The sequence below is a fragment of the Stenella coeruleoalba genome, assembly GCF_951394435.1.
Source record: "Stenella coeruleoalba genome assembly, chromosome: 3".
NCBI lineage: Eukaryota > Metazoa > Chordata > Mammalia > Artiodactyla > Delphinidae > Stenella > Stenella coeruleoalba.
In genome coordinates this window covers 41,930,327-42,074,505 of record NC_137148.1, presented here as the reverse complement: position 1 = coordinate 42,074,505, position 144,179 = coordinate 41,930,327, and the positions used below count along the sequence as shown (strand labels likewise).

Sequence of the window (144,179 nt, the reverse complement as noted above, 5' to 3'; positions counted from 1 at the left end):
ATATGTTCACTCAGCCTTATATGCAAATTATGGAAACATTTTAAGTGAATCAATACGATACGGAAAAATAACGTTTGTATTAGGAAAAACATCCAGTTCGCATGAATTAATTCTTTTTTTTAAGAGGGGAGAAACTGGATGTGAATGAGGTAATGTTACATTAATACAAGTTATAAATATTATTATTAAATGAAACAGAAAGCACTGAAAATCTTTACTTTCACTAGTGTGCAATGAAGTTTCAGAATATACTCTCAGGGCGTGGGGTTACTTAAAGATCTGCCATCTTGACCTGAAGCCCAGGACACAGTTCAGTTGCCCCTTTGGGGTAATGTAGATGGTGGAACATGAGCTAGACTAGGGCAGGGCTTGCCTCTGCTCCTGACCATGCAGCAACCACCTGTGTGACCATGGGCAATAAAGTCAAACAAAGGTGAGCGCATCCACTCTCAGCTGCAGGCATGTTTTCTAGCTTCCCAGCTTCATGCTACTGGGGGCCTTTTGTTTTCTTCATTCCAAACACTAGTACCTGTCTATCCTGAATTGCTCTGTCATCTTCTCACTTATTCTTCATAGCAGTGGTCTCCAAAACCTTTGGATTCTGCATGCTTTTTGATTGCAATTTTTTGAGCATGCAATTTTAAACTATATACATAGTATGGTATTTGTACATTATGCTCATTATAAAACATACACTAAAACTAAAAATTTTTAAAAGGATAAGAAGTAAATAGAAGTTCTGAGATTTTCTTCCTACATCCCAAGGGGCCATCCTCGGAAACACCTGAGAAGCAAAAGAAAATGCCATAGGTCAGTGGTCTGGAATGAGGCCCAACCTCATGTGATATTAAAGAGAAACCAAGTTGACACATATTCCATACAATAAATATTTCTGGAATGAATGGATGGATGGATGAGTGGATGAGTGAAAGGATGGATGGGTAGCTAGGAGGATGGAAGGATAGATGGGAAGAGAGATGGATGAGTAGATAGATGAGTGGATGATTGGAGGGATGAATGAATGAAGCTGGTGATAGGCCTTCTGTCTCCAGCAGAGCTGCAGCTACTGAGGGAGTAGGTAGCCTCTCATTTCCCTTCATCCGCCAGCTCCTCTCTTTCCTTAATGGCTAACTTATTGTGCCTATTGGGATTGAAAAAAGCAGGGGCGGATGTTAGAGTCAACGAGTATGACAACTAGGGATGCCCAGAGCAACAGAGACAGGGAGTGCATCTCCCGCAGGCATTGCAGACATCACCGTTGTAGCAAAAATAAAGTAATTTCCTTGGTAGCCAGACTGGGTGGTCATTTTCGGTGAGAGGCAATCTGGGAAGACTGTTGTTTCCATCCTACACTTTATTCCTTCCCTTTACCTTGAGCTCCCTAGGAGAAAAGAATCCATAGATTTAATTCAACATCACACATATTTAGAGGGTGAATTGATTATTTCTGATTACCCATCAGTTAACGTCAGTCATTAAACTAAGGCTCATCTTTAAAAGGGTATGTATTATAGAGCAGCGGTTCTCAAATTTTAATGTTCATCAGAACCCTTGATAAAACACAAATTACTGATTCAGTATGTCTGAGGTGAGGCTCAAGGATTTTCCATTTTAACAAGTTTCCAGGTGATGCAGGTGCTGCTGGTCCAGGGACTGCACTTTGAGAATCACTGATACAGGGAAATCTAGACTTGCCTAGAAGGGAGATAATCTAAGGGGTATCAAAAGCAATCATTGTTGGCCTTATGAAAGAATGCACTGCAATATTTCTTAGCCACTTGGTTCATTTAATTTTTTGTTTGAAGATACTTTTTTAAAAAAATTTATTCATTTTTGGCTGTGTTGGGTCTTTGTTTCTGTGCGAGGGCTTTCTCTAGTTGTGGCGAGCGGGGGCCACTCTTCATCCCGGTGCGCGGGCCTCTCACTGTCGCGACCTCTCTTGTTGCGGAGCACAGGTTCCAGACGTGCAGGCTCAGTAGTTGTGGCTCACGGCCCAGTTGCTCCGCGGCATGTGGGATCCCCCCAGACCAGGGCTCTAACCCGTGTCCCCCGCATTAGCAGGCAGATTCTCAACCACTGCGCCACCAGGGAAGCCCCTGTTTGAAGATACTTAACTTTTTTTTTTTAAAGGGTGTATGCGGTTTTTTTTGTTTGTTTTGTTTTGTTTTTAAAGCAGATATTGGGGGTAGGGGTTTATTAATTAATTTATTTATTTTTGCTGTGTTGGGTCTTCGTTTCTGTGCGAGGGCTTTCTCTAGTTGTGGAAAGCGGGGGCCACTCTTCATCGCGTTGCACGGGCCTCTCACTATCACCGTCTCTCTTGTTGCAGAGCACAGGCTCCAGATGCGCAGGCTCAGTAGTTGTGGCTCATGGCCCTAGTTGCTCCGCGGCATGTGGGATCCTCCCAGACCAGGGCTCGAACCCGTGTCCCCTGCACTGGCAGGCAGATTCTCAACCACTGCGCCACCAGGGAAGCCCTACTTAACTATTTAAGTAGCTGAGAAGATTGAAATGTCAGAAATGTTAAGCTAAACCGTGGAGACTTGTGAGGTACAAGTAGAAGATTATAGGAGGAGGATAGAGGTGGGAGAACCAAAGACTTAGGAAATAATCAAGGAGCCTGTGGCCTCAAGAAGAGTGACGAGTGGTACCATGCGTCATGGAGTGATCAGGCAGACCTGAAGAGTCCCGGTGGCCAGAGTCGAGCAGTGTCCATGAAGAGGTCAGGGTGGAAGTGTGAATGAAGGGCATTGCATGCAGGTGAGCACTGTTCCAGAAGGTCATCTGGGAAGGACAGCACAGCAGTTAGTCTGCAACTGGAGAGGAGAAACCCTAGTTACTAGCAGAGTATTTCTTTCTTTCTCTCCCCCTCACCCCCAAGATTAGAGAGACACCGTTCTAAGCTAACGGTTATCAGTCAGAAATGGAGATAAAGGCTTTCTGAAGCGATGGTATAGTTTGATGTGATTACATGAATCCAGTTTAGAAAATTCCACTTATATAGATTTTTGAGACATAACTTTTACATAGTAGCTATATTTATACACTTTTCAACCCCCTAGAAAATACAGCAGTGCATAGAAATCTGAGATCCTGGGGTTGAGAAGAGGGGCCTAAAGAATTAGTCTAAATCTTTTATTTAACAGATAAAAACACCCCTAGGTCCAAATAATTTCAGTGATAAAATGTTACGCTTGGTGGTGAAAACTCTGCTACTTATCATTGTACCACTTTTAGCCATTGATAGTTAGAAATGAAAACATTAAAGTCTTTAGTTTACCTACCCCATATTTAGAAATATGCACACACACACACAAACACGCATACACCTATATATATATGAAAGTTTAAAAAAGTATACACCCTTTCATGCAAAAATTGTACTTTTATAAGTTTATTCTAAGGAAATAATTTTTTAAAGTGTTCAAAAATGTTTTTACAACTAATTTTCCATCTTTTACAGCATTGAAAAATTATAAATGATGTGAAAAGGTCGTGGATAGGGTATTGGTTAAAGAAAAGACAGTGGAGCCAAGAACAGACTCTGATTTAAACATTGAACATGATGATTGACGTGTTCACTGCAAAGCAGAGGGCGACAACGTATTTAGTGCTAGGATTTGGTCAGGTAGTGTGGCGGATGGTGGAGCACACAGGGTCTTCCTTGCCGAAACCACAATCAGGATGCAGAATCCTTTTAGATTTCCATGGCTCCCTCGCCCCAGCTGTTTTTTTTTTTTTTTAAACATCTCTATTGGAGTATAATTGCTTTACAATGGTGTGTTAGTTTCTGCTGTATAACAAAGTGAATTAGCTATACGTATTCATATATCCCCATATCCCTTCCCTCCTGCGTCTCCCTCCCACCCTCCCTATCCCACCCCCCCAGGCCGTCACAAAGCACAAAGCACCAAGCTGATCTCCCTGTGCTATGTGGCTGCTTCCCCCTAGCTATCTATTTTACGTTTGGTAGCGTATATATGTCCATGCCACTCTCTCACTTCGTCCCAGCTTACTCTTCCCCCTCCCTGTGTCCTCAAGTCCATTCCCCAGCTGTTTTTTAAAGTGATACCTTTACCAGGTTTGCCTGAAACATTCACCTTAGTTTTCATAGAAACAACAATCCTCTTTTTGTGCTGCTAGCTTATTGATCTTTTCATATTTAAATTACGTAAAAGTGATAACTGGCACAAACAAGTTTGGGAAAAATGCAACGGGCTCTTGGTATGTTTTTATTTCAACTGGTGGAAGTGCAAGTGTGCGTATGCATCCTAGAGGGAGACCTGCCTGCCTGCATTCTTCAGTGGACACGAGGGATGTCAATAGTCCTATGTTATCCAGAGAGAATGGAGTTGCATGTGATTTCTCTGAGAATATTAATTGAAGGTTGCTTGAGAGTACCTCGACTGTATATTAAGTGAAAAAAGTACACTACAATGCTATATGAATAATATTATCTTTGTGAAGAAAATATAAATGGATAAAAATTGAGATATTAACAGTGATGCTTATTTTATTCTTTACATCTTTAGGTATTTTCCAGAATTTTGCAGTTAGTTTTATAATTGAGAAAAAGAAAAAATTTCTTTCCATTTTTGAAAATTTAAATTGTAGCAAATTTAAACAAGTGAAAACAAATTAGTGGTTTATTACATGCATGGTGAACTAAGAACATGATCCTATATTTCAGTTGTTTTAGATGTACTTTGTTGTCCTGACACTGTTAAATATAGAGATAGGGTTTCAAAGCAAGTAAATGTAGAGAATTGTAGTTTTCTTGCAAATACTAGAAAGGTTACAACACACATTAGCATACGTTGCACCTCTCTTGTGGAACAAATCTTGGTCCAACAGAAGCAAAGCCAGTGAATACTTAGAAAGTGTAGATAAAGGTCTCTGGATTATAAGTACACATTTTAAATTACAATATACCTTCCGCACCTATGCACAGAAATGCTATCTGCTTAAGCGGGTGGTCAGGCCACCAGGGTTTTTAAAGTATTTCCTGACACCTGTGAAGTTGGTAAATATTTCCTGTTTTTGTTGTGTCTAGAGAAAACAGGAATTAACAACTTGGAAGTGATTATTAAACAAACATTGTGAATGACTTCTACATAGGCAGTTCCCAGTATGAGATTTCATTTTCTTAAAATCTATCATAACATATTTCTCTTAAGGGAAAAAGTAATTGTCATAATAATCTGACAACTGACTGAATGGTGGAAGATAAACCTTATACCCAGGAGGAATGGCACCTATATTAGTGGCGGGATGTGTACTATGCACTTTCAGAATTTAAATAGAAATCCAATTTGTAAGTCTTCAAAAGTAAGCAAAATTGAGAAAGTAAGCAATGACTATCTTTTCGATGGCTTTGTGCTAACTATACATAGTTAACCTTTTTGAAAACTATTTTTGATTATCTTAAGTACTATGGAAGGACCCTAGAGTTTTTGATCAGACAGAGCCACGATTAATTCACTGCAATACTCACTAGTTATTGACTTCAATTGTGTTCTTTAACCGCACTGTTCCTTAGTGTCCTCTGTGTAAAGTGTAGGTAATGGCTTATGTGCAAAATTATAAGGACGTTTGCACACCTTCTATGTATGTCATTTTATCCTATCCCCGTGTCTGCATATTCTAAGCTTATGAAATAATGCAGATAATTTAAGTGTTATTACATAAGCCACCCTCATTTTTCTTTTGGTATTTCAGATGTACCTTAAGTGCAGCAAGACTGAAATATTTAAAATATTTCACATGTTCTGTTGAAGACGAATAAATAAAGAGACTGAAGAAAATCAACTGACTTCTTAACAAACTTGAAGATGTCTGTAAAGGGTAAATAGCAATGAATAAAATTCAAGTAATATCGTTTGAAACTCTCTCACAATTCTACAAAAGAAGTGACTATTTTTAAACAACAAATAATAGTGTTCTATTTAAATCTCCAAACAATTATTAGTATGCTCCTGAAAAAAAAAAAAAAGATACAATGCTTCAGGAGAATGCAAGGGAGCCCTACAGATGTGGTACACTTCCCTGTGTATTATTTTTAGTTTTCTATTCCTGCCTTTTATTTTGGGACTTGGCCCGCTTCCTTTGTAGTTTCCCCTTAACTTGTTCATACCTTTCTTTCTTATATAATGCATTTTAAGCTGCATTATTTTTCACCTCTCAAAGGAAACTCAAGGAATGTTGACCAGTTCAGAAACCCCTGCTAGTCTTGGCAACAACATATTTCTTGGTTTGGAAATAACCTTGGACATCCAGGGTCATAGTTGACTTTCTAGTTATTTAATGAATCAGAGCTACAGAGGGATTGGAGACCAGAGCTTTGTAGATTTTGAACACCATTTCCATGAAATTATTTCATGCCTTGCAGAAATTGGAGGAATCTGAAAATGGACTCTGTTTTCAATAGATTTATACAAAAGCAAAATCCAGTTTAAAAAGTAAGGAGAAAGTCCAGGAAGTCTAGTTTAGGGCTAGTTTACCTTTTGTCTATGAGAAGTTAGGCAATGTGGTTGGAGCAGCATTCATCCTGCACAATGTCAACGGAAGCAGAGTGAGGAGATGGAAAGTAATGGTCCCCGTCTTTAAAGAGCCCTATAGAGAAACTGTGGAGATGGGACAGACAAAACTGAAACACACAGGTGCACAATGGAATCCTGCGTGGTAGTTTATGGTTCTTGGGTGGCAAGCAAAACAAAACAAAACTGAAAAAACTGACTTTGGCCAACTTCAACAAAAGTATAATTGGTAGGTTATGGGGTGTCTCACGAGATGGAAAAACAAAACACCTACTGAATCAATCAATTTGGAGGATGCAGGGCAGCTTGGGAGGTGCAGGTGACAGGAGTGAATAGACATCCTTGCTGGAGCACTGCTGCTGGGACAGAGAGCTACAGTGGTTTTGTTCCTATTCTAGTGCTACTTCTTTTTGGAATTCCTTTTAGGGGTATTACCCTCAGGCTTTGCGGCCTGTTTTAATGAAGAGCTCAGTGGTGACAAACATTCTTCCTTTGTAGGTGGATTTCATTTCTGGATATAGTCAAAGCCATTCAAAGCCCAGTCTGGCCAATGAAGTGTTGATTAATTTGGGCAGAACTGCTGTGGTAAAAAAAATCCCAGTTGTGTAAGATAATAGGATAAAATAACAAGTAGGAATAGGATTGGGGCAGGAAAGAGTGCCTTGGGGAATCAAGATACTCACCCTGTGGTCTTAGGGTGTTAGGAAGTAGGTCCCCACCCTAGGTCATTTGTGTTATTGGCGCCCTTGGGAGAATTGGTGCACCAAGTGTTTTTGTGGGTTGTGTTTCTCAAGTGTCTTTGTGGGTCGGTTGAAGCTTCTCAATGAATGGAGCAGAGGCATGACCCGGTTCAGATGGGACCGGCATGGGGACAAGGGCTGTGGTGTCAGTGGCGGGAAGCAGTCACCCTTTGACCTGTCTCATAGTCTGACCATTAATTTCTTTCTTTTTTTTTTCTTAAATGACTTTATTTGCTGTCAAAGACAAAAACATTATTACTCACAATTGCATTAAGGTTAAATTGTCTTTTTAAAAAATTCAGTTATTTAACATCAATGACTTTTTGTTCTTCATCTTGAAGTATATTTTTAAAAACCTCTTCCTGTCAATCCTACCTAAATAGCTACAACTTATGCTCAAACAGGAAAAACATATAATAAGTATACATATTGAAAGTGGGAATGATAAAGTAAATGTGATAAAATGTTAGCCTTTGAGGAATCCGGATGAAGGGTATATGGAAACATTTTTTCTATTCTTGAAACTTTTCTGTAAATCTGAAATTAGGTCAAAGTAAAGGTTAAAAAAGTGATCACTGATATTTTGATCAGCCTTCCCATGTTGTTTCCTTTACTGTCTTTTCCTCATTGTCTTTACAACAATTAGGTCAACATAACACCTATTAAAAACCTTGAAAAGCTGCTACTCTTAGGAAATGTGCTCAGGATGGTGACCACCCCCTTGCTTCTGAGGCCCTGAAAAGCACTACTTGTCCATCTCTGAGTTTGCATGGGGGCCTTGACACCCAGAAGTAACAGGAAAAGCCAGGGCTGCATCATTGAGGGACCAGAACACCTGCTTTTTGCAGGTGGAAGTGCAGCAGGGCTACGTCAAGACTGACTCTGACACCTGCAGTGAGTAAAGGCAATGACTGGCGGGAAGTGTCCACGCCTAAGGGAGATGATGTATCTGAGGCTGAGGAAGAGTTTCCCAGGGCAGATGCAAGATTCCTCTCAACCCTATGATCATTATCATTGTAAAGTACCACATCTGGTCAACATTATCTTCTCTTGTTTGTGCAATTATTTTTCAGGTGATAAAGGATTCACGGATCCAGCTATTCCACTTGGGTGTCTATCTGCAGAAAATGAAAACACTAACTTGAAAAACTGTCTGCAACCCCAAGTTCATTGCAGCATTATTTACACTAGCCAGGACATGGAAGCAACTTAAATGTCCGTTAATGAATGAATGGATAAAGAAGTGTGGTATATATGCAATGGAATATTATTCAGTCATGAAAAAGAAATAAATCTCGCCATTTGTGACAACATGGATTAACCATGAGAGCATTATGTTAAGTGAAATAAGTCAGACAGAGGAATACTCTATGAGCTCACTTACATGTGGGAATCTAAAAAATAACAAGAGAAAACCAAGCTCATAGACACAAAGAATGGACTGGCAGTTGCCAGAGGCAGAGGTGGGAGGGGGAGGGGGCAAAATTGGTGAAAGTGGTCAAAAGGTACAAACTTCCTGTTATAAAATAATGGGGATTAACGTACAGCATTGTGACTATAGTTAATGCTATTATTTGTATTTGAAAGTTGCTGAGAGAGTAAAAGTTCTCATCACAAGAAAAAAATGTGTAACTATGTATGGTGATGGACATTCATTAGACTTGTGATCGTTTCTCAATGTATACAAATATTGAATCATTATGCTGTACACCTGAAACTAATATCATGTTATATGCCAATTATGCCTCAATTAAAAAAGAATTAATGAACTATGGTTAGTTGTTCCTATTCAAGCAAGATTAATGTTCCATTTTCAGAGAAACACTCTGATGGATGGGGAAATGATTATATTTATGTATTTCCATCTTCATAGGTTGGCGGCAGTCACTGAGACTGCTCTGGTATGTCAGGGTTGTAATTCTGAAATTCAGGATCAATGTGAATTTTGACTGCTTGATGGATGTAAACTCAGATGGGAAAAACTGGGCCAGATGTTTTCACCTCTTCTAAGTGTCTGTTTTCTTTCCTTTAAGTGCTGGCTCTGCTGCCCTCATTTAGTTTTCTATGTGTTTTGAAGTAAGGAGAAAGGGTCTGAGAGGGAGTCGGTTTCCTGGGGAAGAATGCATGTGAGGGCATTGGGGTAAATCTTCTCAGACAAGTTGTTTACTCACTGACAAGGGAGCTGAAGTGTGTGTGGCTTTGGGGGACATTTTATTTGTGTCTTTTGGAATGACACACCTTGGGGGTGTTAAAGTGAACTCTACTCATTATGCTGTGGGAAAAGGTTTTTCCTTAATGACTCGAAAACATGGGCTTGTTATTCTGAAAAAGCAGAGTACATCCTCATTCCACACAAACAATGTGACATGGACCTGGAGCCCGGCCAAGGTTTTCTATGAATAGAACTTAGCAAAGAGAGTGTTAGAAACACTTCGTATTCGCAGGGCAATCCTGGATGCTTGATCCCAACAAAGGAGATGATTTACCTGCTCTTCAAAGGTAGAAGTTAAGAGGATTCCCTCTTGCCCTTCTACACAGCATGGGACCAGGGCTTCCTGGTGAGCATAGTAAGCTGAGATAATGTTGGCGCCTGCCATCTGAGAGACATTTGCTTTCGAATTGTTCTTCCAGAAGTAACATGGATTTCGATGGAGAGAGTATACATAAATGATCTGCTCGAGGAGCGGTCGATGTTGTTGAACAGGGAAGTACCAGCTGGTCTGGCCTGCACTGAGCTCTGCTAATGCTGGGCTTTGGTCTAGGCTTGTTTGATGACAAGGAAAAGAGATCCAATCAAAGGGGTTCAAGTTCAAGTTAAAAAAAAAAATGTGGGTGAGTGGGTGGCTTTTTTTGGGGGGGGGGGGTTTTGGCCATGCCTTGAGGCATGCGGGACCTTAGTTTCCTGAAACAGGGATCTAACCCGTGCCCTCTGCAGTGAAAGCGTGGAGTCCTAACCACTGGACCACCAGGGAAGTCCGGGGGGCTATTTTAAGGATACAGAAATCTTATAAAGTATGTCTGGCCCTATGGCACGGGAGAGGCATCTGGAATAGAGACAACTCCTCTCTCTCCCTCTGTGGTCACTTTGTTCCTCATCTTGTTTCACTGTTTATGCCTGGTGCACTCTCCTCTCTAAGTGGCTTCTTGTGTATCATATCAATAATATCAATGGTAGCTTACACTTTTTTTTTTTTTGCCATATGCGGGCCTCTCACTTTTGTGGCCTCCCCCGTTGCGGAACACAGGCTCCGGATGCGCAGGCTCAGTGGCCATGGCTCCCGGGCCCAGCCGCTCCGCGGCATGTGGGATCTTCCCGGAGCGGGTCACGAACCCGCGTCCCCTGCATTGGCAGGTGGACTCTCAACCACTGCGCCACCAGGGAAGCCCTGGTAGCTTACACTTTTGAGTGTTTATTCTGCACAAGCCTTGTTCTAAGAGTTTTATATATATTAATTTGTTTAGGCTTCACAACAACCCCATGAGGCAGGTACTATTTTTATACCCACTTATTAGATGAGTACTCTGAGGCATAGTGAGGTAGGGTAGCTTGCCCAGGGTTAGCAGCTAATATGTGGCAGAGCTGGGTCTCAAACTCAGTCATTTTGGCTCCGTTTTGGCTCCAGCTCTACTTTGACTTGCACAAGGTATTGCCATGTTTTGGCAGTAATTTTTTCCCCCAACTCTACATAACCTCTTATTTCTAGAGCTCAAGCTCATTGGTTGACTATAGAGCAGTCTCTGGGTACATAAGCACAGATTTTTGAAAGAAAAATTCTGCTTGGTCAACAGGCCAATTAATTCATCGTTTTGAAAAAATATTATCTATTGTAGCTCTTTCACTATGCATTCAAGCTCTTTTTTGACGGTAAGTGACAGAAACCCAGTATAAAATCATTTAACTAAAAAAGGGAATTTATTAGTTCTCCTAACTGAGAAGCCCAGAAAGTAGGTCTTGCTAGTTTCAGGTCTGGCTTAATCCAGGCGCTACACTTATGTCATCAGGGTTCTGTCTCACTCCCCATCTCTCAGAAGCAGGGGTCAGCGATTGCTGGTCTAATGTAGTGACTACAGAACTTCCCAATAGCCTGACCTTAGGAGAAACACTTAGGTGCCAGGAGACGTGAATCTGGTCCGTTTTGCACACCCAGTGAGGGGTGTGAAATTGGGCAAGTCACTCAATCTCTCTGGACCACAGTTTCCTCGTCTGGAAAATGAGGATCTTGGTTCACTGACCTCTAGAGACCCCTTTCACTTTTAAAAGTCTACTATTATATCTTAAAGATCTTAAATTATACTTTGTTCCTCTGAGCCACAATGATTGTCTTATTACTCAAACTGATTGAGAGCAGAAGACTGAATCCAGCGAGGACGTGTGTGAGCAGGGAGACTCACGGGCATACTGCAGCGTTGGCTTCCCATACAACGCAATTCGATAACAGAGCTCTCACCTGCCCTCCATTTTCTCCCACTGTCTAGCACAGTGCCTGAAACTCCAGTATTGATACAATTTAGGTTTTAGGTCAGAGACCCAAGTTATTTTGCACTATGCTTGCCCAGTTCTCTCTAATCACACTGATTTTAGTGCATCTTGTTCTCTTGTCTATAATGCTCCCCTGAACCCCCTCCTTTGCTGATTTAACTCAGTCGTTCTTTAAATTTCATTCTAATTGTCCACTTTTTTACGGAAACTTTCCCTAGATTCCTAGACTTGGCTAAATTACTCTCTGGTTTGCTCTCCAAGCATCATGCAGTTTCTCTGCAGGCATCTATGAGAGATGCAATTATCTAGCAATTAGGCACACTAAGTCTTTTCTTGAGACCATAAGCTCCATGATGGTACAAACTGCATCTAATTATTTTTTCTCACCAGTTATCTCTAGGAAGTAGCACAGTGCTTGGCATATAGTAAGGAGTCAATAAATGTGTGTTAAATTTTTAGTTTTAAGCTGGTTTGCTTCATCAGGAAAAATTGTAGAGAGTGAAGTTTCCCTTCTGTGCATTTCTCTTCAACTTACATTCTACAGGTGTGGTCTGTGGTTGACTAAGAAAGTGATAGGGGAGGGGAAAAGGACCCGGAACTCCCACCCTCTCACTTAGTCAGGAGATAGCAGGTGTGATCAGGCTTTTCTTCCTTGGCATTTTCCCTCTCCATGTAAACCCTTAACACCAAGCACCATGAAGAACCAAAGACTCTCTTAGGAGACGCTATGTCCAACCCTCACTTGGCAGGATGTGAAAACCACCCTGCCTCTGAATTCACATACCCAGGGCATGCTTCTGTGTTAGCTGGTGTTCAGTGATCAAAGATAGAGCTTGGTTGTTGTTAACAGTGGCCATAAGAGGGGAAGCAGATCCATCTTTCAATCCACACCTCTTTTCACTATGTAAGGAAGAACTGCAACCTCCATGGGTCCTTGACACCTGGGCTGTGCCAGCTCAAGGACAGACCCCAAAGCAGAATAGGATGGTGACATTTGGCTTTACCTCGTTTCCTTCCATTCTCCTCAAGATCTTGGAGGACTGCCTATGGTACTGACAAATCTGCTGAGAGAGTCAAGAGAGGGGGGAGCTCGCTAATGTGGAGAGTGCGGACAGGACGAAAGGACGAATACAGCTGTGCAGGTCTGCGCTGGAAACTCCAGCATGCTGCCCAGAGACTCCTTCAGGAATGAAGGACTGCCTCATCATTTGCTGGGAGTGCTGCCAGCAGGCAGATGCCCTCAGCTGCCAGCTTCCTTTCAGAATTGCCTCTGCTAAGGAGAGTCTTTCTGTGGGGGGCTGCCTGCATACATAGACTAGCCAACATGGGGGTCTAAAGTCCCAGTCCCCTTGCCCCAGCATGAGACAGCTCTGAATGGTCTTCCCAGCTTCAAAACTCCCAGCAGGCTCCCCTGAGTTTTCTGTGGAGACAGCATCACAGGTCAGCTTTTCCCTATGTCTAATCCTGTTCCCTTGGCCTCCCCCACCCCTCCCTCCCTTCCCTCCCACAGGTGTTGCTCCAAGGTTGCTCCCTAATAAACCACTGGCACATTCATCTCCATCTCAGAGTTAGCTTCCCAGGGAACTCAACCTGTGAAAAGCACCCAGCCTAGAGGGTACTGGGGGTTTCCACACAACCTGCATTCGCTCACCAAGTTGTAGCCAGTGTGGTGCAACGGCTGCTTTTTTTGTGACCATTTGCCGTGAGTGGGTGCGTTTTTTTGGTAACTCTTCTGCCTGCAGGGGGCGCCTTTGTGTAGTTCATCAGCTGGGAGTAACCACTTTTGTAACTTATCTGCCTAGTGGGTGTTCTTTTGCAATCTGCATTAAGCCACTAGAAAGTGTCTTTTGCCAACCCAAGCTTTCCGTATTGCCAGTGTGCAGGCCTGTTGCTTAAGTTTGGATAAACTACAAAAAAGATAAAAATATTTCTGGGAAAAAAATCAAGGAGGAAGTGAAATAAAGTGTCTTGAATTTGAGGTAAAAAATAAACTAAAAGGAAATTCCATAGGTAGTTCATCAGAGCTCAGGTCCTTGGGATTTTATTAATCTGAAGGGGAAAAATGCAAAACGGAAATCGCTCTTCAGAATTAAAGGCGACTCTTGAGGTGGCAGGAAAATGGCTGTGGAGTCCATTGCTATTTGCTATTTAGGCACAATCAAAAAATATTTTTCAGTGTTGTGTGGCACCTCCTGGGTATTGCAATAGCTCACCACAATACCATGGGCTCTTGGCAAACAATAGGCAGGAACCAGAGAAAAGGCACCACAATTCCATCAGGACTACTTAAATTTAATTTTAGGCCAAGTAAAAGAAACTCTAGATGGAATATCCAAAGTGTTCACAGAGTAAAAATAGAAAAATTCCTTTGTAAAGAGGACTTGAGAGAGTGAGATAGGTTTGAAGATTTGCTTTGAATTATTTGGATGTGTTACCTCCCTGGAGAGAATGTAAGCTCTTTAAAGACAGGGTAAGTCATTGTGTATCCTTGATAAATGTGGTCCAACATTTCACACGTACTAGTACAACAAAAGCAATAGTTAGGAATGAATGAATGAATGAATGAATCCAGCCCCTACTGATCAACCCTGGTCTTTTCACTAGATGCCTTTTCACTGATTTAGTCATTCAATAAATTTACTAGCTTCCCTCCATGAACCAGATCCTAGATCGACAGAGGGAGAGGACAGACTGTTATAGAGAGAGGATAATACAGTGGGCTAACCTCTGAAGTGAGGTGTTTCCAGGTCTACAAGGGACTCAAGGAAGCATCTCAGAGAAGGAGAACTGAGATATGTAGAGGGCTGATGAGGCACAATGTAGGTCAATGAAATTTGAGGCAGAGGGAAGAGCATATGCAAAGGCATGGAGATTTGTGAGATCACAGCACATCTGGGGAATATTAAGTAATTCCATATGGTTAATGGATGGAAGGGATGGAGGAATTTAAGACAAAGTTGTAGAAGCAGGTTCAAGGCAGATTATGCAAGGTCTTCAGTGCTGTATACAGGAGGTTGATTTTTCTCCTGTAGCAAACAAGTACAAACTGTACACAATTTTGTGCTCAATTGTATAATGATGAATTCAATTGTATACTGGTGTAATGGACACAGAATGAAGGTGAAGAAGTGTTCTCTTAGCTTTGTCAAGGTAGATATAGCCCAGTGATGAAACAATGAGAATGATGCGTACCAGCGTCAGGAAGTTTGAGCTGTCAGGCTGTTTATTATGTGATGGGATGACCTCATATCCAGACCTGGAGAAACACAGATAGTACCCTTACATGTATAGAGAACTTTCAGTCCTCAAAGCTCCTCTAAATATGACACCATTTCGATCCTTACATGAGGCTGTGAGATGCGCAGGGGCAGAGATGTCCTAGACTCTCCAGTGGGGAGTTAAACAGTATATCTAAAATCACACAACAGTTTATGGCAGACACCTCCTCTCTGTAGAAATTTACGGTTGCCAGAAGTGATCCATCTACTGGGAAGGCAGAAGACTGTAGGTGGGCCTTTCCACACTATTAGTTAATAATCCCTGTGGAAATGTGGCCCTGGACGAGCAGACCCACTGGGGAACACACCTAAACGGGAGATGTGTCAGGGTAAGGTGACCCAAAATTCAGAGTGCCGAAGATGTATGGGTTCGGGGTGCTTCATGACCCCAGATTTGCCTGTTACTGGTACTCTAGCTACTCATCTGCAGCCCATGTTAAATTTTACTGGATCTGAGCAAAGTAATACAGAGTCTTCTTTAGCAAGATTCCCTAATTGGGAGACAGAGAGTGCGTAGCCAGCCATAGTAAAGAAAGCAGTAAGTCTGGGGAGGAATAAAATGCTTCATGAAAAAGGAAGCAGGTGTCATTGGCTCCAAAGTCTGTAGTTAGAGTTCGTTTGCTTGTTTGTTTTAGCACTTTGCACAAATATGAGGGTAAGCAAAGTGAAAAAAACCTAAAAATTTTAAATATGTTTGGAATCAAATATTAAGATGAAGATTTTTGCATTACTTTTGAGTGTGTTTTATTTTTATTTTTCAAATGGAGTATTTGCCAAAGGAATGATTGCAGTTTTAAAAGTTTGGACCAAAGATCCATAGATAGGCATAGTTCAAATTTCCTATCCTACAGTTTAAATGGAGAATCCTGGCATATGTTTTTGCGGCTCTCCAAACCAGTCATTAACTTTACATTTATTATGTTCAGCCTAGTATTTAGTCCATACAGAATATATTGCCAGGACAGTTTTTTATTTTATCTTGGATGTTTATTTTTTTTGAAAATAGAGTATACTTATAACTTAATAGTCAAGAACCAAAATTACAATGTGGTTACATTGCCACCACCATCTTAAAAATGTCTCCAGAGAGAGCAAAAACTTTTAACAGAATAAAAACACATTAAAATTTTAAAATTATGGTTATCTTTCACAATTTAAAATGAGTTCCCTTTTTTTTTTTTTTGCGGTACGCGGGCCTCTCACCGCTGTGGCCTCTCCCGTTGTGGAGCACAGGCTCCGGACGCGCAGGCCCAGCAGCCATGGCTCACGGGCCCAGACGCTCCGCGGCACGTGGGATCCTCCCAGACCGGGGCACGAACCCGTGTCCCCTGCATCGGCAGGCGGACTCTCAACCACTGCGCCACCAGGGAAGCCCTGAGTTCCCATTTTATATGGTTTTTTTCAATAGAGGTAAAATTTAAAAGGAATATGTTACTTTAAAACTAAAGTAAATGTGGTTTTTTTTGTTCTTGAATATAAAAGTAATAAAAGACTTCTGTCAAAATGGCTCAATAAGTTCACGTTTGAGTAATCCCTTCTGTGCCAAACACGTATACTGAGAAAATAAAAAAGACATAGCCAGATTAGAAAACAAGATAAATACCCTCATGAACGATCCTCATGAAACGGAAGACGCTTGAATGCGGTGAGCAGGGCTAAAGCTATGAGCTTGCTGAGCTCTGGGTTGGAGCCGGAGATTTAGCTTCTGCAGGACAATGGGGACAAAAAAGCAATTTGAAAGACAGGGGACAGAATTCAGACTCCCTTGAAATGAAAAGATAGGGTGGGCCTCAGCAGATATGAAAGGGGGTTGAAACCTCTGCCAGAAGCTGTGATTTAAGGAAGTTTCTGAACTAGGGAAATCCTGCTGATGTAGTCCTATGAACCGAGATGCCCTTTGGCTGGCTGGCTGGATCTGCAGTCTCTCCAAAACCGTCTCCGTGCAAGCTCTGTGCCTGGCGAGGTTCAGTGGAGGGCCAGTGGCACCTGAGGGAGTCAGCTACAAAACCACTAAATAGGGAAAGGAGCATGGAGAAGGAAGAGAGAGAGAAAAATCCACAAAAACAGATTCCTAAAACTTTTCACTCAAAATTATGCCTGCATACCAGAGTTCCAAAATACATGCTAAGAAAAACATCTAATAAAAATCAACAGTTGGAGCATGGATTTTCTAAAAATGGAGTTAATTTTATAAAACCTGAGAACTTCAACAGACATTTAAAATTTTTACACAGAAATACATACATGAATGTAAGTAGAACAGAAAGAAATGTGTTAAGAATAGATGGTTATGGGCTTCCCTGGTGATGCAGTGGTTGAGAGTCCGCCTGCCGATGCAGGGGACGCGGGTTCGTGCCATGGTCCGGGAAGATCCCACATGCCGCGGAGCGGCTAGGCCCGTGAGCCATGGCCGCTGAGCCTGTGCGTCCGGAGCCTGTGCTCCGCAACGGGAGAGGCCACAACAGTGAGAGGCCCACGTACAGCAAAAAAAAAAAAAAAAAAAGAATAGATGGTTAAGAGAACCAGTTAGAAATCTTGGAAATATAAAATATAATTATTAAATAAAATATTTAGCAAGTGAAGTAAACCCCCTGGACTGGATACAGAGACAGAATTATGAATTAGTAGGTGGTACTGAGAAATTCAGTCAATGGAACATACGGAGACAAATAAAAACCTTAATGAGCCATGAAGCGCCCATATTGGAGACTCTGAGCCTCTCCTTCATTGGTATTCTAGAAGAAGAGATCAAGAATTGTACAGAGGCAGTAAATAGTTAAAAACCAAATTGAAAAAGAACATGAGTTCTCATATTGAAAATGTACTCCAAAGGGTAAAAATAAATTACATAAATCTACATTGAGATACATTACAATGAAACTGTGGAACAGTAGGAATAAAGAAAAAAATTAACTTTCCAGCGTGAAAAGGCAGATTACTCTCAAAAGAATAGCCACTGGTCTAACAGCAGATTTCTTATTGGCAGCGATAGATACAACGAGAAATTGGAATAATATCATCAATGTTCTAGGAAAAATGATTATCAGCAAGACTTTCTACATCCAAATAAACACTTGTTCAAGGCTGAGGATGAAGTTATGGCAGTTTCTGACATACAAACTAAAGGAATTTACCATCTATTGGTCCTCAGCGGAAAAAAATGCTATTGTATGTACTTCAACAAAAGGAAGAGCAAACCCAAATAAAATGTATGGAATTAAAGACACAATTGTGAACACAGGAATCAATTTTTTTATGTTGGTAAATTTTATTAAAAACTGACATACAAATAAATGATCATTGTATGTGTGTGAGTATGGGCATCTGTGTACATGTGTTTAAAAATGGGTAAAACTAAATTTTGACAATATTACAATAGGAAATAATGTTGAAAGAGTAAAGTATGTTGAGATCTTTCATTTGTTCAGAAGGAGGATAGAATAACTTCAGGAAGAAATATTCAATTAGTTTTAAAAATATACATACTTAAGAATAACCACAAAAAGTAAAAATACAGCCAATAACTTCAAACCTTACTGAGGAAAAAAGAGAATGAATGAAGGAAACTTTACCATCCTTTTAAAGAATTATTTCTGCCCTCTGTTAAATTTATGAGTAGAAAAAGTTTAAAAGGTAATAGAAGAAATAAATTCAGATAGACCAGTAAGTTTAATAAATGTGAGTGGATTCCCTCCCTCTCCATTAAAAAAATAGAGGTTATTAGATTGGATGCCAAAAACTCAAAATCTATCTGCTTTCAAAAGCCATCCTCTAAAATAAAAAGATATTAAAAAGACTGAAAATCAAGGAATGGAGAAAAGATATCTTGGGCAAATATGGAAATTAATACTTGTACATTCATATACTTTAAGATTATTTTAAAACTTTAATGTGAAAATGAAAGTATTTCTGTAATCCCCTCTCTCCATATCACCAAGGATAGTTTTATGTATAAAATAATATGTTCTTCAATTCACCAAAAAACTGTACATACCATACCATACCATATATCATCCCATGCAATAAGGAAGATGCAATTTATTCATATTGTCTCTGAATTATTCAGCTCTTAATGGGCTGTTTCCTAGTGACTCAGACTTTGAGGGCTAAGTTGGCCCCAGCAGTACTGGGACCTGAGGACATGTCAATGCACCATCATACATCCATTCATTGAGGAGAACATCATACATATGAAATCATAATATTAGGGAAGACAAAATTCTTATCGTAAAAACAAATAGTTATGGGGTGTAGTGAATGCCTTACAACAGGTGTGTTTCCCCCAAAGTGGAGCCTAAGATAAAGTCTTGCATGTGGATATTTTTAAGTATTCTCAGGGAGCAGGAGAGAGGTGTAGAGAAGAAAACAGGGAAGCAGGAAAAGGCATTGTTAGAATGTGTTATCAAGTTGACAGGTTTGGGGCAATTGGTCCTCCATCCACAGGCCTTGTTAGAAAACTTACTCAATATATCTCAGAATGGTACTCTTGTAAGATGACACGGTGAAGCATTTATCCATTAGCTTCCATTCTCCACTAGTCATGGGAAACCCCAGGGGGTAACCTCTCCTACATTTCTAGGCTGTGTTCATTCCTGTCTACATCCAACTTCGAAATGATGGAGAAGCCCCAGGCTGTGATGCGAGAGGTACTTAGCATGGGTCTGAGGGGAAAGTGCTAAAAGTTATACCTCGAGAAGCTTGTCAGAGTCCCTGTGGAACTAGCTGCCCCTTCAGTGGCTGAAATAAAGGAGGGCAGAGAGGATCTGAGATGGTTCACAATGTGCTGGGTACAGACCTTAACTTTGCATTTTCAGAGAAGACATCTTCAAACAGTCTACGCAGCAGCTACAAGTTACCTGAGTTAAAATAGAGGACCGCTTTGATAGAGTTGATCATTGGATTACCCACCCAACTTATACACTTAGACCTTTTTGCCCTCTATGTGAATAATGAGAACCTACAGCAACTTACACCCTGTAAGTAGACAGAAAAAGCAATTTAGGAGGAGGATGGAGAATTCAAGTTGGTGGTGAGAAAGGAAGGTAATCCGTGTGAACAGAAGCTGCTAAAATTACATTAAAACCATTTCAGAACATTTGCTTTCTCTTGGCTGATTGCCTGAAGAAAGGATTTGATTGGGATAGTGTGCCACCACCCAATATGCAGCAGGCAGAGTTAGTGACATCACGCCTAGGAGACTGGCTTCCTCCTGCCCAGCCCATTCATGCTGGCCTTTCATCTGTCTCAGGCACTGGCCTCTGGCCACATAAGCTGTGGCCATAGTAATTGGCTTGGTTTCACTCAGGGGCAGGGGTAAAAATTATAGCCACTTGGACAGAAAAATGCCATTTGGAGTCTCTTTTCCTAAAAGAGATTGTGTAACTGATAGGCATGTTAATGCTTTGTGACCTTTCTAGTACAATCTGGCTTTTCTCTCTAGTTCTTGATGTGGCTGGAGCACACTGTGGAGCACACCTGCACTGGAGGATTACCCCCTACTAGCCCTGAAGTACATCTGACTAGGATGGAAGAGTGGTAAGAGGTAGTAAATAGGAGTGACGATGTAGAACAAAATATTACCATTGTAACATCTGACACCAGAATTTCCCTTGGGGAAGAATCAATCTGCAAAACGTGGCCTCTCCATGTAGGCTGGAAGGGCTGATAGCTTTAGGGAAAATAATCCCTCTGCATGCAGAAGGAAAGGGATTTTCTTATTTCTCTAGGTGAGGAGAGAGAGGGTCATCTGATTTCAGCTCTGTGATACTGGGCTACTTCTCCACCTGTCAATGAAACCTGCTGCCTCCCTTCTGGGAAATGGAGATGTTAGTAAGTTGATGTAAGCAATTAAAATAGTATTTCGTGCTTTAGACTGGATAGGGGTGGAGACGTGAGAGAACAGAGGAGAGAGAGGAACCAATGAGGCTGAGAGAGGTTGAGGCCAGGTAAGGTGAAGGGGCATGAAGCTCAAACTCACAGCTGGATTGGTTGGGGGGCATTTCAAGGACAGCGATACCTAGGATTTAATTTGCAAGTGTTTTTGCTGCTTCTTTGTAAATGTGTTCTCCATCACTTCCAAACAAACCCAAAATCTTTAGGAAACTCTACCATGCTCTCAAATCCCTAGGGAGAGTGAAATTTTACCGGGTGGAACACAGAGAAGGAGCTAATATTACGGCTGGGTTAATTCAAGTAGAAGCAGAATCAGTATCTTAAAAGGCAGGGAGATCACAAAACATCACAAAACATTTTGCTACCTGCAAAATCAATGCCATCTTAGAATAATATAGGCTAGGAAATTTAGAGGCTCTAGCCCCTCCTAATCTTGGCAACCTGATGCCCTGGAGCATTCCTCTTCTGGTTATGAAAATGAGGCTTAAACGCTGTGCCTTTCAAGATCATGCCTTTCAACTATGACACCATTTCTCCCTCCTACTGGTCACCTACCAGCCTCTGGCTCACTTCCCTTCAATTGTTGATGACCTGGGCTCTTGGCTCATAGGCTTCCTTTAAATTGTCACCCTGGACCACTTTACAGCCATCTGGACGAGCCATCCGGACAAGCCATCCAACACCAGGGCCTCTCAGGTCTACCACCTCCTCATCTACAATGCCTTCTCCCCTTCTCTTTACCCACCACCTCAGACTGTAATCACTCATAACTCCTCTACCTTCAAAATCACTAATTCAAACATCTTGCTTTCTGACTAGTCTCCCTCCTTTCAATCCGTGCGTCCAGTTACTCACATCATTAATACTCTTAAGATATACTGGGAATTTCAGTCTCCAATATATCAGCTTTCCATGTCTTTTACATTCAGTCCCCAAGAAACCTTTCCAGACTGACCGCCTACTTTTTTCTTCCTCACATTTTTCACTCTGACCGAAACGCAAGATTCTGTGTTCCTGGAATACACACTGAGCTTTGCCACCTCCTTGTCACTGCTCACTTGTTTTCCTGATAATGAAGCCTTTTCTCTTACATCCTCTCATCTGTTCTTATACTACTTAATCTTCAAGACTTATATATGTCTACGGGTATATATATACATATACATGTTTTTGTGCATAAACACACGCATATACATATATACTCAATGTATGCTGATAAATGTTTAATAACAGGCTTTCTGGGGATGAGGGAAGGCTTCAATTTGTAGTGTTTTCTGATTTCCATGATATAAATATTTCACCACAGCTGATTTCATGCTACCGGCATGTCAGGGGACTAGGAGTTGGGAAGAGATACATACTCTCAGCTTTCTTGAGCCAGTGGGAGCTGCCTACAGCACAGCACTATTAGATACATTTATATATACACATATGTACACACACACACACACGTTTATATCTATGTATTTTTATCGTATATATTACTAGTATATTTGTTTAAACAGTCTGGCAACTCATAATAACTCTTTTTCTAGCAATTCAAACCCACTAAAAATTATCTTTGACCTCTGAGATAAAATAAGGAAAGACAGCATCATCTAAGTAGGAATTTAACTTCCTTCCCCCAGAATGAAAGCAAGAGCTAGAGCAAGAGTGAGTGAGAGAGAAGAGATTGTCATATATTATCTACCTTTCTGCATTAAAAATTTTAATTTAGTTTTCACCATCTTCATTAAAGACAACATACAGACAAAAATAAAATATGACTGCCTGCTTTACTTTGGGAGTTCAACTCTGTTTTCCATCTTTGATTCATTAGATTTATGTATGTCAGGCTTTCCTATAAGATGCCAGTGGAGCATGACATAAAGAAAAGAAAAGGGAAAATGACTGAATATTCATAGGAATACTGGACTACCTTCCAATAGCCTAACCAGACACAAGAGTTACTTAACACTTAATAGTTGAAAAAGCAAAGCTTGGATAATTCTTTCAGGCTGGATACAAAGTTTTTTCCTTTGTAATTTCCTTTATAGTTTTGTGTACATGTTTAAAGTTTCTCCAAGGAGAAATGTCTGAAAAATTGAGAATGTATGTTACAGCCAAAGAATCAAATTTAAGCAAAGGTTTGTAGTTAGGAAAAACAATTACCAAGTTTATTTGTGTAACCTTCCTATTTTGGAAGGCTGATGTGTTGATTTAGGCCATTCAGACATGAACATGTTTTAATTTCATAAGTCTTGCATTTCCCATCAGGAAGCTGGCTATAAATGGTACTTCTAAGTATTAAGATATTTATTAATCAGGTACCCTTATTTAAAGAAATCAGCTTTGTAAATAGAAAGTTAAACAGAAGTTCAATGTAGAATGATTTTTTTTCCCCTGCAGACATTCACTACTTTCTGGACTTCAGCCAGGACATATGTACCTATGGCTTGGAATGTTGACTATTTAATAGGAAGCTCTGGTGCTGTAATCTCTCTGTTCAGAAAGCCTCCCTAATTTGAACCCCCAAATTAAAGTTCCCACTGATTCTAGCAGAGATCACCTACCCACTTCCTGCCCAGGTGCCATGGGATCCAGCTGTGCCACAAGTCAATTATAAATGTGCTGAGATATTGATCCCCTTGTCCTTTGGGGAGCTCCAGGCTGTGGCCTCCAGCCAAAGACAGTCTCATCCACTTACTCCAGTGTGCTGTACAAACGTGGTTATTTTCTATGTGTGCCACGACAGGGAATGGGCAGATGCCCTGGTCACAAGATCCAAACTCTTTGCATGGCATTCAAGGCCTTGCAATCTTGTCTTCCCGTCGAGCCTGACCTCGCACAGCTCCCCACATGTACAGCCCTTTTCGTGCTCCCTGAACTACCCATCATTTCCTAAAACCCTTCATTTTTGCCTCCCATGATTTGCTCTTTCCACTTTCTCCACTTAGAATGTCCTTCTTCCTCATCTGTGCAGTGGATCCCTTACGATCCTTTAAAAGATAGAGCCCATGCCATCTCCTCTATGAAATCATAAGAAATCTCCCCAGCTTGAATCCCTTTCTCCTTCCTCTGTGCTTCCTTAGACGTTTGCTTGTTACCTTCCTATTCACGTGTCATATTTTTCCTTGTGCTACAGTTATTTGCGTGCTTGTTTCATCACCCCTCCTACAGTGTAAATAACTCAAAAGTGGAGACCATTTTGTTATCATTGCTTCCCTCACAGTGCTGGCTGGGTCTTGCACATTCAGTAAATGCTGGTTAAATTGAATTGACGACGCAAATACAGGAGGGAGGAGAAGATCCACTCATATTTCTTGCGTCTCTGCCATGCGCCAGCACCGTGCTGGTTTGTGAAATGGAATAATGTGCATAGTCTTCACGATACCCCTTGTAAGGCAGGCAATTTGCAGATGAAGAAACTGAGGAACGGCAAGGTTAATTGCCTCCAAATGATCAATTTTACACTGGAAAAGAGTAACTGTTGAAACTGCAAAGCACTGCCCCGTTCAAGTGTCCAACAGAGAACTTGGCTCTGTGATGGTTTCAGGGCTTTCACATCCCACTGACCAAGTAAATCCCCAAACAGTGGGGGGAACAGCAGGGGTTTGCTGGAAGCCTGCTCAGAGGTTTGTTGCATGAACTGCCTTGGCTGGTAGAGTCCCGGCATGAGTTCCATTTCATGAACTTAAAAATCAATCATTCTTTCATCAACAAGGAAATCCTTCTCCCTAGAATCAAATCTGAGATGACTAGGACAAAAGGGGTAGAACAAAGTGATTTTTTCTCTTTGCTTGGAAAAGAATCTTCTAGTGAAGCTTAAGTGAAAAAAATAGAACCAACTATTTATGTTATAAATACTCTATTTGGGTAGATGTTTCCCCTCTGTTCTTTCTGGTTACACTGTGATTTTACTTATTCTGTTATGTTTACATTTATATTACTTCTTACTGAATAGAGTTTTGGAAACAATACCCAGATTAGATGACTTAATTAATTAGATTATATAAATTCAATTACATTCGTTCCTGATAAGGAACTTCAGTGTGCAACGTCCAGTGGCCCTGACTGGCCAAAACTTGTGCGGTTCTGGACTAGCATTTTAATGTTGAACGTTGACTTTCTCATCTCTAAAGCAAGGTGGAAAATGCTGACATAGGATCCTAGAGTTGACAATGAGTCGACACGTGAAGATTTCTCGGGCTTTCAATACCCTGAAAGAATCAATGATTCAGTTTCTCCTTTCACGTGACTCCCAGGTGCTGTGGCCTTCAAAGCCTCCCATAGGGCCAACAATGTAAAATAACCAGTGATAACAGACACTGGCTCTACCTCTCATGTGGTGTCTTCACATCTATCATCCCTTGGGGCCTTCACAGCAACCTTGTGCAGCAGAGATTCTTAGCAGCATCTCTCATTTTGTAGGAGTGAGAAGTTCATCACTCAGAAAGAAATCGCTTGCCCAAGGTCATATGGTTCAAGATAAGTGGCAGATGCAGAACTCAAAATCTGAGCGGAAGACTTTCTCCCTGTTCATCTCTTTAGCATATTTAAATGATCAACAGGCTAGAGGTGAGCCTCGGGGTGGGGAGATGGGTAATAAAATTTGAGAAACGGGGCTCAATACTAAGGACAAAGAGATCATAAAGGGAATTTTCAAACAACTGACTTCTATATTTTCATGCTTTGATGTCTGCCTAACCCTGCACTTCAGTTTGGCATTTACAGGGGTGGAGGGAAAGGAAAGTGAACGAGCATCCGGCAAATTGTCAGCTGGCCACAGTAAAGCACTATTGCCCCAGGATACAACATCACTTCACAATCCTTTTTATATTCCTGATTCATTTTTCAGGTTACCGGACCTATATACTATATTAACTTGTTTCTGAAATGAACAGAAACTGATGGGGCTAGAGAAATATAAAGGAGATGTTAGATTTAAGAGGGCTACTTTCATTAGAGGAAATAAAAAAGTGGAACATAAGGAAAACCAAGGAAAGTTTAGCTGCAATTTCCATTAGTAAATGTTCATCTTGAAAAGTAGTAAATTTCTATTTATTGGATTTTAATGCAATCTGAATCTTATCTTAGAACATCACTGTCCAATAGAACTTCGTTTAATGACAGAAATGTTCAACAGTCCGTGCTGTGCATGCAATAACCTCTAGCTACACATGCCCATTGAGTGGTTGATATATGACTAGTGTGACAGAGAAACTGCATTTTTACTGATATTAAATTTTAATTAATTTAAGTTTAAATAGTGGCATGTGGCTCATGGTCACCGTATTGAACAGCACAGCTCCAGAAACTCACTTGCTGATGTCAGCCCTCAGCTCATGTTTTATAAGTATATTGGCATAGAGAAAAGGATTTATAAAACTAGCTCTGTTTTCCTGAATGTTTTCAAGGATAAAGATTCTTGTTTTTCAATTCAAATAGACATTAAAAATCATGATAAATGATCTGGACAAAACTATAATTCAAAAAGATACATGCACTCCTATGTTCATAGCAGCATAGCACAGTAGCCAAGACATGGAAACAACCTAAATGTCCATCAACAGATGAACAGATAAAGAAGATGTGGTACATATATACAATGGAATATTACTCAGCCATAAAAAGAATGAAATAATGCCATTTGCAGCAACATGGATGGACCTAGAGATTGTCATACTGAGTTAAGTAAGTCAGAAAGAGAAAGACAAATACCATATGGTATCACTTATATGTGGAATCTAAAATATGACACAAATGAACTTACCTACGAAAGAGAAACAGATTCACAGACATAGAGAACAGACTTGTGCTTGCCAAGGAGAAGGGGCCCATGGGGGAGGGATGGAGTGGGAGTTTGGGGTTAGCAGGTGCAAACTATTATATATATAATGGATAAACAACAAGGTCCTACTGTATAGCACAGACAACTATATTCGATATCCTGTGATAAACCATAATGGAAAAGAATATGAAAAAGTATGTATGTATATGTATAACTGAATCACTTTGCTGTATAGCAGAAATTAAGACAACATTGCAAATCAACTATATTTTAATTAAAAAATAATGATAAATGTGTATTTAAGTAATAAGACCGAAAAACTCGGGTACATGTCATATCTTTCCAAGTTTTGCAGTCTCAATTCAGTAACTAAATAATACAGGTTTCCACTTTAATTGGCACAAATACTCCAGCTCACGGGAGTTCTCTTCTCTATTGATGAGACTGACTATAGTGTTATTTGGCAGATGAAAAAATCAAACTGGATTCCTATATTGCAGAGCTCAGAAAAATTGATTGTTTCTCATTGATAAATCTCTCGTATTGTTTTCTATTTTTGTACAGGCTCTTTCTAGACTTGGAAGTTCTCCTACATAATGTAATGCACATTCACCAAGATTGCTATCTGAAGCACATGGGAAAACCAAGAGAACAAATGAATGATAACCAATTGTCTGTCTAGACAATTCCACAGTGTTTGGCCTTGCCAGAGGGCCCAGTCCCTGATGAAAACACATTTGTGAGGTCCCCAGATGATATCCCACGACTGTGATAATTGTCACGTGCCTGTTTATTTTTCCCTTGAGAAACTGAATGAGTAAAAAAAAAAAGATCACAACTAAACAAAAGCATATCAATAACAGGAAACTGTTGGTGAGAAATACCCTGACGTTCCTGTAAATTCACGTCACCAGATTCCCCAGGGACAAAGGTGCATGAACTGCATGGGTAAATAATTATGATTTAATACAGAGACCTTGCAATGCTGTTTACAATAAAGCAACAAAAAAGTATTGTTTCTGGAGGCACAAATAAGCAAATTATAGAAACATATCAATATAATCAGGAAGTGATGATGCTATGTCTAGGTCAGCTACTGAAAACAATCTGTAATCTATCAAAGTATCTCCTTTGCAACTGCAAGCAGTACAAGGTGGGACCTTAAGAGGAAGAGAATCCCTCATCCCCTGGGTGATTAGAAATGGCAGAGAAAATGAATATTCATCTTGGAGAATTTCTGAAAATGTTTCTGCATCATAACACCTATCTGTTTTCAGGGTTTTATTTCCATGGATGATAAGAGAGAGAATAACAGGGTCTCCTTCCTTCTTTAAAAAGATTTCCAACTGGAGAGCAGTGTCAGCTTGTAAATGCATGCCCATGGGTGCATGCATGTTGCAGCTAAGAAAAGAAATGTGTGGCCAGGCTTCAACTGCTCAACATCGTTCCCATACTTAGGGCCTTTCCCTCTCTTTTTATTATAAATGATGCTTTTTTTGACAAAAGTGATGAGAACATAATTTTCTATTTTTTTCAGAGCCTACTTACTATAGCAATCACTAAGGACTTTGTCTAGTAGCCTGCAGAGAAATCTAAAGTTTTGTTGGGGAGTTTGGTGGGAGGCAAGAATGGAAAGAGTGAGCAGTAGTGAGAGTCAGCACAAAGTTCTCATCTGAAATCTCTCTGCTTTTTTCTGGGTGTTAGGATAATTCTGGAAGTCTCATTCTCAGGGCCTAAGCAGCTTTTAAAACTTACCCAGATATGCAGCCAAAGGTAACCTCTCTTTGATTATCCCTACGACCATTTCTCCATTCTTAAAAGATGCTATGGTAGGCAGAATTATGAACCCCCAAAGATGTCCAACTCCTAATCCCAGGAACATGAGAATATATCACTTTACCTGACAAGATAGACTTTGCAGATGAGATTAAATTGATTAAATTAAAGACCTTGAGATGGAGATATTATTCTAGATTATCCAGATGGGATCAATGTAATTACAAGGGTCCTTACAAGCAACAGAGGAGTAAATGTGACAATGGAAGCAGAGAGAAAAGAGATTTGAAGATCCTATGAGCTGCTGGCTTTGAAGATGGAGGAAGGAACCACGAACCATGGAATTCAGGAGGTTTCTAGAGTTGCTGGAGAAAACAAAATACAAACGGCTACCCCCGGAACCTCCAGAAGAAATGCAGCCTTGCCAACACCTTGATTTTAGTTCAGTAAGACCCATTTTAGCCCTCTGATCTCCAGAACTGTAAGATAATACATTAGCTATTTTTTTTTAAAAGGGAATTCCTTTATTTTTATTATTTATTTATTTATTTATTTGGCTGTGTTGGGTCTTCGGTTCTGTGCGAGGGCTTTCTCTAGTTGCGGCAAGCAGGGGCCACTCTTCATCGCGGTGCGTGGGCCTCTCACTATCTGCGGCCTCTCTTGTTGTGGAGCAAAGGCTCCAGATGCGCAGGCTCAGTAGTTGTGGCTCACGGGCCTAGTTGCTCCGCGGCATGTGGGATCCTCCCAGACCAGGGCTCGAACCCGTGTCCCCTGCATTGGCAGGCAGATTCTCAACCACTGTGCCACCAGGGAAGCCCAAGATAATACATTTGTGTTATTTTAAGCCACTAAATATTTGATCATTTGTTACAGCAGCAATAAGAAACTAAGATAGATCTCAAATGTGCTTTTACATTCAATGGCAGTAGTAGGCCTGTAAAATTGTTTCTCTATTTTATGTCCTAATATTAGACTATTTTATGTTCTAATGTTAGGCTGCACATTAGAATCACCTAGAACACTTAAAAAATACCGAGGCCAGGGCTCCATCCCCAGTGATTTAGATTTAGGAAGTCCGAAGTGGAGGCAGTACTCTGGTATTTTTACAAAGCTGCCAGATGATTCTAATGTTCATCTGAGGATGAGAACCCCATTGTTAAAGGACTACCTCCTTTGTATGTTCCCTTGCTGTTTGAACTCAGGAAACATGCTTTGGATCAATAAAAATGAAAGGATCATTTCACTGCTGCCGGGGCAGTAAAAAGCACAGTCTAATTTCTTTGGTCTTTAATGCTGCGTTTGATTTTTGTCTCCATCTGAACAAGGTTCATCTCCTGGGAGTGGATGCCTGGGAAGCAAAGCCTCCTCTGGGTCTCAGTTTCTATTCAGATGCAGCCGAGGATGACTCCCCCAGCCAGGACCCTTTATGACAACAGTTCTGGCACTTGTGTAAAAGAGGTGTGGAGTGACATACAGTATATAGCAGGGATGGTGTCACAGAATCAAGGGAGCGATGCACAGAAAAGACCCCACTCCCCCCTGAGCCTGTGTAATTCTTGAGAGAAAGATGGAATTACTGCTTGTAAATCCCCGCTGGCCCTGTTTCTAGTGACTCTCATAGTAGAAAGAGCCTTGTACCGGTGCCAGGCAAACTGTGCTCTAATCCTGGCTCAGCCACTCATTTTAATAGTAACAGCTCCCCTTCCCTGTCTACTAGGCACTAGGCTGAGTATTTCACATAATGATGATCTCACGTAATCATCTCAACAACCTTGGGAAAAGGGTGCCATTATGATCAATTTTACACTGATTAATTTTAGGTTTTACAGATGTTAAAGCTGAAGTCTAGAGAGGTTTGAGGAAATTAACCCATGGGAACATAACTCGAAAATGGTGAAACCAGATGTTAAGTCGCAGCTTGTATGATCCAAAGGCCATGCTCCCTGAAAATTGGAGGAGACAGTAGGGTGTGGTGTTTGAGTGATCCTGGACAAGCCACTTTGCCTTTCAGAACCCAGTTTCCTCCTGTCAATGTGGGAAGCTTGTGAAATATTCACAATCATGCCCTAAGGTTTCTCCACCTTGGACCTCCTGCAAATCCATGCACCACGTGTTCAGCCTCTTCTCTGTGGCCAGACTCAGAGATAGGAGAAAACATTCTCCTCCTCCCCAGGCAGCATTTCCAGGAGCACATTTGCAGGTAATCTTTCTGCTCAGGGGAAGGTTAACTTCAGGTGTCCCTGTGTCCATCTGGAAATGCAGTTCTGGAGGAAAGGCTCTTTGCTACAAAGCTTCCACGTGGGCCATGTTAGGGGCTGTGTAACTCAACCACATACTGTGACAAGATCACCAGAGTCATTTGCGCAGAAGCCACTCAGCCAGCCAGCCCTTCGTAGATTGCAATCACATAGAACTGAGCTCTTTTCCAGATGCTAGAACATTATTTTGGTCTCTTTATCACTGTTAAAAAGCAGCTAGAGAAGGAGAATTTGCATTTTTCCAGAACTACCAACTGGAACAATATACAATAGAGTTTTTTTTCTATAACCTTTGAATTCGATTTGTATTCTTAAGGAACTCTCCATCCTGTATTTATCAAGAATAAAAATGAGTCCTTTAGTTATTAACAAGAACAGTAGTGGTATTAATTAAAGATCCATAATGAGAATGTTCTGGTTCACATCTTTTAGAAAATCCTGATTCTCGGTGACAGGAATTTAATACTTTAAAAGACGTTCCAAAAATCTTGTGCTGGAATAATGTCTGATCCCTGCAAACAAATTACATCAAGAATTGGAGATTCTTAGTTTTTGTTGTTTTGTGATATTTGCTTAATTTACATAATGTGCCCAAATTCTTCTTGGGAGTAAACTAGGAAACAACTAGTATTTCCTTGTAGACCTTTGAGTTCTGAGTTCTAGTTAGTGAAATTGGATCAAAAGTGCCACTTTTAGGCCTGGCTACCTGTACGCCTTCTTTCTTTTTCCCCATATGAATGTAAACAGCTCTGAGACACTACAGGAGAGAAATACAGATGGAAGGTGTCTGGATCTTTGAAGGACCATGTGGAGGCCACCTGCTGGCCATGAACTTCTAATGTGTTAACTGAGATTTGGGGGTTAACTGGTATGGCAGCTAGAATTACCTTAAACAGTACCACACTGCATGAACTAGGTGTCCGTTTGGGGGAAAGGTTGAGTAACCTCTTTTAAGGAGTTGATATGGAGAGATTGAAAAGACAACAAAGTGAGGTGATATATAGGTTTTATGGCCATGTGTCCAAGACAATACCAACTCCTCCCCTGGTCAAGGCAGGTCAAGGAAGAAAACCCTTTGGGAGAAGGAGTGTGTGATGGTCAAGAGACACAAAGGCCACTTTCTTAGTTACCCTCAGTGTTCTGGTTTTGGTTTCTAGACTCTGGGCTTGTTCGCTCTTGCTGTCTCTCTTTCCATTCCCCATCTGGCAACTGCAAGATAAGTTCAAGGATGCAGCATATTTCACTCCATTATTTTAATAGAAAGTGCTGAATGCTCTGTTGAAAGTGTCCCAGTCACTATCTAGCCACTAATGGTGATCACATCAGAGGGTAATTCCCAGGTTCCACTGGTGAACTCCAGCTATTAATCAATCGATAGCTCTTGATTCCATGAGGAGGGCCTTGGATAAGGAGACATGTGTCCCAACCTAGCGGAGAAGTAGCTTTTACCCTGAGAGTATATATCTATCAATAAGCATATGACTGAGTAATATTCCATTGTATATATGTACCATTCATGTGGCACATATATACAATGGAATATTACTCAGCCATAAAAAGAAACAAAATTGAGTTATTTGTAGTGAGGTGGATGGACCTAGAGTCTGTCATACAGAGTGAAGTAAGTCAGAAAGAGAAAAACAAATACCGTATGCTAACACATATATATGGAATCTAAGAAAAAAAAAAAGGTCATGAAAACGTAGGGGCAAGACGGGAATAAAGACACACACCTACTAGAGAATGGACTTGAGGATATGGGGAGGGGGAAGGGTAAGCTGTGACAAAGTGAGAGAGTGGCATGGACATATATACACTACCAAACGTAAAATAGATAGCTAGTGGGAAGCAGTCACATAGCACAGGGAAATCAGCTCAGTGATTTGTGACCACCTAGAGGGGTAGGATAGGGAGGGTGGGAGGGAGACGCAAGAGGGAAGAGATATGGGAACATATGTATATGTATAACTGATTCACTTTTTTGTAAAGCAGAAACTAACACACCATTGTAAAGCAATTATACTCCAAAAAAGATGTTAAAAAAAAAAAAAGCATTATGGAACAGACGTGACGAAATAAAAGAAAACCATTAAAATAAAAAATAAAAAAAAATAAAAAAGTAAGCATATGACAATCAATAAGCCCAGGAGGAACAGAGGGTTGTGTGTGAGCCAGCTCATGTCATCCTCATAAGAATACGTGGTTCTGAGATCTCCACCATTCATACGGCAGCACACTCCTTCTGGACTCCTACAGTCTTATCTTTTGGGCACCCCTTTTTGCTTCTTCCTGTTAGCCACGTAATATCTTAAAGGTCTAAATGAAATTCTGTTTCCTAAGTTTCTAAGTCAGCTCTTGTTATGGGTTGAACTGCGTCCCAAAATACATATGTTGAAGCTCTAACCCAATAACTCAGAATGTGACTATATTTAGAGACAGGGCTTTTAAAGAGGTAACTAAGTAGAAATGAGGACAATAAGGTGGGCTCTAATCCAATTTGACTGGTGTCCTTATAAGAAGAAGAAATTGGGATACACAGAGACAGCAGGGATGTGTGCAGAAGAAAGACCATGTGAAGACACAGGGAAAAGGCAGCTGACGACAACCAAGGAGAGAGGCCTCAGGAGAAACCAAACCTGCCCACACCTTGATCTTGGACTTTTAGGCTCCAGGACTGTGAGACAATAAGTTTCTCTTGTTTAAGCCACCCAGTTTGTGTTACTTTGTTACGACAGCCCTAGCAAACAAATACAGCCCTCCTGCACTGCCCCATACTTACAACAGAGGCATCAGCAACAAAGTTTAAGCTGCTCGGCTGTGACCTTACACAGAGCAACAGGTTCCAGCTCCCTCAGGACCCAGGAAACCCCTGGGCTCATTGTCGCCAACAAAATTTGAAGCAGGTTAAGAGTAGGTTTGCCAGGTTGAGTCAAAGAAAGTGTGATGCCTCCAAAAATAACCTGAGCCCAATGAGCCAAAGATAACTCTGAAAGACAACGGGCATGCAGAGAGGAAAGCATGGTGTGGATCCATCCAGTCAGTTGAAATGTGTCAATCAGATCACGAACAATGAAACAAACAAAGCAGTGTAACCAATGCTATCTCTTTGCCTAACCTTTGAACCTGCTGGTTAGGCACGACCTGGGTCAAGTTTAACAGACAAATTGAGGTTCTGGTTGTTCTAGCGTTCACTTCCTTAGAACATTGTTTATAACTTCATGGCTCGCTGCCTTATCAAGTTAAAATAATTCAGGCTTTTCATTATTTCTATATTTTTAGAAACCATTTGATGTTAAAATATGATCATTTGCCTACTGGATTTCTAAGAACTTGGGGTAGGGGGTAGAATTAACTTTTTTTTGTAGTTTACTGCATGTCAGGGACTTCACAAATGCATGATTTTATCCTCCTGGACATTCTGCTGTCAGTGTTATTATTTGCTTGCTACAGATAAGGAAAATGAGATTCAGGAAGATTACTTACTTCAATGAGGTCATTATATGGTGAACGATAATACCGGGCTCCTTCTTGTCCTCCTTTACTAGATCTTAATCTTCTCTTAATGTTGGAGTGTCCATGGCTCACTCCTTGGATGTCTTCTCCATCTACACTCACTCCCTGGTCATCTAATCCAGTCTCATGACTGCAAATATCATTAATATGCAATGAAAGTATATTTCCAACCAGATTTCTTTCCCAAGAAAAGAGGGCAATCTCACCTCTTCCAGACTTATATATCCAACTGCCTACCTGCCACCTGTCATCAGCTATTGGATATCTGCTAGACTTCTTGAACTTACCATGTCCAAAACAGAATTCCTGGTCTTCCCCCTGTGTCAATCAGGTCCAGCCAGGAAAACAAAAACACTGTGCACTTTTTCATACAGGGAACTCTCATAGGTGTTGGAAGGGCTGGAAATGCAAAATGTGGTTGGAAGGGGTCCGGAGGCAATAAAGGAAGAAGAGGTGACATGCAGAAGTCAGAAGCTGCCTGCTCTCCCATCCCAGAGCCACAAGCCTGCACTGCTGAAGATGCTATTGTGTCAGGGCTGCTGGGTTGGTGCTGAAGTTGCCAGAAATCTGCTGCCCCTGAGTGGGCTGCTGGCTTCTGGAATCACCCGTTCTCATTTCAGCAACTAGCATATTGTGTCAGAAGCAGGAAGATTCTCTCTTCCTCCCACCTTGTGATCTCCTACCTGTACCTTCTAAGAGGAAGCCAAACAGCAAGGGAGCCTGGAAAATGTAGTCTGCAGACTCCTAGTCCCCAGAAGTACAGAGCAGAGTATACACAGGCAGGTATGGGGCTGAGAGACAACGGTTAATAACCAAGGCACACTTCAAAGCTGCTTTATTCCCTATCTTCTCTACTTCAGTTGAGGGTAATTCCAAACTTCAAGTTGCTCACACCCCAAATTTTGATGATACCTTTGACTTCTTTTTCTCTGACATACTATATCCAGTCCATGAGGAAATCTTGTTGGTTCCATCTTTGATGAAATATTACTTCTCATCACCTCTATTGCTGCCACCACCCTCATCTCCTGTCTGGATTGTTGCAAGTCTTTTAACTGGTATCCCTGCTTCTCCTGACCCCCACAGTCTTCTCAATATGGCAGACACAAATCAGATTACAGAATTACTCTGTCCCAAACCCTCTAATGACTCCTCTTTTCTCTCTGAAGAAAAGCCAAGGTTTTCAAAATGCTCTGTAAGGTTTTATCATCTGCCCCTCTCCCTCACCCCATTATTCCTCTACTTGCAGGATGAATACTCGACTTAAAATTTCAGCCTGCTCCCTCTCAGCATTCCTATTCCTCTTTCCTTTCTCTATAGTACTTATGATTTTCTAACAAACTATATAGGTTACTTATTAATTATGTGTATTTCTTGCTATCTCTATCTTGCTGATAGGGTGTAAGCTCCACATGGAAGGGCTTTTGTTTATTTTGTGTTTGGATGTATCACAAGCACCAGGAATAGTGCCTGGCACCACACAGGGGGCATTCAATAAGTATTTGCTATAATCAATATCAACTGTTATATAGAAACACACACGTCTGTGCATATATAATTTAGAGATTATTTATATTATAAGAAATAGATTTAAAATATTTTTATAATATGATATAAAATATATTTATGCCTACCGCTACCTCTACTGAATTAAAGAGGGAGAAGGAGAAGAGGAGGAGGGGAGAAGAAAAGCAGAGAGAGGGAGAGAGTAAGAGAGTGAGAGAGAAGGGGAGATGGAGAGGAGGAACAACCCTCTTAAAAGTGTTACCTAAGGTATGTCACAATCTAACAGCACTTGCCTTTCAAACCAGAGCTTTCAACCCCTTAACTACTCATCCCAGTCTCCTGTCCTTGAATATTTTAGACTTTCATATCTCCATTTTGTTGGTTCAGATCTTCCAATATTGGACACAACTGGTCTCTGGGGCTCCCTGGATATACATGTCATAAGTAGGAGGCATGATTTCAGATACTTTAAAATGTACATGATGAACTCTCATAGACAGTAGAGTTTTCAATGCTCTACTATCCTCTGAATTCTATACCCATCACTGCCTGATCCCTTATAACAGTAACTGATTTCTGTTGGGTCTGTAGTTGTTTGGGCATATGTCCCTCTCTCCCTGGGGAGGAAGGAGTTGAAGCAGCTGGTCTGTGATGCATTTTTCTCTCCCTGTTACTAGGGGATGCTCCCAAGGGAAGGAAAAGGAGGCACGTGACCTGGTTGAATCTCCTTGTCAACATAGTAACTAGGTCTCTGGAAAATTAACTAATGTTTTTGGTTTGCTTGGGGAAACATATCTGTGATCTATGGACTTATGAAGCATGGTTCTCTGGAAAATGTCTTATGAACTATACAGCTTTCTTGGGTATAAAATGAAGATATATCATAACACCTATGCTCCCTGCTATGTAAGGTGAACCACAGCTCTCACTTAGAAACTTTATCTGTGCTGGGCCAGAAAGCACATGTCTGATGTGAGAGGATGGACGAGGGCCACGTGGGAGAGGTCAGACCTCTCTCTGTTTCATCTGTGCTTCCTGAATGTTGTATCCTTGAATTATGAATAAAGCTTGATATTGCATAAGATCTCTGACTCATGTAAATTTGATTTGAAAATCTAATCCTTTGTGTTAACTCAATTCCCTATTAGACCATAAGCTTGTGGAAGGCCAGAACTATATCCAACACATCTCTGTGGGTCTGGCATTGTGTTTTTAATATGCTAGCTGCTCAGCATATAAATATAACACAATATTCTAAAGGATTGATGGATTATAAGAAATCCAGAAGATGAAAAACTGACGTAAAATGTAGGAATATAAATTTACACAAAGAAAAATGACACTCTTGCTAATACTCGGACCATTACTGTACCATTCTCCCTATGCTGGGTATAATGTATTTTAAAGGTAACTGCAGTTTATTTCTACATTATACTCAAGATTTCTTTATATGCTCAACATCACTAATTATTAGAGAAATGCAAATCAAAACTACAATGAGGTATCACCTCACACGGGTCAGAATGGGCATCATCAAAAAATCAACAAACAATAAATGCTGGAGAGGGTGTGGAGAAAAGGGAACCCTCCTACACTGTTGGTAGGAATGTAAATTGGTACAATCACTATGGAGAACAGTATGGAGGTTCCTCAAAAAACTAAAAATAGAACTACCATGCGATCCAGCAATCCCACTACTGGGCATATACCTGGAGAAAACCATAATTCGAAAAGATACATGCACCCCAATGTTCATTGCAGCACTATTCACAATTGCCAGGACATGGAATTAACCTAAATGTCCATCAACAGAGGAATAGATAAAGAAGATGTGATACATATATCCAATGGGATACTACTCCGCCATTAAAAGGAATGGAATCGTGCCATTTGCAGAGATGTGGACGGACCTAGACACTGTCATACAGAGTGAAGTAAGTCAGAAAGAGAGAAACAAATATCGTAAATATCACTTGTATGTGGAATCTGGAAAAATAGTACAGATGAACTTAGCTGCAAAGCAGAAATACAGACACAGATGTAGAGAACAGACTTATGGATACCAAGGGGGGAAGGGTGGGTGGGATGAACTGGGTGATTGGGATTGACATATATACACTATTATGTATAAAATAGATAACTAATGAGAACCTACTGTATAGCACAAGGAACTCTACTCAGTGCTCTGTGGTGACCTAAATGGGAAGGAAATCTAAAAATGATGGGATATATGTATACATACAACTGATTCACTTTGCTGTACAGCAGAAATTAACACAACATTGTAAAGCAACTATACTCCAATAAAAATTAATTTTAAAAGATTTCTTTATAGAGGGAAGACATATGGGAACATATGTTTATGTATGACTGATTCACTTTGTTATAAAGCAGAAACTAACACACCATTGTAAAGCAATTATACCCCAATAAAGATGTTAAAAAAAAAGATTTCTTTATATAAATACAATGAAAACTATAAGATGGTTAGGGCTTTTAAAAGTTTTTCCATTTAAATTAAATTATAGGGCTTGTAAACATACTTCGAATGCTGCCTGACCATTTTCGTTCACAGAAGGTCATCAATCAATGGTTGTATTTAATGGTGCCAATATTTACTTCCCTCAGCCTTACCACATTCAACATTTGCAGATCAAATTGATCTTCATGGAAAAAAGAAGCTTATATCTTTAATGAACAATACAGCTTGTTTAGGCATGGAATCTCAATTTGTTCCACTGTGTTTGTTGATGTAAGTAGGGAAGGGCATGTTCTCATCTTCATATGGGGCAAAAAGCTCATAAGTAAGAGTTTAGGTGGTATGTTTGGGGGTATTTACAGGTGCCATGTACCTCAAAGTGTCTCCTCTATGGTATACAATTTTGCCCCAAATCACCAACTCAAGTGTCACACCTTTCTATTAAGAGATTATTCTTTTATTTCTCTAGAGAAGGCATCTGTAAGCACTCAAGTGTAATCTAAACGGGGCAACCTAATAACACAATGACCTGTTGACAGATAGAATATGTAATGTCTCTTTTGGGTTTTCCCCCAAAGCAGACCCTTAGAAAAGGGTTCTGATGCAGGCAGTTTATTTGGGGCTTGATTCCAGGAAGGTGGGAGAAGGTAGAGGAGCAAGTCCAACAGTGAAGGGAGAAAAGCCAATAAAAGTTCTGTTAAAGAGAGAATTACTGCTGTTGGCAACCGGGCCTCCCTCTAGCTGAAGATTCTCAAAGGAAATGTGAGAAATGCACATCAAGACTATTTGAAAACCAAATACTTCCTCTTACATCCATCCCCTGGTGGTGAGGGTTGCTCTGGGGGTGTTTAATCTCTGGATCACCCAGGACACTGTGTGCAAGGGCTGAGCAAGCTTCTAACGCACAGGAGAAAGCCCCAGTCAGAAGACAGCAGGATGTGTGTACCTAATGTGGGCACAATGGACAGGACTGCTCACTGCAGATGCAGGTGAACTCAGGGGTGGGGTGAGAGAGCATGGGCATCACCAGTGTCTGCATCGGTTGGTTTATCCTGTGATCTAGAATAAAAGTATGAAAGAACAGAGCAGAGATCAGGTGAGTCGCTTTGGAGAGAGAGACTAGGATGAGGAAGAGGAAAGTGAAAGAGGGTTGAGATGACATTCCTTGAAGACAGAGAATTGAAGCGAGGCTTCAAAGTTGGAAGCTCTGGGTTTGGAAACCCTGAGATATGGAAACTAGAGGACACACTTCATAGCTAGTCTGGAACCTTCCCTGACTCTTTGGGTCCTTCTGAACTTGGGAGATTCTGTCAACATAATGAGAGAGTAGAGTTATGTGTGAGGCAGAGTTTTATGAAGTCTCTCTCCCAGCCCCATCAAGACTGATTTCTTCTCACTTAGGGGGATCACCCTTGGGCATGACTCATCAGTAGCTTGCTTGGTTCCTTAGAGCTCTTTTCCATGGGCTGTTTGGTACACCTGTGTGGGTGTGGGGTTAAGTCTGTGAAACCCGCCTTTCCACAATATGGCTGGGCAGGGGGCACAGCTCCAAAGCTGCTTAGCATTCACAACCCACTTGCTTTTCTCATTCAGCTCTTAAACTTTCAGGGTGACTTGGGCCCTATGTATGTTTTTTTCCCCAAAAGGAGTAGAGTGTTTTTTTTTGTACTGATGCATCTGCATTTTATTGTCCCTTGTGCCTCCTTGCTATTGAATGCCTGTTTGAAGCTTCTACCCAAATCCTGCACGTGATTTCCTACCTAAAATAGAGCTGTAGACTTGTAAGTTGTCTGCCTGCCCTCCACTCCCCCTACCCGAGCCTTTCCTATCTATTTTCCACTCCATCTCCAGATTAATCTTTTTCTAGCAGAACTCAGATCACTCCACTTTTCTGCTCAAAAATATTCAGTGGTTTTCCAATGTACACCAATTTAAGCACACCTTTCCAAGCCTAGAAATCAAGTTTTTTTTTTTTTCATAACAAGGCCCTAACTCAACCTTATTAAATGTTTCCCACTATGTCCCACTGTTACACCACACTAGAAATTATAACCTGCCTCCGGGCTGTTTATTCCCAATTTGTAGACTTTGTTCAGTTAGCAGACTGCTTTTCTTAAATTATTAATTTGTTGGTAGCATTTAGATATTGTCTTCATAGTTTTGACTTTTCTAGAATGTTGTATAGTTGGAATAACATACTATGTAGTCTTTTTAGATTGGCTTCTTTCACTTAGTAATAATGCATTTACAGTTTCTTCACATCTATTCATGGCCTGATAGCTCATTTCCTTTTAGTGCTGAATAGTATTTTGTTGTCTGGATGTACCACAGTTTATTTATCCATTCACCTACTGAAGGACATCTTGGCTGCTTCCAAGTTTCTGTAATTACGTATAAAGTTGCTATAAACATCTGTGTGCAGGTTTTGTGTGGACATAATTTTCAGTTCCTTTGGATAAATACCAGGGAGCATGCTTGCTGAATCATATGGTAAGAGTACAGTAGTACTCCCTTATCTATGCAGGATACATTCCCAGACCCGCAATGTATGCCTGAAACCTTGGATAGTACCAAACCCTGTGTATACTATGTTTTTTCCTATACAAACACACCTATGATAAAGTTTAATTTACAGATTAGGCACAGTAAGAGATTAACAACAGTAGCTAATAATAAGCTAGAACAATTTTTTATAACAATATACCGTAATAAAATTTATGTGAATGTGGTCTCTCTCTCTTTCTCCCAAAATATCTTAAAACTTAATGCTTTTTCCAAGCATTGTGGCCATTAACTTTTGCAGTCTGAGGTTCAGCAGCAAAACTAGCATGAATTTCTTTTTCCTTCTTCACCATTTAACTGATAGAAGATTCATTCTTACCATAGATCTTAGCAACCTCAGCATACAATTTTTTTTTTCTTAAATTGAGCACTTACACCTCTTCACTTAAAAAAAAAAGCACTTTACTTTTTCACTTAAAGGAAGCACTTTATGGATTCTCTTTGGCATATCCAAATTGCCAGCATCACTACTCTTGTGCCTTGCGGCCATTATTAAGTAAAATAACACAATCACAGCGCTAGAGCAGCTGAGAGAACTGAGAAGGCTACTAAATGACTAATGTATGGGGTACACTGGACAAAGGGATGATTCACGTCCTGGGTGGGACAGAGCAGGATGGCATGAGATTTCACCACACTATTCAGAATGACCTGAAATTTTAAATATTAGGAATTGTTTATTTTGGGAATTTTCTGTTTAATATTTTCAGACCATGGTTGACCACGAGTAACTGAAATGATGGAAAGAGAAACTCCAGAGAGAGGGCACTACCGTATGTCTAGTTTTGTAAGAAACCTCTAAAGACAAAACCACTGTGTCTTACAAAGTGGCCGTACCTTTTTCCATTCCAACCGGCAATGTATGAGAGTTCCTGTTGCTCCACCTCCTCACCAGCATTTGGTGTTGTCAGTGTTCTGGATCTGACCATTCTAATAGGTGTGTAGTGGTATCTCATTGTTTTACTTTGCATTTCCCCATGACATAGGATCTGGAGTATCTTTTCATATGCTTATTTGCCATGTGTACGTTTTCTTTGGTGAGGTGTCTGTTAAGATATTTGGCCCATTTTTTAATCCGTTTATTTTTTTTCTTATTGTTGCGTTTTAAGAGTTCTTTGTATATTTTGGATAACAGTCCTTTATCAGATGTGTCTTTTGCAAATATCTTCTTCTAGTCTGTGGCTTGTTTCTAATTCTCTTGATACTGTCTTTCACAGAGCAGAAGTTTTTAATCTTAACGAAGTCCAGCTTGTCAATTATTTCTTTCATGTATTGTGTCTTTTGTGTTGTATCTAAAAAGGCATCAACATACCCAAAGTCATTTAGGTTTTCTTCTATTATTTTCTAGGAGTTTTATAGTTTGCATTTTACATTTAGGTTTATGATCCATTTTGAGTTAATTTTTGTAAAGGATGTAAGGTCTGTGTCTAGATATCCAGTTGTTCTAGCACCATTTGTTGAAGAGACTGTCTTTGCTTCACTGTACGGCCTTTGCTCCTTTGTCAAAGATCAATTGACTATGTTCACATAGGTCTATTTCTGGGTTCTCTACTCCATTCCATTGATCTATTTGTCTGTTCTTTTGCCAATACAGCACTGTCTTGGTAGCTTGATAGTAAGTCCTGAAGTCAGGTAGCATCAGTCCTCCAACTTTGCTCTTCTCATTCAATAATTTGTCAGCTGTTCTGGGTCTTTTGTTTCTTTATGTAAACTTTAGAATCAGCTTGTGGACATCCATAAGGTAACTTGCTGGAATTTGATTGGAATAAAATAAACTTTTTCAGAAATCTAGACGTTAACCAAAAGCTTGCAGAAAACTGTGGATCATTTAGTAGAGAAAAATGACTGAATCTCAGTAAGAAAACTGACATTTGTGGCATTTAATGTGCCCTATTCTCATCCGTTGCTCCCCAGCTCAGTGGTAGCCTTGAAAAATCAGGGTCTGCATGCTTGGTATTAGAGACAGCAGAATGGAGTTTGAGCTCTTTCAAAACCTCATCCCCAGAGAACTGTTATTATTTGCTTTGGCTGGTGGTTACCCAGAAGACCTCAACCAGAAGACTTTTCTTTTCTTTTTTATTTTTAACATCTTTATTGGGGTATAATTTAATTGCTTTACAATGGTGTGTTAGCTTCTGCTTTATAAAAAGGGAATCAGCTATACATATACATGTATCCCCATATCTCCACCCTCTTGGGTCTCCCTCCCATCTTCCCTATCCCACCCCTCTAGGTGGTCACAAAGCACCGAGCTGATCTCCCTGTGCTGTGCAGCTGAGAAGACTTTTCTTTATTTGACTTGAGCTCACCCAAGGCTAAAACCCTTTCCCTGCGTCATTTGTTGAAAACATTTATAAGCAAGTACAGGTACCTCACAGCTGCCTCAGGCGACAGATAACAATTAAAGCAAACAATAGATTAAACACAAGCTTGAAATGAAACACTGAATAATGAATTATCCATAGGTGCTTTGAAAAGCTCTAACGTATTTCTGAAAATCTAGACAACCATATGCACACGCAGGGCTGCCTGCAGGCTTATGAATGATGCTAGAAAGCCCTGTGTCCTCACCTTTGGTTGACCTTGAGGCTCTGTATAAGTAAGAAGTAAAGGTTAAGGCAGAGTTATAAACTGCCTGATTGAATGTGGAAGACAAGCTTCAACCTGCACACAGAGGCCCTTGGCAAAGACTGGAGACTTATTCATTCAGACATTTAAGAAATTCTCCATTCAGTCATTTCATTAGTTGATTATAAAGCTAACTGAGCAGCGACCTCAGTGGTAAGACATGACAAAGAATACATATTCTATGGAATAAGTTCAGAAAAGTCACTGAACAAACAACAACTCCAACAAGCAACAACAACAAACCCTGGGGAGAGGGGAGAATCTGATTTCCAGAGGTGCCACATTATATTATTTGAAATGTCCAGGTTTCAACAAAATTTATGAGACATGCAGAGAAACAAGAACGTCTGATCCATACGCAGGAAAAAAGCAATTAATTGAAACTCTGCTTCTGAGAGAGGGAGAAAAGACTTTGCTCTCCTGTCATGTACAATCTTTTGAATGTAAACCAATTCTCTCGGGAAGTAAAGGGGAAAGTCCCCACCCTGGAGTGCAAGCAAGCATTTGGCTCCTGAGGAGATAAGTTTGGTTACCCTACAAATAGGAGCTGTTGGCTTCAAGTCTAACACCCTTTAACTTCCAAGGTTTGCCTTTTTTTAAAAAAAAATGACATTCTTTTCTTTCTTCTTCTTCTTCTTCTTCTTCCTCTTCCTCTTCCTCTTCCTCTTCCTCTTCTTCTTCTTCTTCTTCTTCTGCTTCTGCTTCTTCTTCTGCTTCTTCTTCTGCTTCTTCTTATTGTTATTTTTGGCTGTGTCGGGTCTTCGTTGAGCCATGCAGGTTTCTCTCTAATTGTGGTGTGCAGGTTTTCTGTCTCTATTTATGGCGTGCGGGGACCAGGCCGCATGGGCTCTGTAGCTTGCAGCACGCAGGCTCTCTTGTTGAGGCATGGGAGCTCAGTAGTTGTGGCACACGGGCCTAGTTGCACCGCGTCATGTGGGAATCTCAGTTCCTCAACCAGCGATCGAACCCACGTCCCTTGCATTGGAAGGTGGATCCTTTACCACTGGGCCACCAGGGACCTCTCCAAGGTTTGCCTTTGAACCCAAGTTTTAGTTTCCTTTGCTTGGAAAGTCCTAACTGTGCTGAAAAGGAAAATATTTTCTCTACCATCTGAACTACGTCATCAGGCTGACTGGCCAAGATGATGGCCGCCATAGGAATGTCTAACATTGGATGATCTAATTGGATCTAGTTGGATGATCTTATAGCTTGGTTTGCCCAGGGCAGTCCTAATACATACACGTTGTAGCTCAACCAAAGCTTGTCGCTGATTTTAGCGCCTTCTTTCACTTCCAAAATTGTCCCAGTGTGACGATTAGCTGCGCCATCACCGCACACAAAACACTAATGGTGCCTGTTTAGCTGTAGAAGGGTGAAAGAAAGCAGGAGGCAAGGAGATGGGGCCTGGGCACCAACTAATTTGTCAGCTGGAGTGAGTTACATTTTCATAGAGCCTGAAGTTTCATTTTATACAGCCAGTATTTCAAACTTGATCCCATACTTCTATAGCAATTAATAAAATGATCTGATTATGAGATGCCTGTGCCTTTTTGAATTGAAAAAGTGACACGGTAGGGGAAATCTAAACTTCAGGAAATTATAGGAAGTAGATAAGCTTCAGCCAAAGAGAATAACAAAGGAAATTGTACGAAATAGTGAAGAAATGAATCAGCACTGAGTCACAGGTAAAAAGAAAAAAATAGCTCTTGGTCTTTTTCAGAGATGTGAATCAGAGGAGTAAAAAAAGGGGAAATGGTCCCAGAAGAGTTTGGCTTTCAGGGAAGCTCAGGAGTCAGTGAGTATTGATTCTGATCTGTATTTTGTTTTAACATCTTTATTGGGGTATAATTACTTTACAATGGTGTGTTAGTCTCTGCTTTATAACAAAGTGAATCAGCTATACATATAACCCCATATCTCCTCCAGGAAACACTTTGATATTAATGAGGCATCAGAGGGGTATTATCTGAACTAAGCTCTGGTGTTGTTGAATCCATGGGGCAAGACTTCTGCCATTCAGTAGGGCGTGGTGAGGTGTTGAGGAGCTTACCCCTGGGCTTTCTCGTCTGTGGATTTCCTTCAAAGAGCCACCAAAGGGCTTATTGCTGGTAACATCTCTGAGAGCCTCTCAATCTCATTTGCCTCTTGGTTTCTCAAGCATTTTACCCAGATGTCTACTGTAGATTTATCACATTTAGTTGTTTCTATACAGCATCTTCCTGATGCTCTTACAGGGCACGGCTGTGTCTTATCCACCATGGTAATGAGTACCTCCAGATTTGGAGTGTGTCCAGCACATTGTGTTGAAATGGAATGAAAGTGGTCAAATCATTTGTTGCCTTTGTTTTTAGAGAGGCAGAATCGTCTGTCTAGGTCTATCATTTAGACCTAGATCTAATGAGCATCACCTGCCTCCTACTAGAGGATAGTGGCTTGAATTTGGGAGCCAGGAGAGAGCTGGAGAAAAGTTGTAAAGAAGGGGATGCCCAGCAGCGAACTCCTTTCTCTTTGACATTAGGCGTTTCCTTAGACATCCTTAGTGTGATGACAGGATAATGGAGAACTCTATCTCCTACTTTGGGATCCTCTAGCCACACCTCCCTTGTCTTTTTGGGTTTTTTTTTTTTTTTTTGTGGTACACGGGCCTCTCACTGCTGTGGCCTCTCCCGTTGCGGAGCACAGGCTCCGGACGCGCAGGCTCAGCGGCCATGGCTCACGGGCCCAGCCGCTCCGCGGTGTGTGGGATCTTCCCGGACTGGGGCACAAACCCGTGTCCCCTGCATCGGCAGGCAGACTCTCAACCACTGCGCCACCAGGGAAGCCCACCTCCCTTGTCTTTTTTCAACCACACATCTGAACTAAATCTAGAGGTGTCAGGTGGCATGCCACAACAGAAAACCATCCAGCTTTTTTAATATCAACAAACATGGAAAGTGGGTCACAGAGTTGCTGCTTGGAGGTGAGCTACTCAATCAAGATTACTGATGTTGGGCCACCGTGAGAGCCCCAGATAAACTTATTTGGGTTGGTAGTAGCCTCCCTAACCAACACACCCCGTATGAGATCTTCATTCTGCAGACAGCTTTTTCTGTGTGGTCAGTCACAGGGGTTGCCACAGGCTCCAGACTGACCTGGTTCCAGCAGAAAGAGAGCTTCCTTCTCTCTGTGTCCACATGCCAACGCTGAAACAGCTCTCATTATTCTGATTATGACTGACCTGTAGCCCTCTTCCTGGGCCAGTTACGGTTTATGATGAAATGGTGTTACTTAGTGCTTTTGAGCAGGAACTCTGACTGCCTGGATTAGAATCCTGGCTCTGTCACTTTCGTAACTAGGACACATTGGACTTGGCTACTTAACTGCCTCACGCCTCAGTTTCCCCATGTGCAAAATGGGAATAATAACAGTACATTCTGGCATGACGGTAAGGAGAAAATGGGTTAATATGTAGATTAGAACAGTCGTCGGTGCAATAGGAAGGAGAGCAAGCACTTCCACAGCCTTGGTCCAGTGGTGTCATCCACCTACCGCTGTGGCTGAGTGTGTCCATGCTGGGAGATGTTGCAATTGAAAGAATTATCAAGAATACAAGTGTTTTGCAGTTTACAAAGTACTTTTCCCATCTAGTTTTTCATTTGCTCTTGCCTCAGGGCTGCCAAGAGGTCTTAGAGGACACAGAGGCTCAACGAGCCTTAGATCACCAATGAAGAAACAGCAGTGATGAATCTTGAACCCAGAGAGCTTTCCAGGATACCCTGAGTGACATGGGTATTGCCGAAGAGGTGGTGATTGCTGGCTCAGCAGCTTGAGAACGCCGCTGGATAACACAGCCCTTTGCAACCTGTGATTTAAAGTAATCCTTGGGAAATGGGTCTGCTGGGTGCTGTGAGGCACTGTTCTCTGTTCTTCAGGGACCTGGTGCATAGAGGGACACAGGACCATGTTCTGCTTCCATTTGGTTAGGCACTCCCTGGCTTGATGTTTGGGGTAGCCACGGTGCTTGATCTCTGGGGATATTACCCCGTGTGCAGAAGTTTATATAAAGGCCATTCAGAGCCTGAAATGACTGTGTGGGCATTTCTTTCCCTTCTGGCTGTGGGTTCTGCTCTGATTCTCTCTGCTCCTCAGGGGACTTGATGTTCCCATTCAGTCAGAGACTTTGCTTACAGGGATCCCATGACCAGCTTTTTCATTTTCTCTGGTCACATAAACTTTTATTGTATCCCTGAACTCAGTGTCCTTTCTGAATCAGCACATGTGAACTCATTCTCAGTCTCTCTCTCTGTCTCTGTCTCTCATTCTATTTCTCTCTCACACACACATACACACACACGTACACACACACTGGTGTCCACAATGTCTTTTCAAATCAAGACTTTGACTTGAAAAGTGCTCCCTCCTTCCACCTCTATCACCATTACTGGGGCTCCAAACCTCTGGGAGATGAGACTGTTTTGTATCTTGACCAAAGGGTGGGCCAGGAGTCAGAGGAAGAGTTTGCTATTTCTCTCTCTTTTCAAACCACTAGGGTAATCCTTTGCAAAAGTTATGGCTCTCTGGGGTTTTCTTTTCCCCTTTAGTCATCAAATATGGACTCTACCACTTATCCAAGATTATAAGTCAATAAGACACATACCTTATTTGAGATTGCTTCACTATTTATAAACTGGGAAAAATAATACCTGCCCCCTCAAAGAGTTATTGTAAGGAACAAATTTTTTTATATTCACAAAAATAGTATTCAGGCAGTTTTCTTATTACTCTTCCTGGTCAGGGACTCCAAAGTAGCCTGTGTATGATAAAAGCATGAATCATGTTCTTGAAAGGTTAAAAAAACAATTGCAACAAAACATATCAGCCAGGTGGAAGCCGGTTCCTGTGAAAGGCAGCTTTAGCTTCAGACAACAATCATAGATGATTTAGTGAACATCTAAAGGGCCCCTGGACAGTATGTTTTGTGGGTGATCAGAACAGCACTGTATCGACTGTGGGAACTTAATGAATGCCTTCTGCCTCTGTGGACGCTGACGATGGTGGTGATGGTGATGATCATATCAAAGGTCATTGCACATATGAAGGTTGGTATATAAAAGTGGTATTGATGCTTGCAAAGATGTAGCCATTTTTCTAATGGTGCTCTCTGGAGGTCTTCTCATGTCTAGATGCACTGATGAATGGGCAATTATTTTCCACTGATCTGGTTCTCCTCTTTGGCTTTCCAATTTACTGCCTCAGTGCGGAGCTAATCAGTGGACGTTTGCAGTGGAATCTTGCTGGTTGGCTGAGCATCAAGCCCGACAGCTGTGTCTGGAGGGTCACAGGCAATGAACTGCACAGCTCTCTTTCAATGAACCAGTTTTCCAGGAATTCAATGATGAGCTGACATCTTATGAAATAATCGTGTGGATTTGGACAGAGAACAATGGGCCACTTTTCATGATTCAAGACGCATGACCACCTTGACAATACAGTCAAATTTCCAGGGAAATAACCAGATGAGTTTTAGGAGAAAGCCAGGGGAAATGGGATAGTCACCACGTCATTAAGCAATACTAACCCGCAGTCTTTTAGACATCTCTGGTAGCAATTAAAGCTCCTGGAGAAAGTACATTGAGCTTCTCACGCTGCCAGGGTGCAACTGAGTAAGTTACTGAGATGTTTCAATAAATTAACTAATGTTTGGGTGACAATTACCATCTGGGGACTAGTTTTATTCCTGCCTTATTTTAAAGGAAATTTTGTTGCTCTAGGAGGTACAACAAGGCTACAGCGGTAATAAAATAATCCCTGGTTCAGCCTCCACAAGCAAAGTCACTAGATCCTTAGTGGTGCCCATTGCCACAGATTGAAAAATAATCTGCTATGTTTTTCAAGGGTGTCTGGGGTCTGACATGTGATCACTAGTGCCCCCTCCTTCTACCTCTGTCACCCTTACTGGGGCTCCAAACCTCTGGGAGATGAGACTGTTTGGTATCTTGGCCAAAGGCTGGTCCAGGAGTCAGAGGATGAACTTATTATGTCCCAGTTCAGCTGTGCAGCCCTGGGTGAACACACACGCAGCCTCTCTGTGCCCAAGGTTGGTTCTCAGTCCTCTTCCCCTCTCTTCACTTCTTGCCCTTGGCAATCTCATGGCTCCAGCTGTTAGCATGCACAGGTTCAATAATTCAACATTTTTACAACAAACATTTACTAACTGCTCATTATGTACCAGGTACTGTTCTTAATGCTTGCCGAAACACACACACACACACACACACACACACACACACACACAGCTTCTAGTGGTAAGACATGAACAATAAACAATTAACAATTTAATAAACAATCAAAAAAATATGTAAAATGTCAGAGGATGATAAGCACTGGGGAGAAAATTAAAGCAGGGAGAGCCAATGAGGGGTGGGGTTCCTGTCATTCGAAAGGGAGGCTGGAGGAAGTCTTAATGTGAAAATGGCCTTGAAGCAAAGTCCTAAAGCCCTAAAGTAGGGAGGAGAGCAAACCGTGAGGACCCTCGGAAGGAGAGTGCCCCAAGCAGAGGAAACAGCCAGGGCAAAGGCCCTGGGGTAGGAGTGAGCCTGGTGGGCTTGTGGTCCAGCCAGGCGGGTAATGTTTCTGCAGCTGAAGGAGCAGGGAAGAGAGAAGAGGAAGACGAGTTCTGAGAATTAGGAGGGTGGGGTCAAGACAGGGCTGGTACCCAGCAGGTGGGGTCATGCAGGCCTCTGTGAGGACTTTGGCTTTTACTTGCCTGAGAAGGGAGGTCACTGCAGCGTTCTGGCTGAAGAGTGATCTGAATTACGTGTTAGAAGGACCACAGTGCCTGCTGGGAGAACAGATAGGAGGGGTGGGAGGGTGCAAAACCAGAAACCGCCAAACCAGTTAAGATGCATCTATAAAAAGTGATGGTGACTTGGACCAGCGTAACAGTATTAGAGGAAACGAAAAGTAATCAATTTGGAGATGACTTGTAAGTCATGGCCAACAGGATGGGCAGGAACATTTCCAAATGGGCATCTCTGGTTGGCTTCTTTCCCAAGTACCAGTCCCACAATTTTAATCTGCGTCTGGACAATTCCACCTGATGACTTTTCAGCAATCTAAATTGATCATGCCTCTAACACCAATCCCCCTCTATCCACATCTCTTCTTAATATTTTTCCCCTGGACATGGAAACTTAGAATCATCCAAAAGTCTTCCTCACTCTCACATCTAATAGTTGATAAATTCTAAAGATTCTTTCTGCCTTGCCATTTGAATCCACACTTCCTTTCTAGATCTACTGTCATACCGTAGTTAGTCTTCTCTTGTCTCCTGAAGATTCAATTCCATAGATACTGTCTATTATGGGCAAAGCCCTGCTGGAAATGCAAGGAGGGGTTGGATGCAACCCAGCCCTCCAGGTGGCTTGCTAATAATAAGACGAGACTGTAGAGAGCTAGGAAGCCTCTGTCTGGTCACAAAACAGCACCCGCAAGGCTTGGCCCCCAGGGCCTTGATCACACCCGGGGTGGGGGGTGGGGTTGGTGCTCACAGCCCGCATGAATGCTGAGCTGGCAGAGGAGGGCTTGAGCTGTCTCACATCTCTCTTATATCCCAGCTCTTGCTGAGTGCCTCCTTGGTCTGCAGCTCACAAGACCCACAGCCATTATCCCAGGGAGTCAGGACTCGCTGTAGGGGAAGGACCACAAACTCTGATTCACATGCTCAGAGCCTGAGCCTCCGTTCTACCCACCATTCACTGCAGGCCTTTGATGAGCTGCTTAATTCTCTCTGAGCAAGATTCCTGGAGTTCAAAGGTAGTAAATATGGGGCTTCCCTGGTGGCGCAGTGGTTGAGAGTCTGCCTGCTGATGCAGGGGACATGGGTTCCGGTCCGGGAAGATCCTACATGCCGCGGAGTGCCTGGGCCCGTGAGCCATGGCGGCTAAGCTTGTGCGTCCGGAGCCTGTGCTCTACAACGGGAGAGGCCACAACACTGAGAGGCCCGCGTACTGCAAAAAAAAAAAAAAAAAAAAGAGAAAAAAAAAAGGTAGTAAATATGAAGTGGCTTGCAGAGTCAGCATTTGATAAACAGTAATGAATATTGGATGTTGGGTTTTCTCCCTTCTGGCAAATCTTAACGATACCACTAGATTCATTCTCCGAAAATACAGCTCTTGGACTATTATGTTGCCTCCAAGTATTTACCTTAAAAGAAAAGCCTCAAGGAATGTAATGTATGTGTTTTTAAACTTTAATCAGTATTTCTTTTTAGATCTTTGACATCCTCAAGTCTTTTCACCAATAGAAACCACCTTCTCCTCCTTTAAAGACAAGCAAATAGAAGGAAACTTTTTTCTCATTTCTTTTTTTTTTTTTTTTTTTTTTTTTGCGGTATGCGGGCCTCTCACTGTTGTGGCCTCTCCCGTTGCGGAGCACAGGCTCCGGACGCGCAGGCTCAGCGGCCGTGGCTCACGGGCCCAGCCGCTCCGCGGCATGTGGGATCCTCCCAGACCGGGGCACGAACCCGTGTCCCCTGCATCGGCAGGCGGACTTTCAGCCACTGCGCCACCAGGGAAGCCCCTTTTCTCATTTCTTTTGGGACAACTCAGTAAAGTAGAAAGCACTTTATTATGTGCCTGAAATGTTCCCAGGTGGGGCAATAGGAGTTACAAGTATATAATATTTGTCTCCTGTTTTCAAGGGTCTTGTAGTCCAATGGGAGAGACTGGATTCATATATGAAAAAATCAGAGCAATACAATTGCAAGAGAAAATCTAAGCAGTGAGATGATTATCCGAAAAAATAAAATAAAGCTCTATGGAAACCATGGAGCTCGCATTGAGTACCAAAGATTGAATAGATTGGGCTGGGCGGAAGGCAGGGAGGGGAAAGTCCAATTTGGATCGATGATGCTCTGCTCTCTTATCTAGCTCTCTGTTATAGACTATTTGCCTAGTAAATGTCCTGTTCTGAAAAATCTGCATTAACACTGACATACTCTATTAAATTCAAAAATTCATTTTAGAGCCTTTATGCATTCCTTCCTGCAGGAGCCTCTGCAGCCCCTAGCTTGGGAATTTCAGCTTTCCCCGTCATTTGCTACTATCCCCTGCTGAAAGTAGGATCTGTATCATGCAGATAAAGTCTGATAAGGAAGCTGGGGTCACTTATCAGCTTTTCTTTTCTCTGGGAGTTTTCAAACACCCAAGTAAAGCCAAGTTTTCCCCATGGAACCCAAACTGCTTAGGTTTCCAGTTTAAAGTCAGAAGGTTCCTATTATGCAATTTGTTCCCACTATTTTTCTCACTTCACATTGGAATGTTGATCTTAAGCAACTGTCTCTTCTACAAAAATACACAGGGCATCTTTTAACACAATATCCCTTTTTATTTCATTTGGCTGGGGAAAGGCAGCTCTGTAAAAGGGAATTTAGAACTTGTCAACTGAATTTTGGTTAATCCCTCTTGAGTTTAAAGACAATAGATTACTGTTCCCCTTCCTTTTCCTAGAAGCGAGACCTAAATTCAGTCTTATTTCATAGAACTTGTGGGACATGTATCTGGGCACTTTAAAGTAGCAGAAACCTCTTTTCTTCAAACCTAATGGCGCCCTCAAGCGGCACATCCCATTTCAAGACCCTAAGCCTAATGGCAACTCTTTCAGAAGCTTCGCTTCTTAGAAATTGAGAAATGATTTTTTTTCAGTGATCAAAGCTGCGGTTAGGTTAATTAGCTTTTAAGATGACTATCTAAATTCTCCTGGATTAGGCTTCGATTCCTGGAGAACTTGAGATGCTGCTTGCTAACTGCTGTCATGAGAACAGAACGCAGATGCATACACTGATTCTACAGAGCACGGCTGATGGACGGTTTCTCAGGATGCTCTCACGGGAAGGGTGAGTTCGCTTCTAGAATCAGTGGCTGTGCTGAGTTAAGGCTTGCGCAAGGGAGAAGACTTGAGAAAGTAGGTAAAGGCTTGGAAACGAAGCATAGCCTTGCCTTTATTCCTCCCATACACGCAGTTTCAAGAAAGCAGAGTGATGTATACTTCACAGGGTAGTAAATAATGCTGATTTCTTTGGTTTCCTCTCAAGTGTCAGTGGTCAGGTTACTGGGGGGATGAACAACCCATTTTGGTCATTATTTTTCAAGGCTGACTTAGAGCGAAGAATCTTTGAGGCATTCTAAGGAGGTGGATTCAGAGCTTCCCACCCACTGGCAAACCATTTGCCAGACCTGCTCACATGCCCCAGTGCAATAGGAGTGACGTGGCTGACAGGAGAGAAGACAGGCCTGCCAAGGGCTGTGGCCAACAGTCCAATATCTGTTACATGGGTGTTTTATTCGTCGCTTGGCCCAAAGAATTAGCCCCCTAAGAGCTGGGAAGCACTGCCCCTCCCCTTACTCAACCAGGATGAGTGGTCTGATCGACAATCAGCGCAGACTTAGCTTGGCACATGCAGACACGGTCTGGGGGCTGGGAAGGCAAACTGCTTCGCACAGCGTCTGTCAGGGGAAGAACCTAGAGTGATTCTCGGGCTTACGCTTCCCCAATAATCTTGGCATTTTATACAGGCCCAAAGGAAGGGTCAAAGCAATTATCTGAGAGCTTAAAAACTATAGGAGTAGGAAAGAAAAGCTTTACTAATGTCTCTTCATTAATTGGAGAATGGGGGGTGAATTTCAGTAGGGTGTCATGGAGATTTACACACGAGTCAGGGGGTTCATCAGCTTCGGAGACACCAACTGGGTTGTTGTCGTTATTGTTGCTAAAACTCAGAGATATTCCCAGGAGAGCACCGCTAATTATGGGAGTACAAGTGGCCACACTGACTTGGGAGATGAAAAGAGGCTGAAAGAGCTGAGAAAGAGAAAACACAAATGTAGGTGTGCTTAGTTGGCACCAAAGAAAAAAAGAGTTCCCTGGTTCTCTTGCTCCCTCTTCTGGGAAGGGAACTGTGTACTCTTGCCACAAAAAGCTGCTCCCATAAAGTTACAAGACTGGAAGACTGGAGGAGTTTCATCATGAAGGGAGAAGCCTCATGCTCCATGCTTTCTCATAAATGCCTGAGCCTGGAAGGAGGGGACAGCCCCTTAAAGGACAGGACATGCCTTCTAGCTCTTCCAAAGAAATCTGAGCCGACGGTGAGGGAAGGATTGCAACCTGGAGACACACTCACTGGGATTTAGGCTCGTGATTCACACTGGCCACTGGAGGGCGCCCGTGAGTTGTCACTGCCCAGAAGCCCAGACAAGACCTCTCCGTCGCAGGTCCAGATGTATATTGCAGGGTTTCTCAGCCTCAGCACTGTCGATATTTTGGACCAGACGATCTTTGTGGCGAGGGGGCTGCCCTGTGCACTGTAGCATGTGTGGCAGCATATCTGGCCTCTGACTACTAAATGACAGTGGCCCTGAGAGCTACCCCCCCACCCAGTCATGAAAAAAAGTATCCCCAGATATCTCCAAATGTCCACGTGGGGCAAAAATCACCCTCCAGTGACAACCACTTGTGTACTGAATGTTGGGTCTAGACATCAGTCAGACCATTGTTCTAAGGCTCAAATTCTCCTTCCCTAAACTCTTGTTTAGCCTGGGCTCAATGGACAACTGCATAGACACAAAAGTTGCTCTGGCCAACATCTGCAGCCATTTCCCAGTTAAACCCCGGACCCAGGGCTCCCAGTCTGATACGACGCAGATGTACATCCCGCCTTCTTTGTCTGCAACTGTCTCTCTTCAAAACCTCGTTCCCAGCTCCACCGGAGTGCAGACTACTTGGAGGGGAAGTATTTTGTTAACTAATTTATACAAGTTTCCTTTTTCATCTGGAATACTTCTGGGCATCATCATGCTGCGGGATACGCACGTTTAAAATGAGAGAACTGCCTGAAGGAGGATGTGGTTTAAATCTAGCAAATGAGTCTCTAACAACAGAATTCCAGGTACCATGGCATCTATAGAATGCAGATATTAATAGTATTTATCTCATAAAGTTATAATGTGGATTAAATAAGTAAAGCACTTACAACAGTGTTTGACAAAAAGTAAACACTGTAAGAATACCAGTTGCTTTTATTGTTATTATTACCATTTTTATTATCTATCCAAGAGACATGTTTGGGAAGAGGTGGCCTAGCTTTTAGCCTGAAACACTTCCTATAAAACTACCCTTGTCTTCAAAATAGACATTTCTCCAGAGAAGACAGGCAGATGGCCAACAGGCAACTGAAAAGATGCTCAACATCGTTAATTATGAGAAATGCAAATCAAATCTACAATGAGGTATCACCTCATACCAGTCAGAACGGCCATCATCAAAAAATCTACAAACAATAAATGCTGGAGAGGGCGTGGAGAAAAGGGAACCCTCCTACGTTGTTGGTGGGAATGTAAATCGGTACAGTCACTATGGAGAACAGTACGGAGGTGCCTTAAAAAACTAAAAATAGAGATATCATATGATCCAGCAATCCTACTCCTGGGCATATATCTGGAGGAAACTCTAACTCATAAAGATACAGGCACCGTAATATTCATAGCATCACTATTCACAATAGCCAAGACATGGAAACAACCTAAGTGTCTATTGACAGATGAATGGATAAAGAAGATGTGGTATACGTATGCAATGGAATACTACTCAGCCATAAAAAAGAATGAAATAATGCCATTTGCAGCAACTTGGGTGGATCTAGAGATTATCATACTAAGTGAAGTAAATCAGACAGAGAAAGACAAATATCATATGATTTCACTTACATGTGGACTCTAAAAAAAAATGATACCAATGAACTTATCTATAAAACAGAAACAGACTCACAGACATAGAAAATAGACTTACAGCTACCAAAGGGGAAAGAGGGGGAAGGTTAAATTAAGAGTTGGGAGTAGCAGATACATACTGCTATATATAAAATAGATAAATAACAAGGTCCTATTGTATAGCACAGGAAACTGTATTCATTATTTTGTAATAACCTATAATGGAAAAGAATCTGAAAATATATCTATATATCTCAATCACTTTGCTGAACTCCAGAAACTAACAAAGCACTGTAAATTCCCTTTTGAAATTCCCCTTTGAAGTCATCTTTGAATATTCCACCCTGAGTTTAAATATCATTGAATAAATGAATAAATGAGCTATAGAGAAAATGGCAACAAATATTTGTGAAGCACCTACGCTATGCAAGATGCCATGAAGCTATCTAGAATATTAGACATAATTTCATTGTTAAAAAAGTTGCAGGCAAGGTACTCAAATCATCAGGACACAGCCGGGCTAGTGAGAGTAGAGTGTAAGGTGTATGCGAGTGGAGAGGAGGGAGAATGAGCCCCGCACAGCAGTTTGGTGGGGAGGGCACTTGGTGATTGGGTGGGGAAAGAGGATCGTGAGCCTTTATTTGGGGCCCAGGTATTATTGTGTTACCAGGAAGCAGCGGCCCCTCAATCCCAGGGTCCTAGACTCACGCACTGCAAGTTTCACATGTGCCATCTTCACAGCAACATCTAGAGACTCTGAAACCTCAAACTTACACCAAGACCAAATAGTCTTTTCTGAACCTTCCAGTCATGCTCCCTGCATTTATGTTCTCGACGAGAAATGCTCCATGGAGAGTAAATGGTCTAAATCACAAGTTTTGCTGAGCCAGAGAAATAGGAGCCTTCATGAAAGTGCACAGCTGTTGCCCAATTTTCTCAGTTCCTTCCAATGTAAGCAGAGAAGTATGAAGTACGCTGAAGATCTCTCTCTCTCTCTCTGTCTGTGTGTGTGTGAGAGAGAGAGAGAGAGAGAGAAAGGGAGGTATTGATTGCCAGTTGCTTTATATTGGAAGGAAGATGAGGGCTTCCTTGAGTAAGAGCATTAGTGTTTACTCCTATTTTAGAGTTCATGTAATATTGTCTTTGGATTAATTTCCTTTAAAATAATTTGTATAAATGGTGCGATCTTTGTGTACAAATTAACTCCAATCTTCATCCCAGAGGTGATGAACAGTCTTTGAAACTCACAGGGCTATTAATTAGTCATGGAGAATCCTGAAGAGCAATCTAAACCTCAAGTTGATTTCTCGGCTCTTAAAGTGTTCTTATTGAAATAAGACCTAAGAGGACATGTTAATTAGCATAAGGGATGCCAGATAAGTTTAAGTGATGACATTCATGGTGTGCGATAGAGTTTGATTGGGAGTATAGTACAGGACTCGCTGTCCTTGAATGAACGATGTTCAAGAATCTGTCAAGCCCAGGACTTTAATATCTGCTTTCCAGATGTACAATCCCTTTGTCCCTGCTTCTGCTGGCTACAAGGAGGACGTTGTCACTGGACTTGTTCACACACCTTGGAATGGGCCTTTCATGTGAGGGCGATCGTGTGGCCAGGGCAGAGAGCCACACACAGACTGGGGACTGCATTAGGACTCTGGGTGGAATCTGTCCCTTTTGTTGTTCTATCACCTGGTAGTGAGGTTACAGTGAAGCGAAAGTCTAATCCCACCCACTTAGAACCACCAGTGAGTGGTCCAGCCAAAAAGAACCAGACGTTTGCTGAACGACCAAATGGACTTAGGCCAGTTTGCAGCAGGGCCAGTAGCCCTCCAGGGGCAGCTCTGGGCACATGGAGCTGGTCAAGACGCTTTGTTCAGAAGTCTCATTTGGGAATACAGGCTTCCTGAGGAGGGGCACACTGGGCTCCCCCATGGATGTGAAGTGAGTGATGGAGTGAGCCACCATCAGCTGGATCTCTTGAAGCCTAGGAAAGCTTCAGTGAGGAGCCACAGGGCAGCAGTCTCCCGAACAGACGCTGTGGTTATGTCACAGCTACTTCTTGGCTACTGCTTCCTCAGGTGACAACCTCCGAGCAGCTGAAGATGGTACATGCCTTGCAGACGCTCTAACAAAGTACCTAGCACCGTGCTGCAGGTACAGAGGCACTAGGGCACAGGGCCTGAGGGCTTTCGCTTCAGAGACTTGGCTTTAAGGCCAGACACTCTTACAGGTAGAAGGGGGAAGAGAAATAGGAAGGAGATTCACTCCTCAGCCTGTATCTTCTCGATCTGTTTCCCTCTAGATTCGTGTCCTTCCTCATGATGTAAAAACAGAAGCTGTCACCCAGTCGCTGACTAGGAAGAGAGACAATGGGGTTACAGGGCTAGAGGAATGAGAGAAAAACAGGTATTTTTCATGGTGTCACGCAGAATGCTAACTTCCACACAGCTTTAGCAACTCTTCCTGTAACTCTGTGGCCTACGGGGGACTTCTGTGTGACTCGTGCTGATGGACTAATCTTGAATCCAATCTTGGCCAAAGGAAGTGCCTCACGTGGCCCTGAGTCTCCAGAGCTGTCTCTTAGAGGAAACAGAAGAAAATCCCCACTGGCTCATGTCTGCTTTAATACTTTATGTCTTCAGTTTAAGGCCCTGCTCCCAAATGCTCTGGGAGACCAGTCCTTGAAGTGGCTATCACTGATTTGCACTTTTGTATGGGGTATTTCATCTACTTTCTTCAGAACAGGTTTTCATTATGAGAAATCATGAAGACAGCAGAGGAGTAGAAGGGTCCCACGGGAGCAAGGGCGGCACTGGCATTTAGGGGTATTAGGGTGTACACTTCACTGACTTCTAAATTTTTCCTGGGTGTCTCTGAGTTCTGCTGTGAAACGATTCCTGGATCACAAGTATTCTCCAACAAACTGATAACTCTAAATTGAAAAAAATTTCAAATTCACTTTTTCACCAAATATTTATTGAGTACCTGCTATGTGTCAGTCACTGGTGCAGATCCTGGGGATACAGCACAGAGATGATGGTTAGGTGGATTAGGGTAGCACAGAGATGGAGAGAAGCAGGTCATGGTTAGAGGCAGAACTGCAGAACTTTGGATGTGAGGAAAAGAGATGAATGAAGATTGATGCTTAAGGTTTGGACTTGAACCACGAAGTAGATGGTAGCGTTATTTACAGAGAGGAGGGATATGAGAGGAGGATCAGGCTTGGGTGGGAGGGCAAAATAAAGGGTTCTAGTTTTGTCATGTTAATTTTGAGATCTCTATCAGACAGCCAGAAGAAGATGGTAAGTAGGCTTGTCTTAGCTCAGGCTGCTGTAAAAAAATACCATAAACTGGATGACTGAAATAAGAAACATTTGTTTCTCACAGTTCCAGAAGCTGGGGAGTCCAAGATCAAGGCACTGGCAGATCCAGTGTCTGGTGAGAGCTCACTTTCTGGTTTGCAAATAGCTGTCTTGTCATTGTACCCTCACATGGCAGAGAGCAGAGAGAGGCGAAGAAGCTCTCATGTCTCTTGTTTTAAGGGCACTAATCCCATTCATGAGGGCTCCAGCCTCATGACCTAATCACCTCCTAGGGGCCCCACCTCCAAATACCCTCACATTGGGGGTTAGAATTTCAACATATGAATTTGGAGTGCAGGGACAGACACATTTCACCCAAAACAAAGCTTTTGGAAACAAAAGTAAGGCTGAAATCCAGGAGGAAGTTCATAACTAGGGATGTGAATCTGTGAGTCATTTCCATGTAGTACTTAAGACCATGGGGGTGGGAAAGAGTTTGCAGGTAGAGAAGAAAAGAGGAGTCAGGGTTGAGCTCTAAGACACTGCAGCCTGTAGAGATTGCTTGGAGCTAGCAAAGGAGACCGTGTAGGTGAGGTTACTGAAGTAGGAGGCTAACCAGGAGCCTGTGCTTTATAGAAGCCAAGAAAGGGCAGGGTTTCAAGGAGGGAGTAGTTATCTTGAATGCTACTGAAGGCCGGGGAAGGTAAGAACGGAGACGCACCACTGGATGCGGTGACTGGTGAGCAGGATAAGACCAGATGCAGGGGAGCAGGGATGAGGAGTCCAGGTTGGAGTTCCTGAAAGGAATCTGGGAGATGGGGAAATGGAGACAGTGAAAGGAGAAAACTGCCCCCCAAAAACTTCCTTTCTGTGTTACCAGAAGGGAAGTGCGTTGGGCTATAAGGACAGGATGGAACTTGGAGTCTTAGAAGACTTGAATCCTAGGACTGAGACTCATCTGCTGGATGATCTTGAACAAATACTGTTCCACATCTCAGTGTCAGTTTCCTCATCTGCAACGTGGGTTTGACAATATTGCCTGCTCCACAGGGTTTTGCTTTGTTTTTGGTCTTTAAATGTTAATATTTGTTTTTTGCCCTTAATCTCAAGAAACTGAGCATAGCTCAACAGCCCAAGAGATTTTCCTGAGGGGAGACAGAGGCAACTCACCTACTTATATTGTAAGAATCAAGATTTAGTCACTCTCATAGAGTATCTCCCCAACTTGATCATGAGGACGTATCAAAATTCCATTAAAACAGACACTGCAGTAATACTCTAAGTAACGACTCATTCACTTATTTTTTCATTCATTCAACACATAGTAATTGAAAATCTATTATGGCCCAAGCACTGGGGTTACTGCAGGGACCAAACCAAGTCCCTGCCACACAGAGTTCACATTATAGTGTAGGAAGGCAGGCAATAAATGTGTACACACACATATTAGGCAGTGACAAATGCTATGGAGAAAAATAAAGCAGGGGAAGTGGGATGGAGGAGTTATTTTCCATAGGTGACTATGGAAGGCCTCCCTAGTTTGAGGACATTTAAGCAGAGACCTGTAAGCAGAGAGGGATGGACCAGGAGAACACAGGAACATCACAGGCAGAGGACACGAGTGTCAAGGCCCAGAACAGGGAATGTACTTAGGGTGGTTGTCTGCTATGGCATTGACTTTTCCTTAGGAATCCACTCCAGACATACTTGTCGTCTTCTTGTTCCTCAGAGTTTCAAGTTTCACAAACAGCTATTTAGAGAAAGAAAGCAACGTCTGGTAAAGTGAAGGTTGCTGACGGTTGACTAGGAAGCACTGCCATCTCCTTAAAAAGTATGCAATCGCCACTCCTTCCATATGGCCCTTTGAAGTTTGCTAATTCAGAACGACAATATTTTCCCTCCTTTGGTATCCCTGAGATTTCCCCTCCCTTGCTTATCAGAAGTCCCTCCACCCCCATTTGTATATCACGAAATCCCCACACCCCTCCTGATGCATAAGGCAATTCTCAGGTGGCGGCAGGTGTGTCTTTTCCATGTGTAAAAGAAAGTCTGGGGCTTCCCGGGTGGTACAGGGGTTGAGAGTCCGCCTGCCGATGCAGGGCACACGGGTTCGTGCCCCGGTCCGGGAAGATCCCACATGCCGCAGAGCGGCTGGGCCTGTGAGCCATGGCCGCTGAGCCTGCACGTCCAGAGCCTGTGCTCCGCAACGGGAGAGGCCACAGTGGTGAGAGGCCCGCGTACCGCAAAAAAAAAAAAGAAAGTCTGTAATGTTGATGTATTAAGGATCTGGGCTGTGGTGTTCACTCACCTTCCAGGCACTTCCCTCCCTCCTTCCCGCAGTGCAGTCCTCACTGTAAATTCTGAGACTTTGGTCTTCTTTTCCACAGAGGAGTAAACGAGAGGGAAGTGGTAGAGGGCTGGAGGTGAGCATAGGTCACGTGGGCCTTGTAGGGAATTGGAAGGATGTTGGCTTTTCCTCTGAGAGATGCCTAAAATCGCAACCTTTTTGTCTTCTTACCTGTGTGTCACAGAAGCAGCATTGATGGATGTCATTATCTCCATGCTACCCAATTACCAGAACTTTCAAATCTCTTGAATTCCTACTCTTGCACTTCACCAACCGAGAGAAATCCCAACCCTGCCACCTCTGTGTCTGGATGCAGGGCTCTGCACCACAGGAGAAAATGACTCAATGGTGCAGATTGAAAAAACACAAATTATCTCTCTATCTATCTATCTGTCATCTATCTATCTGTCTGTCTATATCTATCTACCTACCTACCTATCTATAACTTACTGTTCCAACTGCGACGCTGTTGAGAGTGAATGGATACGGTGAATAATCACGCGAGGACAATACTGTAGGCATAAACCAGGACTCTCGCGAACACACAGGGAGTAATGGCCAACCTACTTATAAACAATTTTACACAACCAGAGAAAAGGGAAGGAGGATCAGGTCAAGGATAATTCCAAACATCATGTGACATCACTTACATGTGGAATCTAAAAAAACCAGTGAACTTATTTACAAAACAGAAATAGACTCACAGACATAGAAAACTAACTTATGGTTACCAAAAGGGATAGTGGGGCGGGGGGAGGGGAGATACATTTTTTAAAAAAAGGATAATTCCGAGGGCTTCCCTGGTGGCGCAGTGGTTGAGAGTCCGCCTGCTAATGCAAGGAACACGGGTTCGTGCCCCAGTCCGGGAAGATCCCACATGCCGCAGAGTGGCTGGGCCCGTGAGCCATGGCCGCTGAGCCTGTGCGTCCGGAGCCTGTGCTCCGCAATGGGAGAGGCCACAGCAGTGAGAGGCCCGCGTACCGCAAAAAACCAAAAAACAAACAACAAAAACAAAAAAACAAACAAAAAAAGGATAATTCCAAATCTTCCAGGCCTGTGTTGAACTCACCTATAGTTAGTAGACACCTTTCGTCCCATTTCATAGAGAAAATTGAGGCTACCAAGCTCAATTCCCTGTGCTCTGACCTATAAACTTGCCATATGCCTAAGTTCATCTACCCCTCCTCTCCCCTTGTCCAGGACAAACCTCCACTTGCATCTGAACCCCATTCCTTCCTGCCTCTCCAGGACCCATCTCCAGCTTCCCCTCTCTGTCCTGTAATCTTCCATCTCTCCTTCTCTATTTTTCCCCACCTAAACGTCAACTCTAATCCTAAAAATCCCCTTCCTGGTATTTGATCCCCTCACCCAATAATCTAACTTCATTCCTACTCTTCTAACCAAACCCTTTGAAGCTCTATCTGCATGTGATGTCTCCTCTTCTTTGTGTCCCAACCATTCAGGGCTGAATAATTTCTGTCTCCCGCTGAGTTTTAAAGTGACCTTCGTCAAGGTTAGCCTTACCCCGGTGGCCAAAACCACTGGACGAACTTTATCTTTCTTGACTTCTCTTGATGCCTTTAGCATTGTTGAACCTTCCTGATGAATTCTCTTGACTCCCTCATCCTCCATGAAACAGCACCTCCCTGGATCTCCTGGTGCCTCTCTTAGGCTGCTCACTCGCTGTCTCCCCCATGGTCAGTTGATACCAGTATATTATGTGGACTAAATACCATATGAAGATATAAAACATTTGGCCATTTCTACTTCCTGCAGATGGCTCCACACACAGGGTCATGAGCAGGTGAGCAGAGACGGGGCTCCAGAAAAGCTAGTGATGCTCTTTATTTCGGACTTGAAAATCCTCTGGATCTGGATCTGGAGAAGCAAGTGACCGAGGGGTCTTTCAGCATCCTTTTCTTTTCAAGTCCCACCGACCTGTGAAGGCAGGAGTGAGTCACATCTGTAACTTGCCTAAGAGGAAGGCCAAATGCAGCACTAAATAGTTTTTTGGAAAGCAGAGTTCAACAATTTAAAATCAATTTTTTAGTCCTAAGATAGCCAAAAATAGTTTCCTGTGGCTTATTCTATTTCTTTAACTGGGGTTACCAGGACACAGTTTTGTGTTGGAAATGCAAGTTCAGCAGAAACATGTCTTTCCCTAATGAGGCCTGGTGCCTGTCGGTATTGTGTGTGAGCCGCTGGGGCTGTTCAGTGGGTGATTTTCCAGTTGCTGAGAAGTACATAGGCATCCTGTAAACATATTAAATGGCCATAAACTACCCAGGGACTCAGTGCAGAGCTTCCGTGTGAGGCCTAACCCCACGCGGGGCCTTGTAGTCAGCTTACGGGGAGCAGCTTACCACTCCGAGCTGGCTGTGTGGACCCCTTGCGGGGAGTGGTTTTACACTGAAGCCTGTGGCCTGATGGAGCCTTGGTTCTGAGTGAAGCTAAGCAGGAGATGAGGCCGTCGGAAGCAGAGGATTCCCCAGCTGTGGGAAGGTTGCAAGAATTCCCATTGTGGCTACGGACAAGAGTCATCTTTGTGTGTTCTGTGTTACTGAAAGGCCTCTGTAAAAGTTCATTTGTTCAAGGCATCATGGAATGTGAGAGCTGACAGGGGCCTCAGAGACCCATTAGCCCAGGCTTCTCATTCTTTTTAAGTTTCGAAATACAGACAGTGGCTTGACCCCCGTAATTGCATCAAGTCATGTGATTCCAAAATGTTTTATATTCCTTCGACGTTAAGCTCTTACTTGCTGACAGCAAAACAAGAAATGAGAACCAAGTGCAACATGAAGGTTTTGTAAAGGTATATTCTTTATACCACCAGCATCCCCCGTTTTTTATTAACCAGTTGCCAACTGCCTTCTGTCCTCACTCTCTACAGAAGCAGGCCTCAAGGCCTTCATGTCCTCCTTCTTCCTGGGCTCTTAGGTAATCTCCACTGACCCACGCTTCAAAGTCTAGCTCAGATACCAAAACGGGCTCTTGTTCTCCTCATGTTCGTCGTACACAGACGTTTGTTCTACTTAAGGCCCTTTTAGTGGGATTCTGTTCCTTGCAAACAAGCTAGTGTGGCAGAGTAGTTTTTTAAATTTTTTGTTGTTGTTGTATGTGGGCCTCTCACTGTTGTGGCCTCTCCCGTTGTTGTTGTACGTGGGCCTCTCACTGTTGTGGCCTCTCCCTGTTGTTGTGGCCTCTCTCCGGACGCACAGGCTCAGCGGCCATGGCTCACGGGCCCAGACGCTCCGCAGCATGTGGGATCTTCCCAGACCGGGGCACGAACCTGTGTCCCCTGCATCGGCAGGCGGACTCTCAACCACTGCGCCACCAGGGAAGACCTAAATTTTTTATTATTTATTTTGAGGAGGTCATTCTTTCCTTTTTTTAATTGAAGTATAGTTGATGTACAACATCATGTAAGTTACCGGTATATGATACAGTGAGTCACAATTTTTAAAGGTTATACTTCATTTACAGGTATTATAAAATATTGGCTATATTCCCTGGGCTGTGCCATAGATCCTTGTAGTTTATTTCTTTTATACATTATAGTTTGTACCTCTTAATCCACCTGCTCCTCTCTTGTCCCTCCCCCCTTTCCTGTCCCCAGTGGTAACCATTAGTTTGTTCTCTGTATCTGAGTCTGTTTCTGTTTTGTTACACTCATTCGTTTTATTTTTTAGATTCCACATATACGTGATAGCATATGATATTTGTCTTTCTCTGACCTATTTTACTAGCATAATACCCTCCAGGTCCATCCATGTTGTTGCAAATGGCAAAATTTCATGGGTGCCCGCGTGAAGGCATCCAGGAGCAGAGGACTGCCACACCCCTTCTCCCAGTCACTGCTGTCTCGGCACTACATAAGTCCCACGGCGCCTCAACACAACACAACACAGGGAAATGCAGGAGAGAAGCTTAAATTGACTGAGATACAGTTTTCCATCCACAGCAAATTGAGAGGTCAAAACAGAAATTAAGTTGAGTTTTGGGAAAATGTAGAAAATTATCCTTCACGCACACCTGAATTTGCGAAGCTAGAGTTGTATGCTAGCTCAGGAAAATGTGGATTTATCCAAAGAACCCAGGAGGATCTCATGGAAACAAAATTCAGGAAGTACAGCTGGGCTTCATGAGACTACGAAAGTCAACAGGCAGTTACTGTCTTGTTGCTCTGACTGTCCCTCATAATCACCTTTTCTCTGGGACATGGTGCCAATCCTCTCTCTGCAAAGACCAAGACAGAGGCAGACAGCTTCCTCTCCTGACTCATGGTCCCTTCACGACCTTTGTGGACATGGGTCTTTGGCTGGTGTTCACTAAGGAGCCATCTCCACATGACTTACTGGTCTGTGATCACCACCAAATCATTGCATTCTTAATGCCTCTTGGTTGAAAGTTTTGAGAAGGAATCAGCTTTGACACTCTTTTCTCCAGGGTCATGCTCCTTCGACCAGAAACCCACCCTGCCCCAGTCATGTGGGGTCAGAGGGTGAGTGGTCATGTAAATGAGACATGGCTGTTCAAGCCAGTCATACCACCAAAGATGTATGGTTTGGACAGTTCCAGAGAAGAGTCTTGAGCCCAGTTTCTAATGTACCTTTATTAAAATTACTGCTATACCTGTCTTATACTCTTCTCTATGTTTTTACTTTTTATCTTATTTTTTGGCCGTGCTGTGCGGGATCTTAGTTTCCCGACCAGGGATCCAACTCGTGCCCACTGCAATGGAAGTGCAGAGTCTTAATCACTGGACCACCAGGGAAGTCCCAACTCCTCTCTATATTGTAACTTCCTTGAAAGCCAGACCTCTAATTCATCTCCGTTCTGCACCATGACATCTTTTGTGCTCCTTTTGCATTTGGAAGAGTTCAATGAATATTTGTTGAATGAATGTCTATCTCTATATTCATTCTCTGTTCTTTATACCTTCCTTTCTGAGTGAACAGTGTGCAGGTTAACATTTGAGTAGAATAATTCCTGTTGCTGGGGCATAGCAGGTGAGTGTCAGTCAGAATGACTAGATGATTAGATTTGAGCGACTGTTACATAGGTGGGTTTCCTGATCAGACACTATAAACAGCCTTAGAGTCACCATATTTATCATCGGGCTTTCCCTAACAACTGAGCATGCTAATTTCTCATTATTCTAGAGCCACCTTAAGAGCTATGGAAATTGGCTGGAGACTTCATTCATTGTTTGAAGCATTTATGTGATAGATTAGAACTAATTTAAAGAAGAGGAGCAAGTGGTGCTCTGCCGGGAGATAATTCCTAGTCTCTTTTTGACCCTTTGAATGATTTCTCTAAATTAAAAGCTCCAAGTTTATTGGCAATCACTGATTTAAGTACAGAAACTCAAACATTTCATGTTTCTCTGTGCACTAATTAAAGGGCTCTGTTTAAATGGCAGAGCTGTCCTGATGCCAATGATGACAAATCAGAATCATAAAATTTTGAACCTGGAGAGAATTTACAGATCATTTAATCCAACCCTTGCATTTTATAGGAGAGGAAACAGAAGCTGCCACACATCTAGAGGCAGAACTGTCACTCCCACCCACCTGGTCCAGGGTCCTTCAGCCTCAAGAAAATCAGCACGACTATGGGCAGTGGGGGGATGCTGACGATTACAAATATGGGTAATGTATGTAGTCTTCAGCAGTACATATGGCTAAGGCCATGGAAGGAAAATGAGACAGTCCTCCATCCTGAAGGAAAGATAAAAGATGGCTCATTCTCAGGAGTGTGTCTAGCCAGAGTTGTTCAGAGACTGGCCAGAGAAGCCCTGTGGGCCTAGCTGGGCTCCCAGGTATAACAAGACTGCCCAGTGAGTTCTTAACCATGAGCCAGACACCATGCTTAACACTCAATCCTCATGGGCTGGATAAACCTCACAACCCACCTATGAGATCAGCATCATTATCTTCATTTTACAGATGAGGAGACTGAAGGTGGGACAATTAAGAGATTTGCCCAGGGTCACATACCAAGGTCACTTATTAATATCTGAGCTGGCATTTGCCTTCACGTCTCTCAAGGTACCAAGCTTATGTTCTTAACCAGGGATGACATTTGAGTAGTGGCTCCCTGGGGACACTGGTGACAGTCTGCGGCCTCTCTGGGCAAGCCTGCGCTGCACTGCTCGTGCTTTCACATTTCTGTGGATACCTGAGCCTGCCAGGAGAAATTCCGCATGCCTGGATCAGCCCGGCCTTCCGACACCAGGCACAAGCTACACAGAGCCAGCCCTGGGTGGGGTCATTCTCTGTGCTAATACATTCCTTGTGGAGAGACTTTGCATTTGTTTAGAATTTGAACGTGAGAATGGTAAAGCTGGAAGGACCTTAGAGATTTGGAGCACTCTCCATGTTTTAAGAAGGAAAAAACAGAGGTCCAGTTCGTGTTTAAGTCTTACTCATTCATCCAACACGACTGCCGGTGCCTATGCACCAGGTATGCATTGGGGATTCAGCAATAAACAGGGGCTCACTCTGGTGCCTTAAAGCCGTGTTAAGTTGGGTCCTACCTCCGTCAGGAACGCTTCTCCCTCCAGCCTCCATTTCTCAACAGCGCCCGCTCTACACTCAACTCCACTGCAGCACTCGCCCGGCAAGGCGGGGGACGCGTACTCTCTGCTTACCGACCTTGCCTGGGCGCTGAGGCCCCGGAGCGGGCCCTCCTCGGCCGCGCTGCGGACCCCGGAGCCGGGAAGAGCGTGATGGGGCGCAACAGCTGCGGGTTGCAAGCGGCTCTCCCCGCCTTGGCCCAGCCCCCCGCGTTGGTTGGGGGCGACGCCCCCTCGGTCGGCTCCGGGTCCCGGCCGCGGACGGGGAGGGGCCGGCGCAGGTAGCTCGGCTGCCGCCCGGGAGCGAGCGTGGGGTCGCTGCGGCGGGATGGGGTGGCTCCGGGCCCGCCGCCTCGTCCTGCTCGCCGCCTGCCTAGGGCTCTGCGGGGAGCGCGGGGCGCTCGGAGGTACGTGCCCCCCAACCTCCCCTCCCCGTGCCTTCCCCGGCCGGCCACGCGCGGAGCCCGCTAGAAGAGGGGGGGCGAGGGCGGGCGGCTCGGGGGGCGTGGATTCCCCTGTACTCCGGGGGCCTCGGGAGACGCCGCGGCCGGGTGAGCCCTGCGGCGACCGCGACTTGGACTCTCAGGCAGGGCCTTCGGGCAGCCGAGGTCGGGGTCCGCTCGGCTCTGAGCAGTGCCTGTGGCTCCTCCGCGGAAAACTTGCGACTCCCGCCCCGCGAGGCCCGGCCCCTCGGGTCCCGACCAGTTCGCGAGCCTCGGGGGCGGGCCCTGCGCCGACCTCGGCACGGCCTTCGCCGCGGATTGGGGGTTTCAGGGCCGGACTCTTGGTGTCCCTCGGACTGGCAGGAGGAAGGCTTCCTGCTGTCCTCCCTTCTCATCCTTTTCAGCTCCTACTCGGGCCCTTTCTCGGCTGCACGTGACTGTCACGGGGGCCTTAAACTCCTCGCCGAAATTCTTGGGTGGCTGGCCTGTTGTTCCTTAGATCCCTCCACGCTTCCGCTTATATTTTCTGGACCCACTTCGCTGGATGTGCTTTACATTTCCATGACGCTTTTCAGAAGTCAAAGATGACTTATAAAAGCATAGTTATTGAGACTTTTTACATAACTGAGCTCGACATTTGGAAGTACCCCCCTGCCCCCGCTCTCTGAGATTTACTTCAGTTTAACAAAAGACTTTTCGAGACCCCAGAACAGACTCTCAATCAAAGGCCTTGTAAATCTTTGTGGCATTCGAATTCAATTCTGAACGCTTATTTACTTCACTTCAGGCGATTTCACGAGGAGCTTTGGAGTAACATTCCGGTGGTGGGTGGAGGATGCCTCGCTCTCACCCTTGCGCGGCCCTCCTTCCAGCTCCAGCAGCAGCTCTGCGCCAATCCTGATGTTTGGGGGCCCTTCCGAGCTCCTCCCTCTTTATCTTCCTCCTTTCTTCCTGGTTCTTCCTCTGCCCCCTCCCCGGCCCCTTCCTGGCCTGGCGTGCAGGGTGGATCGGGTACTAGGGCCCACGCGTGGGGACACTGTGACGGTGGCTTTGAGAGGGAAGCTGCTGGTTGCAGGCCGGGGAGATCTGAGAGGGCAGTGAGTGGCATTGGGGGACAGACTGGATGGCGATGGGGCCTGAGCCAGGGATCCAAGTGGTCAGTGTAGAGTGATGGAAAGCCCATGGCTTTGGAGTTAGGTGGACTTGGGCTTTAATCTGGGTGCCACCATGCATTCTCAGAGTGACTTTGGAGAAATTACTTTACTTCTGTTGGTCTTGATGTTGCATTTGTAAAACTGGGATGATAATCACTTCTTCAGAGAGACTTGAATAAAATATGTGTAAGACCTGCTTGGGAACTACTTGATAAATGCTCATTTCCCTCCTTTCCTACTCATTACTCTCCTCTTCATCTGTGCAGTTAACTTGGGCATGAGGCAAAGAGCAGCAGGTTAGGTATGCATTGAGGGGTACAGAATGTGGTTAGAGGAGAGTTATTGAGTAAAGAATCACATAGCATATATAATTTAACATATATACTGCTCTTCACCCTTGGCGCTAATAGCATGACAAATATCAGATACCGAGGTCTCACCAAAAGCTGCTTTGGGGCACTTTTCTTGAATAGCCAGTTGTGGAATCTAAATTTAGGTTTCTTCCTTACCTCCTTGGGTGATTCAAGCTGCTGCTTTGAAGACTGTCAAAGCCTTAGGTGAATGCTGCTTTCAGTCCTTACAGGACACAGGGTGATGTGTCCTCAGGGAGTCTCACCACAGCAGGAAGTCACCTTTGTCTGGTAAGCAGATTGTCTCAGTAAGAATATCTGTAGCTCGCACCCCCAGTATATCTCTATTTGTAAATCAAGTCTCAGTACTACTGTCACTAACAATTTTCTCAAGGTATAATATACTCTTAGCTCTAGACCCATGTTGTCAATAGTTCAATGATTTCTCATTTTTTGACTACCTTCTTATCAGATCTCGTTAGTATATTATTGCTTTGACCTTGTAACAGGGCTAATGAGCTCGTACAGAAAGAGGAGAAGGGCCACCACCACCAGTTCCTTTGCATTTACTGGTCCTTGCGTTATTTGTATATATCTTTAATGTATGGCTTGTCTGTAGGAATTGTTTTAATCAATTGATCCTTTTTGTGAGGGTTTGTTTAATTACAGTGAGATAATATAATTGTAAACCCAGTTAAGCAGGCAAACCCGCGTGTGGTGTGTCACTGAATGGAGAAAGAGAGAGGGAGTGAGGGCACCACTGTCCATCCTTCCACCTTGTAGAACTCGCGCTACTCCCTAGGGAGACTTGTGTACCCAGCAGACAAGACACACTGCCAGTCTCACATGCCACCTGTGGCACGATGCCAATCAATCTATAAAGCAGAGATGAGTAAAGCCTCAGTTCTTATGTTTTAGACTAAAATAACCCATGAAGTTGTAATTACATTTCCTTCTGGCTCTGCAGTGACTACCTTGGCGCGCCACTTTGTCATTTCTGCCTGAAACTGTGGCGCCCAAACCCAAAGGCTTCCGGTGGCCCGAGAGCCATGGTGAGCCAAGCAACGGTGGTGTGGCAGGAGGTGACGTGGAGTGAGGGAGCTGGGAGCTGGGGCCTCCGCACCCTTCACAGTTGTTGTGCTGTGGGAATAAATAGGTCCCAGGATGGCCCAAGTGGCTGATTTTTCCAGGGAAGTCAGAAAGTCCAGGTTTTTAGTTAAAATGTCTTTTATTACAATTTAAAAAATTTAATGTAAAAATAGAACTCTAGAGGCCATACAAAGCACAAACAAAACTCATGCCTTCTGCTTCTGGGGTCCTTTCTAATGCTACTGCTTTATTTACCTCTGTATTCTGTATACTGAGTCCAGTACCTAACAATGATAGGTGCTCCATAAATACGAGTGACTGAGTGATAGAGCACCCCTGGGGATTGTGGTAGGCAGAATAATGTCCCCCCAAAGAAGTTCACATCCTAGTTCCTAGAACATGGAACATGTTGCTTTACATGGTGAAAGGGACTTTGCAGATGTGATCAAATTAAGGATTTTGAGGTGGGGAGATTATCCTGGATTATCTGAGTGGGCCCTAAATGCAATCATAGGGGTGTTATAAGAGGGAGGCAGGAGGGTCAAAAGAGATGATGTGATGGAAGCAGAGATCGGAGTGATGTGATTGCTGGCTGGGGCCCTAAGCCAAGCAATGTGGCCGTCTCTAGAAGCTGGAAAAGACAAGGAAACAGATTCTCCCCTAGAGCTTCCAGAAGGAATGCAGCCCTGCAGACACCTTGATTTTAGCTCAGTGAGCTCCAGAAATGTAAGACAATAAATGTGTGTCATTTTAAGCCATTAAATTAGTGGCAATGTGTTATAGTAGCGATGGGAAGCTTATAGAGGGAGTGTCTGTCCTAGTAAAAGAGATCATATAAAGGGCCATTTAGTTCTGATGGTCAGAAGATGGCAGTGCCATCAGAGAGGAATGAGGGGCTGGGAGCTTTAGGGAAGGTTTTGTTCCTGTGCGCAGTGAGCCTGGCTCCAGCACTCACTCCAAAGCCTGTGGCCGGGCCTGGAAAACTCCCAGACAGAGGGGTAGCAAACATAAAAATGTGTAAATGTCACATGTGGAACATTTATGATAGGACACAGGCTCTGCGGTCACTAAGGAGGGAGTTGTCAGCTCAGCCAGGGGTGGCTGGGGACGAGGACAGCCTCACTGCTTCATTCCAGGAGGTGCTACAGCAATCTACAGCATCTGCAGGAGTAGCTCCCCCTGGAGTTGTGCGGGATGCAGTCTGCCTGACCATTTGCAGCAGGCCTAGAGACTGTCCCATTGAGAGGGGGTATGGGCAGGGCAAGTGCTGGTTTTCTCTTTGCAAACTGAGCAGTTGGCATGGAGACTGATGTTTGGGGGATGAATGAAAAATGAGAGGCCGGTGAATCCTGTTCTGCATTAGCAAGGATTCCAGGGCTGTGGATTGCTCAGGCTCTACCTGGAAACCTAAGATTTCCATCGTCACGGTGGCCCTGGGCCTACTACCGGCTTCTCCCACACCCTCCCAAATGTGTCAGCAACATATTTAGCATAGAGACGTGATGCCAGGGACCCCTCCCACCCTTCCAGTCAACTGCCCATCCTGCAGCCGTGGAGCAAATATCTATTCGCTCATTGATTTTCTTTCCCAGCTTAAATTTTAGTGGACCTAACTCTCGTGGGAGAGACTCTTAAAACTTTCCCTGTTGGGATTTGCTTTCAGTGAATAGAGGAGGTCAGGTCTCCAGGGCATGTTAGATGTTTGTGCTAATTTGTTTCAGAGTTGTAAGTTTTCTTCTTAGAGTGCTCTGGATAAAGTTAGTTATCTCTTGAATAAATATTCAACTTCAGTTTGACAAAGCACACGCCCTCGATACCATAGTAAAACACTGTCGAAACTCTTAAGAATAGATTTGTGGGGTGAAATGTGGCTTTCCTTTCCAAGTGAAGTTATTCCACTCAAACGATACAGCATGAGTAAGAGCAGTTTTATAATGTTAGCCCTCCTCTTAGGATGTCATCTTAGGAGTTTGTATAATGCAAGTACTCTAGCAGAGAAGTTTTGTTTTGTTGCTTTTTATTTTAATTAAAAAAAATAAGCTTCTACACTTATGCTATATCATCTGTAGAACGTATTTGGAAGAAAATCAGTACATAAAAAGGCACGAAATAAAATTACCAAAAATACTGTATTATGAAAAAGCAATTCTAATTTTCAGTGAAAGCAAACAGTTCTGAAATCTTTCTTTGAAATGCTCTCCTAATTAGTTTCTACCCTACTCATGTTTTGCCCTCACACGGTCACCAGACTGATCTTTCTAAAACACAGAACCGATATGTCTTTTCCCAGCTAACACCATAATGCTTCCTTACTGTCTGCAGAGTACGGTTTGTAAGCTGCCCCCCACCCCCGTAAGTGGGACCCTGCCCATGGGGATCCAGGTGGTCCGTCAGCCATTTTCTCCCCAAACGTTCATTGAGAATTTCTTGTTATATATACACAGCAAAACAACGCAAAATGAAAGCTCCCCTCCCAGAGTCCGCCTCTTAATAAGTGGCTACCCAGCCAGAAATCTGCAAGTTAATCTGGATTGCCCCCTTGGCCTCTTCTTCCCTCTTGTGACAGTCCCACTTTTTAAATATCTCTTGAACCTACCCACCTACCCCCCTGTTTGCTTCCCCACACCCACCATCCCCTTGAGTCCATTCTCTGCCTTTCAGCCAGAGTCAGCTTCTAAATTGCAAGCTGACCATCTCATTTCCCTCTTTGATCCCTTTACGGCCCTCTTTCGAAAGAGTCTGAACTCTTTAGCTTGGCTTCCAAAGCCATCATTTACGGAGTGCCTAATGTGCCGAGCACTGCTGGGTGCACTGCCAGCTGAGCAGTGGTTGAGACCCCAGAGTCTTATGTTCTGTTTGGGTGGTGTGGTATTGGGGCTGAATAATAACCCAGAAAACAAATTAAGAAGGTATCAGATTATAATAAGAGCCTTGAAAGGAGTAACCAGGCACTGGGTATGTGCGTTTGCAGGCAGGCATGCGTGTGTGTGTGTGTGTGTGTGTGTGTGTGTGTGTGTGTGCGTGACTGTACACACTCACCTGGAACTGAAAGTTCAAGGAAGGCCTCAGATGGATGCAATGGTGTTTGCCCCTGACCCCTCTTGCCTCTGCAGCTTCTACCCTGGCTGCCCCCTCCTTATACTGTGCTCAGCCAGACTGGGCTTTTGGTTCCTTGCAGTCACCTCTCTTCTCTCTCTCCCCCCTTTTTTTCTCTCCTCTTCCCCTGCCCCAGCCCTCACCAGCTCTTCCTAGCAGCCAATGCCTTGCCTGAAGCGCCTTTCCTCCCTCCACCCTCCTTGACACGGCCCAGTGCTTCTGTTGTGGTCTGCATTTCCCAGTTAATAATCAGGCAACTGTAATTGCTTTACTTACAGTCTTTCTCAGTCACCATTGAATCTCCAGGACCAAACAAACAGTATATGTAGACAGAATATGCGCATGGCATGGAACACTGAAATCTGCCAGGGAGAGACGCTTAATAGTTAGATCGCTCCTTCTCTCATACCGCCACTGGACCCACATCAAGCTTCTGTTGTACCAACTTTCTACTATCGCTCGGATACCCTCTTCTTTCTGAGCAGCTCTCTCCTTGGATAGATTGCAAGCCCCTTTGTCTTATTAATTCTCCAATCCAACCCGTGATAGTACCTGGCACATAGTAGGTGCCAAAAAAACTTAAACACAAAACCAAAATCAAACAAAAAAACCAGAAACATATAGTTTGGAGGAAGGAATGGGAACCAATTCTAAGATAGAATGAATCATATAATTACCAACCTGGAAGAAATTACAGAGACATAGTTCTTAACTTTCATGCAAAGTATCTTACCCACCTCACTGCCAATCTTTGGTTTCTATTCAAACCTTTCACCTTTTATCTAAGCACACAAAACCAGGAAGTTGCTCTGATTTTTGTTCAGCGTGATTTGCTGCCTTCCTATAAAATGCCCAAACACACCTTTTCCTTCACTGCAGCTCGAGATCGCCTTTCTTTTTCTAGGAACCAGTTTTACTTGTGCTTCTATTGCCTTTTATTGTGATTTTGAGGCATTTACTAGGGGTCACAAAAATTAGGCTCAGTTTGGAGGTTTGTGAGGACCCGAACTGGCTTCAGGCTGTCAAACCAGAAGTTTTAACCCTGCTTCCCTGTTTTTCCCCTGAGGCAATGGAAATTTCTAGCCACCAGCTGACTGGAATTGATTTAGTGCCAGAGGTGAAATGTGGGAAAATATAGGGATGTTGTTTATTAAGGTTACTTAGTCATTCTCAGCAGTAGATTTTATGATTTAGAAAACATTTCCTGGTTTTGAAAACTTAACAATACACCCTTTAAGTCTGTCAGAAATTGGAGTGGGGGGATTCAGTAATGGGAAGGCCAGGAGGATAAACTAGGATAGCTAGTGGGTGTGTAGCTGCTTCTTTAAACTGTATGACCGTGTCCCTACATTCTAGTTTTATTGAATTTAATTATTAATGGCTGTTTTTAACGAGAGAACGGGGGCTTATACATATCTGAGAAAGTCTGTAAGAGATCATGTTCATCTCTGTATCAACCTCGTATCTTGGTAAAAACACTGGCTTGGTGATTGGGAATGCTTAGTTTTTGTCTTAGCTCTGTTTCTAATTAACCGCTGACTTTACATAAGTCCATAAACTTCTTTAGGCCTGAGTTTACTCAACTATAAAATGAGGGTTTACTAGGTTAGTTCAGTTTGGTTCAGTAAATGCTTGCTCGCCACCTACCTAGCTTAGACTGGATTCCCTACAGAGAGAGGCTTAGGGAGGGATTCTTGTGTGAGTGAATAACTGAGTGAGTGCTACCAGGAGAGAACTGTAAGGAAGTGAGGGAAGTAGGATAGGGCGGGAAAAGAAACCAAGCAAGGATGTGGTCTCATCTCAGCCTGATCCCAGAGAAAGCTCTGAAATATGAACAGCAACACAGTTTTCTACATACTTTTCTCCATACACCTCTTTCAGTCATTGGCTGGAGGTTGTACCCTGGGACAGAGGGTATAATTTCACTGAAATTTCTGGATAACACAGTTAATCGGCTGGAGGATGCGTGCACCAACCTGTTAAAAGGGATCTAAATGGGACACCAACAAAATCCATCATACCACCTGTGTGCCAGGCACTGTTCTAGGTATTGGAGAGAGGAAGGTAAAAAAGATATGGTCCTTGATCATAGGAAACTTATGGACTAGTGCAGGAGCTAGATGAATAAACAAGTAATTTTAATACACCATGGTGAACGCTAGGGCAAAGGAGTGCGCGGTGTGGTAGGAACAAGAATGAGAAGCAGACATTGCAGGTTGGGATCCTCAGGAAGCAGAATCAAACACGGAGATGAACACGCAGGAACTTTATTAGGGAATGTTCCTGGGAGCAAGATTTGAGGAAAGGAAGAGAATAGAAGAGAAGGGAACTGGTTTAGGAAGAGGAGTCAACCTGCAATGTAGTCTCAATGCACACAGCTGAATTTGTGGGGAGCTCTGAAGATGCTGGGGCTATCTGCCAGCAGCCAGGGTAGAAAGAAAGTCCTTTGTTCTCGAAGGGTAGTGGGTGCATCACGGAATCCACCACAGTCTACCCCTTGCATCACCTGGATCCACTTCATGTAAATCCTGGGAACAGTACCTGAGTGATAAGCTTCATGTTCCTCCTTATCCAGTGATTCCTTTTACCCTCAACTGGTACTTCTGCTGGTCTCAGTGGCCACCTGATGATGTGACTCAGACCTTCATCCCCAAGGGTTCTGAGCTCTTGTCAACACACTCTTCTCAGGACAGGGTGACTGCATTTATGTACTGACTGCCAAAGAAGTACCAGGAGGCATCCAACGGGACCACATGGACACCCAACCTACTTTTCTGTGAGCCCGTTGTGTAACAATAGTTCTACCCCCTCCTGATGACTCAGGCTCAATTACCTGCCAGATGAGGCATGACTCTTCCTGTCTGCTAGTTCCTTGATATAAGGAGACTGAAATGTCCAGGCAGCAGCTGTAACTTATCATATTGAGAGAATCTTGTTGTGTCCCCTGGTAGAAGCGTTCCCCTTTGGAAGCCAGGAGCTTTGAAACCGTGGATTTATGGTTGATGGGGATGGGAACAGAGATTCCTTAAGTGGGCCACTGAGAGTGACGGTCAACAAGGCCACTCGTGGTCTGCCCCTTGTTCTCAGACCCACAGCTTATACTTCTGGAGACATAGCAGGAGGTGTGTAAAGATTTTTAATTTAAAGACCGTGTAAAGATCTTTCACTTAAAGTGTAGATTATGTCCTGGAGGGTGGAACCCCACCCTGATAGAGTATTGCTTCTGAGCTGGTGATTTAACCATACCTTTAGCACAGTCTCTCAGGCCTGCAGCTTCAGGGGTGCACTATGTGATAGGACCAGCGGGTCTCAGGGTCTTAGGCCCATCGCCACACCTCCTTTGGAGTAAAGGGTGTGCCTTGGATTGACGTGACGCTATTCGGCATCCCGTGTTAGTGAATTAAACACTCCAGAAGCTCTCAGAGTGGTGCCTGGTGCCGGCCTGCAAGCAAGAAAAGCAAATATATACCCGGAGTATATGTCTGTTTTTGTTGAAATGAATCACTGGCTATTCCAAGAAGAAAGGGTTTCATTGACATCACCTTGCCACCCCTCTTCAAGGGATGGTCACCTACTGGGGATTTGGTGTTGGACTCTGTGAGAGGCACGCTGGGCATTCAGCAGTAGCATCGCTAGGGAAGCCTTGGTCAGAGGGGGCCCAGGCTGCTGGGTGCAGGCATAGACTCCTCCCTCACCACCCTGGCTACTTCATCACGCACCCATTGTGTCAGCATAGGGCTGGCCGATGACAGAGGCTGGCTGATGGCAACTGGCCAAGTCATTTTTTCTGCCTGGTTGTTTTAGCGCCTGTTGTGTGGTGGATGTTTCCTGGTGGGCATTAACATGCAATATAAAGATCGTCCCGCTTCCTGCTGACACTCACGCGTCTCTCCCAGACCTCCTCGGCCCTGCTCTTTCAATCTTTCTCATTCCAGACTCCTGACCATCTGGCCGGGCTGTTTGCTACTACCTATCCGTCTTTATTTATTCTAACCTCAAGCCTCTTCTCTCTCCATATAAAGTGGGCGATTAGGTGTACCACTCACAGTTCTACCTTTTGGAGAATTTTCCCTCAACCCTGTTTTTCATGGCCACCGCTAAGAGGAGCTGTAGTGCAGTTGGAGTCCCTTTTCAGCTTGCATGCATGTGATGAAGCTGACTCAGCCACTAACCAAGCTCAGGGGTTTTGCCCTTCCACCAGCTGGTAATAAGGGGTTTCTCCATGCAGCCAGTTGCATGAGCTGAGGATGCATTCGTGCTGGTGCAAGAATGGGGATGACATGGCGCTCCAGGCCACCATCTCGTTGCACCTTCTGGTCCTATTCATGCTCGATCCAGGATGTACCCCTACCATCCCTTGAATCTCTACTTTCACCATCCATCCGTCAGAGCAATTCTGTGGCGTGTGTCTCACTTAGAGTGGGTCACTGCACTTTCTATGCTTCCGGGATCCACCTTAGCAGTGAGTTCACACCATTTCCAGCAGTCTGTGCTAGCATGTTATATCCTGCATCCCTCGAGAGTGCCCCCAAATCTAGTATAAACTCTCCCTTTTTCAACTTTATGTTCCTGCCCCCTTGATCAGGTACCCTCAGTCCCACGTGCATTTCCCCCAGCTGCTGGCACTACATTCTGGGTAGGTCCCGCAGCTCCATTAGGGTCTCGTCCTTTTCCTCCCATATCAAGCCCAGCATGTCTCCACACAGGTTATATCATGACTTAGGCTTTGCTTTTGGCCTAGTGGTCAGGAAGAGAGATGGGAGTGTATCTTCAGAGGTTACATGTTCCTGTGGGGAGAGGTTTCTGCATCCGCTTTAAGCAAGGGGAGTATCACCTTAACAGGGGGATAGGTCTCTTCTTCAGGCTCAGAGGGTTCAGAGGGGTCTAGGGACCCAGGATATTTGAATGCACCAATCCAGATGTCCCCATTCCATTTGTCAAGGTTCCATTCTTTACCAAACCAGGCCATAGACTTGTCAGAGGTAGCCTGACATGGTTGGAACTTTGACTTAGTTTGATGCTGAATGCTCTGATGACTAATTCCTGGGTGGGAGTCTCACCTTGCCCTGCCCACCCACTATAGGAGATAAGAAAGGCTTTATGTACTACCGTGGAAGCCCTTTGGCTTTCACACCTGGCTTGTAATTGTCAACTAATCTCTCCTAGTTTTTCCTTATCGTTTCCAAAGCTTCATTCAGACTTAGCAATAGACTCCCAATTCCATTGTCCTCATAGTTAGTACTTGCCCTATATTTCTCACAGGTTGATATTTCAGCACTGGCTAATGTGTTCCCTTCCACCGTTACACCGGTTCACCGCCAGTGACTTGGGATTAACCCCCTTGGAAGGGAAGGAAGCAGAACTGGGTAGATGGAGAAGTAGATTTGCAATTCAGTTTCAGTGGAAGCCTCGGCCAACCCCCTTGAGAGTTCTGAAGAGGGACTGACCCATCAGAGGTATCCTGAGTCGGAGCAGGAGAACTCTGAGACTTTATTTCCCCACAACAGATCTTCCTGGGCTACCCCAGGAAGCAGGTGTGGGCTTGTGCAAGGCAGCTATCTTTGGCAGGGTCTCTTCTGAAGGGAGATGACAATATAAATGAATAGTCATTGTGTAATAACTTTACTAACTTTTTTTTTCCCCAGCATCTTTTTATGGTGAAAGCTATGTGGGGCTCAACATCATAGAAGTTTCCTCTGAGTTATCTCTTCAATTAAAGTTTCAAACCAGCAAACCACAAGGATTACTTTTTCTTGCAGCTGGGGAAAATGACTACTGTATGATAGAACTTCTATCAGGAAACTTACGGGTAAGATTAAAAACAAAATCTTTAAACATGTATAAGCCTTTAGTTACTGGAGGGAAAAACAGTGAGAGAAAAGAGAACAAGATAGCTATCCATTTGATTACTGTTATTTCACTAGAATAAAATCAGGTGCCATATGTAAGTGTTGAGATCTTTTCCAATTTTATCAGCATGTCTTAACTGTTCCAACTCTGAAATTTTTTTTTTTTTCCTTTTTTGCGGTACGCGGGCCTCTCACTGTTGTGGCCTCTCCCGTTGCGGAGCACAGGCTCCGGACGCACAGGCCCAGCGGCCATGGCTCACGGGCCCAGCCACTCCGCGGCATGTGGGATCTTCCCGGACCGGGGCACGAACCCATGTGCCCTGTATCGGCAGGTGGACTCCCAACCACTGTGCCACCAGGGAAGCCCCCAACTCTGAAATTTTTTAACCTCAATATGTAGTCCATAAATGTGGGAAGAGTTTCCATGTCCAAGTTTCTCTCTTTCTCTTTGTGAATAGCCTTGTTTACTCAATAAAACACTATGAGATGAGATTAATTATGATTCTTTCTCTTTCAGGTGAGAGTTAATTTGGGGACAGGTGAACAAGGGCTCCTTTCTGAGAAAAGACTTCGTGTGGATGACTTGGTTTGGCATTTAGTGGAATTGTACTGTTTTAAGGATAGTATCTCTCTGGTTATTGACAAACATTATGAGATGACTGGCCAGATCACCGGCGGGATGCACGATTTGCACTGTCAGCATGGAATCTACATAGCGGGCCACGGTGGACTTGAAGTCCCGTGCCTAGATGGAGAGATCCCCAATTTCCGTGGATGTATGGAGGATGTGGTGTTTAACCAGAGGGAGATCCTTAACATCCCTTAGATCTTACCCTGGTTTTAAGAAAGTTTATGAGGTGTCACTAGGATGCAATTTTTTGCAGCGGAGGATGAAGCCATCAACTTCTTTAGCTCCAGGTCCTATGTCTCCTTCCCAGAATGGAGGGTGCAAGGGGATGGGCTATTTGAATTTGCTTTGCAGACTGGAACTCAACAAGCCTTGCTTTTATTTCAGTCAGGTAGAGAAGGAGATTTTGTTGCTTTGGAAATAGTTAAAGGTTTATTGAAGGCTCATGTAGGAAGGAATAAGAATAACACTCCGCTCTCTTCTGTTTGCTTAGTTAGTGACAACCAGTGGCACGTTATTCAACTCAGATTCACTGAAAGGTATCTGGACCTGATGGTGGATGAACAGGGAGTAAGGACATGGCTGCCTTTACAAAGCAAACCGTTTGTATCTGAAGGCCCTCTCTTCGTGGGAGGTCTTGATAGCCGCAAGGGAGAAGAAGTTAAAAGGTTAGAACTTGCCTCTGTGCCTAGGAAATGTGCTCAAGGAATCTCTTTCAAAGGCTGCTTAAGAGGCTTGGAAGCCAACTCAGAAAACAAAGCATTAAAGGATGCCCTATTTCCAAAGATATATCTGCTGGGTGTAAAATGAAGAGTGGTGATAACAAAAACCCTTCTGTAACAACCACAGAAAAGCTGCTTCAGGCAGAAGTTCCCCTTTCCACGGCCGACCCTGAGGTAGGCAAGCCTATTCTTCAAGAAGCCAGTAGCTATTTCTTGGTTCTGAATAACTTGAAGGTCCAAGAAGGTGGGCAAGCCCTACTGGAACAAAGGCATATGAAGGTGGATGTGGAGTTGAAGGATTTGGGTTTCCATCAGTCTCAGATACTATTTAAAATAAAGGAGATGCCTATTCGTGGGTTCCTTCGATTAGATGTTTCCCCCGAACAAGAAATGGAGAAGGCTTTTACTCTGTTAGATTTGGGGCAAGGAAGGGTTTGGTATGTCCGTGACGGTTCAGAAGAACCTAGGGATTATTTCACATTTTCCGTCTCTTCCAACAGCAAGAAGGAAGCGCCATTATATCTTCAAGGACATGTTTCATATGTGTTTAACATTATTGCCGTTCCAGTAAATGATCCCCCAAATCTTAAGCTCCCCGAAGGAAACTTGCTTCTCGTGTTTGAGAACTCTAAGAAACGACTGACTCCAAATATCATACACGTGTCAGACCCAGACACAGATTCCTTGAGTCTTAGTTTCTCAGTTCTTGCAACTTCAATTCAGATGCTGGGTTTTTAGAAAACACCAATGATCCTGGGAGAGCCATGAATGGTTTTACATATGGGGATTTAAGAGATGGCAACATTTTGTATGTGCACAGGGGCCATCGGAACTCCCGGATCCTTCTGAGAGCAAGTGATGGAGAGCTGGTTAGCAATACAGTGGTGTTACGGGTCATGGCTGTTCCTTGGGACTTTGCAGTGGCCAGTAGAACCAGTGTGGTCGTACGGCAGGGTGGCACGGTTCTGATTACACAGAGCAACTTGTTGGTGGAGGTTAATGGTGAAGGCCCTGAGGTGGACACCCGCTATGTTATCACTCATCCACCTCGGTATGGCCAGGTTCAGTGGCAGGGGTCAAGTGGTGAGTGGAAACAAACTAGTACCTTCTCTCAGCGTTCTGTTGATTGGGGTCAGGTCCGGTACTGTAGTCAATTCAAAGAATTGCAGCTAGAAAATGTTACGGATCACTTTAAAGTTAACATAGAAGGAAAAAGCAGTGAAAAGCTGATGTTTCTGGTTATGGTACAATGGCTGAAGTTTACCCTTCTGAAAAATGTTCCTCTTGAGATCAGTAAAATAAACAGGCACGTATTGAATTCTGATCATTTGCAGGCTGTGACAGAGGGTGTGGAAGTAGCTGAGAGGGAACTTCATTTTAAGTTACTGACCCCACCTAAGAAAGGAAAATTGCTACTTGGCACAAAATTTCTAAAAACAAACTCAGTCTTCAGCCAACAAAATGTTACAGACTCTAAGATAAGTTATGAACCACAGGGAAGGCCCAGGGCACATTCACAAGACACTATTAGGTTCTTCATGGTTGCAGAACACATGGAATCAAAAGATTATATGTTCAGAATAAATTTTAAAGCAGATAAGGGGCGCATTATTGTAATGAACAGAGGATTATTTGTAAAAGAAGGAGAAGAGAAATTAATCACAAAATTGGAGTTATTTGCTCAAACCTCGGACAGTCAGACTTTCCAGTATAAAATCACCAAGAGTCCTCAACATGGGAAGCTGAAACTGACTCGATCTTCAGATTCTCTGGGAAGTCATGACAGTATCACCACATTCACTGATCAAGACATCTTGGGTGAGCGGCTCATGTACGTGCACGATGACTCTGAGACCCAGTGTGACGAGTTCCTCCTCATGGCCTCCACCGCAGGACCAGGCCAAGAGGGAGTGGCCAGGGATTTTGATACAGAGCATCTGTCTACAGAAATTAAAGTCACCATTTCTGTGGAGTTAAAGAACGATGAGAAACCAGTGTGTGCGGTGGATAAGGTCTTTCACGTCGTGCGGAACGGCCAGCGCTTGTTGACCCTCGCTAATCTCTGTTACCATGACCCCGAGGCAGATTTTGATGATGGGCAGTTGCTCTACACCCGGTGGGGCATCCCGAATGGGGACTTGGTGCAAGCCAGTGACCCGACTCAGAAACTCTACCAGTTCAGGCAAGAAGACCTGCGGGAAGGGCGTGTGCTCTTCAGGCATCAGGGCGCAGACTCGGCCCGCTTTGTGCTGTTTGTGACAGATGGCGTCCACTACACATCGTCCCTCCTCGAGGTCAGTGTGTCAGATCTCTGTGTCCGCATAGCCAACAACACAGGACTGCTGGTACAGAGGGGAAAGGACAGCAGCCTCACGACAACCAACCTCAGTGTCACCACAAACCAAGATGTCAGAACAGACCACGAGATCAAATTCCACACCCCGTGTCCCCCAAAGCGTGGCAGAGTGCTGGTCAACAGCTCAGGGCCCAGCTCATTTTCCCTGCATGACTTGAAGCAAGGACGTGTGATTTATAGACACGACGGCAGTGGCAGCTTCGATGTGTTCAACCTGACGGTGAAAGTTAAAGATACATATTTAGAAGTGGGCGTGTACGTGCAAGTGGACTCGGAAAGCCACCAACATCACACCCAAATTCTGCACAGCAAGACCCTTGTGGTTGAAGAAGGAAAACCAGTAAAACTGAGTAGAGGAAGGCTCTTGATTTCTCTCCTGGTATTTGGAATGACTTTGAAAAAATGTAGATGCCATTGAGAAGAAAAGCTAGAAGGTTTCATGATTTTGATACTGCTAATTGTGCTATAGGGAGAAATGGAATATAAATTATCCTAAGCCTCATTTTAAAGCTGTGTGCACGTGATCACACGCGTATGCATGTATGTTTGGTGTAGGATGACCTGAGAAGGAGGACGGAATGTATATATTATAGTAAATGAAGAGGTCATTGCTTTTTTCATTTGTCACGGCAACACTGCCAGTATTTCATTTGGTCTGAGTTACATTTGTAATGCGGTGAAGCCGGGTATAAACGAGTAGGGTAATTTAACAGACATAAAAAGGATCCCTAAAATAGAAGAGGGTACTATATTACACAGTTTATTTCCTTAGCTGTGAATGTGGCCTTGTGTAATTTCTTGAAATTGATGGATCAGATTGGCCTAGACCAGTGGAAGGCCAGGGGTGAGACCTCATACCAGAAGCTGCCTGGTTTCCTGAGGCTCCAACTTGGAAGCTTCCAGTAGCACAGCCCTGCTGCTGAGAGTCAGGAGAGAGTAATCTGTGCAGGGTATGGAAACTGTGATTTATGATAATTGGCCACAAATGCAGGCTATTCTGAATCTACCCTCAGGACTGCAAACGAGTTTTCCTGCTTGCTAAATACAGCCGATAACATCAAGTAGAAATGAATTCAAATCAGAAGCAGTTTACTAAATAATGAGTTTTGACTAAGAATACGTGGCCTACCAGCTTTCCTCAATTCTTTTTCAGGATCTTGGAGAGTTAAAGTTTCACCACAAGGGGGCGTATATAGTTCAGTGACTATAAATCAGTAACAATGACAGTTTTGAGATGGATTTTGCTGAATCCGTAAAATTAAATGTATATTGAAAATACTGAACTAGTTTAAAAATAAGCTTTCCTCTAAAGTCTTGCAATTTCAGTGAGTAAGCTGCTATTTCTTCTACCATCTTTTATTCCTTCTCCTTATACCATTTTATTTCTTTCAGCACAACTTTCTGAGTCCTAGGTCTCTTGCCACTGTGAATGATGCCTTGTTAGTACATTAGTAGCTGTTCAAATGTTGCTTTTCCTTTGTGACCAGGGCTGAAATTCAAAATATTAGCATGGTCACCAGAACAGACCGGGGCTTAAACTGTGTATCTGCCTGGATGGTAACCTAAGCCATTTGTGGACGTTAATACAAAACAATTTGGTTCATCAGGGGTCTTGACTCTTTCATGTGCTAATGTTTTTCTTTTTGTCTGTGTGTTGTGAATGTGCACTCAGGCTGGGCATGAAGATGATATTCCGTCAGAGGCAGTGTTCATTGTTAGAACTCCGCCAGTGCATGGATACCTCCAAAGATCTTTATCAGAGGAGGGCAGCTTGGGGACAGATGAAAAGTCACCTTTGGTTTTTACACAACAGGACATTGATGATGTTTATATCCATTATGTACAGACAACTCCTGTTTTTTACTGGATGTGATGAATGGCTTCCAAGCTGTGAGTAGACTTGAAATCTTGGTGGATATTGTCCCTAAGTGGATTCCTCTGGCGGTACAAAATTTCACAGTCCACGAAGGTGGTTCCAAAGCACTTCCAGAAGACTACTTCAAAATTCCAAGCAAACATTTTGAGGGACTTGACTGTGAATTCGTTCTACTCAAACCACCAAAACACGGTTATGTTGAAAATTCTCATTTTCCAAGACTAAAGCTAATGAAATTTACCAGGAAACAGGTAATAGCTCTCAGCGGATACGTTTGGTTTTGGGTATGTTAGATAAGAGAAAAAACTTGACTATTTATCATTTAGATCATGGACTTTCGGGAGTGATGGGACCTTAGAAGGTATCTGGTCCAACCTCCCAACAGATGGAGAAGCCCTTCCACAGTAACCCCATAGAGAGGTCATCTAGTCATTGCTTAAAGATCCTCAGTGATGGAGAACTCACTGCTTCCTGAGATGGGCCCTTCCAGTTTAAAGACACTCCAGTTGTTAGAAGTTTCTTTATGCTGAGCTGCCACTTAGAAACGTCTGCTCCTGGGTCCTGGCTCTGGTAGCTCACAGAACAAATTATACCTCCTTTCATAAAAGCTCTTTAAATATTGAAAGGAAAAACTATCAAAGTCCCTTGAATTCTATCTTCTTTAGGTTAAAGAACTCTAGTTTCTTTAGCTTTTGCTTATATGCTGTAGGTTTCTAGCCCCTGCACCATCCTGGCTGCCCAGTTCTAGAGGAGCTCCACACCATCCCCTCTCAAAGTATAACACCCAGGGAACTAATACAGGCATGCTTTAATCATTCGTGGATGTTTTCATTCATTCATTCCCTTATCAATCAGTGCTTACTCTGTGCTGTGCCCTGTGCTAAGCATAGTGCTGTCAGTGGCTGAAATGGCGCAGTCCCTGCAATCCAGCAGCTGGACACAACTGACAATCTGGTGTCCGATAAGCATAAAATAACCAGACTTAACTCTGGGCTGCTATCAGGTTTCTTTGCTTTGGGTTAGAATGGTATTACTGTGATACTTTGCTTTCTTATCATGAATAAAAGAATGATTTCCATCCTTTCTTTTTAAATATTGCAAAGTAGCTTGCAGATCCCCATTATTTCCTTTATAAGTTCCTAGGAATACACACTCTTCAGGTTGGAAACCATGAACAGCTACCTAGCATCTTTGGGTGTCCTTGTCCAGTTCGCTAAGAACCCATGTGTGCTGCTTCATTTTGCTTCTGAGGATTTCACCTCATCAAGTGACTTGAATCCATTTACTAAAAACCTACTCTGTTCAAGTTGCTGTGTGAGGTTACCATGATAAGTAGACATATTCCTTGCCCTCAAGAAATGCTGTGGGGGAATCAGGCACATGAACTTTAATATTAGGCACACGCTTCTTATCTTTCATGGAGCACTTTCACAGTGGTACTGCAGGAGTGCAGAATGGTCACATTTGACTCTAACTGAAGCCTTCACAGAGGGAATAAAGTTTAAGCTAGACTTTGAGGAGAGAGAGACAGAGCAAGGACATAACGGAGGTGGAGACGGAAAACAAAGCAACGCAAGCAAAGCAGACTGCAAGGCCAAGGGCATGGAGGCACTGAAGGGCATGGTTCCTGGGGGCTGCGGAATGGTCCACAAGGCTCTCGCACGGGCAGAGGAGTGCCAGAGGGTGCTTGAGGCCAGACTGCACAGAGCCTTGAGTTACACGTCAACAGGGTTAGACTTAACCAGCTGGTGTTAGGGAGCCATGGGGAGAAGCGGAGATTGCTGAGGGTGGAAAAGACCTTAGAACTCGGTGCTTCTCAGCTGGGGACCCAGGGAAGGTGATTCTTTAGTGACTACGTGCAGCCGTCTCTTAATCATAGCTTCCCTCTCAAAGGCTGGACAAACTGTCCGAGATAACCACTTGCTCTCGTGTGAGCTGAATTTAATTCTGTTCACCTCGTGCACTCTGGGTGAGAGACTGAGCACTAACTTTTGGTTCTGTCTTAGCCAATTCATTGTTGTCTGTGCTTTGTAAGAAGTGTGTATTTAAGCATGGTTGGTTGAAATCTGTGTCAAGCGTGTGTGTTCCCTGTAGTATCCATGTTATCATGTAACCTTGTTCACAGTCAAGGCTGTGTGTTCCTGCTCTTCAGATGAGCCTTTTACACTTTCTCTTCCTTTAGGACTTCTGAGGTCTCTAGGTTTTGAGACATGATCATTTTCACGTACGGTGATAACCTAACAACTCGTGGCTGTAACCTTGAGTGACTCAGAGAAGGAGAGCACTTGGCCATTTTTGCCCTTCATTCATTCAGCAGTAGTTTTTGAGTGTCCATTATGTGTCAGGTATCCTAGTTCCAAGTACTGCGGATAAAGCAGTGAACTAACCCAGCAATAATCCCTGTCCTTATGGATCCTTTCTCCTAGTGGGGGAAACAAGGAGGCAGAGAGAGAGAATAAATAAAATAAATAAGTGAATTTATATAAATAAGATAGTTGAACCAAGGTTAGTGCTATGGAGAAAAATAAACCAGGAAAGGGAGATAGAATATGCTGGGGACTTGAGTGGTGTGTGTGTGTGTGTGTGTGTGTGTGTGTGTATGTGTGTGTGTGTGTGTTAATGTTCAGGTTCAAATAAGGTGGTCGGGGGGACCCCGCTGAGAAGGCAGCATTGAGCAGAGACCTGGAGGAGGTGATGGATAGTGAGCTCGGTGAGTATAGAGGAAGAGCATTCAGGCAGAGGGACGAGCAAACAAACAGCACTGTGAGGGGAATAGTGTGACTAGAGCTGCACACGCGGTGGGCAGGAGGTGAGGTTAGGGAGGTCCAGCATGGGAGGGCTTTCGACTTCACCTTTGACCCTGAGTAATGGGAGCGAGAGGATGTAAACAGAGAGGGGACGTAATATACCCTGAACATGACTGATGACAGGGGGCCAAACACTTTTTTTTTTTTTTTTGCGGTACGCGGGCCTCTCACTGTTGTGGACTCTCCCGTTGCGGAGCACAGGCTCCGGACGCGCAGGCTCAGCGGCCATGCTCACGGGCCCAGCCGCTCCGCGGCATGTGGGATCTTCCCGGACCGGGGCATGAACCCGCGTCCCCTGCATCGGCAGGCGGACTCCCAACCACTGCGCCACCAGGGAAGCCCAAACACTTTTTAATCTTCTAAGATTTTCTACAAGTTTGTTATCTACTTTAATTTCAAATCAGCAGATGTTTTTCTAGTATTAGAACTAGGAATAGACAAATTCCCACCAAACCTCTTTGCCTTTAGATTAATACCTACTAACTGATAGTTTAAATAGTAACGTGGGGGGGGGGTACCACTTCATTGAGGAAATGATGTGTTTCTCCAGGAGAGATAGGAAAAGGTGACTGCTATTTAAATGCTATCTTCCTAAAGCATATTAGGTTAGAATTTCTCCTGTCCTCTGATGAGTGCCCTCTTCCACATTTGTTTTCCAATAGCTTAAAGCAGAATGTTCCAGGAACATGTGGTCAGGCCTACGGTCTGGAATTCCTCTTCCCACGGAACTCCAAAGAAATTCTCATGCACCTGTGTTCAAGTGACCACAACATTCCCCTGAGACTGTTCATGAACTTTTCAACTCTTGTCAGAAACACCTCTGAGAGATCAAAAGTCTTTGCTCAAAGGAAGTGCGCCATAGGACTGGGCAAAGTTGAACTGTTAAAAATGTTGGCTCTATTTTATCAAAACAAACACAACCCCAGAGACTTTCTGAGAAGTTCAACTACTCCTGTCGGGCTTTAGAAGTTCTCTTCTGTTGTATTTTTGGGTCACATATTCACTGAAGCCAAGTTCCCTCTAGCTTTAAAATTCTTCTTGTCTCTGATTTCAATGCTGAGCTCTTCCGTATTTCCATCAGAGCCTTAAAGACATGGAAGGCGTTCTGATCAAATCAGTGGCTATCACAAATCCAAGAGGAATTTCAGAATGGAAATTAGAAAGATGAAATCTATCAGGGATAAAAAATTAACATTTGCATTTTGGTTATTACAGTGAGAGAAATCTGGCTTGACAGAATAATTCAGTTCCAATATATTTCATTATACTCTGTCCTCAGGAGATGTATGATAGCTAGTTATGGGTAGCATCTGTTAAGAGATACACCAGAAATGATTGTATTTTGAAGGAGGAGGGGCAGGGTTAGGAGGTAGCAGGTGTAACCTTGCATACAAAGAGCAGTTAAGGGAATGATGCATGCTTAGCTCAGAAAAGAGAAGTTTGGGGAAACTTAATAGTTGCCCTGGTCCATATGTCTCCAAAGAGCAGAAATCCAATCAGTGGGTGAAAACTTCAGAGCGTAAATCCGACATTCTGAATTGTCCAATAAAACAATCCACAACTTCAAAAATTAGTCACTCTAAATAAGTAGAGTCTGAATTTTGACGGGTATTGCTCCATTGGAAGAAAGGGTGGAGTATGTCACTTACAACACATTTTAGGGTTAGAAATAGCCTTTGACCTCAGGTCTTCTGATAACCAGTCCAGCATTCTCTTTACTACCCCACATTGCTTGATCACTCTGCCCCTCATGAAACTTATTTCTGGGATGCAGCACTGCTTCATAAAAATTATACCATCCATCGTAATTTGCACTCTGATTGTCAGAATCATACTTCATGGGATGAACACATGCTTCTGTGTTTTAGATATTAAAAAATCAGGATTTCTTTTAAAGCATTTTTTCATATTTTTAAATATATTTCAGTAGTTTGGTGATATTTTGTTGTTGGTTACAGGTAGAAAATGAATTGATTTCCTATGTTCATGATGATAGTGAGGACCTTCTTGACAATTTCACCATCTTTGCAAATAGCTCAGAGCTTGGAAAACAGAGTTTGCCTCACTCTTTCTGTGACTGTCGAATCAGTAAATGATGAAGCTCCAGTAATAACAGCCAATAAAATCCTCCAGGTAAGTGCTCCATGCTTCTGGATTTATCATAATAACATAGAACTACCAATCTGATTTTCTTTTGTGGTATTTCTACTATTAAATAATAAGATATATGACTACGTATGTATACTTGGCATATTCCTCCTGGTTTTAAATAAATGCTAGTTATTACCAAGACATTCTGTTGGTTACGGCTTGTGCTATTCTAACCCAGTAATCTTAAATGCTGTTTTCTAAGTGGCAAAGGATCTAGACCACCAAGCTACAAGATGGTGCAGCACACCCGTGATGTCTGGCTGGTGGTCGACACAAAGAGAAAAAGGATCTTTGGTGAGAGTGGTGGCCAGGTAGGTGACAGGGAGGGACAGGAAGAAAGCAAGGAGAACAACAAAGAAATGAGGAACTGTAAACCTTTGACCTTAATTATAAAACACCCCAGCACCAACTAAACTATTGTGCAGGCTTACTCAGGAACCCACCAGGGGCTAATCAAAGTAGAAAATTTTACATTGTTAAAAATCACTGGAGTTTTTTTTTTAATTAAAAAAAATTCTTTTTTGGCTGCGTTGGGTCTTCATTGCTGCGTGCGGGCTTTCTCTAGTTGCGGAGAGTGGGGACTACTCTTCGTTGTGGTGCGCGGGCTTCTCATTGCAGTGACTTCTCTTGTTGCAGAGCACGGGCTCTAGGGTGCGCGGGCTTCAGCAGTTGTGGCACGTGAGCTCAGTAGTCGTGGCTTGAGGGCTCAGTAGTTGTGGCTCACAGGCTTAGTTGCTCCGCAGCATGTGGGATCTTCCTGGACCAGGGATCGAACCTGTGTCCCCTGCATTGGCAGGTGGATTCTTCACCACTGCGCCACCAGGGAAGTCCCAATCACTGGAGTTTTTAAAATCTGTTTTTATTTGCTCAAAATAATTAGATCTCGGAATAGGCTTTTTAGTGCTTTTAGTTATATTACAGCTCGGTTTGTTATGCAGCCTCTACATTTTCAGGGAAAAATTAGTGGTGTTTGGACCTTTGGAACTTGTCTCTTTATCTTTTAGTTTACTTCACAGTCATTACCCAGGTAGCCTGGGGATGGTGTGTTCCAGCTGGTCAACCTCGTGGGCTGCCCCCCTCTGTTTTCAGCTGCCTTCCTCCCTCTCCTCACACTTACTCTTGTATTAATACCTATTGACTCACTCTCAGCAAAGCGATCTAAGAAGTAGGCTGCAGACCAGCGTGATGAATTGTAGGTGTCAATTATTATTAAACACAGTTATAAAAGTTTACATTTTTTACTGAGTAGAGTACTGGACATCTTCCATATTGGTGTCGTTTTCACAGCCCTACAAAGGAACTGCTGTGATTATTAACCTCGTTATAGATGGGAGCACTGAGGCCCCAGGCTGTCACAAGGGAAGGTGTGGATGTGAAGCCGAGTGTGCCCAAGTCTGACTCTCTTGCCACTGTGCTCTGCCACTTCCCCCATTACCTGTGACTGACTCAAATCTCTCAGTGCATCTGTGTGATCAGGGCTGTCTTATTAGGAAGAAAAAGTCTCCAGAGCTGTTGTGCCCTTTGTTTCTACTAAAGTGGACTTAAGGGAATAGGTCTGCAGCAGTTGTACTGACATCTGTGTGTTTGCCCAGGAGCCTCGGCAGAGGATTTGGGCATTTTGCTGCATGATGCAGAACTGCAGGATGAGAGAGATCCAGGGGAGGGACCTAAGATCTAGAAAGACATGGGAGAAGAGCTGGAGTTGGCAGAGGGAGAGGAAGAACAAAGAATTAGATAGTGAACTCTCAGGCTTCTTCATGGAAAGGAACTGAAGCCCCACCGTGGGCTTGGAGGTACCATGGATTGTAAGATGCACCGTCAACTTAATAATAGCTTTATTGTATTTAAATGTACCTGTCAATTTAAGATGTTCAGAACATTGAATTGTAAGGAGAAAAAAGTGTAACCTAGACTTTGTTTCTGTCTTCCCTTAAAATTAGGGAAATACAGTCTACCAGGAACCTTGAACTTGCTCAGGCAGTCTGCCCCGACCTCTTCCCCCATCCCTGATACCAGAGTGTTTCTCTCAAGAGAAAAAGGAAGAATAGCCCGGAGTAGGAGCCATTTCCTTTTTTCCTATCTTCTTCCCTAGATAGCCTGGATCCAGGCCAGGAAGGGTACAACTTTTGAGGGATGTGGTCATTTGACACTGGCCCTTTCTGAGCTTATTCGTTTATTTATCGAGTAAGAAATTCATTTCTGTTTTGAAAGTTCTGGATTAAAGTTAGGAGACCAGAGTTTAAGGCTTGTAAACTGCCCAATTTAAGCAAAATTTCTCTGGGTCTCACCTTCCTCAATAGCAAAACCATAAGCAGGTTGCAGGGTAGGGTGTGTGAGTGTGTATGTATATGTGTGTGTGTGTGCGTATGTGTCTATATGTGTGCGTGTTTTCCTTGGTCATCTGTCAGTCCTTCCCAGTTCTAATATCCTGTGGTTTTTATGACTGTAAACCTTGCTTGACACTCTCTGGGTGAAGCTGAGCTTAGACGGATGGAGGGAGTGTTGAGCCTTTTTCTATCGGATGGACGTACTCTGGTATACACTGGGGGAACCTTTTCTCTTTGACTGAGAAACATATGAATAGTTTTGGTTTTAAAGTCCGTGTGTCTAAAATCTGAAGGTGACTAGGTACTACGGTAGGACATATTAACTAGTCATGTAAACATGTAGAAATAGTTTTGGTAGGATTTGCTTGACTGTTTTAAAATGGAAGAGGTCTCAAGAATTTGTTTCTTCAGTTGTAGGTAATGGTCATGGTGCTCTATCAATGAAAATCTTTCTATACCAAGAAAGACTTAGGCTCATTTGCCAAAATGAGTTTTTCTGGTTTTGAATTATGACTGTTGTGAATAGAGGCTTTCTAGAGTTCACTGATTGCAGCCATCCGGTACAGAACGTAGTACCAGGGCTCCTTAAGCAAAGGCATGCTACCCTCTCTGGGAATCCCGGCTGGACTCTGGCTCCCCACGCTTCTAGACGTGCTGCCCTGTTAGATGCTTCCCTGGCCACGCCAGCAGAAAGAGCACCAGGCCATCCTCTGTCCCTTGACCCTGCTTTATTCTCCTTTGTAGTAAACAAATAAACAATCTATTGTTTGTCACCTCCCGCAAACGTAAGCTCCATTGGGAAGGGACTTTGCTGTCCTTTTCCTATGCTGCCCTCAGTGCCTGGCACAGTGCCAGGCCTGTGGTAGGGGCAATAAATTTTGAACGTCTAAGTGCCCTGTGGAGCTTATGTTGAGTGGAGAAGACAATAAAAGTATGTGATAAATAGAGTGATGATCTGCTGTATTTTTCTGCAGAGTATTTAAGGGGACAGAGAGTGATGGGGTTAGAGAACGCTGACCTTGCAGAGAGATTGGAGTGAGAGAGGATCTCTTCATGGAAGGGATGTTTGCATGGAGCCCTGTGTGTCAGGGGTCCCCAAGCCCTCTCCAGGTTTGCTCGTTAGCAAGGACTCATAGAACTCAGCATATAGTCAAACTCATGGCTAAGATTTATTACAGTGAGAGATAAGAAGCAAAATCTGCACAGGGAAAAGGCATGTGGGGTGAAGTCCAGAGGAAAGTCGGTCAGGCTATAAGAGTCCTCTTCCAGTGACGTCACACAGGATGCACTTAATTCCACCAGCAGCAAGTTGTGAGAATGCGTGGGAAGTGTTGTCTACCAGGGAAGATCATTAGATCCTGAGCACCCAATATGTTTACTGGGGGCTGGTCAGGTAGGCGCCCTCTGCCTCGTATGACCCAAAGTCCCGGATTCCCAGAAGGAAAGCAGGAGTCCTGCACAAACCACATTGTTTGTGCTGTTTAGATACAGTGAGCCATTCTTATTATTTAGGGAAAGTTTTATATCAGTACAGAAAACTGTTTAACCATCGTGTTCCCAGATGGTTGATGCCAGCCAAGTGCCAACTTGCATGCAGGACTTTCTAAGGAAAGGCAGTCTTAAGCCTGCTTTGTTACCTCTTTTTCTGAATAAGGGCCGGTGTAGGGTTGCTCGTGTGGGGGAGTGAGGAACCATATGAATGTCTGAGGCAAGAGCATTCCCAGCAAAGGGATAATCCAGGGAGTCTGTAGCAGGTTTGGCGTATTTGAGGACATGAGAAGCTCAGAGTGGCCAGAGCAGATGGAGGGAGGAGAGTGGTCAGACATTAGGTTCCATGGTGAGAGCTGGTTTCTGGGCATAAGGACCCCCTACACTAGACCGTTTCATTCCACTGGGCTTCTAGAGGTGAGGAAGGGGAAGTGGACCAGCATTTATTGAGCCTCTGCTGTGAGCCAGGCTCACTTCAAAAAGCATCCCATGTGACTTCTCATTCAATTCTCTCACAACCCTTGACGTTGAATGAGGACTATAGTAGACGTGGGGCACAGAAAGGCTAAGTCCCTTGGTCAAGGTCATACAATTAGTAAGAGAGTGAGTTTTAAGCCCAGGTAGTCTGAGCAGAGTCCACTCTGCTATCCACAATGAGAATGATCTGGAAGTGTTTTAAAACTCCAGGTTGCAAACTATTAATAGACTGTGAAATTAACTGAGTGGATCAGAACCAACATTTTAAAAACAAATTAGATAGAATAAAATAGAATGGAACAGGTAGCATCAGAATGCACTGTGTGTAGTGAGGGCAGAATTGTTATATGAAACTTTTGCGTCATCTGAAACACACACACATATCCATATATGCGTATGAGTAATAGGTTGTTTTGTAAAAAGTATTCCTTACTTTGGGTGTTAATCAGAGAACATTGTATGCCACTGATCTAGCAAAGCTTGATGTTTTTATATGGATAAATCACTTTTTAAAATGACTCTTCCTGTTTCTAGGAACACCTGAGCTTTTACAGGTTGAGTAAAGTCCTAGGAGTTCATTTTCGGAAACTTCTATTTAGCAGGGCACCTAGAAACGTGTACTGGAAGGTTATAACAGAGTTAATGCAGGCTGTAACAACCGCCTCCCCTCTATACCCCTTCATCAGGGTACTTTACCACATGCCGGAGGTCTCTGTGTTTAGGGGAGGCGCACAGATTGCCGTCCTCAGCCTTGAAGTCTTCCTGTGAGTACCCATCATCATAGGGCTGCTGGCCAGGGTAGCCCTGCCTGCCCATTCCCTGCCCATCTGCCTTGCTCTGTCCAGCAGGAAAGGAGATAGGGGTGGACGGACCAGGTATATTGTCTGCAAACCTGGCTGATTCGCTTTAGGTACTGCTCTTATGGCCCAAAGTCATGTTGAGGAGGGCAAATACAGAAAAGGAAGAACATAAATTATAAAATTTTAAATATTCGAAGAAAAAGGGATGTAGACCAGGGTATATAATTACAACATTGCTTTCCTGTTATATATAGCATAACGTGAATGGAATTGGTTTAAGGATTTTAGAAGAAGGAAATCTTATGCACTAAAATTTTATGATATAACTACAGTGTCTATTACCAATCTCAGCGTAATTTAGACCTGATGAAAAAGAGCCAAGAGACAGTCAGGAATTGGTTTTGCTGATTTCAAGAGCCTGTATTGGCAGTTTATGACATCTAAGATATTCTTTACTTTATGCCCCTAATTTTTTTTATTGGAGTATGATATCTCTATCATATCCATGAGAATGTGTAATAACAACGGCAAATGAACACAGAAAACTTCCTGGAAAAACTGTGTGTGTTGAACATAATGCAAGTTATTCTCACAAATGGATAACTGTTTATACAAAAGAACTGCCACACATTAGGTTTGTTAACCTTCTGAAAACTAATATATAAAGAGTATGCATTTCTTGAAAATAGCAGAGTACATTTTCCAACAAACAGATAATTTCTCCAAAGCTACAGTTGCTAGTTACTTCTTTCCAGGCAGAAGTTTCAAATGTAGGGGATTATTTCAGACAGTGATTTTTCTTCTTCTAGATTTCAGAGCATGGCAAACAGTAATAACAACTATCATTTACATAATCTTAATGGTAGCTAATTCTTACCTAGCACTTACTCTGTTTCTGGCATTGTTCTAAGCATTGTATATTTATTTACTCATTTAATCTTCAACAACTCTATGGAATATCATTTCTATTTTAAGGATGAGGAATCTGAGGCACAGAGAGGCTCAGACATCTGCCCAAGGTCAGTACTGGAAGAGCTGCTGGTAGACAGTAAGTGGCAGAGCTGGAATGCAAGCTTCTGCTCGCAACCGTGATGCTCTACTATCTCTTCCTTCATTGTTATAGTTAAGAAGCCCAAGGACCTGGTGAGGTAGATAAAGCAAGTATTGCTGTTATTTCCATTTTAAAGAAGAGAGAAAGCTTCAGAAGTTAAGTGACTTGCCCAAAATAACCAAGTTAGACAGTGGCAGAGTCTGGGGCAAAAACAATCCTAAATATGAATTAATAAGTCCTCTGTATTATGTAGGGTTCTCCAGAGAAACAGAACCAATAGGGGGTGTGTGTGTGTTTATTTATTTGTTTGTTTGTTTACTATAAGGAATTCGCTTATGTGATCATGAAGGCTGGCAAGTCCCAAGATCTGTAGGGTGAGTGGGCAAGCTGGAGACGTAGGAAAGCTGATGGTGTAGTTCCCATATAAAGGCTGCAAGGAAGAGCCAGTGTCCCAATTCAAAGGCAGTCAGGCAGGAAAGGATTCTCTTTACTGCCCTGACCCTAGGGAAGGATCAGTCCTTTTGTTCCATTCAGGCTTTCAACTGATTGGTGAGGCCCACCCACCTGAGGGAGGACAATCTGTGTTACTCAACCCATTTAAATGTTAATCTCATCCAAAAACATTCTCATAGAAACACCCAGAATAATATTTGACCAAAGAGCTGGGTACCCTGTGGCCCAGTCAAGGTGACACATAAAATTAACCATCATAGTCTTCAGATTCTCTGGTGTCTTTGACTTTCTTTTTTTTTTTTTTTATAAATTTATTGATTTTTATTTATTTATTTTTGGCTGTGTTGGGTCTTTGTTGGTGCACACGGGCTTTCTCTAGTTGCGGCGAGCAGGGGCTACTCTTCATTGCAGTGCGCGGGCTTCTCATTGCAGTGGCTTCTCTCCTTGTGGAGCACGGGTTCTAGGCACGTGGGCTTCAGTAGTTGCGGCACGTGGGCTCAGTAGCTCTGGCTCACGGGCTCTAGAGCACAGGCTCAGTAGTTGTGGTGCACAGGCTTAGTTACTCTGTGGCATGTGGGACCTTCCCGGACCAGGGATCGAACCCGTGTGCCCTGCATCGGCAGGCGGATTCTCAACCCCTGCGCCACCAGGCTTTGACTTTCAAACAACATTTTCTCAAGACCTTCAGACTATCCCACATGACTGCTCACTCTCCTTACTTGTCATTGGAGCTTAGAGGAGAGGGCATGAAGGGTCATCTGCAGTCTACCTGAGAGAAGGAAGTGGGAGGATAGGGTCAGAGCTGCTATTAGCATCTCAGACTCTGGATGGGAATTCAGAGGCAGAAATCTAACGTTAACCCATCAGTCCCATCATTTCAAGTGTACTGAAAGTATTTTAACAAATTGCCTTAAGTCACAGGACTTGTGGCTGGCTGATCATGGCCATTCAGTGGTACAGGAGATCATTCCTGTCATGACCAACTGGAGTTAGGAATTGGAGTTAGACCACATCAGGTAAACCCTTTGCATTTTACTCTCAGAAATATGTTCTCCTGAACATACTCTCTTTTGTACTCAGGCATGACCAGTGATTTTCGTGCATACCCGATAAAATGTATTGGTGTCCACAAGGGGGCTTCATTTTTCTATTTTTCAACTTTTGCTTTCAGTGATACTGTACATTTTGTTTTATTATTGTTGCTGTTCATACCAGAAATAGAACTGTTTGCTTGTTTCCGATAAGCACTTGTCATCACTGAAAAGAGCTTTGAGAGCTAGGGACAGCGGAAGAATGAAGGCAGCAAAGTCTGAGCCGGTGACTTGGAGGCCTGAAGGCCTGAAGGGGTCAAATAGTGGGCTAGTCAGTTCACAAATATTTCACATCTCTCATATGAAACTCAAAACAAAGGTCTGGGTTTTTAAATATTAAGAGCATAATTTGGATATATTGGATCATAATTTTTCTAAATCTCACTAACCTCCTGTTTAAGTTAAAGGCAAATTAAAAAATATATCATTCCAGGTTCAAGTGTTAATTTTTTCAGATATTAACTCCTTAAACCATTATTTCTTGGGCTTTGGGTCACATTGAAATCTGAATTCAAGTTTGGAGTCTTTGTTTTTCTTGTCCCCACCCATTTGAAGTTTCCATTACCAAGGACTAGGCATTAAATCAGGCCTCACCGAAAGCAATGGGACTTTTAATTGAACTAAATTTGGTTTGAGTGGAAGTGGAGACCTGAGGTTACTAGCTCTTGTTTTCAGTGGCAGGTTTTACATTTGTTTTGGAAGATGGTGTATTCCAGAGGCAAGGGGAGCAAGAGCAGTGTTTCGCAGAAGAGTAACTACAGTGGAAAGCATGCTTCATCCAGCTTTCGGATGCATGGTGTCGGAAAAAATGAGTATCTACGAGTCATGGGAAGAGAAATGGCAGTACATTTCCAAATCAGTTCAAGTTCCTGAAAAAATGAGAATAAAATACACAGATGGATTTAAAAATGTGAAAAGTGAAAAACTAGAATGATTGGACTTGGAATTTTGTTAAGCAGTCCAACTTGTGTATTTTATAGAAACTGTAGGCTTTCCATGGATTAACTGAAGACCAAAACTTTATAATTTGAACATTAGGTTGATTAACATTTCTGGTAGCTATTAAAAAATTGATGTCCTTAGAGTTTAGGGCTGAAAAATCCTCAGTGGGCATATTCCAGATGCCAAGATATAGGAGCATCCGTTGACAACAGAATCATTAAATGGATAAACTGTTTACCTCAAATTATGGAGGAATGCTGTGGGATTAAACAAAATGCACAGGACATATTATAGAATAGCCCATTTATGGTTACCAAAGGGGAAAGGGATGGGAAGGGGATAAATTAGGAGTATGTGATTAACAGATACACACTACTACATGTAAAACAGATAAGCAAAAAGGATTTACTGTGTAGCACAGGGAACTATATTCTGTATCTTGTAATAACCTATAGTGGAAAATAATCTGAAAAAAAATATATATAACTGAATCACTTTGCTGTACATCTGAAATTAAGTTAATATTGTAAATCAACTATATTCCAATTAAAAAAAAGTTAAAAAAAAGAATAGCCTTAAAAGTGGTAATCAGGGTCTTCCCTGGTGGTCCAGTGGTTAAGAATCTGCCTTCCAATGCAGGGGACATGGGTTTGATCCCTGGTCAGGGAACTAAGATCCCACACGCCGCGGGACAACTAAGGCCGCGTGCCACAACTAGAGAGCCTGCACACCGCAGCTAGAGAGAAGCCCGTGCGCCGCAACTAAGACCCAACACAGCCAAATAAATAAATATTAAAAAAAAGAATGTGGTAGTCATTAAACTCCAAATGACTTTTAAGTAATGTGAAGGAATCACATCTATCCTCAGAGCCAAACCTGATGAAGAAGATGGGCAACATAAAGGTAATGTTTATTGAATGCTTACTATGTGCCAGAAAAAGCTCTTCCGAAGCACTTGCAGATCTTCACTTACTCATTATACATAATAATCCTATTATTCCTAGTTCACTATTGAGGAAATTGAGGCACAGAGAAATTGAGAAATGTGCCCAGGGCTTCATAGGTGAAGTGGCATATCATGTCTGGTAGGTAAATATAGGGATCCTATGTACTTTCTAATCTCCCTATCTCAAATTCCATTTAGTTACAGGTAAGTTATTTTATAAACTGCCTTTTCTACTGAGAAGAACAGCCCCTTAGACCAGAGCGATTACCTAGTAAATTGCTTAGGATTGAATTTTTAAGCAAGTTGGTAACAAGCGTAGAAGATGATCAGTGTCTAGTCAGAGAGCAAAGAATGACACATGAGCTTGGGAATGGGCACAGAATTTCTGTGGGGAGGACGTTTATAAATACAGAGAGAAATGAGAAAATCTAGTTAGTGATAAAGCCGCCATCTTTAGTTTTGGTGAAATATCACGTGACTGCAGGATTAGAGAAACTCGAAACAGCCTAGTTCCATCAGACCTGGTGTGACGTCTCAGCACTTTAGACTGAGCATGTTCAAAACCGAACTCCTGCTCTTACTGCCAGATACACTTCCCCCGCAGCTGCCCTCGTTTCGGCTGACGGTGACTCCATCCTTCTAGCTGCTGAGACCCAAACCAGGTTCTTCTCACCGCCTTTCCTTCCTCTGCCCCTCACCACACCTAGCTCGTGAGAAACTGTTGGCTCTGTGGCCAACACACACCCAGAATTTCCCCGCTTCTTACCTCCTCTCCAACTCCCCCCATCTCTTCTTTCATCTCTCTCCAGGATCATTGCAGTCGCCTCCTAACTGTCGTCCTCCTTTTACCCTTGGCCTTCCAGAGTCTGTCCTTGACACAGAAGCCACAGGGATCTGTTAAGACCTAAGCCAGACCAAGTTACACCTCACCTAAAGCCCCACGATGATCCCCTGTTGCACTCAAGTGAAGCCCATGCTCTTCTGGTGGCCTTCAAGGGCCTGTGGGATTTGACCTTCCAGGCTGTGTTTGACCCGCCGCCTCCTACCCTTCATCTTGCTTGTTCTGGTCCCACCACCCTGACCTCTTTGCTCCTCCTCAGACAGCTGAGGGCTGCTCCCACCATAGGGCTGTTCTCTCTGCCTCATGTTCTTCCCCACACGCCCAGGGGGCTCCCCGCTCGCCTCCTTCCACGTTTCCTCTGATGAGCCTCCTATCTAACACTCTCCCACTCCTGAGCGCCTCATTTTGCTTCATTTAAAGTTTTTTTTCACAGTGCCTGTGACCCTCTAACAGACTATGTAATTCATTTCTTCATTATTTCTATTCTTTGTTTCCCTGTATTCCCTTCTGCTCTCCCGCTGGAATGTATGCTCCACAAGGACAAGACTCTGTTTTACTGATGTATTGCAAACCCCAGAACATTGCCTGGAATGTAGTAGATGCTCAAAAAATGATGAATTGTTGAATAATGGGAATATTTTAAATGTAAAGATTTTAAATGTAACTGGAAAAATAGAGACTGTTACTCAGAAAGGATTGCAATGAGCTACCAGCACAGCAAACATTATAAGGCCGTAGGGACCAGATATTTGTTTTCCTGCAAGACAGGTAGGATAAAGGAGAATAATAAAGAATGTGCAGTGTGTGCTTTGCCCTCAAATATTTAAAAGCTGATGAAATCATTCGCTTCTTAATGAATAGAAATCCTTAAGTCGACCCTTGAGGTAGGTTCTGTGATTGAGATTCCACACAGAGTATTAGCACATGCCAGCCACACAGAAGGTACTTAGTAACCATCAGCTTTTATTGCTTTTATACTTTATATAAATGCATATGCAGTTTAAATAATTAATTTTGAATAAATAACGATGAATCCTATTTTTTATTGAAACCTCATAAACCTTATAAATCTAAACACTACAACATGCTCTGCATTTCATCTGGCATTTAATTATCTGTCTGTTTTGAATTAAGAATCTTCATGCTTTAAAAACTCGGTGAATGGCTTCAGTTTTTAAATCTTTGTGCAAGGGGCCAGGGTCTCATAGCTATTCAGTTTACTAGGGTTATATGGTTGGAATTGGTCCTTTCAAGATCTGTGATTCTCTTCTTTTTAAGGTGTGGGTGAATTCTGTCACTGAGATTACCAGCGGTGAGCTCTGTGCAGAAGATGGGGACTCCTCCCCGCAGGACCTTGCCTACTTGGTCTCTCCACCCAGCAATGGGCATTTGGCTCTCAAGTCCTTTCCTGGCCTAAGCATGCAGAACCTCACCCAGGCTCAAATCAATGAGGGTCAGCTAGTGTTTATACACACTAGTATGTCACTGAGAAAAACAACGTGAAACTAAAATGTGTTTCAATCAGAGGTTAACATGTAGTCAAACCTAATAGCTGCTGAAGGAAAACCACAAGCCATCTAAAAACTTTGCAAACTCTATAATTTTTTAAAAAGTGACACAGTTTGGTGAGGTCCGTAATGGCAAACATTAGAGGGTACCTGTAACTCACATGTGGCTTACTCACACTGTCGTGTAAGGCCTGCGCTCATATATATGCTTCTCAGAGAGCCTTTTCCTGACCACACACTAAAATAGCGTCTCTTCCGTCACCCACTATCCCTTACCCTGGCTACCTGACATTGCAGTGTAGATTGATTTGTTCATTTGTTTGTTGTCTGTCTTCCCCACTAGAGTATAAGGGCTAGAAGAATAGGCTCTTTCTTTTGTTTGCGCTTATATCCTCAGCACAGTGACTGGAACATAGTAGGTGCTTAATACAAACTTATTGAAAGAATGAAATCATATTGAATACCTATTATGTGCCAGGTCATGTTCCAAATGCGAGGGATACATTAGTGAACACAACAAATGTATTTGTTAAATGAATGAACACACGAATGAATGAGTAAATATAACTGTAAATTTAAGAGACCCTGACATTAAAAGACTTTGTTTTCTTCTTTCTGGTCATCAGTAAATCAGGAGGCCAAATAGCTACTGTAAATCTGCAGAAGGGGTGATCTAACCTGCCTTCGTTTTCAGGCTACCCTTGTCAGTGGTCGCAGAGAGGAAGCCACCCATTCTCAGCCTGCAGGAGGAAATGGGGGGGAGCGTGAGCTGGGGGCGTGTGATGGGAAAGCTAAAAGCCATATCTTTCCAGCCATTTTTAATTATCTTCTTTGAAAATACAGTAAAGAAAATAAAGATTAAAATCTTCTAAATTCAAATGCAGTAATTTCCTGATTATCTTTGCACTTAAGTACAAAGAATCCCCAGATAATCTGAAAATCATTTACTGTGTGACTGCTGTCATCTAGTGGTACCAAAACCTGTAGCCTGGGGACCTGTTGGGGATTAGTTTTATTGCAACAAGATCCTAAATCCACCCACATATGTACCAAAGCATTATTTCTAGACTGAATGATCTTTTCCACATATGTACGTTTTTATTTTTTAATTGCGTGCAGATGCGCTCATTAGTAAAATACAACTTATTTAAAGGGGCATTGAAGTGACAGGATGTTTCTGCCAATTATGTGTGGTTTTGATTAGTAGATACTAAAAACCCAGGTATTATTAGGCAAAGGACTAGGAAGTTTTTTATCTCTATGAAAGGATTAACTTATTTTCAAAATGGTGAGAACTACTCTAGAGACTTGCACAGGGGAGGTTTGGAATTTCTAAAACGATGCAGTTTGCAATGGAAAGGAGTTATTGACTCTCTGACACATGCTAGGCACTGCAGAAAGTGCAATCACATGATCTATTTCATTTAACCTGCAGAAGTTCTCTGTGTGAGCGGAAGTGATGATCCTGTTTTAGAGATGAAGAAACTGAGGCTCAGAAAGATATAAGTTGGTCTGACCGTAAAGCTGGGCTTTCTCCACTAGCTGCCACCCATTGAAGGCTAGGGTAGGTTGAAGAACTGAAGTTACCCTTTGCAGTGAAGGATTAAAATATAAATTAGCTCTCTGGATTGATTTATTTGTTAAACTACCAGGTCAATATTTGCTTTTGGCAAGTAGAGAAAATAATTTCTCCTTAAAAAGCAGGAAGGAGGATTATAGTCAAGCTCTTTGAGAGTGAATCATTACATTTTGTAAATGGACTTGGAGGCAATAATAGCCTTCAAAGTGGCTGGAGCCCAGCTGCGGATGAGTCTCTTGCTGAAACCAGCTGGTTCTCCCTGCTACATCTGTCCATCAGCAGCCCCAAACAAAGGCTTAGGTTTAATTAGTCTCTCTTAGCATTTATATTTGCAAAGTGCTCTGCCATTAATCTAATTCATTATTCCACTTAACAACCTAAGTAGGTCGATAGAGCCGAGAAGTGGTGGAGCTAAGTGATTTCAGGTTGCCCTTCTGAAAGTACAGTCAAGTCAGGAAGATCTGAGGTTGTACAATAGAAAATCCACAGGTCACAGCTGCTTTCATGTTTCCCTCCTCCCCCCTCTTTGGTCATAATTAGTATGATAGTTAGGGCATACCCAGTACACTATTCTAGTATTTGTTTTGATATAATTCCTTCCGATTCCATTTCTATTTTGTTTCCAGATTCATGAAATGTTCAAAGTGCCTAATGGCCGAAAGTATTCTCTCCCTAATTTCACATTTAATTAAATACAATTTTCAAAGTGCTATTTCTAGTCAAAACGAGCAGACAAAGAAAAATAACCTTTCGTTGTGGGCCTCTGCTCTGAATTAGGCAGACCCAGAATTCTCTTTCTCTGTTTTTTTTGTGGGGTTTTTTTTTTTGCTGTTTTTAAACATATGACTCTTGAGTGTTTTGGAAAAAAAATTTTAAAGGCTGTAACCTTTTTTTGGTGAGGAATCAGAACTCCCTGGGTTTGCTTAGATAACAGAGACTTGAGAGACCGTTAAGCCATCCAGCAGCCCTTTATTAAATCATGTTATTACGGGAGTAGTAGGTAATTGCAGAGTGAACCATGCCTCCTTTGTTCCCTGCCACATGTCCCTGAGGGCAACAAAGAGGACATTTCTACCCATTACAGGATGCAGAGACCTGTGGGCCTGCAGATTTATGCTGGATGAACAATTTCAAAGGGTGAGGGGATTGTGATCATCAGGCTGTCTGCGTGGTGATCCTGCCTGGTGCTTTGGGAGTCAGATTGGTAAAGCACTCCCGGGAACGGGATCAATAGGGGGTCCGACTCAACTTCTGTTTCGCACATAAGTTAATTTATAACTTTTCTGATATCACTAATTGATCCCTTGACAGAAGTGTGGGAGTAGAATTCTCTTCTTGCAGGAATTTAACAAAAATGGGGCTGAGTCTTTCTCCACTTTTCTCTTTCCCCTCTTAGCGGAAAACAGCTAGTTTGAAATAGATGAATAATGGGAAATTATTTGGGGGGAGGGGCTAAGTGTTATTTACTTCCCTCTAGTTTTCATTTTTCTTATTATCAAGTGTTATCAGTAGTTCAGAAATTGCTAAGGGCTGTGTGTATGTGTGTGTGTGTACATTGCATGCATGTATTACTTTTATTGGTATAAATTGATGCCAAAATAATAAAATGCAGGTGATGAACATGTTTTAACTTTTTAAAAAAATTTCTTGGAGGTAACATCTTTGCTTTCTTTTATTACTCTCAGGAGGGGGTGAGGCAGGAATATGCATTTTAGACCTTTATCGATGTTCTTTTAACTTTGTGTTTTGGCAATATTTGATTTGGTGAGCTCAGTGACTATTAACATTCTCTCAAATTGATAGGGGTCACTTTGTAGGGGGATCAGGTGGGAGAGAAGGTGAAAGTGGGTGGCTTTTGCAAAACAACCAAATTGACCAGAACGTAATTTCTTCTTTTAAAGGAGCAATGTCAGGACGCTTTAATTTTCAGGTTACCGATGGTTTGAACTTTGCACCACGACAAATTTTTAGTATCACAGCTCGAGCTCTGATCATTAGCTTAGAAGTAAACAGAGGACTGAGCATCTCTCCAGGTAAGATTTTAACTTCATTGAGTGTTTGGGTTTAAGTGTTTTTCAATTTATGTAGAAAGTTCTACCTGAATGGTATAAAGTGTCATCTTTTACTATAGAGTGATATCAACAACAGTGACAAAGTTCCAGAAAGAACTGTCTCTTTGCAGGAATTCAGCAAAAGCAGGGCTGGGTCTTCCCCACCCCTCTCTCTCCTATCTCCTGTTCCTCAGAAGAGGGCGTGTTGGTGAAGGGCAATGGGGGGAGGAATCTTTATTTCCAGGTGCACTTTCTTCCTGCTCTCTCCTTAGGGTCCTTAAAGAAGCAGGAGAGCCAGGCTCTGTCCTGACCATCTAGATCTTGGGGTTTTCGTTTTTGAATATAAAAACCCTGTGTATCAGGGGGACCATCAGGATTTCACTGAGTTCCTGCTTCGGGGACCTGAAGCCTTTGGACTGCTTTTTGCCAAGAATGGAAAGATCTAAGGTAGCATCTCTGGCTCAGTACCCTCACTGCAGGAATAGAAAAAAATTTACCCAATGGCAGGGGTAATGTAAAAGGAGGAAAAAAATTAAAACTTGTTATTTCACAAAAAAGGCACTGAGGTAGGTGGCACAGGAAATAATAAAATTTTATATTTCAGTTTTTTTAAAAAAACCTGTGCATTGTAACTTGTTTAATTGATATGCATTTTAAGTCAAATATAGATGGAAAAAGACACTAATCATTTTATTAATTATGGCCACTCCATGGTTACTCTACCCAGTTGTTCTCAAGCTCTGGGAAGATTTAAAAAATACCAGTGTCTCAGCCTCACCATACACCAATTGAATGGGAGTCTTTGGAATGGGTCCTGGCCATCATTATTTTTTTTAAGTCCCAGGTGGTTCTGAAGTACAGCCAGGACCGAGATCCATGGGGCTAGCATTGTACTAGTCTTTTAATCCTTACATCTATGTGAAATAGGTGATATATTCACAGCAAGTTGTCAGAATTTGTGGCTTAAAGAGATGATATAACTTGGCTATGCAACCAGGAAATAGATAAAGCTTACATACCTCTATTGTAACCCTAGAGAAAAAGGTTACTGTTTGTAACTTAAAAAAAAAACAAGAATTTTAAGGAGAAATTTTGAAATTTTTAGGTGCTTTAAGCATTTGAGCTCACAAAAAGAAACCTTATCAAAATCCAGTTGAAGATATGTTAGCCCAGATTCTTTTCTTCTGAAGCCTTTTATGTTCCATAATTTTTCTCTGAGAATAAGTGTGATGCTTCCATCGGGTTTTTCAAGGCAATTAGGGTACCATTTAGTGTTTTAAAAAATAAGCAAACTACTGCACCCTAAAATTCTGAAAACTACAGCAATCTATTAAAAAGAGGGTCTAAAATCAGAGTAAATCTGGTTGCTGCAAAAGATTAAATACCTTTCATCTATTCTGGCTAAACTCTGGTTTAGTAATTGAAGACAGTTTTATTAGATTAAAGGGGAGTTACAGCCGCTACAGCTTAGAAAGTTTTGAGTTTCTGGCACCTGCTTTACTGAATATTAGTTTAGCAAGAAAAATGTGTTGTCACCTTTGTGGAACTATGCAAAACATAGTTGTCACCTTTGTGGAACTATGCAAAACATATAGTTTTCTTAGCCCTGTATTTAATATTTGGACTCAGCCCTGAGCCACCATCTCATTTCCCTTCCCAGCATGCGCTGCATCTGCCCTGCACTGGCCTCCCTGCATCCTGTATCCTGTATCCAAGAACGCTCCCCTAGAACTTGCACGTTATCCTCAGATTCCAAAGTGAGCTGTTTCATTTTCCAGCTCCCTCTAGCTGGTTAGGTCTGTTATTCTTGGTTTCTGTGTCGCCTTTTATCCCCAGACTGTGACTTATTTCCAACTCCAGCTCCTGGCCAGGAGGAAGGAAAATGGATTTTTATTGTATGTTTCCATCAGGTGGTTCTTACATTTGATCTGAGGTTGGATGGGTGTGGAATGAGAACAATAGAGCCACAGATTTTAGAGATGGGACGGACACTATGGGTCACTTGGTCCAGTTGTTCTTGGCATTCTTCCTACCCTAACACCCCCAAGTAGCAGTGGCCCCCTCTGTTCTGTATCAGAATTCATAGGTGTGGACATGCTTCTGAAGACCACATCTCCTCATCCTGTCTCCAGGACACAGTTGAGCCTTGCTCAGTCTGGCCCAGCAGCCTCCCCAGGATGTTGGTCCCTGATGCTGTGTGAAGCTGTAGGGATGATGATGACAGATGCCCCAGTCTTCTTCCCTCAGGACCCCCCATGTCAGGTCCTGCTGGGAGCAGACCCTGAGTGACCTCTGCCGCCCTCATCTATGAGCCAGCCCCTTGGCGGGGGGATGGGAGGCACTCTGTGTCCCACCTCTGGGGTGACTCCAGCTGTCAGCTGTCCACTGTTGCTGCTCTTGTCAGACTCGAGTTGACCTATATGTTCTGAAATATCAGGGAAAATCTATTTCTTTTTATAGAGCTATGGATTTGATAGAACTATAATAGGAGAAAATCTATTCCTATTCTAGAATAGATATTCAAATACTATTGATATTTATGTTTTTATAGTGTTTTATATTTTTTATCTACTGAACTGAGTTGTTAGAAGGATTTAAACAAAATAATGTGTTGAAAACCAAGTTTTGATCATCTGTATTTGGCACATAAAAAACACTGAGGCTTGGACAGTTTCAAAGTCATGTAACTAATAGGAATCCTAAGCCCCAAGACCGAGTGCCGATGCCAGCCCCAAACGCTGTGCTCAGATCACAACTCCTGTCCTTTCTGTACGGGCCTGTGTTCCAGGGCTGTCTCTATTTTAGAACATCAGTTCCCTGAGAATGAGACCATCATGGTGGCTATTTAGTTTGTCTCCTTCTTAATGTTATTGATGGACTGATATACACAACCAGGAAAAGATACATAGCAATTTAATAAACAACAATGATTATACGGAAATTTTGTGTGTTTTACTTTCTTGGATTATGGAAATACTGCAACCCAGAATTAGCCAGCTTTTTTTTCACCTTCAGTGATCCCATGCCCATTGGGCTTTCCCCACCAGCCCAGCAGCCCGTGGCCATGCTACTGCCTCCTTTGCATATACTGCCCTAAAAAGTGGCCCTGGCTCTAGACTTGTAAGAATTTGTAGCGTTAGACAAGGTAGTGATAAGGATACTTAGTGGGTGAATGTTTTAAGGTTCGTCATAGCTTGTATGCCCTGCCAAATTTGAGAGTCACTCTTTAACTCAGTTATTTTAAAGCAGGAAGAACTATAGTTCTAAACAAACTTTCTGTGTGTGTGAACTAAGAAATTCACTCGATGTGTATTTTCATTTTGTTATTTTGTATAAAAACATATACATACATATATATGTGCATATATATTTGTGTGTATGCGTGTGTGTGTTTATATATATATTCTATTTCTTTCAGGAAAATTTATTCCCCAGAAAGGAATTTTGTAACCAATTTTTTTCACCTTGAATGCCACCATTGAATGTGTTTATCTTTAGTGATGGCATTTTGGAACAAACTATGGCCTTAGGTCCTAGTCTTTCTGTGTATCCAAGTTGTACTTGGTTCTTTTACATAGAGTGTTGAGGAGGGGTTGACCTTGAGAGCTTTGTCAAACTAGTCTAGAATATAAGCTTACACAGACCTAGAGTTAAGTAACCGATTAGCGAAGGGTATTCATAGCAAACTGTGTGACTTCAATCCCCTTGGGGTTTGGTTATGATATAGAGGGAATCATGTCTCACCAACGGGCCATCTATCCTCCATGGTGGGAATTGAGGGAGAGAAGAAAGCAGAAGGAAGTCACAGCGTGTTGCTAGAGGGTTTAGAGCAGAGATTTATAAAACCTTTTAGTCAGATGGTGTTGAAACACTGGATTGAATATTGTAAGGCTTAGCAGGAGGTAACCGAGAGCTATAAGAAAAGATTGTCAATTTTGGAGGAAAAAATTAAAGGCTTACTAAGTAGGAAAATAAGAGACTTATACTCGAGAATACACTAATCATGCAAAATATATTATGCTAAGTGTCCAGTGAGGGCGCAGACTGGGTGAGCTACTTGAGTTCGGGGGAGGAAAATTTCCCATAGACTGCAATGGTGAGGGAGATCTTGTTGGCCAGATGGGTCTTAGGCTGCCCCTGCAGAGTGAGTAGCATTATGATGGGTGACAACAAAGAGGGGTGAGCATACCAGAGAAGACAGCATAAATGCAGATGTGAAGCCCAGGGAAGAGGCAGGCTGTGTCTGGAAGGTGGAGAGCAGAATCTATCAGATTACTTGCATGATTCCTCACATTTCCTAACTCAGATATCATTTCAGCACTGAGCTCAAAGTAATATAGTGTAGGCAATATAGTGTCAACTTTTTAATAATACTCATTTCAGAGTCAGTGAGACCTACGTTTGACCATTAGGCAAGTTGCTTAATGTCTCCGAGCCTTATCATCCCTTCTTAGTGATGAGGGAACAAATACATACTTCTTAGGATTACCATGACATCCGAAAGAAAAGACAGGACTGTGTGTGTGCTATTTCCTGGTATATCTCTACTCCTTATTCTAGGGCTTGTCACATACGAGGTACTTGATAATGTCTGTTGAAGAGATGCACAAGACCTCGTAGCCTGGTGACCATGAAACTCTTGCTGTTATGGTGGTGGTTGTTTTTCATGAAATAAACACAATAGGTGTACCTAAGAGAAGGGTGAAAAAGATGTCTTTACTCCAAGGCTTAGAGTCTTTAACGTGCTGATTTGCTCTTCAAATCTCCAAGAGTTACATATGGAGTGAGAGCTTGCCAAACAGATATGCTTAGAGTCCTTTTATTACCACACTCCTTGTAGGACAGTTCTTCTGTGGAATATAGATTTAGGTGGGACCTTCGTGAATCCTTTCCCAAATTAAGTGCTTGAAGCTCATGGATGAAAATATCAATGCTTGGATGAAAGGAGATGGGGTGGCGTGGGGGGAAATGATGGCTCTTGGGGAACTGGGCTGCGCGGCAAGAGATGCTCATGGAGCAGTGGCAACATGGGGCCAGCTAGCCTTTCTGACTGAACATGCTCCAGGTTACTGCCGACTAGCAACTAGACACTCTACTGGGTTAGGAAGCTCGACAAAGGAATGAGGGATTAATATAGCCTGGCTGAGAGAAAAGTACTCTTGGCCTGGAACATCTCTGGTGGCCTCTACCCCAAAAGGCTAAATAAGATAATGAAATGATTCTTTTAAAGAGTCCCTCCCACCTACCCCCCGACACACCTGCCAAAGGTAATCCTTGAGGTGAAGGAATAAATGAAAAGTTAAGAGTCCTTTATAAGCAGGAAATAATTAAGAAGGCACGGTGGGGAAAAGTTCCAACGCAAAACTGAAGATGAGAAGTTGGAGGCTGGGGAGCCCAGAAACTGCACACAAAAGAGGTATAATCCACTTGACAGGATGGGGGCCACCTTGGCAGGCAGCAGAGAGTGGGCCTCAGTTATGACTTTCTGTAATGTTGACTAAGCATACAGAATAATTCCTCTTGGCCTCCCCGGGGTGACCTCACATCCTGGGTCCCCAGCTCCAGAAGCTAGAAGGTGGCAGTGACCGCAAAACTTTCAGCAGCAAGAACTAAGAGAAATGTGGGAGGGAGTTAAAGCATCTTTGTGTGTGTGTGACAACCAAGGTTGTACCAAGGCAGTCCTGAATCTGGGGCAGAACTGTGATCCTGAGGCTGATATGTCCAGGTACTCCTGCCTACGCCTCAGGAGCCCCAGGACCTAGTGCCTATCTCAGGAGCTCTGGTATTTTATTTTATCTTATTTTATTTTATTTTGTCATTTGTTTTTCAGCTTTATAGAGGTATAATTGACAAATAAAATTGTAAGATATCTGAAATATACAACCTGATGATTTGATTTATGTATACATTATGAAAAGATTCCCCCTCATCCAGTTAATGAATACATTCATCACTTCACATATTTACTTTTATCTTTTCAGTTCTACTCTCTTCGCAAATTTCAATTATACAATACAATGTTAACTATAATCATCATGTTATACATTAGATCCTCAGACCTTATTTATCTTATAACTGAAAGTTTATACCCTTTTAGCAAACTCTCATCATTTCCTTCACCCCCAGCCCTATGGCAACCACTTTCTAATCTCTGTTTTCATGAGTTTGACTTTTGTTTTTAAAGATTCCACATGTAAGTAATACCATGCAGTATTTGTCTTTGTCTGCCTTGTTTCACTCAGCCTGGTGCCCTCTAGCTTCATCCATGTTGTTGCAAATGACAAGATTTCCTTCTTTTTTAAGGCTGAATAATATTCCATCGTGTGTGTGTGTGTGTGTGTGTGTGTGTGTGTGTGTGTGTGTGTGTATCACATTTTACAACATTTTCTCGATCCATTCATCCACTGGTTGACATTTAGGTTGTTTCCATACCTTGACTATTTTGAGTGATGCTGCAATAAACATGGGAGTACAGATTTCTCTTTGAGATCATCATTTTGTTTCCTTTGAATATATACCCAGAAGTGGGATTTCTGGATCATATGGTAGTTCTACTTTTAATTTCTTGAGAAACCTCCATACTATTTTCTATAAGGCTGCACTAATTTACATTCCCACCAACAGTGCGCAAGGGTTCCCTTTTCTCCACATCCCAAACTAGCATTTGTTCTTTCATGTCTTTTTGATAATGGACATCTTAACAGGTGTGAGGTGATATCTCACTGTGGTTCTGACTTGCATTTCCCTGATGATTAGCGTTGATGAGCACCTTTTCATGTGCCTGTTGCCTATTTGTAAGTCTTCTTTGGAAAAGAATGTCTATTTAAGTCATTTGTCCATTTTAAAATTGGGTTATTTGGGGTTTTTTTGCTACTAAGTTGTATGAGATCCTTGTATATTTTGGGTATTAACCCTTTATGAGATATGTGGTTTGCAAATATTTTCTCCCATTCCATAGGTTGCCTTTTCATTTTGTTGATGGTTTCCTTTGCTGAGTAGATGTAGTCCCACTTGTTATTTTTGGTTTTGTTGTCAGGTATTTTAAAGGGAACCTCTAAATTAAAGGCTCAGAACAATCTTTGCATGTTTGAAAATCTTACTGAAAGCTGGCTTCCTCGTGTATTAGCTGTCGTCAAGGTCCTGCCTTTAAGCACCTAATGTGGTTTAAATACTGCAGTCGGTGGCCCTCACTCTCCCAGGCTATAATGGTTCCGTCAGGAAAGCAAAATGAATGTCATTTAGGAGGCTTAGTTATTGGGTGATTGGCTCAACTTCATAGACAATTTATAAAGTGCCGACTCCAAGAGCTAGTGCAAGGCCCCTGTGCAAGAGCTAATGCTGAAGCCCTTTAGCAAGGGCTAAAACAGAAAAGAGAAGGTGAGATTGGGCCAGGATGACTGTAAATCTCTCTCAGATCTGCCACCGTATCAGGTTGGGGATATTCCCTAAACCCATGCAAAGTAAAGCGATAGAAACTCTAGCCCTATATTCCTCAAATTGTGGTCCATGGACCTCTAGTCTGTGAACTGATAAGAATGGGAAATGAAAGGAGGTGTTCAGAAAATTTTATAGCAATTTGACATTGTTGTGACATTTTATTGTATTTTATAAAATTATTGGTCCACAATGGATTTGGTGGGAAACACTGATCCTTCACTACAGAGTATTTGAGAAGCACTGCGCTAACCTGAATGTCCCCAAGTCACTCTGGCCCTTAGTTATCAATGAGATCACATTAGCACACTGACCACTCACTGGTTCTTCTTCTCTTAACATCCACACAGGCCCTTCCCTCCCCACGTTGTCCATGCAACCTGCACATCTGGGGGCTCCTCTGGAGACCGCCACCATTTGTTTCAGAGCCAACCTCTCCCCCAGGCATCCACAGATGGACACTCCGTCGAGCACCTGCAGCCGCTGTCAGGCCAGGACGCGTCTGTCCTCCCAAGTTTAGCCGGCGCCCCCTTCCTGTGCTCAGAGCCGAGCTGGGTGTCACTCGCCTGGCATTGCCTTCTTTCTCTCGAGATCAGTTAGACATGCAGGACTGCGGGGGCTGAGGGGCTCTTTTCATGGGATTTTCCTCCTTCATCTCTGGCCCCCGTAGCAAAGCACATCCACAAACAGCAGCCGCATGGATCTGTTGGCCCCTCACAGCCCAATTTCAAGTTCGAGCTAGCCAGCCCCCCGTCCATAACTACGTGTTTTCCAGTTTTCAGGGGTCTGTAAAGATCATTTCATTAACCATAGCCTTCATATGCTTTATACTTACGTGCATGTTTCAGTCTTCACTTAGGTCCCATAAAGCCCCTTTCAGCTCGTGACCTGAGGGCTGTGACCAATGACATGGACAGTGCAGGAAACAGAACTATAACCTTTACAGTTGTAAGTTCCCCTAGACTCGGGAGGTTGGTGCGAGTCAATTCTGACAACAGCACAGAGGATGTTTCTATGTTTACGCAGCATCTGGTGAGTCCTGACATCTGTCCGTGCAGCTGGGCAGGGCTGGGCGTCTCTACAGGGCGGACCCCTCGCTTGTCCTCATCCTGTGAAGCCAAGCAGACGTGCCCATTTGCCCAGGCAGTTACTCATTCCCGTTGTGCTGGTTTTAAAACCGGGCACTTTGTAGTGAGCACAGGATGGAACACAATTGTCAGAAAGCACCAAGCAAATTCAAACGCTGTGTCTAAGAAATAAGAAGGGATCCTTTTATCACTAAAGATGAATTTAAAAGGAAACCCAAAGCAGAGTTGCAGGAGTAAATCCTACAGGATATGTCTGTCCATTTATGCTTAATATGTAAAATTATATACATAATTTCATGTACTGTTGTGTTTATATAAATATGTGTGTATGTAAGGAGAGGGTGTGTATTTAAGCTGCACCCAGAGCCATCTGTTTCCAACTTCACTGGTGCTTTACCACTACGACCATCCACATGCCCTCTTTATATGCATAAGCCTTCAAGTCTTTTTATTTTTTTTTATTTATTTTTTTTTACTTTTGCATCCTAGGAATCTGACTGACTTGTCATGTTTGCATCTATGTGATTTCATTTTCTAAATGTCTATGTTTCCAAACCATCTTCCTGCATATAACTTTTCTTGCTTGCCATTCAGCTTTCTTTTTCCATTCTTAAACTGTGTGTACAGGGATCCGATAGCTGATCTGTCTATAGCTTTACATGACTAAGGAATAAAAAATCCAAAGTCAAGTTTAGAGGAAACAGCCAGAGTAAACCACATGTCTGCCCTTTAACCGCTGAGCCATTTCTCTCCAGGGTGATGTGGCAGACTTGAATTTAGCTTTTGCTCTGCTATCGCCTTTGTCTGGGGTGCATCTAAGGGAACAGATCGTGAGGTTAGCAGAAGTTCTGAAAGTGACACTGAAAAGAGGAAGTATAAATTCTCTAGTTCACAGATGAACTCTGGAGGAGGAAAAAAGGGATTAGGGTGAAAACTGCATTGTGTGTGGGAGCTTAATGTGCCCAAAGGCATCAAAACCTGCCCAGGTTCAGCTTACATTTTGAATACTAGCAAGAATGACGTCAGTCATATTAAGATGCCTTCCGTCTAGCCCTAGTTCTTTAAAAAATTATGTATTGTTTGATGATGATCATTTCGAGCATTAGTTTCCACTACTTTTCATTGCAAATATATAATATTTTAGATTAATATGGTCTAAATAGGCTTTAGTGGATATGGTAGCCAAGATCCACTAGGTTATGCTGCAGTACCGAACAACTCCCCAGTCTCAATGGCTTACAATAGCAAAAGCTTATTTCTCACGTATGTTGTACATGGGCTGTGGGTTCCATCTGTCCCTTATTCCAGGGTCCACGTTGAAGGAGCAACCCCTGTCTTGGGCATTGCTGTATTTGCAGCAGGGGGAAAAGAAGTGATGGTGGAAGCATGCGACAACTCCACACGTCTATGCTCGGAAGTGCCACGTATCACTGTGCTCACGTCTCACTGACTAAAGAATGTCACGTGAGCAAGCCTGGTGTCAGTGGTGTAGGGAAGGAGAACCATCTCATAGGGAGGAGACACTGACACAATAGAACAGTCCACCACGGTGGGCTAGCCTGGTAATCACAAAATAGTTGATGATACACTGAGAGTACATTTTCCTGTAAAAACAAACCTCCCCCACAGACAACACATTTGTCAGCAGGAATTAAAGCCCCTAGCTAGTTATGAGGCCATAGGGCAGGCAAAGTCTTGACTGATTGGAATCCAATTATTTTAAGGTTTTATTTTTCCTCTCATTATTCCTTCTACTTGAACCAAGAGGCGAGTGTCAAGAAAAGATATCATCAATGGCAGGTGGTAGTCTGTGGGGGATGTGTTGCCTTGGGGCTCAGGGCTGTAAAGGGCCTGCAGAGGGGTGTCTGGGACGAGGGGCATTAGAACCCACTGTCGGTCCTCGTGGAGGCAGGGGCAGGCTCCAGTGTGGAGGCACAGCCTGGGCAATGTCACAAGCCAGGTGTGGTGAGAGAGGAGTGTGTTCTCCTTCTCGAGTGGACCGGGAAAGCAGCCCTTCTCACCACACACACAGCCCTTTCCTCTCCAAAGCATGCCGTGCCAGCGGCCTGGCCCAGTGCTTTGACTCAGGGGACAGAAGAGAGCCCCTTTTGTGGTATACGAGGCATCAGACTGTATATCAGGCCGTTTATGCAAGTGCATTCCTGGATGTGACAATTCCTGTCTCCCCAAAGCAGCGTCTAAGATATATTTCGAGTCTGTAGGAATTCAGCACGGCAGCCCACGCTCTCTGCCTTTGGTGTGTGAGTGTGGAGAGAGAATATAATTTAGGAATTGGGCGCCCTGTTGCTGCTCATTGATCCACTGCTGATCATTGATGACTGAGGACAGTGCCTTGGCCTCTAAGGTCAGAAGATCTGGATTAACTCTGTGAGTTATGGCAAATGACATATCTTTTAATCCTCAGTTTCCTCATCTGTAAAAGGGGGAAAATAGTAGTAATGACAATTGAAATCATTTTGAACATTCCGCATGTCCCAGGCACCATTCTAAGCTTTGTTCATTATGTCACTTTACAGGCCTGGATCCTAAAGCACAGGGAAGTTAAGCAACTCACCCGCTGCTACACAGCTGAGAAGTGGCAGAGTCAGAATTTGAACTCAGGGTCTCGACTACTTTCCTCTTGGCCATAATGAATTAACACAGAAAGTGGATACAAAACGTTTAGCACACAGCCCCACATGCAGCAGATGTTAAATAAATAGTAGCTAAGGCTGTTGTGATTACCTTTTTTGCCCTTGAAAATGTGAGAGATTCTTTTCCTCTCATAGTAGCCAAAGGACTAGTTTCACGGGGCAGGCAATTTTCTGGGACACTGGAATTGGCTGCTGTGTTTACCCTAATGTGCTGCAGTAATTTAATGAATGGAAATGAGGTCATTAGAAGAAAATGACATTTACTTCACCCTGTAACCTGCTTACTGTTTCCCTTTGTTGGAGAGTCCCTGGTGTTCTGGAACACATTTCCTTGAGTGATGACAAGAGGAGGTGGCTGAGGAAAATGTCAGGTGGCCTCATGCCTGGATTCAGCAGTACTTCATCCTGGGGCCAAGCACAGGCTGGAGACACAATGAGGCCTGGGGCTGGGGCAGCTCCAAATATCCCACCCCAGAGGGTCAGGGCAAGGAAGACCCCGTGGCAGGACTCCGCACCAGAGCAGCTGAGAGCTGCTGTACAAAGTTGAGGTGCTTTTGCAGGATATGTTTGGCTAAATTTCTAAACTTCTATGAATAAATTTCATTGAAATACCCTGTCTTCCCTTCCACTTCAGTAGTCATGAGGAACATCAGTAATGTGGGGAGAGGAGAATGTGCAGAGGAAACTCTGCAAGGATATAAACGCAAATGCTAACTCTGGCTCTTTTAGTGTGTGTGGTTTTTTGAGTACCAAAATATCACGCATTTATTGTAAAAATAAAATTAGAAAACAGTAAAGCAGAAAATTCATATTGAAAAAGACTAGGGCATCATCAATAAATTCAGTACAATTGATGCTCACCTGAAGGCGTTCCAATTCCGTTTAGCTTGTGTGTTCAGAAGGCACATTTTAATTTGTGACTTGGGAAGAAGAAGAAAATTATTATCTCCCTGACGTTCCTCTTTTCAGGTCCTGTCTCCTTCTTCACATGCAAATGGAATGTGAATCTTTTCCTAAAATCTGCAGTTTTATGGCCTGTGTCAAACAGGACCTTGGTCAAACTCTCAGCCATTTTATGATGGCTCAAATTCCTCCCCAGCAGCTCCAGAACATTTTGGGAAGTAAAAGAAAGGGTGGGGCAGGTTTTGGAGGCAGTGAAGATGATGAAGACATTTTTTCTGAAATTACTTAACAAGGACATTTATTGAACACATATTATGTGCTTTGACTAGTCCTCTTTAGTCTAGTTGGTGAGAAGAGATATTAACAGAGGAAACAATTTTCATTGTAAAAGGAGCTCAGAGCTGTTCAGCCATGCTCATGTAATCAGATGGCTTCAATTGCTTTTTAGCTTTCTAGATCAGTTTTTCTAATTTCAAGAGTCAGTTCCAGCCCATAACGTGCTAAGTGTCCAAGGGGGAGAGTGCTTTAGGCACCTGATGGTTGAGTCCTCTTTCATCCCTTTACCTTAAAGGACTAAATTATTTCCAGCTCTCTACCACCCTCAGCTGGGGGAGGCAAGAACACCATATCATTTGCACATAAAACCTATATACCCTTTTTTGCTTTTGATGGATAAACAAAAATGACCATCTTTTTGTTTTTGTTTTTTTCCGCTCTAGCTGTTTTCATATTTAATCATAATTATTTTTCTTATTGAAGTATAGTTGATTTACAGTGTTGCACCAATCTCTGCTGTACAGCAAAGTGACTCAGTTGTACACATATATACATTCTTTTTTATATTCTTTTCCATTATGATTTATCACAGAATATTCAATATAGTTCCCTGTGCTATACATTAGAATCTTGTTGTTTATCTGTTCTAAATGTAATAGTTTGCATCTACCAACCCCAAACTCCCAGTCCATCCTTCTCCCTCCCCCACTTCCCCTTGTCAACCACAAGTCTTTTCTCTATGCCTATGAGTCTGTTTCTGTCAAAAATGACCATTTTAATCAGTGGCTCTGGATATAGCTTGTGAAAGAAAACTACATGTTCTCCATTATGCTTAATATCATCCTTTAGCAAAGTAATTGTGGGGAAAACATTTGTTATGTTATAGCTCAAAATACTTTCTTATCCTGGAATAAATTCATGATTTTCAAACCATACCATATCAACCTACCAAGATAAACATGTAACATCTTGTTTTTCACCATAATATTACATCTGCCTAAAAGGGAAAAAGCTAAACCACAAAAACTTGTGCTGAAAATCTTATATCCTGAAGAATTAAACATACAAATACACAGAGAAGGTGAATCATCAAATTTTAAAATGCAATCTTTTTACAAACGTAGAGAAATTATTGTTCATTTCAAAGAATGTATGAACAAAGCACATACGTTGAATTCTCTGAAGCACTAATCTCTTCCTTGTAGAGCACAAGGCTAATTGAGTGATTTTTATTCCAGCACTTGTTTAGATAATATAGAATCATTAAAAAGCAAAGTGTTCTGGTTTTGAGGTTTATGACGCCTGGCCGTTTTGCTTTTCCATAAAGCCAGTAATTGCATTTTAGCCATTGTGCTGTTGTGGGTAGACCATCCATCTTCGTCTCTGCCTGCCGCTGCAACACAGATATAGGTTTCCAGGGTCACATTTAGAAAATAATATAATCGATTCTGGGTTATGAATTTTGTCTAATTACCCCCTCTTCTAGATTCTGAAGACAACACGTACATTTTAAGAAATTGCAAACACATTTCCCATAGGACAGAAGCTGATTTATTACAACTTAATGGAGAGTGCAATGGGATCATTAAACTTTGGCCCTTTACTTTTCTGAACAGAGAAGGATAAGTTTCTTTGTGTTAGTGATCACTCCTGCCCCACGTCCCTGCTTTCTTGGGGTCTCTTCAGTGACAAGCTCAATGGCAACTAGACTCAGTAGTCATTTTGAACATTTTCCACTAGGTTTTTGTTTTGGCAGTTTCGTTTTGGCCCTCACGGTTCACTGAATTACGTGCTAGCATATTTTTCCATGTGTAGAAATTAGTGTATTGCACTGTCACTTAGTCACCTATTCATTGTTCAAACAAAATTGGCTGATGTGTCCTAGTCCAATGGCTTTGAATACCCAACGATGTTTCTTTCTCTTAAACTGTTGGCTCTTTCTTTGAAAAAGCAGATAGAACCAAATCCCATTTCAGCGAGTGAGGTTTATCCTTGCTCCTTGTAGTAATTTCCTAAGGCTGCTGTAATAAATTACCACAAACTTGGTGGCTTAAAATAGCAGAAATGTACTATCTCGTAGTTCTGGAGGCCAGAAGTTGGAACTCCATTTCACTGGGCTGAAATCAAGGTGTCAGCAGGGCCATGCTCCCTCTGGAGGCTCTAGGGGAGAACTCCTTCTTCCCTCTTCCAGCTTTTGGTAGCTGCCAGCATCTCCTGGCATGTGGCCCCATCATGCCAATGTCTGCCTCCATGGTCAAGTCGCCTTCTCCTTTTCTGTCTGTATCGTGTATTTCTCTGCCTCCCTCTTGTAAGGATGTATGTGATTGCAGTCAGGGCCCACCTGGATAATCCAGGACATTCTTCCAATCTTAGGAACCAATCTTAACTTAATCACATCTGCAAAGTCTTTGGCATGTAAGGTAACATTCACAGGTTCAAGGGATTCAGACCTGATATCTTTGGTGGACATTTTTAGCCTACTACATTTATATATAACAAAAGCAAGGTGTCCCATACTCTTTAATAATGAATCACCTCTTACATGATCTCACTTGGTAGTTTTTAAAGAGCTCCATGCTTGTAATGGTATAAGGCCTACGAGAATCTATATCTACTTTCATATAAATGTGGATTTGGACCTCTCTGCCAGGTGGGGCTGTAGATGGATATATTGCTAGGCTCCTTGAAAAGCTTTTTGTTCTAATATTTTTATGCAGAGACTGACCCAGTATGGAGGGGCATGGATAATTATTTGGACCTGGTTTTCAATTGCCCATTTCTAGCTGGAGATTTCCAGATATCACCATTTAGAAACTTAAGTTTCCTAAAATGCCTCTCCTATCCATTTCCACTAAGGGGAATTATTCCTGGGACTTACCCCAGTCCCATTTTGTTTAGCCTGATACCTGGGCACCCTCTAACCTGTGGCACGCTGGACTGCCCCGGACTTCTAACCTCTTCTGGGAACCTTGAACTCTCCAGGCCCGGCTGCTCTCTGCAACCATGGTGGTCCCAGTCCTGGTGGAAACAAGAAAGGGCGCATAGAAAGGAGTCATTTCTCTGAGCTCATCGTTCAGGAGCACAGGAGCTTGTTGTTTTCCAAATCTTAGCCTTTAGGACTTTTCGGTTAACCTACACGGAACCTCAGAGACTTTATCTTTTTGAACTGTTTGGCTTTCTGTAGTCTCCTTTCCCCATGATTATCTGCCCAAGATAGAGATTTTTTGGCCAGCTCTCTTTCCGTTGCTCCTTCTGGCCAATTATTGTCCTGCTAGAGACTTGGCCCTTTGGCAAAGCCATCACGTTGTGGAGAATCAAGCGCGTGGACTGCGTGTCCCTCCTTCTCCCTCCCTTTTCACCCAGTTGACCCTAAGATAATTTGGTTACTCTCTTCTCCAGTGGGAATTTCAAAACTGTGATTGTCTTTTAGGCCCTGCTCTGGGATAGATCAGTGTAAAGGACTCATGTTCTGGTTTTCTTATCAGGATTATGGGGGGTTATATTTAGAAAGACCCCTGGAATTGAAGATATAATCCAGAGCTTTCTAGCCCTGCGTTTTGGCCAAGCGTGACAATTTTATTCTCCAACACTCAGTTCTGACCACATGTACTTTTACACAGGAATTGTCCTCAGCCTGGAGCCAGGTGGAAACTCCTTTCCCCTCATTCCTACCCTCTTTCCCTCAATGTCCTATGAGAACGTCTACCTGATCTACAATGGCAGTTGTGAAGAACTGGAATACAACCTTCCCTTACTTGCCATTTGTAATAGATACTATATGTGGAGCTATTTCTTTGAATCCTTAAACGCTCTGGCCAATAGTGACTGTGTCCTAGACAGGCCAGACTACAATAGCTTTTGTCTGCCCTAGTCATACCTACCAACTGACTTTCCCCATTACTAGACTCCGTGGGGTTGGAGAGCATGTCTTGTGAATTTCTGGTTGACCACAGTCTCACTGAGCTTTCCACACATAGGTAAGTGCAGTGGAAAAAGCATGAACTCTGGAGTCACACAGGACTAGACTAAAAACTGGGTTCTTGCACCTATTGGCTAGAGTGAATTATTTAAATTTTCTGAGCCTCAGGTTTTTAAAAAATATGTCAATGGACACAACAATTCTTGCCTAAAACAAAATTAAATAAAACGAGTTACATAATGTGCCTAGCAGAGCACAATTAAAGTTAGGTATTGTCAGTGTGTTTTTGTTAAACAAATGGGTAAGAAATGTCTTGGATTGCCTTATTTCTACTGCTTCAGGATGTAAATGTATACTTTATAATTAAATTTTGTAAAGTACTTTTCAAGTAGTTTATTTATTCATTAAACAAATATTTATTGAAATGCCAAATGTAGAATGGTGAACTAATACTCATTTACAAAGCAGCTGTAAGTAAGCTTCTGAACTATGTGCCAGGATTCCAGCCTACAAATTCCTTTGTTTTATGGGAAAATATTTATTTTATTAGGCATATTTTAGAACTTTCTGATTGCTTAATATTCTCATGCCATGATTCACTATAAAAATGAGTATAGCTTTCCAACTGTAAGGAATTGGTTAGTGAGGACTTAGATCCTTTCTTGAAAGACCTAGAAATGCCCAAGGCCTGCCATTTTGAACATTGATATGGCAACAGACCAATTAGGTCAAATGCATATCTACAAGTGAGATATTATTCTATATTTTAGTGCATAAATGGAGGCTCAGTGAGATTAAATGACTTGCATAAAAGCCACAGAGCTGACAGTTGGTAGCATTTGTATTTGACTTTACATCTGATCAAGCCAAGGTTCAAATTCTACTACACTCCTACACTTAGATTTTTATATTAATGAATGTCCTTTTCCTTCTTGGAGGAAGAACGGTAGTAATTCAAGCAGTTGGAGCCAAAATGGCCCCAGTAATGTGCGCTAAAGAAAGAGCTCTTATCTACAAGCCTGAAGATCTGGGTTCTGATCCCATCTCTGCTCCCAACTAACCCTGCCATTGAGTGGAGGGAGAGGAATTGAAACCGAGAAGGACCCTTGGGGCCCCTGGGCACGGAAGCCTTTTTTGTCCCCTGTTTCTTGTAGGCAAGACTCCAGCCTCCATGACCTTCCCTGAGTTCCAAAGGGCAGATTCGAACAGTTGCTAATCAGGGGAGAAGCAGCCAAGAAACCACCTGAGGCGAGACTAAAGGGACCAGAGAAGCTCATCCAGATTAGGAGAAGAGACCACCTGAGACAAGATTAAGGCATCCCAGGCACTGCACACACCCTAATCCTGTCAGCAACCCCACCCTTGAACTATTGCTATAAAACTCTTCATCAAATCCTCCCAGGTTGGGACACATAGTTTTCGAGGGCAGGAGCCCTCTGGGGCCCCCTTTGCCTGGCAAAGCAGTAAAGCTATTCTTTTCTGCTTCACCCAAAACTCTTGTCTCTGAGATTCATTTCGGCACCAGTGCAGAGAGGCTGAGCTTTCAGCATCGTAATTACCTGGAATCCCAACTTCTCTGAGCATCTCAGTAGCCTCTCAGCTGTAAACTTTGACCCGTCACACAAAAGTCAATAGGGTCCCTGGCCATCTCTTTAGCCTCAGACAAATGTTTTTCTTTGTGGTTCTATAGGAATCAAGGGACGATCCAAGGGATGTTATCATATTATCCCTTCTAGTAAAAGCACTACTCTGAGAAGGTCTAGGACTTGGAACCACATATCCACCCATTCAGAAGTCAGGTAGGAATACAGCCTCATTAAAGCCCTAGAGAAATGGACCAAGCTGGAGGTGGTGAAGGGTGGACCATGTTGGGATAGGCAATAACCACTTCTTGATTTCATAGTGCCCAAGGCATTTCCTTCTCCCATTCTGCATGTACTGAGTCATCAAAGAAAAGGGACTATTGGTCTATTCTTGAAGTTGGTATAGTAAAGCACCATGGGATTTACTTTTTTAAATTATTATTTTAACTTTTTATTTTGAAATAATTTCAGACTCAGAACAGTCGCAAAAGAATACAAAAAATTATCTTATACTATTCATCCATATTCACCAAATTTTAGCATTTACTGCCTTTTATCTGACTTAGCTTTATCATTCTCCCTACACACACACACACAACTTGAAATTTTGAGAGCCAGTTGCAAACATGACGCCCCCTTACTACTGTATTTAGTAATATATTTATATTTATTTACCTCTATATTTAGTACATTTATATTTAGCTCTGTATCGTTTCTAAAAACAAGGGGCCAGTCTGCTATATATCCACAGTATAATTTGCATAAAATTGCATAAAATTAACACTGATACAGTGCTATTTTATAATCTATAGACCTTAGTCAAATTTCACAAGTTGTTTCAGTGAATGTCCTCTATAGCAAAGGAAAAACCCATAGCATAAAACAGAGCATTTAGTTCTCAGGAGCCTTTGTCTCCTTTAATCTGGATCCATTCCGCAGTCGTGTTGACTTTTGTGACCTTACCATTTACTGAAGAGAACAGGCCAGTTCTTTGTAGGAAGTCTCTCAGTTTGTTTTTTTTTTTTTTTTTTGCGGTACGCGGGCCTCTCACTGTCGTGGCCTCTCCCGTTGCGGAGCACAGGCTCTGGACGCGCAGGCTCAGCGGCCATGGCTCACAGGCCCAGCCCCTCCGCGGCATGTGGGATCCTCCCGGACCGGGGCACGAACCCGTGTCCCCTGCATCGGCAGGCGGACTCTCAACCACTGCGCCAGCAGGGAAGCCCTCTCAGTTTGGTTTTATCTGATGTTTCCTCATAATTCAGGTTATGCATTTGGGGCGGGAAAGCCCTGAGAGAGGCTGGGTTCTTCCCAGAGCTTCCTGTCAGGAGGCACTGGTGCTCTCTTTGCCCTGTCACTGACGGTGATTTCTTTCATCAGTTGGTCAAGTGCTGTCCTTTAGGTTTCTCCACCGTGAAGGTTGTATTTTCCCCTTTGAATTCTATAAGTATCTGTGAGGAGACACTTTAGAACTATCTAAACGTCCTGTTTCTCATCACAATTTAGCTCGCTAGTTTTAGCAGCCATTTTAGGATTCTTGCCTGAGGCATTTATTACTACTTGGTTGCCAAGTGGTGATTTTTCTAGTTTTCTGTTTTTCCTTCTACATTGGAATTCTGCACCATTGAATTGCTAATGACATTCCAGAAAGACTCTGTAAAAGAGAAAATATCTGAGCTAATCTAAATCCATAGGAAATAAAAACACCCCTCTCCCCTCTCCTTAATCCCAGAGCCCAGGTATTCTGCTAAGTGGCTTATCTGTCTATATTTAACACAGTGGAAATACGCAGAGCTGTTGGAAGTTGTTCCTAAGGCTGCTTTCTATTTAAGGTAACAAATAATTCCTAATCTTCTCTGAGAACCTTCTCTCCTCAGGTTGACCCTATACTTTTTTCTCATAAAGTCTTGGTCTTATTATTTTCCCTTTCCTGGCCCTCTCCCAGTAGAGACACACACACACACACACACACACACACACACACACACACACACACACACACACACACACACACACACACACACACACACACACACACACACACACCATAAAACCTGACTCTTAAAGCTGGTGAAGTTAAATCTGTTTTCTAAACATTAGAGACTCTACTCACCTCAAACCTCTTTCAGGGCATGATGACTGGCAAGTTGACATTCCAAAGGCGCCCTTACTCCCTTTGACTTCTAGCTCAGCACTTTCAATTACCTGCTATCTGGTCTTAAAGCTCAGACACTCAAGGTGAATCTAATTCATTTCTCTCTCACACTCTCCCATGTGAAATAAGTCACTTTGTTTTCCACAATTCCTCACTCTTAGAATGACTTTTCAAAAACAGAACCTAAAACAGACCTCTCCTCCACTAGGCTCCTGAAATACAAAACTATGTTTAAGACTCTTCCCCAGTTACTTCCTTCAGAAGATTTCTGACCTTCATCACTACTCTTCCCATCTATGAGAACCATTCTTTCCCTGGGACAATCATTCTCCTTACAGTAGATATCAGAAGACCTTAGATTATTCTAATAACTTGTTATATTTTTTTAGGGAAGCTAATTTTCACTTAACACCAAAGGAGCAATGAGCACGAATGACCTGCATCCAAGAAAACCTTCCTTCCTGGTTAATAGATGCTGTTACTTTTAATATTAAGAAACTGGATCTCTTTTGCCTTATAATATTATTACTCTTAAGTATAATGGGAACCTTTAAGGAACCATCCTCTGGTCTGAAATCCATGGCACAGTCACCCGCTTTTAGGAGGAGGAATATATTTATGATTGATCTTTTGTCATAAATCTTAAGCTAGGAATAGAAATGGTAGCTCTACTAAATAAAACTGACTTTATTCCCCAGGAGCTTCTGGGGAATTAAGTTACTAGTTAGTACCGGAAATTACTATCTTTGGAGAAACTCCAATTTCTCACGAGTAACCTTGCTTTTTCTATTAGGAAATATTGAGAGATGATATATTCTTCTCCCCACTTAAAATCCTCAAGTGACAGCACTTCCTTGCTTTATCCTTGAATAGGATAAGAAAGAAAAAATCTCCTCAACAACAGTTTTGGCCGCTCTGGGAACATAGATCTTTCCAGATCTTTTCTTCCATGAAACTCACTAGTCAAAAGCCTTTCTGGTTCTAGATACATCCACTGTAACAAGCAGAGAGTCAGAGCAATGCATCACCAAACCTCTGTTAATTAATACAGTACAGTCATCGCTACATATCTGCAGGAGATTGGCTCCAGGACAACCGCCCCCTCCTCCCCCACCGCCATGGGTACCAATATCCGAGGATGCTGAAGTCCCATATGTAAACTGGAATAGTATTTGCATATAACCTACACACATCCTTCTGTATACTTTAAATCATTTCTAGATTACTTACAACACCTAATACAATATAAACGGTATGTAAGTCCTTGCCAGCATGTGGCAAATTCCAGTTTTGCTTTTTGGAACTTTATGGAATTTTTTTTCCAAATATTTTTGATCCACGGTTGGTTGACTCTGTGGATATGGAACCTGTAGATGTGAAGGGCCATATTTCCGATACTGGCTGATGAAACAAACTCAACTTCTCTCTAAATTATGTGACAATTTATCCTCGGCACGTTTGACGTGGACACTCAAGTATTTCGGCAGAACCTACCTGTAAGTTCAGATATTATAACAGATAGCAGGTCAGAAAAAGATGTGACCTATAGGAATTAAGGGTCGAATATTTTCTCTCTAGCCTTCCCTTCTGTGGTTGCAGTTTTAGAACATTCAATCACTGCTGTTGAGGGAAGGACTGCCCACATGGTATCTGGACAACACAACGCTGGGTAGAACCCATCTCCATCTGATGAGATAAAAAGGACACTGATAGGCCACAGGCATTAGGGACTTGGATTACATCTTGAAAAATATCTTAAGCCAGGTGGGGCAGTTTGAAAATCAATGAAAATAATACTTGCAATGGAATGAAATACATCATATATTAAAATTCATGAGTTGATGATTCTTAAACAACGAGAACAATGTTTGGAGATTGGAGCCAGGGGACTCATCTTCTGAAAAATGATATATAAAGGGAAAGAATCAAACACTTAATCCTGTCTTTCCTGCATGTACTGTGCAACCAAATAGCTGATAAGAGAAAGTTCTTTATAAATAGAAGAATTACAGATAAGAATGAAGAAGGAATGATAAGATAAATAATATCAGTGTTTTGCCACTGCAAAAATAATGAGTTTAGGCAATTGTATCAATGAGTATGTAAAACTGTTAGTTGATAGGCTTATGGGGAACTTTAAGATAGTTGGATCAATCTGGCAGCACTTGAAGCCACTTATCAATCTTAACACATCCGAAAGAGAAGCAGCCCAGCATTATTTTGCCTTGCGATGCAATGCAAGAGGAAATATACAATACAACGTGTAACACATTCTTACCAAAAAATTGAACCTGATTCTTATTAAGCCTCTAGATTTAACCGGTAGTATTTAGGAAACATAGGGACCAGAGGAACATGCTAAACAACACCATATGGATGCAATCAGCAAAATCCAGAATGTAGGAAACTCAAAAGACAAACAACCCAAGTTCTTCAGCAAATAAATTACAAGAAAAAAATTAGAGAAAGGGAACCTATAGATGAAAAGAAACCAATGAGAAGTACCAAACAAATGTGAGGTGTGGAGTTAGGATCCTGACTCAAAGCAACTATGTTAAAAAAAAAAAAAGACATGTACTAGACCACCAGAGATATTTGAACACTACACTAACTGAATATTTGAAAAAAGTCATCTTTTACTAATCCTAGAGCATTTACAGATGAAATGACATGATGTCTGTGATTTGCTTCAAAATAATCTCGTGGGCAGAAACGTGGGTAGGAGTACATGTGAAGCAAGATTGGTTGGGAGCTGGTAGTTATGATGCTGACATGGAAGTGAAGGTTCATTATAAACTTTTTATAATATATATACCTTAGGCATTAGTCGTCTCAGAATCAATGTACTTTTCTTTCTCTGATAAGTAGATCATTTTGGTAATAGAATCACTTAGGTTTGACCAATAAGTTAGCACACTTTTAATGTTCCTGAGTTTGCATGGAAATGTGCAGTAGTTTGAGGAGGGGTAGAGTAAACCCTGAAAAGACATGTATCTCTTCCAATTAGGATATACGTTAATTCTCGTATTATCCCTCAAACCAGGGGCTGATTTTTCTTACTATCTGGCCAGGTCAGTGAGCAGCTGGTATTATACCAGCATGTAGACCGGGAGAATACAGGCTGGACTGCAGAAGACTCTTTCATGTTGACAGTGTCCTCCCCACCAGCAGCTCTAGGCCCTGAGGAGTTTCCTATAACTATTTCATATGAAATTAATGAACCTGGTCGGCAGAGTCGTCTGCTCGCAAATACAGGTAATTCCACCATGATATAGTCAGTACCTTATCTCTAATTATTAAAGTAGGGACAATTTGGAAATACATCTTTTCCTTTTTAATTGTCAATGCCAATGTATCCACCTTTGAAATAAAACTTATATGGCTATAAAAATTTGTTATTTCTTTATGTGTGCTCTTTCTCTGGGCCTCTGCTCTCTCCTCTCATATGCCTCAATAGTTGTAGTGGGGAAGGATGGCAAATTAGCCTTACAAAATTCTTATTTGTACCTCCAAATGGGGACTTCACCATGCCCATGACTGAAAACTGTTGATGGAAAATGAAAATAACAAATAGGGCAAGTTCTTAAAAGGAAAGGGGTATTGAAAGCTGCACCTGTTTCCATGGCAAGAGAAAGTGCGGTAGTAGGTAAGTTAGGAGATTAACACGTTATAAGTGAACCTCAAGGTTTTAAAACTCTCTTACGTGAAATGTTGACTTAACAGTGTGGGCGTGTGTATTTAAAATTTACTTTTTTTGTATGCTTTGGGTGGCAGTGCTAATTCAGATACCAAGGTGTTGTGAATTATCCACTAGGACAGGCAAATCTGAGGGAGAAAAAGTCTTACAGCTGTCATTTGAAAATTCTAACGAGATATCACTTTGGTCTTTACGTTTGTTTTTAACAGGAGCTGTTGTCAAGGAAGGAGACAAAGTTCTCATCGGCCAATCTAAGTCGGATGCTTCCAACCTCTTACTTAAATTGCCCAAACCTCAGTGTTCTTCATATGAAACTTGGTTCCAAGTTACATCTCTTCCTCACCGTGGAACTATTATGGTTGGAGAGAGGAATATTACCAAAAGCAAACCCAGTTTCTCTCAGTATGTAATTAATAAACTTGGAATCACATACCTTCACGATGACTCTGAATCACTAGCTGACAATTTTACCTTCGCTGTTTGGCCCAACCAAAAGAGCAAGTCCACCACTAAGCCAGAGGCTGACTTTCTTGAAGAGACGTTTAATATCACCATCACTCCTATAAATGACAAGGCACAAGAATTAAGGACAAAAGGGCTTTGGTTGAAAGTTCTGCAGGGCAATAGGTTGGTTTTAGGACCTGAAAACCTAAAAGTGGAAGATCCAGACAGTCCTCCAGAGGAGATCAGATATATGATCATCCGTAAACCTAATAATGGCTTTTTGGCAATGGCTCACCGTCCACACATACCTGTTCAGCGTTTCACACAAGCCCACATTGATAACTCTCAGGTGTGGTTCATACGAGATGGAAGCCCATTCTCCAGAGTTTTACTTCAGTGTGACCGATTCCCCACACCGCCCACTCTACAAGCTCTTCCACCTGGATGTCATCCCCATCTCCATCACCCTCGTGAACCTCACTGACCTACTTCTCCCACAAGGCCAGACAACCGTTCCCATCACCAGTGCTCACCTGTCAGCAGTGACCAATGGGAGGAGCCCCCAAATCACGTACAAGATAACACGGCCCCTCCAACATGGGTATCTGCTCGTCGAAAACCAGGTGGTCATCAGCTTTGGACAGGAGGATCTGAATTCAGGAAAGCTCTCTTACCACATGACATACCTCACTGCCTCAGAGGACCAGCTACGGTTCTCGCTGTTTACATCAGGACAAACACTGCGCAGCAGGGTGCAGCCTTTACTGCGGGTTATGTCAGATCTGACAGTTGCCAACAGAGTGGCCCATCAGCTGAGAAGAAAGGACCTTGATGCTACTGAGCTTGCTAACAGGACTAACAGTGATCCCAAATCTGAAGTGACAGAACTCCCCGTCCATGGCAGACTTGTACAAAGAGTGGCCCGGGGCACCGCAATGGAAGACACGACTGTTCACTCAGAAGGATGTTGACCAAGGACTGTTGTTGCTCGAGCCACACACCAGTCTAACCGGCACGGATAGGCTGAATGACTCCTTCACGTTCCTGCTCAGGGCAGCCCACATACAGCCAGTGACAGGTTGTCTCCCCTTCACCATAGTGCCGCCTGACCCCTTTCTTTTGCAGACCTTTACCCCTGATGTTTCTTTACTAGTCACTGCAGATAAACGTGTGACTTCAGGTGTCTCTCAGGAAAAGCTTGTGGTGTCCTCAGGACCTACAGCACAGACGGGAACTCTGGGGAAGCTGACCCAGACCAGATGGCAGGAAGCAGATCCCTGGGGACGACACAGCGGTGAAGAGCCCACTCTGGATGTCAAGGCCTCTCCCACCAGAGTCATTTGGCCACCGGATGCCACCAAAGCCAGCCCTGGGCACCCACCCAGCCCAGGGAGGGCAGCCTTCTTCTGATAATCATACCATTTGAACCCATACCCCCAGGTCCTAAGCCGGAAAGGAGCATAGCTGTTCCCACTGTCAAAGTGATGGTTCTTCTAAAAAGCTCCTACAGTCCTCCGGTCAGTCTTTTCAGGGTCCAACAATGTGAGCACATGGAAAAAATCTCCAGTCATTGAGCCAGTGGAAAAATGTGCTCCTTGGGAGACGTGTGTGAATCTGGATCCTGACATGGTCAAGCTCTGCCGCAAACCAACCCAACATTGAAGCACAACCAGTACTGGGTGTAGACTGAGGGTGCTTGTTCCTTACTGACCACCTGCTGTGTGTCAGGTACTGGGATATAAAGACAAAGAAATGCTGGTTGGATCAACTGAGAAAAGCCCAGCCCTGCCATCCCTTGGTGTTCTGTTGTAGCTCCATGGTTAGGTGTTGGCAGGTGTTTACTGTAACTTTTATACAACACTCATGGGCTGTCCACAATGAGCTTTGTGTACCCTCTTCTGGACCTGATGCTCTGAGTGTACGTAAGATTTTGCCACTATTTAAACCCTTTACCAAGGCGTGACAGAACATGCTGGCCCGACTGCAGATTAACATGGGAGCTAGAGTCAGTGGAGGAAGGCTTTGACTGTTTTTCACTGAGGATTCACTCGGAGTGATTCAACGAGGAAGTACAAGAGCTGCTTCTGCAAGTAGGAGAGGTAATGTGTCATATCAGTGAGTTTGTTTCTGGTGTTCTTCTGTAACGACTTTTCCCCCTTGGAGTCTCTAGCTTTGACTTCTTAATGCAAGAAATGCCTTGGTGCTCCAGATAGTACCATAGTCTGGCCCCCTTTGCAAGTATTCATTGAATACATTGAGTTTCATCAAGAGGCTGTGTCTATTCTGATTTGTAACGTCAAGCCTATAGTACAAATATTATTTGAAGCCCTAAAGAATAGGTTTAATGCTATTGTGATACCTCAATTTGGCTTCACTTTACAATGAACTGAAATAATGGCAAATTTGTATTTGACTTGTCTAGTTGAGCCTACCATTGGCCGACTCAGCTTCAGTTTCTGTAATTGTAAAATGGTGACATCAGTACTTCTATTAGTTAGGCATGCTTTGGGTAGCAAATCACAAGACATCTGCCACGAGTGGGGTTTAGGTTGCAGATTGGCAAACTTGCTCTGTGCAGGACCATATAGTAAAAATATTTTAGGTTTTGTGGGACACATATGGTTACTTTTTAAAAATTTTTTAACAACCTTTTAAAAATGTAAAAACAATTCTTATTTCCTGAATGTGACCCACAGACTATAGTTTGCCAATCATCGGTTTAGCTAAGTAATAAAAGTGTTCAATTATTTCTACAAACAAGCAGCCTGAGGTGGACATTCCAAGGCTGGTTCAACAGTTCAAAGATGTCGTTGAGAACTGAAGCCGTTTTGTTCTTTCTGCCCTACCTCCCTCAAGCTATTGGCATTTCATCCTTTTGTTTAGCTCCTTGTGATTGTGAGATGACTGCGGAAGCTCCAAGAAATACAGTCCCACTCAAAGGCAGAAATCCTAGTGGGGGAAAAGGAGAGGCTTTTTCTTAGACAGGATCTTATTTATTATTATTTATTAATATTTTTTAAAGTCTTGAGGCCTTCCCAAATATTTCCCCCACTTTTTCATCTCATTGTCTAGAACTGAGCAACATGATTCCCATCCTTTGACCAACCATTGGCAAAGGGAAATGGGATTCACGTGACTGACATCTCTTCTGGGGCTGGGAGAGGATTCTGCCAGGTCAGAGATCAATGAATCAGCCCACCATGTAATTAGGGAAGGCTGGGAAATGGCAATTACATAGGCAATGTGTAGGATCTACTCTTCAAGTATTGAAATACTTGGGAAATTATTTAATCTTTCAAATTGGCATCTACTTTAATATCTCCTTTTCATATTTTAATGATTTTCTTAAAGCCAGTGTTTCTAGCGTGGGGGGAAGAACTTCCCCCTAAGGGGCATTTGGCAATGTCAGGAGACATTTTTGGATTTCACAGCTGGTGCTGCTGGCATCTAATGAGGACAGGTCAAGGATGCTGCTAAATATCTGTACAAGACAGCCCCCATGGCAAAGAATTACCCGGCCCAAAATGTCAATAATGCTAAGGTTGAGAAACTCTCGTTAAAGCCATGATGTAGAGTTTTCTTGTATACCCAGTGAAGGATTAATAAACCCATTACCACGTCTAGGCAAAAAATTGTACTCGAAAAACAGAATGGAAGGGTGAACATTCCGTAGTATGTTTGAAATTGTTATTGGCTAATGGTAAACATGAACATTTTTTAGAGAATGTATTAAAAATCAAACAAAGCTTGAACAGACTCATTTCTTTATATTCCTTGCCTAAGGAAAAATATTTGCCTTGTGTTAACAGGTGGAGCACATCAGGAGAAAAAGAAAAAAAGGGGGGTAAGATATTTACAAAGGTAAAGATGAGGTCAAAGTGTCCCCAAAATTCTGATGCCCCTGATGTGTTCCATATGGAAAAGGGTTTTTTTTCACCTTCTCCCTTTCTGCTCTTCTAGGTTGCTTTTCTCTCCCAACCCAATTTTAACTGTTCTTTGTGGAAACAGATTTCACAGTCTACAGAATAAATGGAAGCATAGCCTATGTGGGCCTAGAGACAACTACCCTTGTCTTAGATCCTCGGATGTAATGCCACAGACAACTGTTGCCACCATCCCTGGCCATGGACAACTGTTGCTGAAGAAGATTTCTCTACTCCTGTTCCAAAAGTGATTCCCTCCTGCATTTCTGGATTCCTCAATTTTATGTACCCCCCTCAAGTGTTTTTTTGTATTTGATCCCTTTGGAAAGGAGGAGGAATGAGAGTCTTAACCCAATGTTGGCTTGATCACTGTGCAGCTCAGAATTGTTCTTAGGCCTGTGCTAAGCAGTTGGGCACTCAGAAGAAGCAGAATGGCACTCAGAAGAGCATCTTTGCCTCTGGTAAGTGGGCCTTTGCTCTCCCTTGACTGGGCAAGGAGAATACCTGTTCTTTGCAGAAGAGCCAGACATACTTGTCTCTGTGACCATGTTGGCTTCTTCCTTGCTTCAGCCATAAAATCTCTGGAGCTAGGACTACCAGCCTGGCCAAACAAAAAAGTCTGATTTCCTTCCTCTTTTTCCTGTTAAATCTGCAACTCCAGGCCAATAAATTTGGTGTCCATATTGGAATGAGACACACACAAGTGCTTTAAAATGATAATTCACATTGTTTATGAGTGTGCCTGCTACAGCAAGAACATCAGTGTGAGACCCAGATGCCAAGAATCACTCATTAATCATGTAATTCATATGCAGCTTGGGCAGATTTCTTCCAGAGGATCTGGGATAGTCTACCGGTTCGCATATGCGTTCAATTTAAAAAGCAACAATGCCTATCATTTGGTGCTGGCTCAAATAAAACATGAAATAAAACATTTTGGCAAAGGCTTGTTTAGTGTTGGAAATTGAAAATCAGTCCGAAATGGTTTCTCCCATATGTAGAGCTGTAACTGCATAGTCTCAATTCTGAATTCATAATGAATTCAGTGCTTCTTAACAAATGACCGGTGATTTAATAAGTGGATACTAAGGGGTACTATCAGAAGAGTAGCTGATTTTGCCTAAGAGAAGGTATACTTTGGGGTGGGCTCGGAGTGGAGGGTCTAATGTTTTTCCATATCTGGAGGCTTTGGCAGATTCTAACCTTTCAGAGATCCTGCTCAGACACTTGGGGGTGCTTCCTTAGAGTCGTGCATTAATTAGGTAAAATCGAGATGACACAGAAGCTGTTCTTCAGATTTCTGAGGCTGAAGTGGACACATCTGGAGAGTGGGTGGTAGGTAATGGGACGTAATGGAATATATCAGATGACATTCCCTGCATTGGGGGATGGGGCTACACTATACACCTCCTGCATCTTTCAGAGGTGTTGTAATTAATAATGAGGTTTGGTTTGGACCTGTGTAGGGAGAGATGTGGGAATAAAAGTGGGCATGGAGCCCACTGTGTGGCATGCTGAACGCTGGAGACTTTGCTAGCCTGCTCAGGAACACCACTAGCTGTTTCATGGGGACCTGGAAGAGGCTGCCTTCTCATAGTGATCTGCAAACATTTATTATTCACCTACTGTATGTGAGATGCTAGATAGTTGATACTGCTTCTAGATATTGAAGATGCAAGATTTTGTCCTGAAAGGAGCTCTTTGGTCTGTTTCCTCTATTGGCTCCTCCAGAATCACACAAGGAATGCCAGGAGAAAAGGGGGTACAGAAAGAGGATAAAGGGAGACAGAGGTTAGGAAAGGGCTTTGTGTTTTTACTTGAAGCACTCTTAGGTAAATGCTGCCTACCCAGTGGTGCAGCAAGAACCAGGAAGCTCACTGGCCCATCGACCTCCACACTTCTCAGCCCGACCTTGTATATTCTCACAGACCTAGTGACATGGCAGTGTGGTTAAACAATAGACTCTGGGTCTGTTTTGGATCCTGGCCCTCTGCTCCCAAGCAGTGTAACTTTGAGTAACTTATTCAGTCTCTCTGAACTTTAGTTTCCTCAGCCAAAAAATGGGGATAATATTAGCACCTGTCTCTTTGGGTTTTGTTAGGATTTAGTGATATAATCACTTGATGTTAATATCATCATCATCATATGTGTACAGTATTTTCAATGCATCAGGCACTATACAAGTGCTACAGAGGAATTTTCTTACCTAGGGTTTTAATGCATTTTAAAAGAATTAACACATTAAGTCACTTGAGTAAACCAGAGGCTCATATTTTTAAGAAGAGGAGCTTCCCACATGCTCATACTCTACCTACAGGCAGGGCTTTCCCCTTCACCCTTACGCAGAACCTTGGCAAGAAAATGGATGAAGGAAAGAGCACGCCAGGAACACTCACGAGGGGCAGACTTGAGCTTGGAGGTATCGATGGTTCTCTATCTTGTAGGGGGTGCTGAGCTGCTGATAAAATACCCTGCACTGTTCTCTGCCCATCCAAGTGGCCTCCGATCCCTACATCAACCAGCCTCTTGATTTTGAACACCTACCTCCTCTTCTTCCTCCCAACCCAGTATCTTCAGACATTCATGAGCCAGTAATTTTCAAGTCCAAAATTGGCAAAGGACCGACACTGAAAAAAAAATTAACATCCTTCCTTGGCAGAAAAAAAAAAAGTACTGCTTACGATTACCATGATTTCTAAGGTAAGGAAGGAATCTTATAATAAAGAAACTTATGGAAAAAATAAGCAGCTTTATGAAAAATTCTCTCCTTTTTCCAGACTTGACCTTGGCCTGGAAAAACCTTAGCACACACCAGCAGGGTCAGGAACCCCCCTGCCTTGCCTATGGATGTGTGGTCAGAGCTGAAGGAGAGGCAAAGAAGAGGGAACTCAGCCCCTCAATGTCAATGTGTCTTATGGAGATGTAGTCAGGAGTACGTGGTGTGTGTGTGTGTGTGTGTGTGTGTGTGTGTGTGTGTGTGTGTGTAGGAGTGAGGGTGAGGGTAGTTTGCTACTTCAGAGTCCACACGAGGCCAGCTTCATGGCCATGTACAGCCAGTGCAGTCACACAGGGTCCACTCTCAGAAGGACCCTGGGCTTGGCGTATGCTCTGCTGTCACCACCTGGAAACTCTAATAATTTTGGAACAAACACCCCACATTTTCATGTTTCATGGGACCCTGAAAATTCTGTACCTGATTCTGAGACCTCACAGAACTTAGTTGATAGTTGCATCAGATACCTCTTAAGCATTGTTTCAAATTCTCTGAAATTGGCTTCCTCCTCTAACTATGGCCGAGGCTACCAGTTCCAGGTGTGTTCACAGCTATAAATGAGTGTATGTTGTGCCTTGTGCCTTCTACCCTGGGTCCCTCTGTCTTCACAGCATGCCTGTGGGAACTTTTGGTTGCATATCCCGGAAGTAGGGAGAGTTAACTCCCCACAAAACAGCCCTTGGCCAGTGGCAAAGTGGAGCTGACAAATAAATACTTCCCCCTTTCATCCCATGGGTAAACAGTTGTAAAATGCATTCTGTGAGGCTTCTCAGAGTGTCCAGAAGATTGAGCATAAAAACATTGGTATGGACACTTCCAGTCCTATTTATTATCCCTGTCTATCTCACAGAGGAGCCTTTGCTTTGGAGGAAACCTAGGCTAAAATAATAGTTCACATTCTCCTAGTATTGTGTGCTCCAGGACTATGGACCCTGGGGCTCTTGGTTTTTGCATGAGCCTTAGGCACACAGTTACCCTCTGGATTACTTGCCTCTAGGGTCCACTCCTTGCAGGACCCTTTATTGGCAGCAGCTCAGGTCTGCAGGTGGGAGCCAGGAGGCCTTGTGCTGGTGGGAGCCTTGGCCATTTTGGCATCATGTTGAGAAACTAGGCTTTTCCCAAACCACCTTCTAGTTGAAAATCCCTTTACTCTTAATTACAGTTAGTCTGCCGGTCATGTTAGGTCCCAGAAACAATAACTTGTTCACCACAACTTTTAGCAAGTCCAAGATTTAATGCGTTTTGTAATATTTTAAAAAGACTCCTCTGCATTTCATCTCAGCATTGCTTGTATTTTTGCATAGCAAAGACTACATCAGCACTTTAAAAAAAATTACAGCTTTATTGAGATATTATTTACATACCATACAATTCATTCAAAGCATATAGTTCAATAGTATATTCACAGAGCTGTACAGCCATCACTATGCTCAATTTTAGAATATTTTCATCACCTCAAAAAGAAGCCCTGGGGGTTTCCCTGGTGGTGCAGTGGTTAAGAATCTGCCTGCCAATGCAGGGGACATGGGTTAGAGCCCTGGTTCAGGAAGATCCCACATGCCGCGGAGCAATTAAGCCTGTGCGCCACAACTGCTGAGCCTGCGCTGTAGGGCCGGGGGCCACAACTACTGAGCCTGTGTGCCACAACTACTGGAGCCCACGCACCTAGAGCCCGTGCTCTGCAACAAGAGAAGCCACTGCAATGAGAAGCCCGCGTACCGCAACAAAGAATAGCCCCCACTCGCTGCAACTAGAGGAAGCCCGTGTGCAGCAACGAAGACCCAAAGCAGCCAAAAATAAATAAATAAATAAAAATTTAAAAAAAAGAAAAGCCCTGTACCCATTGGCAGTCACTCTTCATTTAACCCCAAGTCTCTCAGTCCTACGCAACTACTAATATACTTTCTGTTTCTATAGATTTGCCTATTCTGGACAGTTCATATAGATAGAATCATATAATACTTGGTCTTTTGAGACTGGCTTCTTTCACTTAGCATAATATTTGCAAGGGTCATCATGTTGTAGCAAGTATCAGTTCCTTTTTGTGGCTGTATAATGTTTCACTGTATGGATATACCACATTTATTTATCCATGCATCAGCTAATGGACATTTAGGTCATTTCCATGTTTTTTGGCTATTGTGAAAAATGATACTATGAATATTCATGAACCCGTTTTTGTGTGGCTATATGTTTTCATTTCTCTTGGATATATACCTAGAAGTGGAATTGCTGGGTAATATGGTAATTCTATGTTTAACCTTCTGGGAAACTGCCAGACTGTTTTCCAAAGTGGCTGCCACATTTTACATTCTCACTAGCAATGTGTGAGGGTTCCAATTTTTCTACATCCTCAGCAACACTTATTATTTGCCCTTTTGATTTTAGCCATCCTAGTGGGTATGAAGTGGTATCTCATTGTGTTTTTTGCTTGTTTGTTGTTTTTGACTGTGCCATGTGGCTTGCAGGATCTTAGTTCACTGACCAGTGATCAAACCTGGGCCCAGGCCCTGGCAGTGAAAGCGCCAAGTACTAACCACTGGACTGCCAGGGAGTTCCCTCATTGTGTTTTTGATCTGCATTTCCCTGATGACTAATGATGTTGAACATCTTTCCATTTACTCATTGGTCATTTGTATATCTTCTTTAGAGAAATGTCTATTCAGATCCTTTGTTAATTGCATTATTTGTCTTTTTATTCTTGAGCTATAAGAGATATTTATATATTATGGATAGTAATCCTTATCAGATATGTGATATATAAAATTTTTCTCCCATTCTGTGGATTGTCTTTTTACTTTCTTGATGATGTGCTATGAAACACAAAAGGTTTTAATTTTGATGATGTCTAATTTATCTATTTTTTCTTTTGTCACTTGTACTTCCGATGCAGTATCTAAGAAAATATGTCCTAATCCAAAATCATGAACATTAATGCCTCTACTTTTTTGTAAGAGTTTTACAGTTTTAGGTCTTAAAATTAGATCTTTGACTCCTTTTGAGTTCCTTTTTATACATGGTGTATATGGTGTGAAGTAGAGGTCCAACTTCATTCTACAGCATGTAGATATGTATTTATCTTAGTACCAATTGTTGAAGAGACTATTATCTCCCCATTTAATTGTCTTTGCTCCCTTGTCAAAAATGAGTTGAACATAAGAGGTTATTTCCGTACTCTCCATTCTAACTTATTGATATTTACATCTCTCCTTATTCCAGTGCCATTGTGTCTTGCTTACTATAGTTTTGTAGTAAGTTTTGAAATTGGGAAGTGAGTTCTCCAAGTTTATCCTTCTTTTTCAAGATTGGTTTGCCTACAGATAACATACAAGGGAATCACTGTAAGGTTAACAGCTGATCTTTCAGCAGAAACTCTACAGCCAGAAGGCAGTGGCAAGATAATTTTAAAGTGATGAAAAGGAAAACCTACAACCAACATTACTCTACCCAGCAAGGATCTCATTCAGATTTGATGGAGAAATCAAAAGCTTTACAGACAAGCAAAACTTAAGAGAATTCAGCACCACCAAACCAGCTTTACAAGAAATGGTAAAGGAACTTCTCTAAGTGGAAAACACAAGAGAAGGAAAAGACTTACAAAAACAACCCAAAACAATTAAGAAAATGGTAAAAGGAACATACATATCAATAATTACCTTAAATGTAAATCGATTAAATACCCCAACCAAAAGACACAGACTGGCTGAATGGATACAAAAACAAGACCCGTACATATGCTGTCTACAAGAGACCCACTTCAGACATAGGGACACATACAGACTGAAAGTGAAGGGATAGAAAAAGACATTCCATGCAAATGGAAATCAAAAGAAAGCTGGAGTAGCAATACTCATATCAGGCAAAATAGACTTTAAAATAAAGATTATTATTAGACTTTAAAACAAAGAGACAAGGAAGGACACTATATAATGATCAAGGGATCAATCCAAGAAGAAGATATAACAATTGTAAATATCTATGTACCCAACATAGGAGCACCTCAATATGTAAGGCAAATGCTAACAGCCATAAAAGGGGAAATCAACAGTAACACAATAATAGTAGAAAACTTTAATGCGCCACTTATATGGACAGATCATCCAAACAGAAAATAAATAAGAAAACAAGCTTTAAATGACACATTAGACCAGATGAACTTAATTGATATTTATAGGACATTCCATCCAAAAACAACAGAATACACTTTCTTCTCAAGTACACACGGAGCATTCTCCAGGATAGATCACATCTTGGGTCACAAATCAAGCCTTCATAAATTTAAGAAAATTGAAATCATATCAAGCATCTTTTCCAACCACAACACTATGAGACTAGATATCAATTACAGGAAAAAAATTGTAAAAAACACAAACATATGGAGGTTAAACAATACACTACAAAACGACCAAGAGATAACTGCAGAAATCAAAGAGGAAATGAAATAATACCTAGAAACAAATGACAATGAAAACACGATGACCCAAAACCTATAGGATGCAGCAAAAGCAGTTCTAAGAGGGAAGTATATAGCAATACAATCCTACCTCAAGTAACAAGAAAAATCTCAAATAAACAACCTAACCTTACACCTAAAGCAATTAAAGAAAGAAGAACAAAAAAACCCCAAAGTTAGCAGAAGGAAAGAAATCATGAAGGTCAGATCAGAAATAAATGACAAAGAAAACAATAACAAAGATCAATAAAATTAAAAGCTGGTTCTTTGAGAAGATAAACAAAATTGGTAAACCATTAGCCAGACTCATCATGGAAAAATGTGAGAAGACTCAAATCAACAGAATTAGAAATGAAAAAGGAGAAGTAACAACTGACACTGCACAAATACAAAGGATCATTCTGGGCATATACAAGCAACATATGCCAATAAAATGGACAACCTGGAAGAAATGGACAAATTCTTAGAAAAGTACAACCTCCCAAGACTGGACCAGGAAAAAATAGAAAACATGAGCAGACCAAACACAAGCACTGAAATTGAAAATATGATTAAAAATCTTCCAACAAACAAAAGCCCAGGGCCAGATGGCTTCACAGGTGAATTCTAGGAAACATTTAGAGAAGAGCTAACACCCATCCTTCTCAAACTCTTCCAAAATATAGCAGAGGGAGGAAGACTTCCAAACTCATTCTATGAGGTGACAATCACCCTGATACCAAAACCAGACAAAGATGTCACAAAAAAAGAAAATTACAGGCCAATATCACTGATGAGCATAGATGCAAAAATCCTCCACAAAATACTAGTAAACAGAATCCAACAGCACATTAAAAGGATCATACACCATGATCAAGTGGCGTTTATCCCAGGAATGCAAGAATTCTTCAATATATGCAATCAATATGATATAGCATATTAAGAAACTGAAGGATAAAAACCATATGATCATCTCAATAGATGCAGAAAAAGCTTTTGACAAAATTCAACACCGATTAATGATAAAAACCCTCCAGAAAGTAGGCATAGAGGGAATTTGCCTCAACATAATAAATGCCATATATGACAAACCCACAGACAACATCATTCTCAGTGGTGAAAAACTGAAACTATTTCCTCCAAGATCAGGAACAAGACAAGGGTGCCCACTCTCATGACTATTATTCAACATAGTTTTGGATGTTTTAGCCACAGCAATCAGAGAAGAAAAAGAAATAAAAGGAATCCAAACTGGAAAAGAAGAAGTAAAACTGTCACTGTTTGCAGATGACATGATAGTATACATAGAAGATCCTAAAGATGCCACCAGAAAACTGCTAGAGCTAATCAATGAATTTGGTAAAGTAGCAGGATACAAAATTAATGCACAGAAATCTCCTACATTCCTATACATTAATGATGAAAAATCAGAAAGAGAAATTAAGGAAACACTCTCATTTACCACTGCAACTAAAAGAATAAAATACCTAGGAATAAACTTACCTAAGGAGGCAAAGGACCTGTATGCAGAAAACTATAAGACACTGATGAAAGAGATTAAAGATGATACAAACAAATTGAAAGATATACCATGTTCTTGGATTGGAAGACTCAACATTGTGAAAATGACTACTACCCAAAGCAATCTACAGATTCAATGCAATCCCTATCAAATTACCAATGGCGTTTTTCACAGAACTAGAACAAAAAATTTTACAATTTTTATGGAAACACAAAAGACCCCGAATAGCCAAAGCAATCTTGAGAAAGAAAAAAGGAGTTGGAGGAATCATGCTCCCTTACTTCAGACTATACTACAAAGCTACAGTAATCAAGACAGTATGGTACTGGCACAAAAACAGAAATATAGATCGATGGAACAGGATCTAAAGCCCACAGATAAACCCACACACATATGGTCACCTTCTCTTTGACAAAGGAGGCAAGAATATACAATGGAGAAAAGACAGCCTTTTCAATAAGTGGTGCTGGGAAAACTGGACAGCTACACGTAAAAGAATGTAATTAGAACACTTCCTAACACCATACTCAAAAATAAACTCAAAATGGATTAAAGACCTAAATGTAAGGCCTGACACTATAAAAGTCTTAGTGGAAAACAGAGGCACAGCACTATATGACATAAATGACCACAAAATGTTTTTTGACCCACCTCCTAGAGTAATGGAAATAAAGTCAAAAATAAACAAATGGGACCTAATGAAACTTAAAAGCTTTTGCACAGCAAAGGAAACCATAAACAAGATGAAAGGACAACCTTCAGAATGGGAGAAAATATTTGCAAATGAAGCAACTGACAAAAGATTAATCTCCAAAATATACGAGCAGCTCATGCAGCTCAATATCAAAAAACAAACAACCCAATCCAAAAGTGGCGGAAGACTTAAATAGACTTTTCTCCAAAGAAGACATACA

At 42.5% G+C, this 144,179-nt stretch overlaps 1 protein-coding gene across 1 annotated transcript; it reads left to right on the top strand.

Annotated features, from left to right (window-relative positions):
- Positions 1-68,114: 68,114 nt before the first annotated feature.
- Positions 68,115-132,300, top strand: LOC307184283 (chondroitin sulfate proteoglycan 4-like; the record flags this gene model as incomplete). Its single annotated transcript, XM_079917634.1, is given in 22 exon segments — positions 68,115-68,603; positions 68,605-68,797; positions 80,168-80,331; positions 80,889-81,182; positions 81,184-81,240; positions 81,246-81,774; positions 81,777-82,427; positions 82,430-84,456; positions 85,750-85,930; positions 85,933-86,204; positions 90,719-90,822; positions 90,824-90,893; positions 102,606-102,804; positions 106,316-106,447; positions 114,759-114,931; positions 129,546-129,729; positions 130,381-130,990; positions 130,992-131,564; positions 131,566-131,978; positions 131,981-132,161; positions 132,163-132,254; positions 132,257-132,300. Coding segments are annotated over 22 exon segments (7,203 nt in total). The 5' UTR covers positions 68,115-68,543.
- Between the last annotated feature and the right edge of the window lie 11,879 nt (positions 132,301-144,179).